This window comes from Vombatus ursinus, unplaced genomic scaffold, assembly GCF_900497805.2.
Source record: "Vombatus ursinus unplaced genomic scaffold, bare-nosed wombat genome assembly UNPS02009770.1, whole genome shotgun sequence".
Taxonomy (NCBI): domain Eukaryota; kingdom Metazoa; phylum Chordata; class Mammalia; order Diprotodontia; family Vombatidae; genus Vombatus; species Vombatus ursinus.
Window position 1 is genome coordinate 8,997,518 of NW_020949548.1, and position 144,179 is coordinate 9,141,696.

At 38.5% G+C, this 144,179-nt stretch overlaps 2 protein-coding genes across 2 annotated transcripts; both read right to left on the reverse strand.

The window, feature by feature from the left end:
- Positions 1-10,319: 10,319 nt before the first annotated feature.
- ZDHHC13 (zinc finger DHHC-type containing 13) lies at positions 10,320-70,263 on the reverse strand. The gene is made up of 17 exons (XM_027852655.1): positions 70,182-70,263; positions 54,928-55,076; positions 52,556-52,678; positions 49,982-50,059; positions 45,701-45,845; positions 39,592-39,656; positions 36,413-36,575; positions 36,042-36,167; positions 32,368-32,501; positions 30,376-30,476; positions 24,559-24,683; positions 23,564-23,626; positions 21,835-21,928; positions 20,986-21,069; positions 15,549-15,706; positions 13,552-13,649; positions 10,320-10,844 (listed from the first exon to the last, which is right to left on the reverse strand). Exons 1-17 carry the CDS (start codon positions 70,206-70,208, stop codon positions 10,706-10,708), a joined length of 1,872 nt encoding a protein of 623 aa, XP_027708456.1. The 5' UTR covers positions 70,209-70,263; the 3' UTR covers positions 10,320-10,705.
- Positions 70,264-111,227: 40,964 nt separating this feature from the next.
- Positions 111,228-121,972, reverse strand: LOC114036148 (52 kDa repressor of the inhibitor of the protein kinase-like). The gene is given in 3 exon segments (XM_027852561.1): positions 111,228-111,364; positions 120,095-120,931; positions 120,934-121,972. Coding segments are annotated over 3 exon segments (2,013 nt in total).
- Positions 121,973-144,179: the final 22,207 nt, after the last annotated feature.

Consider the following 144,179-nt stretch of genomic DNA (forward strand, 5'->3'; position numbering starts at 1 on the left):
GACTCCTTCTAGCTCTAATAATATTGGCAGCATGTTATAATTGGAAGAGTATTTGGAATCCAAAGATTTGTTTGTGAGTCTGAGTTCTCACACTCCATAGCTTTGCAAGAGCAACAACAATAATAACTAGCATTTATACATTGAAGTCTATAAAGTGCTTTACCTATGTTTTCTCAGTAACATTGGGCAAGTCATTAAACTACCCTGAGACTCAGTTTCCTCATCAATGGGGACAATAAAATTTAAACCACCTGCTGAACTGTGTGGAAAGTGCTTCATAAAGCCCTGTATAAATGGGAGATGTCATCAGCATCTATGAGTCCACATTTTCATTAAACTTCATTTCTCTTCAATGATATCTCATTTGAGCCAAATTATGAGATACATTCTTAATACAAAGAGCAAAATAATCACTCCTATGTTCTGACTTTCAGTTCATGTTTCTGCGTTAATTAGAACAAAAGAAAACCTATGAGAATAGTAGTAAATCAAGTGACAAGAAAAAATTCCCTCATAGGTTACCATCAGTAGAAGGAGGGTACATACATACATACACACACACACACACACACACACACACACACACACACACACACATAGAGAATATTTGTGATATGGAAACATGAATGAAGGTATACATATTAGAAACCCATTTAGTTACATATGCAGGACACACATACATATACATACACACACATCGGGGCCAGTGTAGCCAGAACAACTCACTCCTGTAATGCCATAGGGCTGCTGAAGTCCTCCAGATGATGAACATCACTGTTCTCTGCTGGGCATTCCGTATTGTGTCTCTTTCCTGCTGACTTGTCTTTCCTGAATATCTCCACTGGTCTCATGGTCTTCAAACTACTTTAAGTTATTATTATTTTTCTGGCTTTAGTTCTTCAAGGCCATTCACTGATTTCTGTTTCCATCTATTAAAATGAAATCGCTAGAAACTTGATAAGGGCAGGTTGACACTCTTTTAGTGTATAGTTAAGACTATGAGTCACCAGAATGAGTAGGGAAGAATTGTAAGCAGAATACCTTGGGCTAAATTGAAGCCTATTCTGACTAGCACCCCTGTCTCCTAAGCAAACCTGCAGCCCTAGGCCCCAGGTAATCATTTGACCTAGGATTAAAAATTCCTTTAAAATTCTTGATTGTTTTCCCATGTCTCCAAAACACATTTCATGGCCTCTGCCCTCAAAATTCTACAATGAGAACTACCCAGAAGCTTCACTTCCAAGCTCCTCCTTGATTGATATGCAAATGAAAGTAGGTGAAGTAGGAATGATCCCTATTTCTGTTTTTATTATACATACCCGCAAAAGCTCTCACTTTTTTGCCATGTTTTGGAAGCACAAAATCTTATAATTCTCCCTACATGTAAATTCTAAATGAATCAATGAACAACAATAAATTATTAAGTGCAATTGTGTATCGGGCATTGTGCTCAGAGCTAGACACAAAGACACATATGAAACACATCCTGCTCTCAAGAAAATGACATTCTATTGATGTAAACAATATACAAACAACTAAGTAGAAATAGCATCTGTGGAAGGTAATTTGGGGAGGGAGAATGCCAGGAAGTGGGGTAAGTAGGGAAGGTGCCATTTGAGCTGAGTCTTGGAAAAGACAAGGGATCCTAAGAAATGGGGATAAGGAGGAAGTACATTCTAGGCATAGGTTATAGCCAATATAGGCACAGATATTGGAGACTGATTGTTACGTGTAAGGAACAGCAAGAAAGAATTTGGTAAGGGGCAGCTAGGTGGTGCAGTGGATAGAGCAGCAGCCCTGGAGTCAGGAGAACTTGAGTTCAAATCCAGCTTCAGACACTTACTAACTGTATGACCCTGGGCAAGTCACTTAACCCCAACTGCCTCCAAAAAAGATTAAAAAAAAGTTTAAAAAATTGAGATGTAGCATCTTAGGGGCAGCTAGGTGGTGCAGTGGATAGAGTTCTGGCCTTGGAGTCAGGAGGACCTGAGTTCAAATCTGGCCTCAGACACTTGACACTTACTAGCTGTGTAACTCTGGGCAAGTCACTTAACCCCGATTGCCTCAACAAAAAAAGCAAAAAAAAAAATAGTTTAAAAAAGTTCAAATTAAAAAAAAAAGAATTTGGTAAGAGGAATAGTATATAGTAAAGCTGGAAAGATAGGTTAGGCTGTGAAGGACTTTAAATGCCAGAGAGATGTCATACCAATCAAACTTACCAAAGAATTACTTTATAGAGCTAGAAAAAATAATAATAAAATTCACCTGGAAGAACCAAAGGTCAAAAATATTTAGAAAATCAATGGAAAAAAAATGTGAAAGAAGGCAGCCAAACTGCTTTCCAGTTTTTCCAGCAATTCTTGTCAAATGGTGAGTTCTTGCCCCAAAAGGTTGGGTTTGGGGGTCTAGGAAACACTAGCTTACTATGGTAATTTATTACTCCATGTTGTGTACCTAATCTATTCCACCTAATCTACATCCACCATTGTTTCTTTGTCAGTACGAGGTTGTTCTGATGATTACTGCTTTGTGATATAGTTTGAAATTTGGCACTGCTAGGCTGTCCTCCTTCACGGTTTTTTTTTTCCCAAGGATTCCATGTGGGAAGAATAGAAAAGACAAGAGCAAGCATGACATGTGTTGTGGGTAGAGACTGGCCTTGCTGGGACAGAGACCCTGCGTGGTTAAGTTATGTGGGGAAGCAGTGCTAAGGTGGAGCTGGTTAATGAAGCCGATTGAAAGTAAGCTCAGGAGCTACCACATGATCGACTGAGCAGCAGGTAGCTACTGGGAATTTTTAAGCAGAACAAAATGAGGTGTTAGGGGAAATAATCTAGCATTTGTGTATAGATGGAGTGGAATGGTATTAACCACTTCAGAAGTTGTTCCAGTAAACTAAATGCGAGGGTAAGAAGTAAACACCAAAGATGATTCCAAGAATCCAAGATTTCCAGTCCAGCATGGAGGAGATGGGAAATGGTAGTGTTGCACTGACATAAAAGAGGAGCCCTCTGAGGAAGAAGAGGCAGGTCATGGCTTAAAACAGACATGGTGGTACTGAGACAATAAAAATATTAAATTAATAAAAAGAAAATATATAAAAATTTAAAATCCCAAATGATATTATTCTGTGGGCAGCTGGATATAATCCAGGGAGCTAGGAAAGGACTGGAGCTAAAGACTTGAGTACTCTGGAAGTTATTTAAAATGCAAGAGCATAGGGAGAGGAATAGAAGATTAATGGCTAAATTTCAGGGCATGTTCACATTTAAGAAGGAAGCAATAGAAGACCAGTTAGAGAGGGGAGAAAATGACCAGGAAAGTAGCGTCACAGAGGGCAAATGAGAGAAATTGAGGAAGAGAATCAATTCTCAAAGAGAATGGGAACTGGTCAAATGGCTATTGGATTTTGCCAGGAGTCGGACATACTGGTGACTGTTGAGAGAGCAGCTTAATTGGAGTTTGGCAGTGAAAAGGAGAGAAATGGATAATAAATCATGAAATGTTGGAGCTGGGAGGGATGTTAGAGAAGTCATTTGGTACAACCTGCTCAGTTTACAAATGAGGAAGTAGACAGAGATGTGAAATAACAGCTAAGCCCATAGACATGGAGAAAGTGGCAGAAATCCCAACTAGAAACCAGTTGCTCTGATTCATGTTCCAGTAGGATGAGAGTTGGACTGAGGCAAAAGGTCTTTTTATTTTTATTTTTTCAAGCCAGGAGAGAATGGACTGTTTGAAGGTAGAGGAATCTAGAATAGAAGAAAACACTGAGCATGCTGAAGAGGGGGATGAACACAGAATCGAAACCTCATTATAAGTTGGGAAAGAATGGCGTGTAGGGTACAGGTGAAAGGCAGTGGGGCATTTCTTCCAGACCTTGAAGAATAGAGGGAAAGGTAAGAAGGGTTGCAGATAGAACTACCATCATTATTCTTGATTTTCCAGGTGAAGGAGGTGAGATCATCAGCTCCAAATGGATAGAAGGAGAGATTAAGGATCTAAGGAGAACAGCACTGTGTAGCCATTATGAGGAGTGACCAATGGAATAGATAGTAAATATTGATTGATTGATAGATGAAGGATGAATACTAAGGTGACTAATGGCCAGAGCCAAGTTGTAGAGCAGAAGGGCATAATCCTGTATGCAGTGGGTCAGGTCTGCATGGTTTACAGTTAAGCCTCTGGGAAAGAGGCCAGGTGTTACTTACCCCCACAAGAATGGCCAACATTTTGTTTCTTTACAGACTTGACTATACTATAGGTGAAGTCACAAGCTGAATTATACCACAACATGCTCAGGAGGTTGCACTCCCAAACCCAAGTCTGACTCTTCAATATTTCGAGGGGGAGGGGCTGCTTTGGGGAACAATCATCGAAGCTGTTCCTTTTACCTAAAGGGCCTTCCTTGCTTCTTTCCATTTATTTGAATCCTACACATACTTTTAGGCCCATGTCAGATCCTACATTCACCATTAAGCCTTGCTGGGCCACACAAGAAGTACTCCGGATTCCAAGTATCCCTACCACTCCTCCATAATTTCCCTATCGTGTGTCTCACTTTAAGTCCTTCCCTCTGCTAATACTAATCTGATAAACTCCTCTGTTGCCAAAGTGTTAATGGCCAATGATAGATTAATAAGCTACCTTGCTAGATAATTTTTTTTAACAGGAATTGTAAGAAATGTTGGCTTCCAGGGCGAGTTAATAAGGAGATTTTCAGGGGGAAGAGTGGTTTTTTGATACGGCATCATAGGCAGCTGCCGAACACCACCTACTTGGAGGATAAGCCTTTTTAAGGGGGAAGCAAAAAGAGCCTTTGGGAATAATGAATAGTAAGTAGAGTACTGGATTTAGAGGAAGGAAGACCGAGTGTTCAAGTCCTTGGACACTTACTAGTTATATAACCTTGGGCAAGTCACTCAGGCCCTCTCAGACTCAGTTTCTTTATTTGTACAATGAGTGGGCTGGATTCTATGATCTTTAAGGTCACTTCCAACTCTAATAGGGATCCATGACCCCAATCAGTCAAAAAATTTTGAGTATGACTCCTTCCTTGTATAGATTTACTTTTATACAAAAATTACACAAAAATAGAAATTTTAAAATTGTGAGATAAAATTGATATACTTGGTCCTGGAGTCAATAGTGAGGTACTGGAGTTTACTAAGTAGGGGAGTGATAAGATCAGACTTGTGCTTTAGGAAAATCAGCTATATGGAGGATGGATTGGAGGGGAGTGACTTAAGGCTGGGAGCACAATTAGAAGGCTATTGCAATGATAGAAATGAGAAGAAATCCCACTCTGAACTAGGGTGGGGGCTGGGTGAGTGGAGAGAAGTGGACATATATGAGAGAGGATGTGAAGGTAGAACCAACAAGATGTTTGGAGAAAAAGAAAGTGAGGAGTTGAACATGACAGCTAAGTGGTGAAAACTCACCAAGTGACCTAATCACCAAAATGACTAGGCAGCAAGGTGGTGCAGTGGATAGAGCTCCAGGCCTAGAGTCAGAAAGACTCAAGTTCAAAACTGACCTCAGATGCTTACGAGCTGTAATGACCCTGGGCAAGTCATTTAACTTTGCCTCAGTCTCCTCAGTAAAATGAGCTAGAGAAGGAAATGGCAAACCACTTCAATATCTTTACCAAGAAAATCCCCCAAATGGGATCAGTCAGATATAACTGAAAACGACTGAACAACAGGATGATAATTTAGTATTAGCTGCAATCCAGATTATAACTGCTATTGTATAGCTGCTAATCCTATGCAACTCTCTGTCCCACTCAAAACAAAATGGGGAAAATCAGGGATCTTACTCACCAATCCCTGATGCAGAGCACAGAACTCACCCTCCAAGGGTTACTTCTGCATCCATGAGGTGAACTGAGGGGCAGGTGCCTAGAAGCCCTGAGGATCAAACCCTTGACTCAGGTTGGGTGCCTGCACAGCCTAGAGAGGAGCTGCAGGAGGGACTGCCAGGGGACAAGTCTAAGTGGGCTTGCACTGGGAGACAAGTTCCACCAATTAGGGATGACAGTGACTTTTATGGGGGAGGTAACTTCTCCTCACTGGGCTTGTTTCCTTAGCTATAAAACAAAGGGAGTGACTAGATGATCTAAGGTCCCTTCCAGCTCTACACACCATGATTCTAATCCTAATCTCATTGGCTTGCCCAGCTGCTCTTGTCTCTGAGGGCAAGAACTGTTTGAGATACTGTTTTAGGGGTTCTTGACCTTCTTCTGTGAAAATCATAGAGATCAACTAGTCCAAGCTCTTCATTTTCTAGATGAGGAAACTGAGGCCCAGAGAGGCTAAGTCTGACAGTCTGGTGAAGCCTATGGATCGCTTTTCCCAAGTAATATTTTTAAACGCATAAAATACAATACATAGGGTTAGAAAGGAAACCAATTATATTGAAATTTAGTTATCAAAATAATTTTTAAGGAAGTTAATTAACTCAAGGTTAAGAACCAATGATTTAGATCTATTTCCTATCTCATTTGAAACAAGAAGTGCACTGTATGTACAACTGTCTCTTTTGTTCTTTCAATGACTGCCTTCTTGGGCAAAGTTCATTTTAGTGTGAATGTCACTTAAAGGGTTGATCTTAGCTAAATATGACAAAAAACATGCGATGTAGGTTTTGTCTTTATTTTTTTTTCCCCTTTTTAGGCAACTGGGGTTAAGTGACTTGCCCAGGGTCACACAGCTAGTAAGTGCCAAGTGTTTGGTCTGAGGCCGGATTTGAACTCAGGTCCTCCTGACTTCAGGACCGGTGATCTATCCACTGTGCCACCTAGCTGCCCCAGGTTTTGTCTTTAAATAGCCACATGATATTGGATGACTTACTTTATCTCCCTGTACTTCAGTTTCCTCATTTACAAAACAAAATGGCTGGACTAGAGGACCTGAAGGCAGGTTCCCTTCAGCTCAGACATTCGATGACTCCAGGGTTCTTTGAACTTACCTTATCCCTTTACTTAGAGGGTAAGCTTGAGGACTAGGATTTATTCTCACTGCTCACTGTGACCCCTCACCACACAGTAGGCTCTCAGCAAAAAGAAACCTGAAGGCTAACAATAAGGCACAAGATAAATATCTCATCCCACCTGTTTCCAAAGGGATTCTGATCAGCAGTAGTGCCATAAAGAGGTTCGAGCTTGGCATAGTTAATGCTAAGGACATTACAGTTCCCACCTGGCGGCAACAAGCTTTCTGTTCGGGATGTAATGCTTAAGTCAACAAAACTGGTAACTCTATCAGCAGAGGAGAGTGTTAAGTAATATACTTGGGGTCAGGGAGCCTGGGTTCAATCCCAGCTCTGCTCCTTCCTTACCTGTGTGATCACTTAGCCTCTCAAAGCCTCAGTTTCCTCATCTAGAATACAGACAGCTTGGACTAGATGATCTTGATGATCTTCATGTGTAAGTTTGAGGTTTAGGATATCACCCCAACCTCCACATCAGATGCTCGTCTGCCCTGGCCCACAGAACAGAAAGTGCTGTGTTCATGGGCCAGTAGCCTGAGGATCCACCTGGAGATGGGTTAGAAATGCCCAGGCCTGGCTCCCAGCACTTTCCTATCGGCAGAATGCTGTCTTCACTGTAATCTGGTTAGTGTATGATCTTGGATCACACACTATCATAGATCTAATAACAGATTTAGAGCTGGGAGTGACTTCTGAGGAAACTGAGGCTCAGAGACAGTAAGTGATTTGCTGAACACAGGCAGCTAAGGAGAGTAGGGATTTTCACCCCAGTGCTCAGACACCAATCCAGCACTCTTTAAATATACTCTGCTGATAAACTCACCATAATTTTCTGCAATAATCTCAACTTCCTCAACCTTTCCATCCTGAACAGATTGTAGTCACCTTGAAAAACTGTATCTTGTCATTGACTACATGAAACTTCATGGATTTAAGAAAAAAAAAACTTTTCATCTTTCCATTACTTTCCCTCTTTCCCATATCACACTGACCTAACAAACACTTAATGGGCACCTCTTCTATGTACAAGGCACTAAGCTGGGCCCCATAAAGGACTAAGAGAACTCTTGTAATACTTATAGACTAAGTCATCTCAGTCAGTACTTTCTGAGTACATGCATTTAACAGTGGCTACATTCCCATACAGATATGTGGAAATTAGTCCTTACCACTTGAGAGAACCTTAAAGCGGCGAGGTGGCACAGCAGACAGACTCACTGTTCGACATGAAGTCAAGAAGTCTTGAGTTCAAATCTAGATTCAGACACTTACTAGTTATGTGACCCTGGGCAAGTCAATTAATTGCTCGGTGCCTCAGTTTCTCCACTTATAAAACAGGAAAAATAATGGCACCTACTAGCCAAGTCTATTGTGAAGATAAAATGATATACTGTAAAGTACTTTGTAAACCTTAAATCACTATATAAATGCTAGCTATCCCTATTATTATTATTATTATTTAAATGACTTGACTTAAAAATGTGGTTTTCAAAGTTGTGAAACAGTAATATTAATAATCTGACATTTACATAGGGCATTAAGGTAGACCAAGAATTTTATGAACATCACAATGTAAGTAAAGCACTTTCCAAACTTTAAAGCTCTCTATATTAGTTATTATAATTATCTCAATTCAGTTCAATAAGTATTTGTTATTTAATCCTCACAACAACTCTGCAATCGGTACTTCAGTATCACAATCTCAGTTTTACAGACGAGGAAACTGAGGCTTGGAGCAGTCAGGTGATTTGCCCATGGTTATTAAGCCAGAAGAAGAGTTGGAATGCGGGTCTCTTTGGAATCCAGATCTGGAGAACACAGCACAGCATGCTGGTACGAAACTAGGAACATGGTTGTTTTGTGATTGTTTCTTGGAAAGGAAATACAAAAGGACCTGAAATGGCTTCATACATTCAGCTGCCCTCGCAACCACGTTTGTATGAAGGCCAGTACAGATGGGGCATAAACACTGTTTCCATAAAAATAAATCAGCCAACTCAATCTAGAGTGTAATACATATGCTTTCTCTTTTCTTAATTAAGTTTAACATTTTAAAGTTATTCTTAAAGGTAGTTAAAATGCTACTGGGAATTCTGAAAGAAAAAAAAAAACCATCTCATTTCTAAATGCTGGCTGGTTGTGTCCCATTCTGTATTGCATTGGATTCTCCAGGCCCAAAGAGAAAGGATTATGGCAATTATACATCTCCACTTTTGCCTGAATTCTGCACACTAACTGTGTTAACCTGATGCTATTAGCTGGTTCTTAAAGACCACGGCCCAGCCAAAAGAACACAGAGCTTGGAGTCCCAGGATCTCAGCTTGAATCGTGCATGGTCACTTACCACCTGTGTGGTGTTAGACAAGTCTGTGCCTCACTTTCCTCATCTGTAAAATGAGCAGAAGACACTAGATGACCTCCAAGGTCCCTTCCAAGGTTGGAAACAAGTATAATCACAGCAAGATTTCATAAGAGCCTCATTCTTTCAACAAGCTCTTTCAACACAGTCTAGAGACCGATAATAAGTGCAGGAATGCATGTTAATTTTTCAACTCAGTGTATCAGCATGTCTTGCTTTTTGCAACAGATGTATTCCTAAAGGTTTGTGTAAATCAGATTCTATTTTAAATGTACTGAGAGATTTGGTATTGAAAGGTGCCCTCTGACACACCTTACCATGAAAAATCACTCTGTAAAGTGAATGACTAGACCTAATTTTCAGTCATATTTCTACACTGCCAAATAGAGATTTTCCTTTAAAATGAAGGTGCATTTTGCCTGACCTGAAACATTTCCTTTACACAAAAAGGGAAATTGAGACTTATGATCTGGACAGCAAAGCAGACTGGATATAAGGTCAAAGGTCCTGGGTTCAAATTCCAGCCTTGCTCCTTACTACTCGTGAGACTTTGGTCAAGTTCCCCATTCACCTCCTCGGGCCTCGAGCTATTCATCTGTACAATGAGAGGGAGAATGAGCTAATCTCCAAGGTCCCTTTAAGCTCTAAATCTACATTTTCACGTTACTGTATTAGAAGGTTGTATCTATCCCTATTTGTACTTTCTAGCTAATGCAGGCAATTGAATCTAACCCTGTGAGTCTGCCTAGCATGAAATCCTCAGTTTACCTCCAGGGTTGTGAGTCTAATGTGTTTCTTTAAGATATGTATGCCTTTTTCAAACAGTCAAATTCTAGAAGTGTTGGAAAAATCACGGAATGAACCTATCTGTATAAAAGACTGATTTATGAAGTGTGAAAGAAAAACAGATACACCCATTCAAACATTTTTTATACAGATTTATAGATGCAATACAAAGAAAAATAATTTACCAAAATTACTAGTTTTAAGAATAAAACTATTTCGAAATAGCCAATACAATGCGAAAATATATTTTTATCCACAATCAACGAATATAATCTTCAAAATCAAAAAAAAAATCAACAGTGGCATTACTCTGGTGAAAAACGTATCAAAAGAGTTTAAGTAACTTGCTGAGATAATTCAGGAAAAGTTTATCTTGTTGAAATTACAAAGTGCGATGAGTTAGCTGTTTGAAAGGCCCCCATTTTGTCTAATATATGAAGACCTAGAAGAATGTTTTCATTTGAGGGTTAGCTTCAGTTTTGATAAACTTCTGAACTTCACTTGTTTCTGTGCCCCAGCCCAACAAACAAAAAGTCAGATTTATAATTCAGAATTTAGCACTGCTTTTCTTCATACAGAGCGTAAAACTTTCTCTTTGGCTGGGTGAAATACCACAGTGTATTGGGAGGTCCAGTCCACAGCACTAGGCTTGAACAAGCCAAAGCATCCACACTGAAAGAAGTCGGCAAGGTTCTGAGTGAATCCGTGGCTGCTCGAGAAAAGAAGAGAGAACCAGGACTTAGTGGGCATCCTCTGATCAGTTCTGGCTATTACTAGGTGGCCCAAGTCCACCGTTGGTTTGAGGGTATCACAGGGATTGCTTTCCTTGGTTTTCCCCAGGTACTCTACCCTGGCTTTTCCACTGGTTCTAGGTTCCACCTTCCAAGGGATTGTCACTACTATCAAAATATCTCTTCTTTTCCATTTAAAATGCTACTACCCTAGTCCAGGTAACCACCTCATACTTGGACTATTACAATCATAGTCTCCTTTCTGGCCTCCTTGCCTCTCTCTCCCCACTAATTCATCCTATACTCTACTACCATAAGATAAGCCTTATCAAAACACTGGATTGTTTATATATCACTGCTCCAGTCTACATGGCTCCTCACTGCCCAAAACGTTAAGTCCAACCTCTTTATGCTGGCATTTAAGGCCCTCTACAGTGTGTCCCTGACCTCATTTTCTACCATCCCCCCCAATGGAAAACACCTTACCAGAAAGACTGTCCTACTCATTGTTTTTCAAGCAAATCATCAGAACTCCCCTTGCTGTCCCTGTATTCACATCTACTTGCAAAAGGTCTCCTTCTTTGCCTGTCTGAAGCCTCCTTTCCTTCAAGGCCCATTCAACTCCTACCATCTCTACAAAGCCTTCCCAAATGCTCCTGCTGTTGAGGACTACTTCTCCTGTATCCTATGGCTGCCCCTCGCACACTCTGTGCTTTTGTACTGGCTGTGCCCCCAGTGCCTGGAAGGCTCTGCTTCCTCCCGTCAGGCTTTGAGACTTAGCTAACTCACGACTTCTGGAAGGAAGCCTTCTCCAGCCCCTTCTCCGGTTGCCAGTACTTTCCCTCCAAGTCTACTTTCCGCCTACTCTTGTATGTATCTTGTATGTGCCAACTTAAGCATCTGTGGGGTCCCCTAGAATGGAGCCCCTCACGGGTAGGGGCATTTGTTCTTGCATTCCTGGCGCTTAGCACAATGCTTGGCATGTATTTAATAAATGTGTGCAGCCCGGGTCATCTCTAGCATTTATTGGAATCAACTCTTCCATCACACTTAGCACAAGCTACCTTGTACTTTGAGAAAACCACCTTGTCTGGCCACCACCATTATTCTGTAAACCTGCTGAGGGCAGGGACCATGTGTTCTCTCTCTTTGGATCCCAAGTCCCTAGCACAGTACCCTGCACACAGTAATTGCTCTGTACCTATCTGGAACTGTTATCATTAAGAAGCCTTTTCCTTCTAGAGATAGCAAGGCAGCTCAGTAGCTACAGCGCTGGACCTAGAGTAAGGAAGACCTGAGTTCAAATACTGCCTTAGATACTTACTAGCTGTGTGGCCCTAGGTAAAATACTTAAACTTTCTCTGCTTCAGTTTCCTTATCTGTAAAATGGGGATAATAATATTACTAGTTGTGTAACCCTGGGCAAGCCATTTAATCCATCTGCCTCAGTTTCCTCACCTGTATAATAGAGATAATAAGAGCACAGTGCCGGGCACATAGAAGGCACGACCTCTTAGGGATGTTGTGAGAACTAAATGCAGTAAAATATGTGAAGCATTTTACAAACCTTAAAGATCTATATAAACGCTAGCTCTTATTATGATTATTAAACTTCAGAGTCAGCCACTAAAATATCACCAGGCAGCACATGTCCAGCGCAGCCCCGTGAGTTCTCAGAGGCCAACGAGGTGAAGCCTGGCCGAGCCATCCTTGGCAGGAAGCCTCTTCTTTCCCGAACTCCCTGCTATCCATGTCTTCTGGCTGCCAAAATGTGGCCGCCTCATCTTACTGCATTTGCTATCTCCCTGATCCAATAACTGAGGCAACCTGGCACGTTATCTCCCCGCCACCCCTCCGAGGCCCCTTCTTCCAACGAAGCGGCTCTCTCCCTTCTCCCTGGGCGTGTTGCAGCCAAGCCCCAGCTCCTGACTTTCTCGTGAGAAGGCCTAACAGTTTTATCTTGTACTGTGAGGAGCTTTAAAATAGACTTCTCGTGGAGATAGGCTGGGAACATTCGCCTACGGGGGCTCTGGGTCACCTCAGCAGCATTCCTAGACCTGACGTGTGAAGCCAGGGCACAGAGAAGCTTCAGAGGCTGGTCTTCACATACCACAGACTTAAGGCTTTTCTGAAAATACCCCTGTCTCCATCTGGGAATAAACTACAGATTTTTAATATACTTGTGGCTCTGGATTTAAAAACAAACAAAAAAAGCAGCACAAGACCGAGGAGATAATCTCCTTTTGACATGGAGAAATTAAGCAACTAGACAAAGGAACGGAGAGGTGAGTGGCCAGGTTAAGAGTCTTGGCAAGCCTCATGACTACCCTCTTTCCACGGAGGGCCTCGTGGCCTGGCTTCCTCACAGAATACTTATCTACCTCCTGATTTCTTCACATGAGCAACATGCACCCTTGTGACTGTGAGGCTTGTGGGAAGACCCTGCCTGCCTGAGCATCATCTCAAAAGCAGTTTAGGGCTTATGTCAAGCAGGGCGGCCCAATGGCTGCCTACAGAGAGCAGCTCTGGCCACAGCAGCCATTTGGGGACCACCTCTGGCTATAGCGTCCTGGCAAGGAGCAACATGAGCTCAGAGAGGGAGGCGATGTGGGTGGGTGGGAGTCAGGGCAGCCAGCTGGGGCACTGCCCACAGGGTCAGTGCTGAGGAAAGAGATCCCTGCTTACTTGTACGGCGTCTTCCTGAGTGAAAAAGCCTGTTTCATGTGCTTGCTCTGTTTCACCAGGCTGATTCTCTCATGTGATGTCAAGCCCAAAACCGCAATCTGAAAGTGTAGCAAAGGTAACAGAAAACAACTTATTTCTGACAACACGTTAAAGGGCATCCAAAGTTTTTCAAGAGCCTTTAAGTGAGGGCTCTTAGCTGTCTGACCAGAAAACGAAGCCTACAACCTGCATATATTGCAGCGGCTCTTTGTTCGACCAACTATCTATCAAACTAGTGCTAAATTCCTTTAAGAAATCATCATGCCAGAAAACAAGTGTGTGATCTCTTCTTTCTTTGAAAAGGTGGGGGACTATGGGTGCATGACATGGCATATACTGTCACACTAGGCTGACATATTGGTTAGCTTTGCTGAACTTCTTTTTTTCCTCCTCTTTTCAAAGTCTTTGATACAAGGGATGACCAGCTGGGTAAAGGGGGAATATATTCCGAAGTGAAGGTAAAAACAAAAGATATGAGCAAAAATTAAAAATTCAATTTAAAGTCAAACATGAAAAGGCACACACCTGGCTCTTTTAAACTGCTTTATTATCTTATAAGGTAGAGCATAAATTTAGAGTTGGAAGGGACCTTAATAGTCATCTGCTCCAACCTAAAGTTAATGATTCTGACTATGAATAAAATCTAAATAAAATGAATAAGAATGATCAATAAAATCTGCATTTTATTTGCAGATTAAATTATTTTGAATTTTAGGGTCTGTTCTTATGAATAAAATCAGAGTTATTCTTTTGGTAGTGTTTATATGCCAAAGTTTCTGGAAAGTATATATACCTTAAAAGATTGACAATTATCACACCAGAAAGGTAAGAATAAAATGGTATAACTTGAATTAGCCTTATTACTCTGGATTTACTGTAGTCAAACCTCAATTTTCCAGGATGAATTTCATAGAATCCTACACTACTAGAAGGAGAAGGTCTCTTCGAGATATTCCAGCAAAAATTGACAGATACCAAGGTTTACAGAGGGAGTGAGTTGCCCCAGGTCATATGGTTAAAAATGTAACCAAGTCACAACTAGGACACAAACCCCCAAATAATATGATTTCTTGGTCAGTTGAGCATTAAACAGAAAACCCTTACAAAACAAACCTTGTGTCCTTGGAAATCTCTATTAGACTGTAAATTCCTGGAGGGCAGGGATTATCTTGTTTCATGGCACCTAGCAGAGTGCCCTAGAAACAAGGTGCTCAGTGGTGTAATTCCTGCAATCTATGAGCCAACCTTTCTGTCCACATAACTACAGTAAGAAGTCTAAATCTTTCAGGATTTACATGGTGCCTCATGTATAAGTTCTATATGAACAAAGAACTGAACTCGAAACCCCTGGGGGTCAAGGAGGGCCTCATTCACTGCCCACTCTTGGCAATGTGGAAGACTGGACTGATCCACAACCACCATGTGCTGTCCTCAGAAGTCATCCTGTAGACTGAGCGTCTCCTGACACTTTTCTTCTCATCTGCTCCTTTATTTTAAAAGCAGAATACGGCAACAAAGTCCCAGTTAGTTAGCTGAAGATTCTAGTGAATTAGGTTCCACATAATCAAGGTTTTGAATTGGCACAGGTAGCCCTCGTCTAGCCATTCAAGGAGGGGCTCCCAGCAGCAGTAGCAGGATGTCAGACTCACAGGAAACGAAGGGAGGCAAGGGTGGGAGTAAAGTAAGTGGAAGCTGGTTGGCTGGTGCCCAGGTGCCTGAGGTCTGCAATGGCCACCATCGTCTTTGGAGTCATCACTATATCCAGTAGCTACTATTTCACCCTTTCACCTCTTCCCCAACCGCCACCATGAGCAACACAGTTTTCATAGTAGGAGAACATGAAATATGTTTGGTAATGTTCTAAGAAAGTAAATAAGAGAAGTGAGGGAATAAAAACTTGGGCAGCTAGAAAATGGTGCCCAGAGACATTATAAGATGTAAAAAAAAAAAATAAATACCTGATAGAACTGATTTAATAACAAAAACGTAGACCATGATACATGGAAAGACACCAGCATGAAGATGTATAGAACCCAAGGAGAACAGGACACAATCTGACTGAGGTAGGTCCATGCTCCATCTTGATGGTATGTTGTAGTGCAGTGAGTGGACCAGTCTGTGGATTCACAAAAAGGAACTATTAGAAAAGAAGCAAACAGAACAGACAAGTGGTCCTTCTCCAAAAGGACAGATCTGGCGGAGGAGAAGCATATGTATGTACATGTCAGGGAACTCCAGAAAGTTGTGGTGTGAATAGTAGACCCGTAATTAAAATGAGAAGATGTTTTCTAAGGGTCCCCATGGTCTGTGGGTTAACAACAAATGAGGAGAGAAAAGAAATGGCAGAAAAAAATGTACCATCAAACTCAAAAAACTCTAGCAGATTCAGCATAAAACGCACTGGAAGAAAGTTACTCATTGAGGACTTGCCAGCTGAAAATGATTACAGCTAAAAAAAATTTGGCCTGTGTTTTTCTTGGTATCTCACACACACACACACACACACACACACACACACACAATATGCCATCCCTTTTCTACAAAATGCTTCAGTTAATCTAAAAGTTGCAAATAGCTCGTCCCCTCTTAAGAGATAGGCTAAGAGGTTCCTAGTGCAGGGCTCAACTCAGGACCAGACATTTAGAGCTGGAAGAGATTTCAGAGGTCATTTGGGTCCAAGGGCTCCCAATAAGCTTTGACTTTCAATAAGCCTCTTGCACTTATCAACATAAAATATGAAATAAATTCTAGAATTTGCCACATATATGTACGAAAGAAAACGGCATTCGTTAGTTTTTCACACAAAACAAAGAGCCCTTGCTAAGGTCCTTGTACACCCCCCAGGGGCTGTGTGTAACCCAGGTTTGGAAGCCCTGCTCTAGTTCACCCCACCTCTTTTCATAGGTAAGGAAATTCAAGGGTACAGGACTTAAAGGACCTTGCCCCAGTCACACAGAGTTTAAGGTGAAGAGCCAGGATGTGAACCCACATCCTCTGAATCCAATCAGGTCGTCCTTTCCATCTTACTGTACTGCCCTATAAAGTACCTGCAGCATCAAAGTAGTGAACACAAATAGATCCAGACTATTACTCTTCTGTCAACTGTATCTTATCTCCTTATGATAGATAATCAAACAGGGACACATAAAGATGAAAGTAGGTGGTTCCTCTGCATCCTTACCACACCTGCTGGGAAAAGGCTCAGAGACACTGAGAGTCAGGCAAACAATGCAGAGCTGGATCTATGCTCTCCCAACTTAGTGGCTCTCTCTGGAACCCCTCTATCAAGTTAATGGGAGCTTTCATCTATCTATCTATAGCCTCTTCTGGCTCTTGACCCCAAACCTAGGGTTCCCTCAGAGAACCCCTTGGGGATGGAGAGAGAAATGAGGTGACCCTTGATGATGAAAGATAAGAAATGAAGGGGCAGGTCTGTTAAAGTAAAATTAAATAACTATTACAATCACCATGACCATGGAGAAAGGGTGAATGGTTTTTAAAATTAGAATTCTGCAGAGCTGCACCATGGAGTTCCATAAATGCCTCTGACAGTTTGATAGTTTTAGACTTTTTTTCCCCAAAGGAGCATTTATAAATTCCTGAGATGCAGAGAAAATGTGTGCTGTCTTTACTATCAACCATCTGTTCAATTTGGTCCTGAAGTAAATTTCCTAAATCCAGCCTTTTTTTTTTTAAAGCTCTTAGACTCCTACCCACCTCTGCAGAATACATGCCAGCAACATTCAGTGAGCAACCATCTTGGAGCGACAATCAAGATAACAAGTCAAAGTAATTTATATTCCCATAAAGCTCCTCGTTAGGATGGTGAAGGAAGCTACTTGGTAAGCACCTGATGTCACGAAGTAATTACTACAATTTCCAACAGCAGGTGGAGGCAACAGCTGAGGACATGCAGCAGGTAAGAATAGGCATCCACTTGTTTTCACATCTCGGCTGCTCCCTTTAGAAGGCCTCTTTCATAAAATCACATAATCCCCAACAGGTGGGTTCTGGGAGTGGCGATGATTTAAGCTGATCCCTTATTTAACCCACAGGAAGTGAACTGTGAGTCATTTGCTAGCCAGTTGATGGACTACTGGACAGACCATTGTGAGGAGAGGAGAAAGCATGGGGTGACAAGCAGTTTGTGTCTGGGCTGCGCAGCAGTGAAAGCACAGGGTGGGGGGGCGTGGGGGGGGAGATAGCAATCAACTCATTAAGGGGCCTGGGGGGGGTTGGGGGGAGGGCTCATCTTAACTGTCCTCACCTGGAGTGTGTCAGATGTTTATGCCCTCACATGACGGTGGGGGGGGGGGGCACACTGCCTCCTCACTAAATCTTAATGATGGGCCTCTGCTGTGACATTTGGCCTGAGCAGTTGGGCTTCTTTGGTTACACTGGGCCTTAAGGAGTTTCTGAGCTCTACTCTCAGAGGTGGAGGGAGGTGGAAGGCCTCATTAGGGTCCTCTGAACCCAAATGATTCCTGCTTTCTGCTTTTTCCTGGGCTAGCCAGGCCTTGTGGCTAAGAGAAGAGATGATCAGTTCAATCACAGGATCACAGGCTGTGGATCCAGAGTAGGAAGGGAACCCAGAGGTTATTCAATCCAAACCCCCATTTTATATAGGAGTAAACTGAGGCCCAGAGAAGCTTAGTGATTAGAGAGGCTGCCAGTGTCCTGGGCCAGGTTCTGACTTTCTTTCTGGGCCTCGGTTTCCTACTCCGTAAAGCGAAGGGGTTGGATTAGCTGGCATCGGAGGTCCCTCACTTCCTACCATGAAGTGAAACTTCACCAGCCTTTAAGGGTGCCCTATCCTATCCCTACCTCATCTATGCAATAAAAATCTGTTCCTCCACTTACTCTGAATCTTAGCTCAAGACAGTCATTTACATAGCTCCTTTTTCTACTGGCATTTCCAGACTATCCTCCGCCATTATCATTCGACAATTTCTTCTCCTCTGAGGTTCACATAAGCAAAATAGAGAAAGTAACCTCTCTAAAGTCAATTGCCAACTTCCAAGACACTTTTCCTCCTTTCCAAAGATTTCTGCATACAGCTTTGTCTTCCATTACACCTTCTCTCTATCACCTTCAGCAACTTTATCCTCCACATCAATAGCTATTCTAAATCCTGATCTCCCAGATCTTATACTTCTCCAAGTCTAAAGACTTCTCTCCCACCTCTGGCAAACACATACATGGTCACAATGGAGACCACCTCAGACCTTGCTATGACCTGACATTGCTGTGCCTTTAAGATGTGAAACTCTACAATTCCCTCTTTTCACCCCAATCTTCTCCTACACCTTGCTTCTCCCATGCCTGTTCCGGATCCTCATAGTGGTCTTTAGTATTTCAATACCTTCTTATTCTCCCAGTTTGCTCTTATTTTTCTTATCTTAATCTCTATCCAAGATGCCACTCTTCTGCATATACTGCGGTATCACTAAGTAAATACTAAATGAATGAGTGGATGAATGTTAAGTATAGGAGAAAAGCAATAGGACCTACCTCATAAAAATTGAATAATGTGAATTTCTATTTACAAGGCTATCGAACAATTTTTAAAAAGCAGTCTCTTGCTTATTGTGTAAGTACTTTAGGAGAAGAAACAGAAAATAGCTATAATGTGGTAAACTTTTCAAGTCTATGTCCAATGTAAAATACAAAGTACAAAAATGTTGAGAAAACATGAGTCAATAAAAAAAAACTACTACTAGAGGGATAAAGAAAAAAGAAAAAATAGTGAGTATAAAAACCATTGGCTCATTCAATTTAGAGCTAGAAAGGATCTTGGAGGTGACCCATTCCAATCCGCTTATTCTGTAGCCCCAGAAGGGATAAGTGACTTCCCTGAAGACATCTGGGTAGTAAAATAGCAGTCAGAATTCAAACCCAGGACCTCTCACTGCAAATCCAGCACTCTTGGCAAGACAATAAGTGATAGTAAATGGAAGTTGCTTACAACCCTATTAATACCTCCTTATGCTGGACACAGACATCAGATAATGATGATTATTTTTAGCGAAGGGAACGAAGAGGAGAGACGTGAGTGTGATGTAAAACATGGTTCTTTTCCATCAAACTAAGTCCAAGTGACAAGTAGAAGTTACTTCTTTGAGGACCAATACAGAAAGGTCTTTCCAGGAATATGCTTTGCAATCAGGCCTAAAAAGGAAAACTCTCCAAATGAGCTAGGGCACTAGAAAAAGAATTTACTTTCCTGCATGGCCGAGCATGACCCAGAAGGTGTTAAAAGGATAAGACTCTGGAAGTTTGGCAGCCAACTATGTTGGCAATCACTTTTAGTTACAGAAGTTGCCACAAGAAGAATTAATTCCAATAACTGGTTTCAGGACTAGAAGTGCCATAAGGAACTGGTTTGAGAGTTGTGTCCATAACCATATCTCTCATGAGACCACAACTAATCAACTCATACCAATCACAACGTACACTATTTAAAAATTTCCAAAGGCAGAAATTTCCATCCATGAAAAATAGTCAAAAAGTTGTTCTAAAGATATAAACTAAGTCCATCCTGATTTAATGTAAAACAATTTTCTTTTGATCAGTCTACAAGAGAAATGGAGAACTGCTTAGTATCCTTTGTAAAAGGCCATTTTTCTTTCAAAATGTTTTTAAATTATCACAGCTTTCTTTGTTCTAGGCTACTGGGTTCAGTTTTTTGATTTTTGTTTTTCTTTTTCTCACAGGCTACCAGCTCCTGACCCTTCCCATTCTCTCTAAATTCCTACATCTATATTCCCATCTGTGAATCATACTTGTTTTTCTTAAATTATCAGCCAGTTTAGACTTAACTGGTTTTCCATCATTCTTTGCCAATATACTTGCTCCAAGCAGGTTGTTTCTCATCTGGAATTCTGGTAGTTAGTCTTTTTTCCCCAGGTGGCCTGCCCTCCCTGAACTTGTATTTCCAATCATTTTTCCAATTTGACAAGAACACTTTAAATTCTCATCTGTTTTAAGTTTAGTGAGAAATCTCTTTTAGCTTGGTACCATTAGCCAATCCAAAGAGCACATTCATCATTCAATCATTAGGTTGTGATTGAAAATTGATAAACAATACCCTTACTTCATATGACTTCTACAATTGATGAAGTTCCATAGACAGCCATTTTTGAATGACAACAATAATAATACCTCATACTTACGTAGCACCTTAAATTTGTAGCACATATTTATGTAGCACCTTAAATATAAAGCACTTTATATTCATTTTATCTTATTTAATCACTAGAAGAGCCTTTAAGGGAAGGTGTGTGGTTTACCAGCACCTAAGTAGAATGGTACAAAAGTAATCGGAGAGTGGCATCATGGTTATGGGTGGATGGACCAAAGTGTGGAAAAAAAAAACAACCAACCAACCATACTTACAGAGAAGAGTTGCATATAGCATCCAGTCACAGACTATGGCAAGGAAAATTAAGAAGAATATATAATAGTGATGATTTCCAAAACCTGAATTCAAAAAAGAAATGAAATACTGAATAATTTCCTCTTAATTTTTTCCCATTTTAAAATAATTAACATTTTACTATCAAAGGCTTTTTATGAAGTGAAATACAAATAAGGTCATTCCATTAAACAATAATTAAGACAAAAACAAACAGTTGCATCATCTTGCTGTCAGCCATTCCTAGGGAAGTATGGAACCCAATGTGAATTTAGGTCTGCCCTTCCCTCCAATAACCCTTTTTACATGTTAAATATGGTTAAAGCCAACAACAAAAGTAACCCTGACCAATGGAATGGAGAATATAAACTTTAGGAAAGGGGGTTGGTGGAAGTATAATAAACACAGAGAAAAAAGAGCCAACTGCCATATTGCAAAAGCTGGGTACTACTCCTGAGATACCTCACTCTTATGTTGCAAAAGGGCAGGCACAGTGCAAGGGAAACAAAGGTCTGTGGATGGAGCAAAATGCACAAGAAGATGCCCAAGAGAAACCAGCCCTGATCTACGGCCATCTCTGGTTCTCCTACCCCCAGGATGGGTGAAGAGCAAGTGGAGAAGCTGGTTGGGGGCCCCGACCCTTTTTACAAGCCCTGAGGATTCAACACTCCTGTTTTCCAAGAGATGATCCCCTTTAATAAAAAAGGACCACCAAAACAGATCCCTTTATCTTCCATATGCCAATTACAGAGGATTAGTTTGCTGTTTTTAATTAAATGTGTATACATGTGTGCCCATGTGCCCGAACAGACATGGACATGCAATCTCACCTATACAGCGTCCCGTCCATAGGCAGTGTTGATCATACCGAGCCACACAGGAATTACAGAGATGACAGTGGAGGGACCTTAATGGTTTCTTTACCTAATTGGGAGGGCAAGAGACCTCAGTGAAAAACTGACACTTAAGCACTCAAGTTGTGCATTAATTGAAGGGTAGCTAATGCTTCAGCTTCTTCTCATGGTGGAAAAAGCCATAGAAAAAAAATAACTCTGCAGGTTTTGTAAATATTTATTTGCCATTTACTTTCTGATTGACATGAGACAAGTTCCTTCTCCTATATGGGGTTCAATTTCCTCACTTGAAAATGTGGGGATTGGACTAGATGATTTTCCAGGTCTAATATTCTATGACTCTGAGTGATTCCAAAGGAAGTAGTATGCTTTTCAAATTATAGACTAAATATTAATCACAACTATTATTAATGAAGGGATATAATGGTGTAGATAATACAAAGCAGAAGACAATCAATAAATCATTTCAATTTGACTCTAGAATGTCACCTAGAATTTAGGGCAGTATATTTACTATCATGATTCTGTTTTGATTAGGTTATATAAAAGTTAGTTTTTATTTCTTTTTTTTTAAGCTTTTATTGTTTTTAAAACTCTTGAGTTCCAAACTCTTTCCCTTCCTTTCTCCCTGCCACCCAGAAGGCAGGCAATTCCATATATTTTATACATGTGTAGTCACACAAAACATATTCATAACAGTCATGTTGTGAAAGAAAACATAGACAAGAAAAAAACTCAAGAAAAATAAAGTTAAAAGTATGTTTCAATCTGCATTCAGACTCCATCAGTTTTTTCTCTATGGGTAGATAGTATTTTTCATTACAGGTCCTTCAGAGTTGTCTTGGATTATTGTATTGCTGAGAATAGCTAAGTCGTCCACAGCTTATCATCTTACAATATTGCTGTTACTTTGAACATAGTACATTTCACTTCACATCAGCTCATATAAGTCTTTCCAGGTTTTTCTGAGAGCATCCTGCTCATCATTTCTTATATTACAATAGTATTCCATCATAACCACATATAGTTTTTATTTCTTGAGCAAGCCATAGTGGATAACAGAATACACACTGGGTGGCAGAGGGAAGTTTACCAGGGTCAAACAAAAGTCACTGATAATTTTTGAAGTGGATAATTGAGAGTTCATAGGATTTGAAGTTGGAAGGGGTTTCAAAGACCAACTAAGTCAAACCCACTTATTTTGTTTGTTTGGTGAGGCAATCAGGATTAAGTGACTTGCCCAGGGTCATACAGCTAGTAAGTGTCATGTGTCTGAGGCCGGATTTGAACTCAGGTCCTCCTGACTCCAAGGCCCGAGCTTTATCCATTGCGCCACCTAGCTGCCCCAAACCCACTTATTTTGAAGATGAAAAAGCTGAGGCTCAGAAAGGTTAAATGACCAAGGTCACCCAGGTATTAAAACAGCAGAACCAAGACTCAAACACAGGCCTTCTGATTTCAAACCCAGTGTTCTTCCTAGGACAGGTAAGTTGCACATAAGTTACGTAGTATTTATAAAACCTTCCCACGGCAGATGATCTTTTTAACATTACTTAAAAATTAGATCTTGGTAAAAATAAAGGAACATAGGAATATTACAAAATGTTCCAAATGGAAAACAGAATAGTGAACTTTCCAGTAATGCCATCTCGCTAGTTTGCTTTTATTGAGAAAAAGAATACACAGAAGACTTCGGTTCACTTACAAGACAGGTTGTGCAAAAAGTTCTGAAATCCAGGCAACCAGCTTCTGCAAGGGCAATGATATTCTGAAAAGCATAAAAAATGACATTATGATTTTGTTTCTTACCTAATTATGTATGGCTAAGTACCACTGCACAGTGCACAAGCAGAAAGAAAACAATTTGAAAAAGTTACTAGCAAATCATTACACACTGGAAATTTTATAACTTTTCGAGACTACATTTTCTATTGTAGTCTATAAATCTGGATGCATATAGATTTGCAATACCAACTCTGTGACAATTCGCTCCCTCTTCAGATTACTGGACAAAGTCAGCCTTTAAGAGAGAAGGTGGAACCCTAAGTCATATTTGCTCTTGATTTTATGGAAGCAACAGACTTCCTACCAAAGGTCAGAAGTGCTTTCGCCAACCTGCTAAAAGGGCACTTCACTGGCAACTTCACAGTTGTTACTCTCTCACAAACAACGAGAGAGGTCCTACCAGTAAGTAAGTACTCTGGTTGCAGTTCCATCTAAGTGGAGAGGAAGGGACAACTACAGGAAAGGCCTTAAAAAATTCAGAAATCATTGATCACTGATTCTGAGCTAGAAGGGAACTTATCAAATCTAACTCCTTTCTTTTACAGTTGAATAAACTGTGATTAAGTGACTTGCCTAGGGTCCTACGTTAGTAAGTGTTGGAGGCAGGATTTAAACTCAAATATCCCTGACTTGAAGTGCCACACTCTATTAACTATGCCACCGAGCTGTCTCAGTTAATTGACAACTGTTTCCTAGCAGAACTGGATGTGTATCTGACTACAAACATGAAAAATGAAAAAAAAAAGATTTAAAACGCCAAATATATTATAAAGATTAAGGGGAAACTCAGGTACAACCCACTAACAAAAGTTTGGCTGTTGATAATAATAGGACACAGAATGAAACAAAATGAGAAATTCCACAGCTCTCCTTCAAACCAAAGGAGAGATCAATGAAACTACTTAAAGAATTTACCGTTTTCCTTTCTTCTTCTGAAGTCTTAGAGTAGCCAGGATCGGTGACCCAGGTTTTGTAGAAAAAGTAGAGGAGGCCAGTCACACTGAGAAAGAAAGAAATCTGAATAGGGGTGCCTGTTAAATGTAAAAGCCAGGTCAAGGAACATAGGATTCAACATCTAGTCAGCCAAATGGGAGTGATGGGGGGGAAGCTTGTGTATCACCCTCCCCTTTCTCCTTTCAATATCATATTCCTCCCAGCAGGGTCTATCCCATCACCGAGTTGTTCAGATTCAGTAGCTGAACAGCTAGTAGTTAGTTAATTCATCTCCCCCCTCCTCACAACACCCCCCCCATTCACACAAAATGTATCTAATAATAGCTTAAGGCGCTACTTCATCTAGAGATCTTTGCATCTTATTATGGGACCTCCAAGAGACTATAAAACCTCTAAAGAACAGAAGAAACGAATCTCTAATTTGGACACTGCAGGGAAAGAAGTTAAAGAAAGAGAAAAGAGGAAGGAAGAAGGAAGGGAAATCTACTTTTATTGATAATTGCACTAAAACCATTTAAAGGCAGCTTCTGTAGTTAATCTAAAGAAGCACATTCTTTGCAAAAAAAAATTCAAATATAATCAGCTTCTATGTATGTTAGATAAGCTTGAAAAATTTGCTTATGATAGATGATGGTACAATTCATATTTACTAATCCTTGTAATAGTATTACAATGGAGAGCTGAATGACTGGGTGTAAATAGGCTTTAGTGCATTAAGGAGAACGAATTGCCTTGCAACGTGTGAGGGAGGGATAACAGCTAGAAAGGCCTTACTACGACATTGGTATCCTCCTAATGCCAAGAGATAAAGAAGAAGGCCCTCAACTAGCTGGAGAAACCAAATGGGGAGGATTTACAGGACAGGGGCAAGCAGCACAAAGTGCCAGGTAAAGTGTGGAAGGGGTGTGATGGGGGTTGTTGGGGGCAGGGACACACATTGCGGAGGTCATAGTTCCACTTAATCACTGTAGTATAAGTAATAATATTATGCTAAGTTTATTTGGAGGAAAAAAAAAAAGCTACTAGAAACAGCCAGCACAGATCAGATGGCTTAACACAGAATATATTCTTAAGTAGATAAATCTCTCTTTTGAAATACAAAAACAAAACGACAAAGCTTTGTCGTTGTAACAAAGTGACGACAGTGATTATAACACTAATTTTGACTACAATCGAAAAAAGTCAGTCTCCTGACATCCAGTGACTGTCATAGTCTTTCTAGAGTTTCTACTGTTAGGACTCTCGCATGGCACAGAAAATGTCACTCTAAGGGGGCTGGGGGTAGAAACTGGGTTATGAAAAACATACCCTAAAATCCAGAGGCCACATGGCCACAGTTGTGGTTGAACCCAATAAGCATGGGAAATGGTTAGCACCCTTCACCGTGGCTCGTCCATAGTTCTGTTTTTAAGACTTATATGGGGACTCTCCAGTTCATTTTTGTACTGTTGTTCCATACTGTAATGTTACAGTCAGCACACACCCATGAGGTGCCTCTCCACTGCCCTCTGAGCAACATTCCTTTTATTTCTTCAGAAGGTGTATTGCTCCATGACGCATAGCTATACATCACAGAAGTATACTGGTATTAAAACGATGGGCTGTTGTTTCAGCGAGAATTTTGGAGTCATTAAAATAACATCTCAGTTCCCTAAAGCCAATCCCTAAAGCCTCCTCTCCACTCCCTGTTTAATCCTGGATTCAAGTGTTAAACTGTCAAAATGTAACAAAACATATACAGACTCAAGAAAACAATTAAACAAAAACTTAGGGGAGGCCTCTTGACCATTGGGCAGATCCTCTGTGGAGGATCTACAGGACCAAGCAGTACACATAATGAAAAGGCATGGCTGGTCATGAGTGGCACCAGTGAAAGGAACAAGATGAAATCACAGCACCACTGCCCTCTGGAGTTATTGCCTCCTCTTAGTCCAATTAGTTGGTAGAGACCAACAACAAGCATTCTCCTGTGGCAATCCAGGAATGGCGGTCACCTCATCCTATCTGCAAGGAGGACATCTCCAAACGTGGAACCTTGTCTTGAACTATGGACAGCTCCCCATCAGCAGCCCCCTCTCCTCTCTCAGAAGTGTCCAAACTAGCACCTTGGCATTCCCCTTGGAGTTTTCTCACAATGAAGGCCTTCCATGTCAGCTCTTTTAGGAAAGGATGGAGTTGTGTTTTAAAGACTAATACTGGCTCACAAAAGCTAGCGTATCTACTCCCACTTGCCCATAGTATGTGGGTGTGGAAATGATGGCAGGTTAGGGCAGCAGCAAAGCCATTGTGGCCAGAGGGATAGAGTGAGTAGCTCCTGATGTGTCCATAACTAACCAACCACTCCCTATAGTGTGTGTAGGTCTTCATGGAACCTGTGTGTGACCTGCCAGGCCCTCGTGGGGTACAGAATCTTCATACTGTCACTGTAGAGATGAGCATATCGAAAGGAAGGGCCAGGTGAGGTCTCTGGCTTCTTTGCTCTCCTTCATTACAATACATTTGCTGCTGCAAAAAATAAAGACCAATTTAGAAACATTGCCTAGAAGGCTTAGACACTTCAGTTTTTATAAACTAGCTGCAGGCAGACTCACGGCAAAAAAGATATTAGTAGTAACAGCTTCTGACTTCCAAATACTCATCTCACCCTCTTCTTTACACAAGACCTAAGCTATCTGGTTGAAATGTGAAAAAAAAAAAGAAATATAAAGACTATATATAAACTGATTTTTTCTTTGCAAATTACATCACATTTTAAATAAAATAAGATCACTCACTATTTAAGGGAACTCTAAGGTGAGTCACTGTGAAAAGCAGAGTCACCTCTTAACTTTTTTTTCTTGTAAAACCAGATTTACATTGATGTGGCATAACTTAAAATAAGCTACATACACAAGCGGCTTCCCTGGAAGTACTTGTTCTACTGCCTGGGTAACTTTAAGATGACCCTGTGCAAACAAGATCAACTGAGTTTCCTGTCACTGTTACAAAAGCCCAACAAAAGAATCACTGCAGGTAAACTGAAGTAACACAGCTTGGGAGATGAAACATAGGATGACAAACCTTTCTCTACATCCTCTGTTACTGTCAAACTGGATTCTGCATCACTCTTCAAGGCCCGGCTTAAGTTTGATCTCTTTCGTGAAGGTTTCTATGGTTATATCCCTACTGCACTTATTATTAATACCACTCCATCGTTCACTTAATTGTTCCCTAATAATTTCACATATGTCAGTTCTATTTTATTGCCCAGATTATAAACTGCTCAAGGGCAAAAATGCTTAACCTTCCTTAAGACATACCCCAGGTAGAACAATACTGATGTCATAGAATCCTGTGTGTAGTAGAAGCTTAATGAATGCTTGTTGGGTTAGTGAAAAAGTATATTACCTACATGTGCACCACAAAATGGTCTTCTAATAAGTGATGTCTACACAGAGGCTGCATGTGCATTAAAAATAGCATCCACTGGGTTCAGAAAAACCAGGAAAGACGTATATGAACAGACGCAAAGTGAAGCAAGCAGAACCAGGAGAATAGCGTACATAGTAACAGCAATATTGTATGATGATCAACTGTGATTGACTTAGCTTTTCTCGTCAATACAATGATCTAAAACAAATCCAAAGGTCTTATGATGAAAAAGCTATCTACCTCCAGAGAAAGAACTGATGAAGTGCAGATCAAAGCATACTTTTTTAAACTTTATTTTTCTTGGGGTTTTAATTGTCTGTGTTTTCTTTTGCAACATGACTAATATGGAAATAAGTTTTGCATGACTGCACACATATAATCTATATCAAATTGCTTACCTTTTCAAAGAAGGGGGATAGGAGATAAGGAGGGAGAGAATTTGGAACTCAAAATTTAAAAAAATATGTTAAAAATTGTTTTGATATGTAATTGAAAAAATATATAAAATTTTTTAAAAAAATAACACCCACATGAAGAATCTGAATTTGAACAAATACTGGACATTTTTAACAGGAAAACAAGACTATGGAATACATAGCCCACGAAGGAAATTTCCAAAGGGTATATGCAGGTCAGCTTCATTGCTTTAAAAGAAAAAATCACATTTATCTGAAGAAGAAGTATGCCATCTAGTGACTTACCCAGAGCCTCTCATGAACAGTAAATTTTACATTTAATATTTAGGAACAACTATGTACCAAGGTGGACTCTAGACAAGGAGATGAAGTATTCCATCTTGTCAGCTATAATCCCCTATCAGGTCTGCCTATTTTGTATTTCTTTGTATTTTGTATTATATTCAGATTTAAAAGTGTCTAATTATCTTTGGTCTAAGTAAACTCAATTCATTTCCAATCATAATGTTATGTCTCTGTTAACAAAGAGGATGCACCCCACGGACATTGTCATAAATCTCATGACCATAATTAGAAATAACACAGGAATGTATTTCAAGACCCTAATCTCTTCCCATCTGAGTTCCAGAAAGGTTCACTGTTCCTCTCTTCCATTTTAGCAATGGAGGCTATGATTCCTGAAGTCTTTGGGGCCTACGTGGAGATAAACTCTTACTTCTCTTTCAGTAGCTGCCTGTCAGGTGATTGTTGCAACTGCCTGTCACCTGAGTGGAGCCTTCCCCTCTCCTACAGAAGTAGGTCTTCCAAACTACAAAGGCAGCTATGTGTTGCAGTGGATAGAGTGCTGGGCTTTGAGTCAGGAAGACTTGAATTCAAATCTAGCTTTAGGCACTTACTAGCTATATGATCCTAGGCAAGTCACTTAACTTGGTTGTCTCAGTTTCCTCAATTGCAAAAATGGCAATCACAGCAGCTAATTACCTACCTACAATCTAGGGTTGTTGTGAAGATCAAAGGAGATACTAATCATAAATTACTTAGCATAGAACCTGGCACACAGGTAATTAAATGCTTTTTCCTTTCCTCTCCTTCTCCCTCCACAACTGAATTCTGTGCTTAGGCAGGGTCTGTCTGGCCTTTCAGCTCCACAAGAATTCTGTATCTAAGAAAGACTTATTGTCTTTTCATTCTTAGCTTGCTTTTGTCACTAATAAAACAATGAAGAGACAAGAAAGTCTTCCAAACTCTTCTAAGACTACATCGATTTTGCTAATGGGTGTTTTGTTCCCAGAGGATTTATTCATTGAAGAATCCCTGTTGCATAAAATTCCTGGCCAAGTTAAGTGATAAAACCACTCAAGGGACATATTTAAGAAATCAACCATATTTACGTGCATATTTACAGTTTAAAATGTACTATCTCATGCTACTGTTCTAAATAATAAAAAGCCTGGGTACCTTCTGTTCCCACAGCATTCTGAGTCTTCTTTCAGAAGGTAAAAACATATTTTTCATGCATGAAACCCCTTCAATTAGAATCTTTAAAGCAGGTATCCTTAATCTTTTTTGTGTTGTGGGCCCCTTTGGCAACCTGGTGATGCCTCTAGAACCCTTTTCAGAATAATATTTTTAAATTATTTTTAAATTAAAAATTTTAATTATTTAAATTTTAAATAATATTTTTAAATATTTTTAAATAAAATTTTTAAATTTTAAAATTAAATCCCTGAGATTACAAAGGAAATCAATTCTGTTGAAATAGATTTATCAAAATTTTTTTCGAAGTATCCAGATAAGGACCCCTGCTTTAAATGGAAGTGCATTTCAACTTCCTTCCCTGAATTTCATCTGATACTCAATTGAGAATAAGGATACTTCTTTTTGAGGGCAGAGAAATTAACCTGGCATTGGATGAAAGTAAAAAACATAATTTAGTTCTCACAAAGGATATCAGGCAAAAATAAGATGAACCACGTCAGGGATATCCAAAAAATGGAGCTCAGCAAAATAAGGGCTGGCAAATACTTGAGATTCTTGTGCCCCACCAGGAACCTGGGGGAAAAAAAAGGAAAACCTATTTCTAGAGAACATGATCAACCAATCAACAAACATTTAGTAAGTGCCCCCCTATTTGTCAGACATTGTTCTAGGTGGCGAGAATATAAAGACAAAAATGATTATGGAAAATTCTATGCACTGTCAATAGTTAGCTCTATTTCTGCCCCCCATTCCCACAAAGTAATTTTTTAATTCTTAGAGAAAACCTTTTTTAGCCCATAACCTAAAACTTTCACACATTTTTATCAAGTCATCTAGACTTGTTTTGTTTTAAAGAATTATGAAGCTAAAATATATGGAATGTTTTAGGTATAATCATATATTTCTAAATTGCTGTCAAAGTACCTAACCAGTGGCTTGTCTTCCTATTTCACTGACAGACCAATATATCATTGAGTCTCTTTCACTGTCCCAAGTCCATTGACTTATATAACTTAATTCATCTCTTTGGGCCTTAGTTTTTTTATCTGTAAAATAAGGAAGTTGGCTTTGATGATCTTTAGGGTCCTTTGCAATTCTATGATTGCTTGTAGATCTAAAAGTTCAAATGTTCTCACATATTTTATGTACAATGACAAAGTTTTACAAAATTGCTCTAGTATTTAAATGCCATAGCATAAATACTATGTAAAAATAGTATTTTATATAAAAACATATTCTGGTATATAACAAATATTCTTCATTTGTATTTATCTTATTTCCCTGACCACACATGGAATAGACCTTAAGCATTTCCATATTTCAGTCACCTCCACAGGAAGATACAAACTTAATACATTCAGAATTTCCCAAGTGACATGAAGCATCTCACCCATTTTTGTCAAGTGGATTAGTCACACACATGTTGAAAGATAAAGCTGTAAGCCTTTCAAACATGGCCTTTGACTTCTCCAAAACAACAAAGCAGCCATGCTTTGGCAAAGGGGAGGAAGGCAGAGAAAGGTGACTGCAATAGGATAATTTCATTTAAATAACGATAAGGGCGCTTGCTGCCTGGAGAAACAACAGGCCCCAGGCCAGTCGATCTTGCCAGCCTTGCTTCCCCACTGAAAAACACTGCATGAAGCTCACCCATCCCACTGGCCTTCAGGATTTAATTATGTTGATTATTAACATTCACATTTATAGGAAAAGACACAAACCCAGAAAAGCAGTAGAGCCACAACTACTGATTCTGGGACCTGGGGCAAGCAACACACACACACACACACACACACACACACACACGCACACATGCACACACGCACACACACACACACACACACACACACACACACACTGAGGCAAGCAGCATGAAAGGTGCTCTCAAAGTGATTCCTTAGTTTCAGAGTGCACAACAATACTCTTTTTCTTTCTGTCTGTCTTTCTTTCTTTCTTTCTTTTTTGGACATGGCCAGTGCAGGAATTTGTTTTTGCTTTCTCAATGAGGGAAGGAGGGAAAGGGATCTGGGAAGGAGAAAAGGCAGATAGGAAGATAAAATAAAATTGAATTAAAGATAAAAAATAAAACTATTATTACTTAGGATAAGTTCGGTTGAAGGGGGGAAAGGGAAGCCTTGAGGAAAATCATCAGGACACAAGGCCCCCAGGAGGGAGGAGACTCCAGGACACTACTGCGGAAGCAAAGTGAAGGAAGGAACAAAGTGAGGAGGGAAATGGCTCATGCAGAGAGTGGTTACTGAGGGAGGAAGCGTGCCATTCTTGCTAACTAAGTATAATGGGTTGTTTCTATCTGCCAAAGGAATACAAGTGTTGTCTGGGTCCTCTGACAATCAGCACTCTGAACAAAGCTGTTACTGCCCCACCCTAGCTCTGCTGGTTCTGTATCCAACTAAGAATGAATGAACAGCCATTACGATAGCAAGTCAGGAAAAAGTATACATACCGTGGAAATAAAGATGTAACAAAAAATACTGCAACGAGAAGACTTCCTTTTAAAAGCCAAGAATCTGAACTGAGGTCCATTATGTATCCTATTGCCCACATCGTAATAGTGGAAAGTGCCAACAGCAGGAAAAGCTATTAAAATATGCATAATTAAAATACCATAGGTAAAACATGTTCCAATTTTTATACTCCTTATAGGATCCATGTCAATAATAATTACTTTAAATACAGCAGTGATACAAGAAACTTCCTGTAGATTGATTGCTAAGTCATAAACTGAAAAATGCCTGCAAGTTAAGGTGAAACCACTGTTACTTTATGTCAAAATCCTGTTGAGTTTTGTGTTTAGATGTTGCTTAAAATGTATTTTTTTCTGTAAGAATTATTACCGGTTTTAGAAAACCACTTCAAGCATAAGTTGGTTTTGTGTGACTACGAACTTTCAAATACTTGTCTATAATAGAAAGAATAATACAAGAGTGGTGGTTGCTGACAGGAACACAATTCACTGCAGACCTAGCTAAGCAAGTCAAAAGATGGAGGAAAGCAGTTTCATAATTCTTTCCAAATATATAACTAAATAGAAAGACCTTTATTTGCAGAAAAAATAGTCCCAGGGTCTGTCATGCTGTATGCAATGCTAGTTTTCATTTAAGGGTTTCACACAGAGATCTACCATGTAACTCTAATCTCTCTGTTCTGCATACAGTAAGGGGAAAAAATCATAAGGACAAGGGATGTGAAACCTGGGAATTACTCAGGCACTAGTTATTAAAGACAGCAGCGGTAAGAATAATTCAAATGCAATCCAGTAAGCATTTATTAAACCCTTACTTTGTGCAAGACAAAGAGGCCCCACGGTACGGTGAACTGAGAGCTAGGAAGACAGGGGCTCGGCCCTGGCTCTGAAAGGTATGAGCTACGTGATTGCAGGCAGGTCACTCAATTTCATAGTGTCCTGGGGACTTTCCAAGATAGAAATTACAGAAGAGCTGCTGTCTACATTACTAAAACAGGGTTACATGCAGGGAGTTCCTTACTTTTGTGAAATCACAGGTCCAGAAAAACAACAAAGGTACAAGAAATTATGTTTGGTCCTGGAGGCACAAAAACAAAATGAAAAACAGTTCCTGCCCTCAAGGAACTTCACTCTCCGAGCAGTAAACAACTTGTAAGCAAAAAAGCATATACATGGCAATCTGAAGAAAGGAAAACAAAACACTAAACATGGAAATTTTAAAAAAAAGGCTTCTCATAAAGATGGCACATGAATGGAGCTTAGAAGAAGGGTTCTAAGAAGTGCAATTGAGGAGGGCTGCATTCCAGGCAGAGGGTCTGCCCATACAAAGGCATTGTGATAGGAGATGGAAGAACAAGCGGGTCAGTTTGGATGGGTCTGTAGCCATGACTTCGAAAAGCAATCAGACTTCCGATGTTAAAGTAGTCTGGAACCAGTGGCATGGATCTTCCCTCGGAAGGGCTTGCAATTATTAAATAAAGAGGATGAGTTACAATGGGACTGTTTTCTTTTTTTTTACCCAGCGCTAGTTTATAAAATTATAGTTGGAACAATTTACCAACAGTTAAGGATTAGCAAGATATCTGATTGTACTTAAGCATTGTTTTCTCTGAAACTTGCTCTGCAGAACAAACATCTTTCAAAAATATTTAGTAATATAGCTACGTTCAGATATAAAACTGATTTTTTAAACGGTTGTCTAGAAAAGCATGCTAATCTTTCTCCATTAGCTAAATCTACATCTAAGTCCAGTTGTTTAGACCACACAGGGCTACCATCTGTTCATCTGGCAGCAATTTAGTCTAACTGAAGGCAAAAGAGGGGTAATGACTTCAATGACAAGTAATAATGACAAGTAATAAACTTGAAAATGTAAATATAAGGTGAACTTAACATTTCACCTAGGTATAGGTATAGTTTTCCATATACACACTGATGAGGAAGACAAGCATATACATATATATATATATATATACACACACACACATACACACACATACATACATATCTATATTCTCACACATATATGAGTGGGTATATATAAAAAGATATAATCACACATAATTATAAATAGAGATAAGTACATTTCCCAAATCATAAAGTTAGATAAGAAAATCACTCTAGTTCAGATTCTCCAAGAAATTAAGCTCAGCTTAAGAAAATGTTCCAATAAAAATTTAATTGATCACCCCTATGGCCTGATCATCCTAGGTTCCTGCTCAGATGTTTCTTGGGCACCAGGCCCACTGAGTTCAGTCCGGGCCAGAGATGTCTCTTCTGTAGATTCTGTGGCTGTGTCTGGAGCAGGGCTGAGCCAAATCTGGGCATCACATCTCTTTTGAGAATTCACCTTGTATTTATAAGGCAGATGGAACCTCTATAACCCCAAAAAGGAGAAACCCACTTTGATCCACCTTGGCCAACAGTCTAGTCAGGCCCTGGGGGTTGAGGAATCTCAGTTACATTGAAGCTCTGTTTAAAGTACTTTCCGGGGCAGCTAGGTGGCACAGTGGATAGAGCATCAGCCCTGGAGTCAGGGGGACCTGAGTTCAAATCTGGCCTCAGACACCTAACACTTACTAGCTTGTGTGACCCTGGGCAAGTCACTTAACACCATTGCCTAGCCAAAAAAAAAAAAGACAAAAACCAAATAAAGTACTTTCCAAGTCTAAATTTTTTGTTTGGCCCAAACTTGTGATTTCATTGGTATGAAGAACACTTGAAGAGGAAATGCCCTCTTCTAAAGTAGATCTACACCTGCTCTGTGCTTTAAGAGTCCTAGAGAGCTCCTTGGGCACCACTTGACAGGTCCCACAGCTGGTACACATCAGAGACATAAACCCTGGCCCTTCTGACTTGGAGACCAGCTCCACTCACTTCACCTGATTCTTTTCTTTCAACTGTAATACATGTTACGATACAAATCAAGTGAGCTCTGGTTGAAAAGAAAAGTTCTTTTCAGGTACTCTAAAGTTCACAATCAGTGTAGTCTGAACATGAGAATAATGGTGAAATCTAGGTTTCTAAACTCTAATTCTAAATCTACCATTCACAGAGCAAAGGTTTAAGATGAGCCATATCACTTCTCCCTTTGTCTCAATTTACCTAAATGTATCACAACCATAATATTCTTAATAGCCTAATGCAGAAGAATGCCACATCTGCTGATTAAGAACCACTTAGAAAATATAAAGTGCCAATTACTATTACTACCTGTACACTAGATGGCTACTCTGGAAGATGAAATCTCTCATTTGGAAATATGAGCTTAAAAGAGGCAGTTGGATATACTGCTTTACCTTTTCTCATCAGAAAGCACAATTTGAATTTGACTGCTCTGATTTAGACTTTGTCAACCATTCAGGATAATGGGAAACTGTGTCTCTTAAATCAATGAGCCAAATCTTGGCTTTTTCAGGGCTCTTAAAAGTTCATTTAAAAATTTCTAAGAACACAAAAAAAACAGAAGTTGACTGGCAGGTAATCTTCGAGTTTTTTATGTTAATTGCTAGGCCTCAGTAATTTTCCTGAGGAAAACTATAAGCGCCTAATAATTACCAAGAAAAATATGACTCAACACTATTTCTCCTTGGATATTTTCCCTATGACCTTCAACTTCAATTACTATGTTCAACAAATGGGCTCTGAAATACCTCGCATTTCTGTAGCCACCTGCAAAGTCTTAAGTTTTTGTTTGCTCTTAGTTTAGCTTCTACTGTTAGCATGTGGATAATCAGCCGATGTCTGTTTTTCTGAGCCAAATCAAGTGGTGTTTCTCCCTGAAAAAAAGAGAACAGGAAAATTAGTTATATTTTTAAACATCATGCATACTGTGCATTTCTCTGAATCATCATAATCATAAACTCTTTTTTTTCCCAAAAGAGGAACCATGTAACGTTTGTCCATTATTCTCATTTATTCTGTGATAAATGGAGACAAAAGTCTGTCTCATTATACATCCCTACTGATTTATTGCTTTTCTAGCCAAAGATACAATTAATGGGAGACAAATACTTATTCACACCTTGATGTTTCTGATATCCAGACTTGAACCAGCTTGTAAAAGTTTGTCAACAGCATTAACATTTCCTGCTGCAATTGCCCAGTGGAGTGGAGTGTTTTGGTGAACTTTATCTACCACATTGATAGAAGGATTAAACTTTAAAAGAAATCCAGTGGGTTCTGGTCTGCATATAAAAAAAAAAAAGATAAGTACTACAATATATTTAGCAGAAGACAACTTATACTGGGGAATTACTTACATCTTTCCCACTAATGCACAGGGAAGTATTTATCAGGCACCTACAACATCCTGTTCTAGGTGGTATGGAATATTACACACTCCAATGGTATCTGTTTATAAATACACACATATACAGAGGAGATGGGATTTCATCTGTAGAGGGAACTCTCTCTACCAACCTCGATCTATTCATAGAGAAAGTCCTAGGGAGCTGCCGGGGCACAGAGATGCTAAGTGACTTGTTCAGAGTCATAGCGTCAGAGGTGAGATCTGAACCTAGGTCTTTCTATCTCTAAACCCAATCATCATCATCATCACCATAGCTAGCATTTAGATAGTACCTACCATGTGCCTGGATACTGTGCTTAGCCCTTTACTATCATCATCTCATTTGATCCTTACAACAATCTGGGAGGTAGACACTATTATTATCCCCATTTTACAGCTGAGGAAACTGAGGCAGACAGCAGTTAAGTGAGTTGTCTGGTGTCACATGACTAGTGTCTGTTGTTGTTGTTGTTGTTGCTGCTCGTCCTTTGTTCTTGAAGAGGACCATGACATCAGGGAGGTGATGCCATGACATGCATGCGAATTGAAATTAAGTGAGGGAGGGCTGTGCAAAGTCACCAGCCTCGCTTTCTCCTCCGGAGCCATCTGGGTCCAGTGGCCAGATTGATCAGGACGACTGGAGATGGCCCCGGATGCAGTGGTAGACCTTGGCCTTTTTAAGCTGAGGTCTTTAACAGGTCTCAGTTTGACTGAGGCAACACCCATTCAGTGATTAAGGCTTAATAAGAAATGAGGCAGAGAGTGGTTTCTTTCATGGTAAATGTCTGAAGTTGTACTTGAATTCAGGTCTTCCTGACTCCTCTCCAGGCCCAGCACTCTCTGCACTATAGCACTACCTAGCTGCTTCCTGTATGTTTTACGCCACATTGCTTCTTCACATATTAATACTTATAGTTACTTAGAAACACAACTTATTTTATTTTAAAATAAAATATAGTAATTGTTGAATACACTAATTAATTAATTAATGCACGAATGGGACACAGTCTCTGCCATCCAGGAGTTTACTGTTTAACTGGGGAAATGAGAAAAAATAGGAGATAAAGGGGTGAAAAGATATACCAAATAAGAGCAAACAATACAAGAAAGAATAAAATGGATGAGTTGTGCATTGGTGAAAATTCATGAATTTGCCTAATGAAATTTGCAAAACTCAAATCAAGAAATATTTATTAAATACTTATTATGGGCAAGGAATTTTTCTAGAGATTGTGGGAAAGTAGAGCTGTATAAGATGTGATTCCAAATTTCATCTTTGTAGAAAGTCACTTGACAGAGTTTAAACGCTAAAATATCTCTGAAGGGCAAATATCATATCCCTGTCGCTTTTCCAGAATTTAAAGCCTGCCCTAAATGTCAAAAACAATTATTTTTATGGTAATGAAAGTGAAATTCCTATGGCTTCCCTTAAAGCTGATGATAATAGCTCACATTTAACCTACTTGCAATAGAACAGACAAATGAAGAGAAGCTTTTCATATGAAGCTCTTAAGTGATGGGCCAGAATTGAATGGAATAAACACAAAACCAGAGAAAACTTTATAAATCATCTAATTCAACATCCTCATTTTATAGATTCGAAAAACAAGTATTTTTACACAATTATCATCAATTTCTTCCTTTCTACTATGGATATCCCAGAGAGGCTAATACCGAAATAGCAAAGTCTTTTTTTAGTTCTTAGGGAAATAATGGCATTGATACTATGCTTCATGGAAACTGATAAAACAAAGAAAGAGAAGACAAAAACAACAAATGTCTGGTATTTAAAATGGATGGCATTACTTCCCTCTTTATTTATAAAGCTTGGAGACCGTGGTTGGGGAGCACTACATAACAACGCTGTACTTGGCTAACATATGGGCTATTTTTCATTTATATCCTTTTTCATAAGAAATGTCTCTCTCAGAGGAGGGGAAGAATATTTTGGGAAATGAAAGGTGATGTAAAAACATTAGTAAAAATGTAAAAAGTAAAGTAAAGTGGATGTCATTAACATGGTGACCAAATCTTGGCCTTGGAGAACAGATGATGAAACTCCTTTCTTGGAAGCCAGGTGAGGCACTATGTGTATGGAACATGGTTGTCAGACCAATGTCTCTAGTTTTGCTTAAGTGATTTTCTTTGATACAAGGGAGAATTCAAATAAAAGGCATCAATAACATTTTAAAGAATAAAATGAGTAGCATTACAAGAGAAATTGGGCTTCTCTTGTCCCTCATTTGGTTTCCAGAATATCAGTCACAGCTGACAGTTGATCCATGGAAGGAGAGACTGTTGGAAAACACTAACACTAACAATAAGAAATGGAGCTTTTGAACAGAGAAAACACTATCAATCACATGGTTATTAATCCTACATATTTGTGATGACAAATATAGAAGAGTTTAGGTTTTAAATGCCTCATGGAATTATATGTAAAAAGGGATTTTTCCCAAATCAATTGTACTTAATATTCATGCAGTATCCACAATACATCCAGAGAGGCTTCAAAGAAAATATTTATGGGGTTTATACCTTTCCTTTGCAGAGCTGTATTTTATCATTTAGATTTCAGGCTGCAGCCATTAAAAACACAAACAAAACACTCCCACATCCCTAAACTAAGAAACACAAGTCAAGTTAATGAGCCTGCACCACTGAATATATAACCTATTTGAATGTTTTAATCATAAAATTAGATTTTTCATCATAGTAAGTTAATGTTTTCAGAAAACATTTCAGTGGTGTTCCAAAATGCAACTACATCAGAAGGTCTAGTCATACTTCTACTGTCATCCTTTTATTAGGAGGTCATCTTCAAATTTCAGTTACACAGACCTAATGAAATACATGTATGCAAAAGAATCGAGAATTAGACTAAGCATCACTCAATAAAGCTCATTACTTACCCAAGTACTTTGTGAGCTGACAGCATGAGTGGTGTTTGCCCATTTAAGTCTGTTGTGTCTATATTCTATTTCAAAAAGAAGAGAGAAGCTGTTCAATATCACTTTTCAAATATACCTCAATATTTCAAGGTTGCATGGGTCCCCTCAATACAGAGCCTAGCTCCTTTAAGCCTTAGCAAACCAATTCTGTAAATTGTTGAGACATCACCCAGTGGCCAACTTCATACCCAGGCCATCTCTTCAGTAGACTTCATGCTGCCTGTACCAGAAACCAAGTCCTGGAGGACTTAACCTTTTAATGCCTGGAATTCCCATCTTAAGGCTCCAGTGTCCTGACTGCTGGTGGCCTCGATCACCTACTACATCTAGGCTGGGTTACAACTGCACTTTGCTTCGTTCCCCTACGATTCTAATCACGTGCCCTGTAATTTTTCAAATCAAACTATCCCTCCCTGGCTAGCACTCCTTTATATGGGTTATCTTACTCTATTAGGAGTTATGCTCCTTGAAGACAAGGATGTCCTTGCTTTTGTATCTTCAGCACCTAGCATAGTGGTTGGCACATAATAAACACTTTTTCATTCATTCATTTATTCCTTCATTCCCCTCTGTAAGGTTAGACAGTCATCCCAGGGATTCCTGGCACATCCTTGGACAACAATCAGCCAGTCCAGCACTGCAGCAAAACACAAAGCCTTTATGGCTTGATAAACTGGCAGAGCTTGTACTCTGTTGTTCTAGTTTTCAAGAACCCAGGGTCCCTTTTATGTCATCATGAGGCATCAGAGGAGGATTTTAGTGGAGAAACTTTTCAAACATGACATGCAAATATGTAGTTAGAATTCCCTTTCTTTTGTCAATATAAATACTTTGTATCACACTATCCAGCAACATGATTGTGAAGACAGTTCAAACAGGCATTTCAATTAATCTTATGCTTCATATTTCATAGGCTGTAAATGGCTTTTATACTAATATTTTAAGAAGAAATCAAGTATGACTCAATCTTGTGAAAATGAGATAGGAAGAAAGCTGGAAAAAAGGAAAATGGCATCATTCTTTGCAATCAGCAAGCAATGTTTATAATAAATAAGACCTAGAAAAGGCAACCATCAAAACGCTCTTTCCATTCTGGACTACAGTTTTACAAATGGTAGTTTCATCAGTAATGTGCCAGAATCTATTAAAAGGTCCATAAGATGTACTGGGCTCTCCCTCTCATGGGGTCTTCATGCAGAGGCTGAAGGCCCACTTATGGAGGGTACAAAAGAGGAAATGCCTTTTCAGGAAGGGCATTTTTCAAATAAACTTCAATACTTCAAAGATGCATGATGGCCTCTGAGGGCTCCTTCCAAATCTGAGGTTCTGTGATTCTGAAATATGCTGTATACAATCATGTATGACAGAGTCAGCAAATACTGACTTGAGTGAATAAAGGCTACGTGTGCTTTTAAAGTACTGTGATATACAGTGCCCCCAAAACATTGAGTTTCAATAGTTTAAAACTACACTAAGACTTCTGAGACACCTTATATGAAGACAACAAAAGGGAAGGATATGGAAGAATTTATTACTCCTACTCCTTTCTAATTTATGACTCAAGAGGTTATAATTATTCTTCTTCAATTAGCTCAGACTGATAGAAAGTGTTTGTTTAAACCAACTGCAATCATTTTGATAGCAATTGTGCAAACATGTTTTCAATCTAAGTCTACTGGTATGTAAACTGTTTTCCCACCAGAAAGCATATCTTGGGCAGATACAGTTGACAGGGAAACCCCCCCACTTCCAGTATCCTATAATTTAAACTATCATATTGAGCTACAAATGGATGCCTCATTGGGCAAGTCTTTTTTACAGAATTATTTTTGAATACATGTAAGAAATGTGAATTCAAATTGGTCTTTTATTTGCTACACAGGTGATGGGTTAATTCATGGGCTGTACTAACATTTTTTACATGTCAGTGAAAGAAGAACTCAGGCTTTGAAGATATGTTTTAAAGATACAATGAAAATTGTTGGGTTCACATGGAAAACTATCATAGACTTAACATCTAGTTAAGTGCTGCAGAGCCAAATGGAATTTATTTTCTGTATGAATAGAGTAGATAGATATATGATGCTCAATACCTATGCTAAGTGCAGATATTTTAAGGTTCAATGAAAACTTGAGAGCTTCTTGTTCGTGATTCCTGATAAATCCTCTCTGAGGTAGCCGCCCGACATACTGGAGTACGTGTGTGTGTGTGTGTGTGTGTGTGTGTGTGTGTGTGTGTGTATGTCTGTATGTTTAAACATTTCATAGATACTACTGAGGCACACAGGCTGTCCATTGGTTATCCCTTATTCCTTACACAATGGATCCACAATCCCACACCTTCTTTATTTATATATGTTCTTGATGACCTTTTGTATACTAATTCTCACATATAAGTAATCACTGGTAATATAAGACAGGCTTCTTACATGCATCATGCATCTTGTCCATTGCCCTGTGGATCACCCAAAATTATGTTGCTTCTGAGTTTGGTGCTCTATGATTCACAGCCATAGGGTATCAATGAGAAAATATTGGTGTCATAAAAAAAGTTAGGCTTTTGTAGGAGGAAGCAGTTTTGGGAAGGCTGTCAAATTTCTCAAACATTATTTAGCCTGACCTCCTATTTAACTGTGGAAAGAGCTCACTGATCATTAGCAACATTAGTCTAAGATTTTATATCAATCTATCTAATAACTATGATGATGGTAATGAACTAACTAAATGGGTTGCCCTTAAACTGCTTGTGATAACCTGTTCATTATGTATTTTTCATACCCTTTAGTTTTCCAGTATGAATGACCAGGCCCGCATCTTTAGAGCAATAGTAGAGTTCGTTAAGATGGCCTTGGACAGCTTGATGCAGTCAGAATACTTGTTCTGCAAACAGGAACACTCAGAAAACATCACCTTTGAAAGAAAATTTTTGTTCTATTTAGACTATCTTGGTGTATACGAAATCCCTGTTTTATGCCTTGTTTGATGATGATATCCAGCAGATATAGAACAAAGTGATCACTGAGATTGTATTTTTTATAGAGACATATATGATTTTTTTCTTTTTTTACGCAATTAGGGTTAAGTGACTTGCCCAGGATCACACAGCTAGTAAGTGTCAAGTGTTTGGTCTGAGGCCAGATTTGAACTCAGATCCTCCTGACTTCAGGCCAGTTCTCTATCCACTGAGCCACCTAGCTGCCCGAGATATGTATGATTTTAACATACGTGTTTAAACATCTTGTTTAAGGAAAGCCTTTCAGGTTGCATTGTGTTCTACTAAGTCAAATGCTATAGCAGGATCTCATATCTTTTACACCTCCCAGGCAGTAGTGTGATTGTAAAGATGGAGGCTGCTGTAGAAAATTGTCTGTAAAAGCCCGCCTGTTGCCTTTTAGTGTTTTCATCAAGTATAAACTTGATGCATAAACTGAGGATTTTATAAAGATGAGAAAGTAGGTCTATAAGTACAAAGTTGCAGATGTTTTATCGGTCACTTATTTTTAATAATAATATTCAATGGATCTGTTTCCTCATCAATTCTTGATATCTTTTCCATGATACAGATTGGAACCCACCCATGCCTACCACATCCTATGTGACTCTCGTCCAAGTCATCCCATCAGTTTACCTCATGGGTATCACCCCACGTGCTAGAGACCCTCTTTACTTTCTCTTGACATTGTAAGGGTACCAATGGAGTACTCTGGCTGTTCACCTGTCATCTTTTGTTCTTGCCACATGACCAGCCCATCTTCTCTTTTTATTATACAATTCCTTGATGACATCTTCTACTCCTTCTTCGGAGTTCTTCATTAGTTATATGTTTTCACTTTTGTACACCTACCATGCATCTTTCCATTGCCCTTTATGTGATATTTATTTTTAATTCTTCAGAGGTAGTCATATTCCATGTCTTACCATCATAATGCAACAGTGGGAGAATCTTAGTATTAAAAATATGGATGTTTGCTTTCATATGAAGCTTGGGGTCAGTAAAGGAGCTTTGCAGTTTACCAAAAGCAATCTAATACACTCTCTTGCTCCTATTCAACTCTGGGCCAAACTTGTTGTCAATTAAGATTGCCTGTCCTAGACAAATATATTGATGGAAAAGTTCTATATGATGTCTATTCAAATAATGCATATTCAAGCCAGGGCAATAGACACTGTTCATTACAAATCTCCTCCTGAGGTTCTGCGATGTTCTTGATGAAAACAGCATAATTCCAACTGCAAACATGAAAATTCCATCCGGAGGACTTCACCATCCATAGAGAAACCAATGAAACAAAGTAATAGTATCATCCATACCGTGTTCCTTGCTTTTGTAATATTATCAATTTTGAGATATTTTAAAAATCAAATTCCAAATGTCTTTAAAACTTGTGCCATACCCAGCACAGATTTCTTCTCTATGTGAAAGTCAAGGTCATCCATTTTTCCAACTTTATCATGTGTCATTACCACTTTTTCAATTGGCTACTGAAGTGGTAGAGTCCAGATGTGGTGCTCCTACTGTCTTCAATGATCTGCTTCACATCGTGTCTGTTTATCATCATCCTTCTGGTTTCATCAATCAGAAATTTCAGGATAGTCTGGTTTCGCAGTCTCACATCAAGCTTCCTGGTGGGCTATCCTCTCAAATGTTTTTCTTTACTTTGTGGGCTGATACTGTTCCTCATCTTATCATCTTCCTCCATTGTAGCAAATGAGCTTTTATGCTAACCTAGTGTTGATCTTGGCTACTACATATTTTCCTTGGCAAAGTGTTCACATTTTTTTTAAAAAGGTGATTACCAGGGTCGTTGGTCTTCTTGTGGTGGCAACCCTTTTATACCACTTAAACTCATCTAAGGAATCTCATAGGCTTCTATATCTCCTTTTGTCCTCTCATTTTTCATAGTCAAAAACTTGTTTCAAAGTTCAGATTAGTGCTGTTATAATTGCAAGCATTACTACTTTCTCATTTTCATCCTTTATTTTTAATTTCTGTCTTGATTTTGACTTTTGTTCTTTGTCAATGACCTGACTGCTCACAAATAAGCCATTCTCTCATAATGGTAACAAGTTACTTCCTGTCCATTAAGATAAAACCTTTTTCAATTGTTGTGATATTGTTCAGTGCTCACTATAACCAGCAGCTTCCAACAATCATCTTGAAGAAAGTCTTTATATTAAACAGGCAAGAAACTTCTAAGTAACATACAAACAAGCCTTTTGACTTTTTCATTTTTACCATAGGCTTTTCATCTTTTCTCTCCTATGCCCACCTTCACTCTAATGTCATCAAAAATCATCGTATATATCGGACTCATTTGGAGAATTTCATCAAATTCTTCATAAAAGTTTTCTACTTTATCTTCTGCAAACAGGTATGGGCCCATAAGGTATAAGTATTTTCATGGTGGTCCAGCTGTTTATACCCCTTGGAAGCATGAGCAAAGAGCTCATAAAATGGTTCCTATTGTCTCTAGGGATATGATGAAAACTAATTCTGACAACCCTATTACTTACTTCTCTGATGAGAAACTGTGGACTGTCCTTTCATCTGCCATAACTACTTTATATCTACAAATTACATTTATAGCAAGAATATTAAAGCAGATATGTTTTATCTCTTTACTATTCTACCAATATATTATCCATTAAACAAAGATCCTGTATAAAAACCATGTGATGCTTAGTACCTATTTTCCTCCATTTTATGGAATCAGAATGAGGGACATTTGGAATTTTTATGTTTTATGTATCACCATGCCCATACAGTTCATCACCTAATAACTGATCTTTTAGTAATCAGCCTTTCCACATTTGGCTAAACTGGTCCTCAAGGAACACACATAGTCTGTCACTGGGATCACTTTCAAAGCCTTTACAGCTTAGTATAACTTGCCAGAGTTTTGAATTGTTCTCATGGCTTTGAGAAGTCTGGGTCACCTCAAGATCTAAGTGAGGCATGAGACTAGACCTTTTGTGATAGAACCTTAAATCTTATTTAAAAAATGGATTAATAATTAGAATCTTTCCAATTTATAACAGATGAAACATAAGGAACATTTCAAAAACATACCTGACCCTTTGAGATGAGATATGCTATGACGGGCATATGCTGAAATAATACTGCCAGATGGATACCACTAAATCCTTCTCCATCAACGAGCGTGGGATCTGCACCACACTGTAGTAATAATATTACCATAGGTAAATGTCCTTGTCTGTAAAGGAAGACAGAAAAAAAAATACTGTTGAATTTTATGGTGAGGAGGATAAAAGCAGATATTAACTTGAATCACCTTTATCTGAGTCATGATGGATTTAATCTACAAACAGATAAATGTAGATTAGATACACATGAAAAGTTGTTTTCATCCCTGTGGACACCTTAAAGTTAGCAGTGAATGTCCTATGTGTGGGATGATTTATAGGCAGTGATGAACTGGTGATCTAACAGTACTACAAAAAAATATGGAGGGGCACCTAGGTGGTGCAGTGGATAGAGCACTGGCCCTGGACTCAGGAGGACCTGAGTTCAAATTCGGCCTCAGACACATAACACTTACTAGCTGTGTGACCCTGGGCAAGTCACTTAACCCCATTGCCTAGCCAAAAAAAAAATATGGAGACAGGATTTACCTATACCAACCATTCCTTATGAATATACATAGACTGTCAATATGTGTTCTTGGTCATGGCATCTGACAACATCTCTCATGTTATCCTTGTGGACAGGACAGACAGATGAAGGATATGTGGGCTTGAAGCTGATTCGGTTTGGGAAGTGATCAGTGTTCAAAGAACACCGAATTTGGAGTCAGATGACCTGGCTTCAGACCCTAGTACTGCTATTTGCTACCTGTGTGACCTTAGAGAAGTCATTTAACCCTTGTGAGGCTCAGTTTCCTCATGTGTAAAATGAAATGAATGGACTAGATGATATCTTGGGTTCCTTCTAGATCTATGATCCTATGAAACATGAAGGAGGTCTCCAGCAGAATACTCCAGGGATTTGTTTTTGGTCTTCTGCTGTCCAATATTTTAATTATTAACTAAGACAAATATGGTATGTAGAGCAAATCCATGAATCATATGGAACTAGAAAGAAAAGCTAACACATTGGATGTTAGAAGTGGGATCCAAAAAAAATTTTAACTAGATGTAATAAATGAAATTATAATAGTTAACATTTATATAGTGCTTTAAGGTTTACAAAACAAAGCATTTTACATACAACAACCCATTTGAACCTCAAAACGACCCTATGAGGTATTGCTATTATTTTCCTCATTTTATGGATGAAGAAACTGAGGACAAGACAGCTTATATGACTTGCCCAGATTCATACAGTTAAGTATCTGAGGCAGAATCTGAATTCAGGTCTTCCTGACTCCAATACCAATGCTATATCCAACACACCAAATTACATGTGGTTTCTAAAATATCAACTGTAAGTTCAGGATAAAGAATGCAAGGCTAGAGAACAGTTCGTGTAAAGAACACTTGGGAGTTTAAATGGTCAGCAAGGTCAATAGAGTCAAGATGGTAGCATGGCAGTCAAAAAGGCTAATGTGATATTATGCTACATTATTAGAAGTCTGGGGCTTATGGGTAACTACAGTCCTGTTCCTTCCATAGTACTGTGTTCAGTTGTGGACACAACATTTTGAGAAAAGCATAAATAAGTTAAACACCATCAGGACTGCAAGAGAACTGGAAATCATGCCCTATGAAGATAAGGTGAAAGAAATAAGCGTATTTAAGCTGAAGATGAGAGGACTGAGGAGGCAACATAAGAACTGTCTTTAAGTATTTAAATGGCTGTCATGTGAAAGTTTAATTAAACTTGTCCTTTCTGGCCCCTGAGGGCAGAAGCAGGACCAACAGGTAGAAGCTTCAGAATGAATTTGGTTTGATATGCAGAAAAAATTTTGGAGCTGTCCAAGTTCCAAAGGTGTAAGGATTATACCTTAGAAGACAGTGAGTTCTCCCATCAGTGAATATCTTTACATGGAGGATGAGGGGGAAGGGATTCCATTTTGGACATGGGTTATACTAAATGATGTGAGTTTCCTTCTAACTCTGAGAATCTGTGATTCTATGATTTAATACAGTTAACATGCTGGCCTCTAGCTCCTGGGGGAGCATGGAGCCTGATTCTACAGGAAAATAATTTATGCCAACAGCTATAACTTTGAAATTACTTCTTACACATTTATGACTCCTATTTACAAAATGAAAAATGTTATTTAAGCACTGGCTAGATAGATGTTTAAATTTAACAGACAGTAACATTGTAAGGCATAGTATTTTTCAAGAATATGTACCTATATTATATCAGCTTAGGTTATCTTTCTAAGTATTTAACCGGGAACCCACAAAAAAAGTTACTAACAACTCCAACTGTTTTCTGGCTCAGTCTCCCTGCCAACTTCTTTGTATTTCAAGGTTGGAGCTTCATTAGATTAAAGCGAGCCTATGTTGTAAGAAATGGAAAGATGCTTAAAAAGAAGATAACTGTAATTGTTGATGTATTTCAATGGCCAGTAATTGCAATGGTCTAGGTCAATACACCCTCAAATGATGTAAATTCCAACTCCTCTCTGACTCAGGAGATTTTTTTCAAGAGTTGTCATTGACAAAAAATTCATTCCCTTGTAACCAATCCAGTGATGAGATCTCTGAACTTAGTCCTGACTAATTCATGAGCAGGGAATGGCTCAGAGTATCCTCTGAGTGCTGGGCCTGAAATCAGGAAGACTCATCTTTCTGAATTCAAACCTAGCCTCAGACACTTAGCTATGTGACCCTAGGCAAGTCACTTAAACACCATCTGCCTCTGTTTCCTCATCTGTAAAATGAGCTGGAGAAGGGGCAAACCACTTCAGTATCTCTACCAAGAAAATTCCAAATGGGGAGACAAAGAGTCTGAAATGACAACAACAAATTCATGAGTGGCAGACCTACAAGTCTCTCCTTCTCACATTCACACTCAAAGCCTTTTAAACGTGGAAAGAGACCTGTCGGAATTTATGCTCCGCCCACATGGCCTTGGTGAACCTGGGATCATTACCATGCCACAATGAGGCAAACAGCAGGACTTCAGGAGAAGATCTGTTAACATAACACAGTTGAAAAGTAACACTGCTGAACTGTGGCCCTCACAGTTGATGAACCAGATGGCCTAATAGCACTGCACAAAGACATGGAGCTGGGGTTTTCCAATGCTAGCCATTCCGTGCAAATATATGCAGATTGCTACATATAGCTAACCCTATGTTTTCAAGTTCTTTGACATAGGGAAAAAAATACATTCTTCTTACACTACTTTGGCTTCAAATGAATTTGCATTTAAAGGTTATCTTTCATGGGCAATGAGGTGGTAAAAGGAAACTAAGAAGGGCAGAAGAGTGACTTTTAAATTATAGAATAACACTGGGGGGGCACCGGTGATGTCTACTTTTAACTGCCTGGTATTTTTTATTGGCCTGTCTGTTCTTTGACAAATGTCAACATAGCCGAACCATTTGGGACAAATTCAGTCTACTACTAATACTATCAGGATGTGCCTCATATGCCTCTCATTTGTGGATCAAGCTGTGTTTTTGAATCCACTGATTAAAGTTTTCAAGTGGACATACATCCTATGACTACTCTGACTGAGATCCCCCATTTACAGAAATAGCAGTTCATCTATGTGATTAATTACAGGGACAGCAAATAGACCAAGGATCTCATTGGTATAGGGAACTCTTTGATGAGAAAACTCCCTTCCCCAATGCAAGTCAGTGCCTTATCTCCAACTTAAGCTCTAAGAAAACTGCTTAGGGCACTAAGATGTTTAATGATTTACCCAGGGTGACATATTATATATCAGAGGCAAGAACTGAACCCAAGTCCTGCTGGCGCTCTGTGCACTATGTCATGCTGTCCCTGAAGATATATTATTCAAAACATTTATCCTAATTATGGAAACAATGTTAAATGACATACATCTGAGTCTTATAATCATAACTGAACAATTACATTATAACAGAGCAACCAATTCTCTAGAAGAACTTAAGGATAACATTAAAAAAAATCATTAAAACTACTTGTAATGCTTAGACAGGGCTAAGTAATCTGAACAGCTCTGTTATTGAGGCAGCATGATTTCAAGGAACCTAGGTTCAGATCTCAATAATACCAACTCACTGGGTGACCTCGGGCAAGGGCTTCACCTATCTGAGCCCAAGTGTCCTCAACTATAAGACAGAGATAATATTTGCAGTTCTTAACTCACAGATTTGTTGTGAGCAAAGAGCTTTCAAACCTTAAAAAAACAATATAAATGTGAGTTCATCATTAGAAAACTTACCTGATGGCCCAGTGAAGAGGGGTTGAATTTAAATCCCCACCCAACTGATCCACAACAGCACCTTTTGAAATATAAAACCTGTGCAGGAAAACACCCAAATCTATTAAAATCCAAAATTCATAATTCATCACTCTAGTCAGATTTGTAATAAATGCTAACGAAGATACTATTTGCTAAAAGAAACACATTTGCAGCTCTATGGAACTTCGAAAAAGATTTTTCTTAGAGTCTGGTGCCTATTCCTAGTCAAATATTCTTGGCTGGTGACTAGTAACCTCAGTTACAATTCATCTTCAGTTATAACTTTCCTCCTATACATTTGATCTTTGTTCTCTGCACTTTCTCTCTAGTCACATCCGCCTTCGAAAGCTTCATGTCTAAAACAGTTCATTACGTGCATTAATGTCACATACAATGCAATCTTAACACGGTGAGAGAACAAAAAAGAGATCATACCAGTTTTAATAGTGAATTCGATTTCTCATTCATGCTACTTTCAAAGGAGGACAAAGCCGGAAAGTCTTTCAGAAAAGTTCAAATAGAACACTCTCATCTTATTTGAGGCCAAGTTCTGAAAACTTTTTTCTTAAAATTAGATAGAATAAATCTTTCTGAAATAGATTTGATGTTTTATATGACAGTTTATTAAAGGAAGAAGACTGATTTTTTTTAATGGGACACAAGAAAACATGTCACATTACTTTGTTATTATACCTCACATTTATGGTAATATGCAACAAGGATTTATTAAGCAACTATTATGCACCAGGCATTTTGGAAGGTATTAGGGGTAGAAACAAAAATGAAAAACAAAACAAAACAAAACAAAACCCTACCCTCAGGAGTTTACATTCTATTGAGAGAAGACAAAATGCATGCAGAGAAGTAATTACAAACTCTATATAAAGTAGATAAAAAGTAACTGGGGGTGGGAGTGAGGCAGTAGCAAATAGATGAGGATGGGCCTCTTGGTCCACATGCGGAGCTCTGAAGGAAGAAGCAAGGAGTTCCATGAAGGAGAAGTGAGGAGGAGGTGCGTTCCAGACTTGGGTTTGTGTAGATGCATATAGGTAGCAGAAGGATGGAACGTGGTGGACAGAACAGGAAGCTTGTGAGTTTGGTGGCGACGAAAGTGAGTGAAGGAGAACACTGTAGAACAAACCCAGAATCTGTCTGGAATCAGACTGTGAAGAGCTTGAAATGTCATTGTCTTTTCCATTGGGGCCAAGAACAAGTCCCTAGGACAAACGGGACTTTCTTGAGCATGGGAGTGACGGTCAGAACTGTGCTTTAGAATACAAACCTTGAGGAGAATGGTTTGGAAAGGGGAAAGACTGGAAATGTGAAGAGTAATTAACCTACTATTGCAGTAACTTAACGAGAAGCGATTAAGAACTGAAGTCGGGTAGATGTGGTATGAGTGTACAGAGGAAGCTTATAAAAGGTATTAACATTGATAGAACTGAAAAGACTTGCCAACTAATTGTATATAAAAGGTGAGGGTAGGTAAGGCATCAACAAGGACTCTTTTTGGGAAGATGGTGGTGCCCTCAACGAAAAAGGAATGGTAGGAAGAAGAGATGTTTGGGGGGCAAAGATAATGAATCCTGTTGCGGAAGTGTTGAGTTTAGGATGCTTAAGTGACATCTATTCAGAGATGTCCAACAGGTCACTGATGATGTGAGGAGAAAAGGGGAGAGGAAGAGAGGACTCAGGAGTGGGTCCTTGGGTACACCATACACAATAAGTGGGACATGGATGATGATCCAGCAAAAACAACTGAAAAGAAGAAGCCAGGCATGTAAGAAGAAAACCAGGAGACAATGGCACCAGGAGAACTCAGGAAGGAGAAAGTGGTTTACAGCATCACATGCTATAGAGTTTCAAGAAGGATGAGGAATGAGAAAAGACTCCTGAATTGTTAAAAGATCATCAAAAAAAGCACACAGTCATTTCCAGACACTTATTCAAGAGTGGGATGTGTATGTGATGGAAATAACAAATTTCTTTAAATAGTTACTTAACTTTTTAAAAAAGATTATGGCCTCAATGAGAATTTATCCGAAACTTACGTTAGTAAATGACAAAATAGTAAAATATATACATTAAAGAAATGAAAAGGATCATGGGTAAGCAGCAGTGTGATAATATTTTAAAATTTTATTTAAAGGGCAGTTCAAAATTCTCCCAACAATCTTCTGATCATACATACCTCACAAATGTAAAATATTTTAAGATTACAACTAAGCTAGATTCAAATTTTCAATTTGCCATGAAAGGCATTTTTCCCCTTCTTTAAAGACTTCACATTTTTGATACTCAAATTTTGTCTTTATGTTCACACCGATTTGATTAACAGCCTATTGAAATTCACATTCTCAGGGAAATGACGATAAAGAAATAGAATTTCTGAGAACCAAAGTCATTCACAGAGAAGTGTTAAAAATGGGTCATCATTCAAACTTATGCTTCAAAATAGAGAGAAAATTCACACAAGGAAAACAAGAAATGGAAAAGGAAAATAATCATCAACAAAGGAACAGAGACATTTACAAAACAGTTGTCCAGTCTTACTTTACAAGATCCAGTCTGTTGTTTATAGCAGCCCAGTGTAAAAGAGACACATTTTCTTTGTCTGGTTGTCTGACATCATATCCAGCTTCTATCAACTCCTTGCATCGCTCAAAAATCCCATATCTAAAATAAGGAAATATTCAAATCTATGCCGCTGAGCATTATTTAAAAACATTCAAACACTAAAATGTCTCCTTTGAAAAGGTTTATATTCTTAGTAGTCTATCTTGCAGGTGAATGATGTGGCAATTACAAATCAAGGTAAGATGCCAAGTTTGAGGAGCACAAGATGATGAGTTCTAATACTGAAGCTCATGCTGATTTACTCCATTTCCTGATTCAGAACAAATAATGCTTGCTTAGTTAGCCCTCTAGGTCAGGGCTAACCAGAAATGGTCTATGATTTTATGTAATAACAAGAGTGAAATACTGATAATGGATAATGACACACAACAGGACTCAATTCTCCATCATTTAAATAACTAAGATTTTGCTGAAAAAGAAATACTTCTGTTTTTTCTTATAACTAGTTAGCTTTAAGTCTTCTATTAAAATTCTACTCTGATGCCTCATCACTGGGGATGTGAGCATGGAGAAGACAGGACTTACCAGGGACATGAGAGAAACTGCTTTTGGAGTGTTTAGGAGGTTGTCATGTAGAACAGGGATAAGATATGCACTGCTAAATCATAGAGGGCAAACTTAGGAGCAGCAGGTGGAGCTTGCAAGTTTGAGCTTGAGGGAGGGAGAAATTATCTAACAACCAACCCAGGAGTTTTCTTGGGTGGAATGGGATGCCTTGGGAATGGGAATAGGTGGTGAGAGGGAGATCTTTGGGAAGGGGCTAGATGATCACTTGTCAGGAATGCAGTGGAGGACATCCTTGATCAGGTGCTGGTTGAACTAGATGGCCTTGGGTTGCCTTCCAGTTCTGTGATTCGGTGATCAAAGACTGTGCTAGTGGAATTCAAGCCCTGGAAGATAATCACCAAAAGGCTGGCCATCAGGCAATCAATTTTTTGGCGACAGCAATACACGAAGACTACCTGCCAGATTGCATAGGGTTTGTAATTTTACAACCATAGGTAGAATATCCACAGAGATGAAATCACAGATCTGCTAAGAAGCAAATTCAGACTCACTGTCAAGAAAAAACTTTTCAATAATTAGAGCTGGCCAAAAGTATAATGGGCTGCCTAAAAAGGTGATGGGTTCTTCCGCCTTGGAAGTCTTCAAATAGAGGCCAGAAAACCAACTTTGGTTATATAATAATAGTCTTTTCTCATATGGGTTGGACAAGATGACTGCTGAGATCTCTCCTAATTCTCAAGTTCTAGGATTCTGTGATATTTTTGTTTAAGTCTTTGATTGCTCTTTTCAACCACTCTAGAGGTTCTCAGTAGTTATGCTATCATCATCTTAGTGCCTTTTCCAAATTCGTTGGAAAACCTTTTTCAGGGAATTTTTACACAATTTTCTTTGTAACCAAGTACACCGAGGAAGTTCTCCTCCTTAAACGTTTATTTCTTTCTCTTCTTCAATCAACCTTTACCTGTCTTTATAAATCACTTTGCTGATTCTTTGATTCTTACTGCCAGTTCTTTCCTTCTGAAGGCCCAATGCTGTTAAGTCTTTCTTCCTAGGCCCTGCTGCCTATTATCTGAGATCCCTGGCACTGAATTAATCTATAATCCTCCAGGGTTGACAAAGACCAGTTGGGTAATGTTGCTGGAATACTGTGACAGGCCTCTATAGTTGAGCCTATTCTCCAATTTTCCCAGATCTATTTGGTTCTATGTTGAGGATCTATATTCATTTCACTCATTTTCAGTTTTTGGTCAGTACCAGAAGGATTTTTATGACCACCTTCATTAGTTTACCTATTTGTTTTTCCTTATAAATTTCCTTTAGCATTTTAATTCATTCATACAAAGAAATACATTAGCACTTTGATTGACAGTGCATTCAATCCACAAGTTAACTTAGGAAGTACTGTCATTTCCAATATGTTGATTTGTCCCATAAATGAATATTAAATGTAATTTCAATTTTTTACGTCAATCAACAAGTATTTATGAATGCTTACTATGTGCAAAGGTATTTGTTAGTATAGTTAAAGTCATCTTTATTAAGGTTAGGATCACCTTTACAAAGGCTGGCTATGTATCCAAATAAACGAATGCCCAAATATTAAATGTTCTCAGCTGTTTTAAATGCAGCCTTCTTTTACATTTTCTTGAATGTTACTGTTATCATCCTTCATCAAGGTGAAAACTGTAAAACAGTGTTATGGATTGCATTGGACAGCACAGCACACACAGTTGTACAACAATAAAACTGAGCCCAAGGACAAATGATTGCAGATGACTCACTGGGTAGCTTTCACAATGTCACAGTTACTACAGTCCTCTATAAGAGGCAAAGCTTCTTTTTCCTTTGTTGGTTGTCTGTTTTCCTGTGCAGAGGTGTTTCGATGACCAATCCCTGGCGACCAATGGGAGCCATGACTGTGGTTCCTGCACTGAAGATTTACAATTCAAACAGTTATAAAATCATCAATAGCATACATGACCAATTGAGCAAACAAACATGATTTCTATGTTAATTAACTAATTAGCATTTTGAAGTCTTAGACATGTGTCCTAGGGAATATATTCTTCATATTTCTTAATTCTGCCAATAATTCCCAGTGCTTGACACATAATAAGTGCTTAATAAATACTTTTTCATTCACTGATATAAAATCAAATTGTATAAATCATTACAAAAGGATGCTAATGATCTGAATTTTAAAAAACCTTTAGAGGTACTCTTACCTTAGATTTGTTACATTTAACCTAAAAGCAAGTTTCTGACTTGAATGCCTTTGGCAAAAACACTACAGAGATTTCTAATGATATGGAATGGCTAGTTTGGTCATTAAGAAAAAGATAATTCAAGTCAAATTTTCCTAAACCAATTTACAGATTCTCCATTTCCTTTGTTGTCCTTTTTCTTTTCTGCTGTATGACTTTGAGATTCATTGAGAGGACAGCATAGGGGAAAGAAGATGAATAAAGAATCAGGCCTGTTGATTTTTGCTGGGAGAGGAAGTTGGACTATGTACTTAAATGTGGCTTTTTAAACCACACTGTCCGAATGTGCAATCATCCCAAAACAGAGTTGATCAATTCTCTGAAGAGGGAAAAAATTATGTGGAAAATGAGCCCTCCTTTATAGGTTAGGTAAAGACACCTTAGTGTGTCCTCATGCTTCTTTCTGCCAACTAGGACATCCAAATCTGCACATGTAAATTAAAACTAGATAATATCTTAAAGATACCATCCCAAGATCCTAAAAGGGAGGTTGATGGTGCTGGGAAGCGGGAGAAGACACTACACCGGCATTCCCGAACCTCTACCAGATGAAATTTTACAAAGACAATATGGTATAGGGGAAAGAGTGCTGGACTTGTGGAGTCATGAGAGACCTGGGTATAAACCTTGCCTCTGAAGATCAAAAGCTATGTGACAACAGGCAAGTCATTGAACTTACCTGAACCTCATCTGTAAAATGGAGATAATAACAACTGTAGTACCTACCTCACAGGAATGGCATGAGGATCAAACGAAATACTGAACGAAGAGTGCTTTGTAAACTTTACAATACTACATAAATGTCCTTTGCTGTTATTCTTCCCATCCTCCAAGATCCAGCTCAAATCTGCACCTGATCCACTCAGTCATAAATGATCTTTCCTTCCATGGACCTCAAACAACACTTTGTATCTCTCTTGTGCTCTTACCAAAATTTAGGCTGCATTGTAATTATTGGACTTAGTTTTTTATACTATTTAATATTTATACTATATTTGCACATGACATGTCCTCATTTAAACATAGAGAAAATGAAACCTAAAACTGTTAGGTAAAGATAACTCTCTACTGGGCTTTGCAAGAAACACTTTTGCCATAAAAAGCTCATTACCAATCACAAGTATGGAAGGGGCTAGTCAGACAACTTCTGATGAGATTAACATTTGACTGAGGATGGTCACGTAAAAGCCTTTGGTGAAAACAATTGATCTTTCACTCCCATTATAGAAAAAAAAATTAGCCTAAGTCCCTATCAGAATACTGCTTGCAAATCGCTCTCCTGTTAATGAATGCTTTACAATTATTCTCTAATTTCTTCATATATTCATGTCTTGCTTCCCCTAGACTGGTAGGTTACTTAAGGACAAGCACAATGTCTTCTATCATTTTCCATTCCTAAGAGTACCTTTCACACAATTAAATGTTTGTAGCTTAACTAAAATCTGCTACAGATTTGCAAAACTCTTTCCCACCAGAATGCTTAAAACTTAAGAAGACATACTATAGTCAGGAATACGCAGAGTAGGGTAACTTTCACAGATTGGGCAGTGTAATACCAAAACACTAGGCAGAACTTCAGGCCAAGCATGCAATGGGCCAGTAATTGTTTCGTTACTGAAGTTCTTCAACCAGAGAGTGGATGAATTCTGGTCAGAATGTTGTACGAGGCAATCTAACTTCGAGGTCCTTTCCAATTCTGAGATCCTATGACTCAGGAATTCTAAGACATAAACTATATTGAATGATAAATACATTTAGAGAGGTACAAAAGAAAGTTCTACATTAGATCAAGGGAGGGAAATAGGGAAGTTTTTATTGACAAGGAATCAAAGAAGTCTCCAAAGAAGGCAACTTTACAGGGCAAATAGAAATTCAATAGGTAAAGATTAATACAGATGCAAAAATTTTAAATAAAATATTAGCAAAGAGATTACAGCAACTAATCTCAAGGATAATACACTACGATCAGATAGAATTTATACCAGGAATGCAGAGCTGGTTCAATATCGGGAAAACTATCAGCATAATTGACCATATCAACAACAAAACTAACAGAAATCATATAATTATTTCAATAGATGCACAAAAAGCATCTATTGTAAAAATACAACATCCATTCCTATTAAAAACACTAGAAAGCATAGGAATAAATGGAGTTTTCCTTAAAATGATAGGTAGCATCTATCTAAAATCATCAGCATTATATGTACTAGGGATAAGCTAGAAGCATTTCCAATAAAACCAGGGGTGAAATAAGGATGTCCACTATCACCATTGTTATACAATACTGTACTAGAAATGTTAGCTTTAGCAATAAGAGAAGAAAAAGAAATTGAAGGAATTAGAATAGGCAAAGAAGAAACAAAGCTATCACTCTTTGCAGATGGTAAGTACACCACTTAGAGAATCCTAGAGAATCAAGTAAAAAATTACTTGAAATAATAAACAAATTTAGCAAAGTTGCAGGATATAAAATAAACCCACATAAATCATCAGCATTTCTTTATACTACTAATAAAGCCCAATAGCAAGAGACAGAAAGAGAAATTCCATTTAAAGTTACTGTAAACATTATAAAATATTTGGGAATCTACCTGCCAAAACAAACTCAGAAACTATATGAACATAATTACAAAAACCCGTTTCACACAAATAAAGTCAGATCTAAATAACTGGAAAAATATCAGTTGCTCATGGATAAGCCAAGCTAATATAATAAAAATGACAATTCTACCTAAATTAATTTATTTATCCAGTGCCATACCAATCAAACTATGAAATAATTATTTTGTAGAGCTAGAAAAAACAATAACAAAATTCATCTGGAAGAACAAAAAGTCCAGAGTATCAAGAGAATTAATGAAAAGAAATACAAGGGAAGGAGGGCCTAAGTGTAGCAGATCTTAAATTGTATTATAAAGTAACAATCATCAAAACTACTTGATACTGGCTAAGAAATAGAGTGGTGGATCAATGGAATAGGTTAGGTATGTACAACGCAACAGTCAATGACTATAGCAACCTATTTGATAAATTCAAAAACTCCAGCGTCTGGGATAAGAACTCACTATTTAACAAAAACTGCTGGGAAAACTGGAAAATAGTATGGCAGAAACTAGGCATAGACCAACATCTTACACCCTATACCAAGATAAAGTCAAAATGAGTACATGATTTAGATATAAAGACTGATACTATAAGCAAACTAGGAGAGCAAGGAATAGTTTACCTATCAGATCTATGGAATAGGGAAAAGTTTATGACCAAACAAGAGATAGAGAACATTATGAAATGCAAAATGGATGACTTTGTTTAACTTAAATTAAAAAGGTTTTACACAAACAAAGCCAATGCAACAAAGATTAGAAAGGAAGCAGAAAGTTGGGAAACAATTTTGACAGCCAGTGTCCCTGATAAAGGCCTCATTTCTAAAATATATAGAGAATTGAGTCAAATTTATAAGAATACAAGTCATTCCTCAATTGATAAATGGTCAAAGGATATGAATAGGCAGTTTTCAGAGGAAGAAATTAAAGATATCTATAGTCATATGAAAAAAATGCTCTAAATCACTGTTGATTAGAGAAATGCAAATCAAAACGACTCTGAAGTACTACATCACACCCATCGGATTGGCTAACATGACAAAATAGGAAAATGATAAATGTTGAAGAAGACGTGGGAAAATTGGAACACTAATGCATTGTTGGTGGAGTTGTGAACTGATCCAACCATTCTGGAGAACAATTTGGAACTATGTCCAAAGGGCTTAATTATGCATACCCTTTGACTCAGCAATACCACTTCTAGGTCTGTACCCCCAAAAGATCATAAAAAAGGGAAAAGGACCCACATGTACAAAAAAATTTATAGCAGCTCTTTTTGTAGTGGCAAATAATTAGAAATTGAGAGGATGCCCATCAATTGGGGAATGGCTGAACAAGATGTGGTATATGAATGTAATGGAATACTATTGTGCTATAAGAAATGATGAGCAGGCAGACTTCAGAAAAACCTGGAAAGACTTATATGAACTAATACTGAGTGAAATGAGCAAAACTAGGAGAACATCGTACACAGTAACAGCCACATTGTGCAATGACTGACTTTGATAGACTTAGCTCTTCTCAGCAATGCAAGGATCTAAGACAACTCCAAAAGACTTATGATGGAAAATACTATCCACATCCAGAAAAAGAATCATAGAGTCTGAATGTAGATGGAAGCACACTATTTTGTTTTATTTCTTCTTTCTCATGGTTCCTCCTATTAGTTCTAATTTTTCTATATATCATGACTAGTGTGAAAATAGGCTTAATATGAAAGCATAAGTAGAGCCTACATCAGATTACATGCCTTCTTGGGGAGAGGGGAGAAGAGGGAGGGAAAGAAAATTTAAAATTCAAAATCTTATGGAAGTGGATGTTAAAAACTAAAAATTAATAATTTAAAAAAAGAAATTTAACAGGGAAAGATAGGGAGGAGGGCATTCCAAGGTTGGAGAACAGTATAAGAAAAGGGAGAGGAAGAAAAGTAAACAATGTATTTAAGGAATAAAAATCTGACCAATTTGTCTGGAGCATGTGGACAGAATAGAGAAGGGGTTTTTAACCTTTTCTGTGTCTCCTTGTGCAGTCTGGTGAAGCCTATGGATCCCTTCCAGAAGAATGTTTTTAAATGGATAAAATAAGATACAGATCATTACAAAGGAAACTAATTCTATTAATATACAGTTATCAAAATACTAAAAACAAAGAAAGAAAACAAATTCATGGACCCCTGGAAAATATATTGACGAAAATAATTGAAGAATTATTAGATTACCTGAAAGCCATGATCAAAGAAAGACCTTAGACAATGTATTTCAGGAAATTATCAACGAAAACTGCCCTGATATCCTAGAACCAGGGTGTAAAATAGAAATAGAAAGAATCCCTCAATCACCACCAGAAAAAGATCCCAAAATGGAAACTCCCAGGAATACTACGGCCATAGGTTAAAGAGAAAATACTTCAAGCAGCAAGAAAGAAACCATTCAAATACAGTGGAGCCACAGTCAGGATCATACAAGATTTAGCACTTATCACATTAAAGGAGCAGAAGGCTTAGAACATGATATTTCAGAAGGCAAAGGAGCTGGGATTACAATCCAAAAATAACCTACCAGGAAAAACTGAGTAGAATCCTTCAAGGGAAAAAATGGATATGTAATGAAATAGAGAACTTTCAAGCATCCCTGATGAAAAACCCAGAGCTGAATAAAAATTCTAATTAAAAGGTAGGCATGAAAGAGAAATCAAAAGGGACTTAATAAGGTTAAAACATTTACTTTTCTATGTGGGAAGAGGATACATGTATCTTCTAAGAATTTTATAAGTATCAGGGCAGATAAAAGGATTCTATATAGAAAGTGGGTACAGGAGTAAGTCAATTGGATTAGGATGATGTAAAAAAATAGAGAAGTGAGAAAGAGGGATGCCCTGGGAGAAGGGGGAAGGGAGAGGAAGAATGGGGAAAATTATCTCACATAAAAGAGGTACAAAAGGAAGAGCTTTTATAGTGGAATGGAAGTGGGGCAGGGGGACGGAGCTGGCAATGCTTGAGCCTCACATCCAAATTGATTCAAAAAAGGGAAAATACATATACATACTCAATTAGTAATATACATCTATTTTACCCAAGAGGGAAGTAGAAGGGGACGGGGGGAAAGAAAAAGGGGGTGGTGGGGGTGGTGATAAAAGGGTGGGCAGATAAAAGAAGGCAGTGGTCAGAAGCAATACAAACTTTAGAGGAAGGACAGGATAAAAAGAGAAAAGGATAAATGGAAGAAAATAGGATGGACGGAAATGCAGAGTTAGTAATCATAACTATAAATGTGAATGTGATGGACTCACTCATAAAATAGAAGTGAATTACAAACAAACTTAAAACAAGAGACACACAGAGTTTAAAAAATGGAGGGAGGGGGAAGAACTGGACCAAAATCTATTAAGCTTCAGCTGAAGTTAAAAAGGCAGGGGTAGCAATAATGATCTCCGACAAAGCAAAAAGAGGCCTAATTGAAAAGGATAAGCAATCTGGAAGAAGAAAGAGTCAAGAATATCAAGGGAATCAATGGGAAAAAAATGTGAAGGAAGGTAGATTAGCAGTACCATATCTCAAACAAAGTGGGAAACATCAAACCCATCTGGTACTGGCTAAGAAACAGTGGTGGACCAGCAGAACAGTTCAGGTACACAATACACAGTAGTAAATGACCATGGTAATCTAGTGTTTGACAAACCCAAAGATTCAAGATTTTGGAATAGGAAATCACTATCTGACAAAGATTGCTGGGAAAACTGGAAAGCAGTTTGGCAGAAACTAAGCATAGACCAACATCTCACACAAAATACCAAGATAAAGTTAAAATGGATAAAGGATTTAGACATATAGGGTGATATCATAAGTAAATTAGGGAAACATGGAAAAATGTACCTGTCTGATCTATGGATAAGGGAAGAGTTTATATCTAAACAGGAAATAAAGGGGATTGTAGGAAGTAAAATAAACAATTTTGATTACAAGAATTTAAAAAGCTTTTGCACAAACAAAACCAATGTAGCCAAAATTAGAAGGAAAGCAGGAAACTGGGGAAAAAATTTTTGCAAGTGTCTCTGATAAAGGCGTCATTTCTCAAATACATAGGGAACTGAGCCAAATTTATAAAAATAAGAGCCATTCCCTGGTTCATAGATGATTGAAGGATGTGAACAGGCAATTTTCAGAAAAAGAAATCAAAGTTAACTATGGTTATATGAAAAAAATGCTCCAAATTACTATTGATTAGAGAAATACAAATTAATTAAAACAACTCTGGGGTACCACCTCATACCTATCAGATTGACAATAGGACAAAACAGGAAAATGACAAATGTGGGAGGGGATATTGAACCATAGACAATGAAGTAATGTCAATATTAAGCATATGCACCAGATGGTAAGGCATCCAAACTCTTAAAGGAAAAGTTAAATGAATTACAGGAGGAAATAGCAAAATTGTGGAGAACCTCAACTTTCTCTCTTATAACTAGATAACTCTAACCATAAAATAAATAAGAAAGAAGTCAAGGAGACAAATAAAAATTTAGAAAAGTTAGATATGATAGACCTCTGAAGAAAACTGAATTGAGAATAGAAAGGAGTACACCTTTTTCATAGCTATACAAGGCACCTTCACAAAAACTGACCATGTGCTTAGGACATAAAAACCTTACAACCAAATGCAGAAAAGCAGAAATATTAGATGTACCTTCTTAGACTACAATACATTAAAAATTACATTTAATAAAGGGCTGAGGAAGCATAGATTAAAAGCTAATTGGAAACTAAATAATGTAATCCTAAAGAAAGAGTGGGTGAAGGAACAAATCATAGAAACAATCAATAATTTCATTAAAGAGAATGATAACAATGAGACAACATTCTAAAATTTGTGGAATGCAGCCAAAGCAGTACTTAGGGGAAAATTTATATCTCTAAATTCAGACATCAACAGAAGAGAGAAAGTGCAGATCAATGAATTGGGCATGCAACTAAAAAAAGAAACAAGAAAAGAACAAATTTAAAATTCCCAATTAAAAACCAAAATGTAAATCTTGAAAAAAATCAATGGAGAAATTAATGAAATTTAAAGTAAAAAACTCCAATGAACTAAAATAAAACTAGGAGCTGTTTTTTATGGAAAAAAACCCACATTAAAAAGACAAACCATTACTTAATTTGATTTTAAAAAAGAAAATCAAATTCCTAGTGTCAAAAATGAAAAAGGTGAATGCACCACCAATGAAGATGAAATTAAAGCAATTACTAGGAGTTATTTTGCCCAATTATATGCCAGCAAAACTGACAATCTAAGTGAAATGGATGAATATTTACAAAAATATAAACTGCCCAGATTAGCAGAAGAGGAAATAGACTATTTAAATAACCATATCTTAGAAAAAGAAATTGAACAAGACATCAATGGACAATGCAAAAATCTCCAGGACCAGAAGATGGATTCACAAGTGAATTATATCAAACATTTAAGGAACAATTAATCCCAATACTATATAAATTATTTGAAAAAATAGATAAAGGAGTCCTACCAAATTCTTTTTAATGCACAAATAAAGCTCTGATATCTAAACCAGAGAGAGCAAATACAGAGAAAGAAAACTATAGACCAACTTCCCTAATGAATATTGAGACATAAATTTTAAATAAAATACTAGCAAGGAGATAACAGCAATATGTCACAAAGATCACACATTATGAGTAGGAGTGATTTATACCAAGAATGTAGGGTTGGTTCAATATTAGGAAAACCATCAGCATAATTGACCATATCAATGAGAAAAACTACAAAAATCAAGATTATATCAATAGATGCAGAAAAAGCCTTTGACAAAATATAACACCCATTCCTATTAAAAACACTAGAAAGCATAGGAATCAATGAAGGCTTTCTTAAAATGATAAACTTGAAGCCATCCCAATAGTTTAGGAATGAAGCAAAGATGTACATTATCACTACTATTATTCAGTATTATACTAAAAATGCTATCTATAACAATAAGAAAAGAAAAAGAAATTGAAGGAATAAAAATAGGCAACGAGGAAACAAAAGTATCACTGCAGATGATATGATGGAATACTTGGAGAATTCTAGAGAATCAACTAAAAAATTAATTGAAACAATTAATAACTTCAGCAAAGTTGCAGGATATAAAATAAACTCACATAAATCATCAGCTTTTCTACATAATACCAACAAAACCCAGAAAGAGATAGAGAAATTCTATTTAAAATAATTGCAGACTATATAAACTATTTGGGAGTCTACCTGCCAAGACTAACCCAGGGATTATATGAACACAATTATAAAACACTTTTCATACAAATACAGATCTAAACAAATGGATAAATGTTAGCTGTTCGTGGATAGTTTGAGCCAATATAATAAAAATGACAATTCTACCTAAGTTAATTTACTTATTCAGTGCCACATCAATCAAACTACCAAAAAACTATTTTATAGAGTTAGAAAAAATAGCAACAAAATTAATCAAGGGAATAAATGAAAACAATGTGGAATTAGGTGGCCTGACAGTTCCAGATTTCAAACTATATTACAACGGGGTAAACATCAAAACAATCTGGTACTGGCTAAGAAATAGAGTGGTAGATCAGTGGAATAGATTAGGTACACAATTGCTGTGTTGTTTGTCCTTCGTTCTTGAGGACCATGACATCTGAGAGGTGATGCATGACATGCAAGTGAATTGGATTTAAATGAGGGAGGCTGTGCAAAGTCACAAGCCTCACTTTCTCCTCAGGAACCACCTGGGTCCAGTGGCCAAATATAGATCAGGATGACTGGAGATGACCCTGGATGAAGTAGGAGACCCTGGCCTTTTTAAGCAAAGGTAATACACAGAAATAAATGACCATAGTAATCTACTGTTTGATAAACCCAAAGATCCAAGCTTTGGGGATAAGAACTCACCATTTGACAAACACTGCTGGGAAAACTGGAAAGCCATTTGGCAGAAATTAGGCATAGACCAACATCTCACATAGTATGCCAAGATATGGTCAAAATGGATAAATAATTTGGACATATAGGATAATACCATAAGTAAATTAGGGGAACATGGGAAAATGTACCTGTCAGATACATGGATCAGAGAAGAATTTGTGTCTAAACAGAAGAAAAAGGGGGTTATAGGAAGTAAAATAAACAATTCTGATTACATGAATTTAAAAAGCTTTTGCAAACAAAACCAATGCAGTCAAAATTAGAAGGAAAACAGGAAACTGTGGAAAATTTATTTTTACAGCAAGTGTCTCTGATAAGGGCCTCATTTCTCCAATATTTAGGGAACTATGCCAAATTTATGAAAATAAAAGCCATTCCCCAATTGACAAGTGGCCACAGGATATGAACAGGCAGTTTTCAGTAGAAAATTTCAAAGCTATCAATAGTCACATGAAAAAATACTCTAAATCACTGATTTAGAAAACTGCAAATTAAAACAACTCTGAGATACTACCTCACACCTATCAAACTGGCTAACAGGACAAAAAAGAAAAATGATGAATGCTAGAGGGGATATGGAAAAATAGGGCCCAGGGGCAGCTAGGTGGTGCAGTGGATAGAGCACTGGCCCTGGATTCAGGAGGACCTGAGTTTACTAGCTATGTGACTCTGGGCAAGTCACTTAACCCCATTGCCTAACAAAAACCAGAAAAAAAAAAATAGGGACTCTAATACACTGCTGGTAGAATTGTAAATTAGTCCAAGCGTTCTGGAGAGCAACTATGCCCAAAGGGCTATAATGTACACACCCTTTAAAGCAACAATACCGGTAGGTCTATAACCCAAATGGAGATCAAAGAAAAGGAAAAAGGACCTATTTGTACAAAAATTTTTAAAGTAGCTCTTTTTGTGGTGGCAAATAACTGGAAATTGGGGGATATCCATCAATTGGGAATGGCTGAACAAGTCGTAGTATATGATTGTGATATAATGCCATTGTGCTATAAGAAATTATGAGCACAATCGTTTCAGAAAATACCTGGGAAGACTTACAGGAACTGACGACACAAAGTGAAGCAAGCAGAATCAGGAGAACATTGTACACAGTAATAGCAATACCGTAATAATTATCAACTGGGAAAGACTTGGCTACTCTGATCAAGACATTGATCCAAGATAATTCCAAAGGACCCGCGATGAAAAATGCTACCCACCTCCAGAGACAGAACTGATAAATTCTGAACGCATGTTGACATCTAATTTTTTAACTTTCTTTATTTTTATTGCTTTATTTTGTGTTTTCTTTTGCAACGTGGTTAATATGGAAATATGTTTTGCATGACTTCACATGTATAATCAATGTCAAATCACTTGTCTTCTCAAGAAAGGGGGAGGGACAAGAAGGAAAGAATTTGGAACTCAAAATTTTTAAAAATTATTGTTAAAAATTTGTTACATGTAATTGGGAAATATTTAAATAAAGGTAATTTAAAAAAAAAATAAAACCTCTTAACTGGATTCTCTGACTCAAATTTCCCTTCCCTTCAGTGTATTAATCAATCACCAAGTGCCAGGCACTGCAGATTCAAAAATAAAAATCAAACAGTCCCTGACCTCATGGACCACACATTTTTATTGGGGAGATAACAGACAACATGTACATGAATAACCATGTGTAAGATATATACAAAATAATTCTCAGACGTTAACACCAGGAGCTATAACGAATTAAAAAAGTCTTCACATTGAGCTGATTCTCAAAAGAAAGAAACTTTCTGAGATGTGGAGTTAAGAAGGGATTCATTCCAAGCATGGCGGAGAGCCAGTAAGAAGCAACAGTGATAGTTGATAAGGTATTTTATGTGAGAAACAGAAAAAAAAAAGGCAGTTTGGCTGTTTCCTACAATTCAGGTAAGCAAGTGATAAAACTGGAAAGGCAGCTTGGATCCAAATGGTAAAAGGCTTTAAACACCAAACAGAAGAGTTTGTATTTTATATTTTATTTTAGAGGTGATAGGTAGCACCTGGAATTTACTGAGCAGGGGAAAGACATGGTCATGCCTGTGTTTTAGAGCAAATGTGTAGAGGATGAATCGGAGAAGGATGGATGGAGAGACCTGAGGCAGGAAAGCAATGCAGCTATTGGAGCAGTGCAGAAGAGAGGTGATCAGGACCTGAACTAGGATGATGGCCACAATATGATTAGAGAGGAGATGTCAGATCAAGAGACGGAGAGATACAAAAGTTAAGATTTGTCAACTGAATGGATATTTGAGGTGAGAGAGAGTGTGACATCAAAGACAATGCCAAAGTTGTGAATCTGAGTAACTAGAACAGGGTGGTGGTGCCCTTGATAAAAATACCTAAGTTTGGGAGAGGGTTAGGTTTTTGGGAAAAAGCTATTCGCTCTGTTTTGGACTATTTTGCAGAGATGTCCAGAGACACCTACCTTGAAATGTCCAATAGGTAGCTGGTGATGCAGTACTGGAACTCAGGAAAGAAACTACCCTCCACCCAGCTGCCCAACTGACACTCCCTAAGTACAGCTCTGTCACTCCCCAGCTCAATCAGCTTTAGTAATTCCCTCTTGCCTCTAGGGTAAGTTACAACCTTAAAGCCCTTCACAAGCTGACTGGAGCCCACTTTTCCTTGCTCATGACCCATTCTCTTCCTTCATGCCCACTACATTCCAGCCAAGCTGTCTTGTTTGCTGTTTGCTATATGTGGCATTTCAGCCCTTTCCCATCTTTGACAGGCTATATCTCCTATGTTTGGAATATACTTTCTCCTTACTTGTGCCTCTTAGAATCCTTAACATCATACAAAGCTTAGCTGAAGTGGCTTCTCTTTCAATGTTTCCCCCAGAAATTACTTGGTAGGTATTTTATATTTAATTGTCTGTACACCAGCACTGGGAAAAAACAAACCAAAGCGAAGCAGGGGGGAAAAAATAAATATATATATATATATATATATATATATGTATGTATATGTATATATCCTCTCCCAGGGGAATGGAACAATTAGAGCTGTTTCAAAAGATTCAAGGTCAAGGTGAATGGTCCACTAAGAGCATGTAACCTAATACCTCCTTTGAGGAAGCCTTCCCTCCTCTAATCTTTCAATCCTGTTCAGACCAACAACCACGGAAGAGCCACCATTTCTTCCATTTCTACCTCATCTAGAGAAAAAAAAAAACATTAGTGGCACCTAGGTGCATGGGGGCAGAAGTGGGAGGGATACCCTGGTCCTCAGATTTTCTCAATCATTGTTTACCTATCACTTTAGTTTTTCTCCAATCCCTCCCCCCCTTCAACTTCCTCCCCCATTCCCATCACTTTTACTTTCACCCCCCTATTCTCCAATTTTTTTCTATCTTCTCCAACTAAATTACCTACCTAAGCTCTCTAACTGTCCCCTCTCTCCAGGCTCTTCCAAGCCCCTTCAATCTAGAAATATCAAGCTTTTAGTCATTCTTTAATATCATTTAATATCATTCTTTTAGTCAACCAGAATAAACAGAAACTCAAGAGTTGGAAGGAATCTTGAAGACCAGCTAGTTAGACCTCTACTTGAACAGAAATTCCATTTACATTTGGAAAAGGGTCCTCCAGCGCCCACTTGACTATCTTCAGGAAAGAGGAATTCACTATTTCCCAAGACAGTCCATTACAAAAACAAAACAAAACAAAAACCCTTTTTACATTGAGCCTAAATCTGCCTTTCTACAACTTTAATCTCATCTAGTTCTTGCTGTGGCCAAGTAAGAAATCTAGTGCCTTTTCTATCTGACAGCTCTTTCAATACTTGAAAAAGGCTTTTCCATCCCCTCAAGTCTTCTGAAGACTAAACATCCTCAGTTTTTGGAAGCAATCATTTTAAGTGCATTGTTCCAGTTGGTCAATGTCCTCCCTGAAATGCAATAACCAGCCCCTCCGCTTGCTATTTCAGATGTGGTCTGACTAAGGCAGAAAACAGATGCAGTGGAAGAATGCTACATTTGAAGTCAGAGAACTTGGGTCAAAGTCCAGCTCTGCAGTGACTGGGGTGGGCCAAGTCATTTCAACTCCACCTCCAAGGTTATGGATACCTCTATTAATACAGCCCAACCCCACTACTCTACATATCTCTTATCCTTTTTTTCCCCTTCATTCTTTCCCATATCCCCTTCTCCTCTACCTTTCTCTCCCATCTATTTACCTGCCCCTTCCCTTTCTTTCTCTTTCCTCACACCCCCACACACCCCTTCTCCCAAGGTGCACCACTTTGACTGTGTGACCCTGGGTAAGTTATTTCACTTCTCTGCTTCCTTACCTGCAAAATGAGGAAGGTGGATTGAATGACCACAGTCTAAGGTCCATGTATCTATGACCCTGTAATCACCTACCTCCCTAGTTCGGAACATTATGCCTCCATTAACGCAGCCCTGGAATCCTCATGCCTCTTGCCCTAAAACTCGTTCAAGTCTTTCTCCCCACCCCCACTCCCTCCCTCCTTTCCTTCCACTGGCCCACATTCCCTTGGTCTCCAGCCCCTCCCCAAGCATCCTCAGCACCCCCTTCCCAGACCTCCACCCTCACCTCTGCATCCCTCCCAAGCTCCCTCTCCCCACGATGTGACATTGCTACCATGTGACCCATGACAAGTCCCCTCACCTCTCCCACTGCAAAAAAAAAGGGGGGGGCTGAACTAGCTCAGAGAATCCCAGATCTGGATCTTGAAAGGGATCCTCCAAACACCTCATTTTACAGATGAGAAAACTGAGACCCAAAGAAGTGGTTTTCCGAAGAACGCACAGAGAGGACCCTAGGATCAGAGACCTAGAGTTGGAAGAGACCTCGGCAGTCCCTTACTCCGACCACCTCATTTTACAGGTGGGGAAACTGAGGCCCAGGAAGGTTAAGCGACTTTTCCTAATTTCCACATAGGAGATCACAAGAAGGGAGGTCCAGAACTGGAAGGGGGGATCATTGGAGGGGTCATCGAGTCCATTCCCCTCCCCCTGCCTCATTTTACAGGTGGGGAAACTGAGGCCCGGGGAGAAGAGACTTGGCAGCGAGGAGGGCGGGATTCAAACTCCGGTCCCGCAGTGTCAGCTCCCGCGCTCCCCCTGACCTCAGGCCCCGAAACTTTGGGGGGAAGGGGCGAGCGGTCCCCAGTGCCGCCCCCGGGCTGCCCCGTCCGCCCCGGCCGCGGGCGCCGCTCTCACCTGGGAGCTCAGCCCGGACCAGTCCATCTCCTCCTCCACGCGAGCCCCGACCGGGAAACTTCGAGCCCGGCCCGGCTCCTTCCCGGCCCCGCCGCCGCCTCCACCGCCTCCCGCTCCTCCCCGAGCCTCCGCCACCGCCCACTTCCTGCCCCTGTCAGCGCCGCGGCCGCTTCCTGCTCCCCGAACCGCCCGCCAATCACGGCGCGGCCCGGCCAATCCGCTCCGAGGGGCGGGGCCGCGCCTCCGGGGGCCGTCCTGGTTGGTGTAGCCCGCTGGCGGGGTGGGGCGTCTCCTGCTCCTCCTTGTCATCCTCCCGGCTTCATCCCAGCAGCATCGGAGATTTCAGAACCGTGCGCTAGTCTAGCCTAGTCCAACTCCCTTCCTTTACAGGGGGGGAAACTGAGGCCTGCCTAAGGTCCCGGTAGTGGGGACTGAACCCAAATCCAATGCCCAGGGTTGCCATCTCCATCATCTCGGCCCCCGGGAGGATATTCGCTTTAGTGAAGTCGTAGGATCCAGCCCAGTACCTGGCATATAGTAGCTGCTTAATAAAGGTTTATTGACTGACTGACCCGTCAATCAATAGGCAAGCATTTATTAGATGTCTTCTATCTGCCAGAGTGGGAATACCCAGCCCCAAATTCATGTAAGGGGGTGAGGTTCCCCCCTCCCTTGCCAACACCACTATGGCATTAAGGGAGCAGAGCCTACAGGCTAGACGGAATCTATTATGTATAATAGCTAGCATATAACGGTAACAACAACTAACATTTATATAGCGCTTTAAGGTTTGAAAGGCACTTTCCAGGTATATTATCTCATTTTATCCTCCCACCAATCCTGGGAATATTATTATTATTCTCATTTTGCATAAGAGGAAACTGAGGCAGGCAGGTGAAGTAATTTGCCCTGGGTCAAACAACTAATAAATGTCGGAGAGGCAACATGGTCCAGTGGATAGAGAGTAGTCCTTAGAACCTTAAGCCTGAGTTCAAATTCTGACTTTGATACATACTGGCTGTATGACTCAGGGCAAGTTACTTAAGCTCTCTGTGATCTAGACAACTCTCAAAGACTATCAAGTTGCATTAATATAAGGAAATTTCCTCGCCTGGAAGTTCCCTATACCAATGAAATCACAACTTTAGTTCCTACGTCTATTCTATACAAGTTCTTGTTGGTAGATTGAGGACAGGAATCGTTATTTCATTTTCTTCTGTTCCCAGCACCAAGCTCCGCGTGTGGCATGTAGCAGGCATGTCAAACGGTTTATTTGAAGGAACTGGGCCCCAGACTCAGAATCATCAGAAAGGGAAAGAGTGTGCGTTTGTGAGTACGTGGAGAGGAGGGGGGAGCTAGCTGGAGGCAATTTTCCCCTCCCCACCCCCACCCCCAGATGTCCCACTTCAGGGCTCTGTAAACCACACCAAACCACTCCTCCTAGGTTTCTTGAACAATTAACATCTTGCATTTCCAATATATCCCAAGCATGACAGACTTTTCAGTTTCATTTTCTTTTTAGGAATTCACTCACAGTAAGTCTTATTCCCTAGAAAGTAGGCAAAATACGGAAGTTGCTATATCCTAATTCCCACAAGAGAAACCTGAAATTCCCACTGATGTGTGATCGATTTCTTGCTGCTTTTCTCTAGTTTCTTTCACTGGGTGGCCCTCAATAAGCTACTTAAGAAGAACCCTGACCCTCATTTAACGTTCTTGGTAATAGTCACTTAATGTTCATCAAGGCTTCCAGGATCAGATAAGAAGAACTGAGGAGTTCCAGTATTTAGAAACGTTTGTTGCTTTTTATACATCAAAGAATAAATAAATTAGCAATGTGTACTCAGAGGAGAAAAAAAAAATCACACACATACACACCTAATCTGTGAGTTACACAGTTTCTGTGATGCTTCATGGAAAACAACAACAATATTTCCATTTCAAGGATTACACTAAGAAAACTGATGAACAATGGGGATTTAAAGTAGCATCCTTCCCTGACAATGACTCAGATACCAGGGTCTTGCTTGGCCTTTGAAAGAAAGAAATTTCATTCACACCTGACTAATAATTGCTGTGGGAGTAGGCAGTTAGTAAACTTGTCATAGCAATACCCTCAGTAATGAGAAATGTCGGTTGAGTTGAATCAGCTCTGATTTCCTTTCTCATTTTTGAGGATACCTGAAAATTGAGTGTTTCCTGAATATACTGGAAGATCCAGGATCTGATGAATCACATTCACAGGACAAGTGATTACCTAAAGAAGAAATCAAGCAGGGAGGGATCTCTTCTAACTGGGTAATAGGGAAATATAGGGGCAGAAGGAGGTCATGATAGAACTCAGACTGGAAGGGAAAGATTTTGACAAGTAGGTTGCAACTTTCCTACCTTATACAGGTAGTAAGGAGTAGAGTCAGGGTTCAAACACAGGTCCTCTGACTCCAAATCCAAAGTTCTTCCCATTAAACCTTATGGAATAAAAGGTTCTATTTGTTGTTTGCCTATATGCATGTGTGTGGGAGCAGGTGATGGGAGGTAAAAGAGTAATGGATGAGGGAGGTGTCTTGGAAAGAGCCCTGGACTCAGTGGAATGACCTAGACTGCCAATCAAGATAACTTGATTGTTACCTTCCCTACTGAAACCTGTCTTTTCTCCTATCCTTCCTATTTCTCCTGCTGGCACCATCATTTTTAATTCATCCAACCTCTAAACTTGTTATCTTTGACTTTTCCCTCTTTCTTACCTGATATATCCAGTTTCCTGCCAATCTCACACCCCATCTCTCCTCTGCAACATCCATCTTCTCACTTTTGTTCAGGCCCAGATCATCTATTTCTTTCCTGGGCTATTGTAACAGCCATCAGTCTCTCTCCTCTTCAGCTTAATCTTGGCATAGCTGCCAAAGTTATCTTCCTAGCAGGTCTGATTGGGTTGCTTAAAAAACTTTAGTGGATCACCAGTGCCTGAGCAATGAAATATAAGTTCCTCCTCCTGGCATTCTAGGCCTGCCACAAGCTAGATGCAACCTATCTTCCCACCCTAATTTTTAGCATGCAATTCCCCCTTGCACTTTATGTCCTACATGAACTGGATCACATTCTGCCTTTGGACAGTAGGACCATAAATCTAGAGCTAGAAAAGATTTCAAAAGTTATCTAGTCCAACCCCTTCTTTTTACAGAAGAGGAAACTGAGGCTAAGTGATTTGTCCACAGTCACCCAGCTAGTAAGCACCCAGCTAGTAGGATTTGAAGCCAGTTCCTCTGATTCTAGAGCTCATACTCTTTTCCTTTGTACCATGGCTATGCATCCTTTCTACCAACGATTCTTTTTATGGGCACCTCTATCTGCTGAAATCTCTCTCTCTTCATGGTTGAGCTCTATTGTGAGTTCTCTCCTCTAAAATTTCCTGATTATCCAACTAGAAGAGATCCCTCCCTACCTGAAACCCTCTTTAGACCACTCCTTTGAGCTGATCATATTTTGTCCTACACCCCCTCTGCTAAACTGTATGCTCCTTGAGCATAGGGACTGGGTCATTTTTTTTTTGTGAGACCCAACATCTATCACCATATTTTCCTTCTATCCTCCCTTCTCTTCTCTTTTCATCTTCTTCTTCTTCTTCTTTTTCTTCTTTTTCTCCTTCTTCTTCTTCCTCCTCCTCCTCCTCCTCCCTTTTCTCACTCTTTTCCTTCTCTCTCTTCTCCTCCTTCTCCCTCTCCTCTTCCTCCTCTTTCTTTTTCTTCTTATCTAAATTTTAACTTTCACTAATGAGTTAACTGTTCAACCACAAAAACAAGAATATAAGAAAAAAATCAGAAAAATGAACAAAAAGATGAAAAAACTAAGAAATTATAAATAATTATGTACATGTCTATAAACCCTTATGTGCATATTGACTTTTAAAAAGCTGTCTCCAAAGCCTCCTGGATTTTATGATCCCTTTTGACATTTTTTTCCCATGCATAGAATGTGACTTTGTTCCCTCAATTGCTGTCTTTAACTATATAGTGGTTATCAGTGCACATATATATATATTTTAATCCAGCATTTATGTGGTACTTTGAACTTTACAAAATGCTTTATGAATATTATCTTATTTTATTCTCATAACACCTTTGGGAGGTAGGGGCTGATGAGGAAACTGAAGCAGACAGAAGTTAAGTGACAAGCTCAGGGTCATCACACAACTAGCAAGTGTCTGAGGCTGAATTTGAAGTCAGGACTCTCTGTCTCCAGGTGTAGCACTCTAGACCTTGTGCCCCCAGCTATCTCTTTTGGCTCACTTTCCTTAACTCTACATCGCTTCGTGTAGGTCTTTCCACCTTGCTTTGCATTCTTCAGATTTCTCATTTCCTATGGCACAATGATATTACCCTTAGCACTTTACTTAAGCTCCCTGGGCCTCAGTTTCCTTATCTATAAAATGAGAAGTTTAGACTAGATGACTTTTGAGGTCCTTTCTGGTACTAGAACTATTATCCTATGATCTTATTCTCTTAATTAATATTGGGGTCAAGTATGAATGTTATTGTGATATAAAAAAGATAAATATGAAGAATTCAAAGACAAAACAGAAAACCTACACAAAGAAATAAAAGAATAAAGAAAATATTAATATATTCATATTCTTTTAGATACTCCTCAATCATTGGAGACTTAGCTCAGTTTCAGTTTTCTTTGTTTTTACAATCTCTTCCAGTTGGATCTCTATTTATTTATTTGTTTGTTTGTTTTTTATGGGTAGGTCTTTTCCCCTTGTCAATAACCTCCTTGTGGTATAGTCTTAGTAGTGAGACAGCTGGGTATGAACAGCTTTGTAATTTGTTGCATAATTCCATAATCCCTGCCAGTTGGAGAAATTAGGGTAATTGTCTAAGTAGAATAATAGGATGTTACAGCTTTAAGAGATCTTGAAAATCACCTTATATAAACTTTCCATTTTTATAGATGTGGAAGCCATGGCCCAGAGAAAGGAAGTAACTTGCTTAAGGTCCCAGAGTTACTAAAAAGCTACAAATAGAGCCAAGATGTCTGAGAGCCCACTTTCCTGATTCTCAGGCCATTCTCTTCCCATGAAAGATGAAATTCACTGGCTTACTGAGGAAGGACAAACTTTTCTTAACATGACTAGAGCTAGGGCAGGGGTTTAGTGCAGGGGAAGGAGTGTTGGACTCTTAGTAAGGAAACGTGGGTTCAAATTCAACCTCTGCAATTTATTAGCAGTGGGAATCTGGGCAAGTCACTTAACTTCTCAAAGACTCAGTTTTGTCTATAAATTGTGGCTAGTAATAGCCATCTACCTTTTATCGCTATTGCCAGGATCAAATGAGACAACATAGGTACAGTGCTCTTCCAAAGTTAAAGTTCCATAAAAATACTATCATTATTATTATTAGTTATGTTACTTTAGGCAAGTCACTGAAGTCTTCTGCTCCTCAGTTTCCTCATTTTTAAAATAAGGGGGTTGGCCTAGTCAGGGGTGGGTAACCTTCGACCTTAAGGCCACATGTGGTCTTTTAGGTCCTTAAGTGCGGCCTTTTGACTGAATTCAAATTTTACCGAGCAAATAGATTTGAACAAGCAAGGCCACACTTAAGGACCTAGAATTCAGTCAAAAGGCCAAACTTAAGGACCTAGAAGGCTGAATTTGTTCTATAAAATTTGGATTCGGTCAAAAGACCACACTTAAAGACCTAGAAGGCCACATGTGGTCTTAAGGCCACAGGTTTCTCACCCCTGGAGATAAATCTAAGGTTCAGGAGTATTTTGATCTTGGAGAAAACAGTGTTGGCATCCATCACCAACCTACTATGGCAACCACTTTGGTTGGTGACTCAGGAAAAATGTCATGGCAGATAAACCCTTTTACTATGAACTTATTGTGGCTTCAATTAAAAAAAATTTATATGAGTAATTCTCTTTCTTAGCCATGGTTCCCTTATGCACATTAAACTAATTGTTTTAATGAAGGAGACAGCATTCCCCTGACTTTTGTCTTCCCTAGAGTGCTAGGTCCAGGCTGGCTCTGGCTTCAGCTGCTGCCTCTCTCATTATGGCACTAGTCATGTACATGATATGGAAACATATGGTAACCTTTCCTATTGCAACGATTGTGTAGGAAAAGGAAGAATCAAACGAGACTGGATCAGTTAACAACTACCCTGGTTTCTACATAAAGCAAGCCCACTGATGACTCACAGTGAAGCAATACTACAAAATCTGATGCCACTAATCTATAGGATAAGACTAATGAAGAGTAAGTGGAGACCCAAAGAATCTCATCTCAGAGGATGGTAATTGTCACCCGAAGCAGATCTCGCTTACTCTCAGGACTCTAATGAAGACTCGGAATACCAATAGAGAGATAGCTGACACTGAAGGTGGAAGAATGGTCAGATCTGTCCTCTGATGCTTACTACCTCTAGTAGGACCACAAGCAAATCACTTACCTTCTGTAGACCTCAGTTTCCTCATCTGTAAAATAAGAGTGTGGGACAAGGTGGCTTTTGAGGGTCCTTCCTGTCCATGACCTCTAAGTACGTTTCAAGACCCCTGTGAAATGATATTGGGGAAACAATGTTCCTCACCTTAAGAACAAACAAGGACTCCTATCACTTTCTGCAATTCAACAGACCTCTATTGAATTCCTGCTATGTGCAAGGCTACAAAGATAATAAACAGAACCATTAAATGGTCCTTGCCTTACAGAACTTTTTGGGCCAATCTTTTTCATACCGTTCTGTTTCTCATACTCAATATTCCAAGGAAATGGGACCAATCCCTCATGACCCGCCTAAGCCCTGAACTTCCCTACTTACGTGACTTTACTGTTGACTGCCTCTGGAAAGGCCTACCCTGACTCATTAAAGCCCACCTCAAATGCTACTTTTTTCCAAGGAACCTTTGTGGAGATGATACCTACCAGTTGACTCTTCTTTCCTTGGACCTCTCTTAGCACCTCACATTTACTATTGCATATCATAGTTATTTGGGGGCATGCTGAACCTTTTGTCGGATTGTAAGCTCCAGTCTTCTCATACCTTTCTCCCCTCATTTACTCTGCTATCCAGGGGCACTGGCCTCCAAAAGAAATTCCATGTCCAGACTCTGGGCATTTTCACTAGCTATTCCCCATGCCTAGAATACTCTCTCTCCTGATCTCTGCCTCCTGGCTTCCATGATTGCCTTCAAATTCCAGCTAAAATCCCACCTTCTACAAGAAGCCTTTCCTGATCCCCTTTGATGCTAGTGCCCTTCTTCTGGTCATTACCTCCAATTTAATCCCATATATGTCTTGTTTGTACATAGTTCTTTTTATGTTGCTTCTTGAAAGCAGGGATTGTCTTTTGCCTTTCTTTGTGTCCCCAGGGCTTAGCACAATACTGGGCACACAGTAGGGGCTTAAAAATGTTTATTGACTAACAGGTCACATCCATCTCTCACACATAGAGAAGTACTCTGTATACAATGAAAGTTCTCTGTAATCTATCCCTCCCCAATTACACAGTATCCAACTTTATTTCTTACTCTTCCCCAACAGGATAACTTTCTGTTTCAGGCATCCCAGTTTTCTCACTGACCTCACTATCATAGGACTATTGCCCTCACTCCATGAGAAAGACTGGAAAGCATGAAGGGTGAAGTGAGGTTGAGAATGTGCCTCAGTAAGGACTGCATTGGGAAGGGATATACTTTGGACTATGGCAGATTTTCAGGGAAGAATTCTCAGCCTTCAAAGATAGAGTTGGGCTTTGGATAGTAAGAGAGAAATGGACACCTAGAGGGTGGAAAATTACAACCATCAGGAGATAGGAGAAAATCAGAAAAACATAAAAGCAAGATTGCAGAGAGGAAAAAATGGTGGTTTGGAGTCAGAGGACTTGGGGCAAAACCCAACTCAGATACTAAGTCTGTGACCTTGTACATCACTCACCTTTTCTCCATCTCAGTTTCCTCATCAGCAAAATGAGGTGGTTGGACTAGAAGTCCCCTGAGATCCCTGCCAGTACTCAATCTACAAAAGGAAAGAGGACACCAAGAATGACTGGACTTCCTTGGAAATCTTGCCTAGGGCCAACTGGGATTCCAAGGAGCATAGCACAACTGGCATTTAACCCTTCTGATGTTCCCCTCTCCACCCTGCCTTGCTCTGCCTCAACCTGCATTGTGGCCCTGCCCTACCTGAAGTGGTGGGATGAGTGGGAGGGAGGGAGGGGCTTGGCAGAAGTGGACCGAGGACTAAAATGTTCATAGACTTATTTTAGTTGTGCCAAAGTGTGGCTCACTGAGAACTATTTCATGGTTTCCCCAGGGGTCTGATCCACTTCTTTATCTGATTCCTCTGTACCTAGCGTTCCTAGCCTTGCCTGACTTGCTCAGAATTGGTGCGCGATAATGGAAAAGTCTGAGGACCAGGAATGGGCCATTTACTATGTGATCCTGGGAAAGTCAATCCACCTTACTAAGTCTCAGTTTTCCTATTCCTTATTTTCAAAATGGGTGTAATAATAACTGTACTACCTACCTCACAGAGTTGTTGGGAGGAAAGTGCTATGTAAATCATAAATGCCATATAAATGTGAGTTATTACATGATGTCTATAATCTGTCATAACTCAAAGCCCTGGAATAGTATCAAAAGAGAAAAGCTTAGGTTTAGAGGTTGAAGGCTCCTCAGGGACAATCTAATTCAAATCCTTGCCATCCCTACATACACACACACACACACACACACACACACACACACACTTCAAAAATGAGGAAACTGAGGCTCAGGGAGACTGATTTGCCCAAGATTACATAGTCAATAAGCATCCACTATGGGATTTGAATCCAGGTCACAGCTTAGAGAGAGCAGCATAGTACATGCAGAGCAACCCTCAGAGCCAGGGGGACTTGTATTCATGTGTTGTCTCTAACACTTACCGGCTGTGTGATTAGAGATAATTCACTTAATTTTTCAGTGCTCTAGGCAACCCTCTGAGACTACAAATTGCAGAGAATGTGCCAATTTGCTCTGCTAGAGGGACTTTCCTCATTTAGCTGTTTACCAGTTATATCACAAGGCCAGCTCCTATTTGACTTCATTTGACTTCATACTATGCACTATTTCTACTGTACCATGGAAGGATGGAGGTTGTCTAAAAAAAATGCCAAGTACTAGGTTGAATCTGAAATGTTCTCCTTAGACTACAAATGTGATGCAATGGTTGTTACTTTGCTTCTCTTAGTGCATGTATTACTGCCCGAGAACCCAAGCATATCTGTGTTTATGATATATTAGACAAGAAAGTGGCCTGGTATTCTCTGTGGTTAATAATAATGATAATGATAATAGCTGGTATTTCTATAGCATTTTAAGATCTGCAAAGCATTTTACAAATATCGGCTCATTTTATCCTCACAACAACCCTGGGAGTGCTATTATTGTTCCCATTTTACAGAAAAGGAAATCAAAGCAGACAGGAGTTTTAAAGATTTGTCCAGAGTCACATGGTTAGTAAATATCTGAGGTCAGATTGGAACTGTGGTGTTCTTGTCTCCAAGTCCAATACCCTAGCCACTTCCCCATTTAGGTATGTGGTTAATAGCTGTCCTGATGTTGTATTATATTTATTATATTTCATTTATTTATATATAATATAATATTCATTTTATTATATAAAATATGATATTTATATTTATAAATATAATGTTTATATTATTTATAATAGTTATTTACATATAATTATTAAATATGCTTATATATTTATTTTTATTTGATTGATATATTTTATTATATTTAGAGTGCTGTGTATATCTGTGTGTTGGTTTGTACCAGTTTGCTCTGCTAGTATTGAAGCAAGGAAAAGGAAAAACTGAGGAAAGTGTAGCTTCCACACTTAAAGATCAACTTAAGGCCCACTAGGCCTTTCCTGATCTACCCAGATTGCCAGTGCCCTTCTCCCTGCCCTAGTCAGTCACTTACTCAACATGCATTTTTTTGAACACCTACTATGTGCTAGGCACTGAAGATATAAATAATACTGAGGATAAGGCATTGAGAGAACAAAGAAAATCAAAGGTCAGTTCTTGCCTCAAGGAGCTTACAATCTGAGGGGAGACAATGTGCAAAAACTATTTAGAAACAGGATATATACAAGATAAATTGAGGATACTCAACAGAAGGAAGGTACTAAGAAAAGGCTTTATATTTACTTTGAACTTTGTTTTTGTATATAGGAGTACACATTGCTTCCACCTACAGAATGTAAACTTGAAGGCAGGTACCCGGTTTTTGTCTCTGATTTTCAATGAACTTAGCACAGTGTTTGTCACAAAGTAGGCATCTAAAAATATTTGTTGAATGAATGTTTTTAAATTAAAAACAGAATGTATTAGCTAGAGGTATTTGCTTTTTAAAAGGGAAATCTCAGTTGTCAACAGCTCACATGGTGATTTAAGATTAAGGAAGGCATTTGGAAAAACAATCTCATGAAATAAATAGGGCTGCTAGGTACTGATGAGTGCAAACCACATATCCCCTGTTAGGGCCACATGTATTCAATTTCACACTATCCAAAGTTATAATTATGTAAAATATGAAAATTGGTCCCAGCCCAATGGAACTGTATAGTGTATATTCAAATAATACAACCACTTTGGGGAGTGAAAATTCACTTTTTTGGGCTAATCATGACCTGTTAGTCTTTTCAACTCAAAGACAAAGAAACTGCAACCATGTGATATTGTCAGTTGGGCAGGGCCATAAAGGAGAGCAAATAACAGAGCTGAGACTTGAATCCTGGCCACACCCCTTGTGTATTCCACTGCATCTGTGATTTTTTTTTTTAATCAACACTTGAACCTAAAATGCCACCTCCTTCAGCACTTCCTGTCTGAGATTTTGTATCAGCAGAGTATAAAGCTAAGGCATGGGAAGAAATGAGTTGTGTTCCTGATGCTGCCTTTCCTGCTAACTCTTTGTGGGCCTATTTTTTCATTTGTAAAATGTAAAATTTGTAAAATGGACTAAGGAAGCCCTTAATTAATTTACATTTTCTATTATAAGTGCAATAAAAGCCACTCCAATACCTGACAGCCATATCGTTGTTGTTGTTTGTCCTTCGTTCTTGAGGACCTTGACATCAGGGAGGTGATGCCATGACATGCGAGTGAATTGGATTTAAGTGAGGCAGGACTGTGCAAAGTCACCAGCCTCACTTTCTCCTCCAGAGCCGTCTGGGTCCGGTGACATGATGTCCCTAGAGATGGCGCTGGATACAGTAGGAGACCTTGGCCTTTTTAAGCTAACATCTTTACATTGATTGTGTAGGAGTTGAGCACCTGTTATCTCCATTTGGGGAAAATTAGACAGGAGTCATACCTAGGCTTTATTTTGAAGATTTCTCTGGAGAAGACCTCCTGGGTGGGGAGATGAGCAAGAGAGATAATGACCTCTCTGGATCAGGCTCCCAAGATTGAATCTAGAGCCAATCATAGAAACTTATAGCTGGAAAGGACTTTCTAGATCATCTAGTCCAACTTGTTAGTGCAGGCATCCCTGACAGATGCTCGTCTATCCTCAGACTGACTTCTACTCATAGGGGAGTTCATTACCTCATAGGAAAAAAAAAGAATTATTCCCTGAGATCCCTTTGGACTCTAAAGTTTCTATATTTGGGGACTAAGAAACCTTCTGGTTATCCCTGAAATCCTACAACACAGGTGGCTGCATCACTTGCCCATGCATAAGACCATCACTGGGTTTAATGTAGTATAAAAACAAACAAACAATAGTTATGGAATCAGAGGACCTGCGTTGAAACCCCAGCTCTATTAATTACTAGCTGTGTGACCTTGCTAGGTTTATTTCCTGGTCTGTAAATTGAAGAGATGAGCCAGTTGGTGTCTAAGGTCTCATCTAGCTATTGATCCCATGGTTCTATATAGGCAAGAATGGTAGCTATTTGCTAAACAGATCATAAAACTTCAAGCAGCCCGTGCCCAAGGAAGCCTATCACCCATCCTGGGGTACAAGAGTTAGCACAGGATTGTACATTGTCCTAAGGGCTGGATGGGTTACAGATGGGAACAGAGAAGCAATGTCACCTAGTGACCTAAATACCAAAGGGATTGGATGTCATCACCATCAGCTGAGATCTGAACTCTGCCCCCAGGCTTGTTCTATGATCTTAACTAAAGTCACTTTGCCCTTTGCTGACTCAGCTTCCTCCGCAGGAATCATAGAATACAAAAGAAATGTAAAGTCTTTTGAGCCTGTCAGTTTTAAGATAACCTGAGATATCATCTAGTTCAACTTTCTTATTTTAGAGGTGAGAAACCTGAGGCTCCCTATTGAAGTGACTTGTCCAAGGTCACATAACTAGTTAGTAGAAGTCTTGGGCTCAGAACATATTGATATGTCCCTCAAGAACAATTTGGTTTGATACCAGTGGTATCCCTGTGTAACTAGAGTAGGTGACGTGACTATTGGTCACATGTGATGTCAGGTACACAAAAAGGATGAAGGATATGTGGCAACTCTCTCTACCGAGGCAGATATCTGTCTATGGCTTAGTAGAGAAGTCTTAGAGAATTACCTGAGGTACTTAGTGGTGAAGTGCCTGGTCCAAGGTCATATGGGATTTTAACTGAGGTTTTCTTAACTCGAAGCCCGGCACTTTCTGTATTAAGCCATGCCGCCTCCAGGTTGCCCTCACATCAAATCTACCAGCCTGCCAAGATACGTGGAATCATCATATTTGTCACTTGTTCAGTCATTTCAGTCACAATCCACTCTCTGTAACCTCATTTGGGGTTTTCTTGGCAGAGATATTGGAGCAGTTTGTCATCTCCTTCTTCAGTTCATTTTACAGATGAGGAAACGGAGGCAAACAGGATTAAGTGACTTGTCCAGGGTCATATAGCTGCTAAGTGTCTGAGGCTGGATTTGAACTCATGAAGATGTGTCTTTCTGATTCCATGCCTGGTACTCTATCCATTGTGCCTTATATTTGTTACTCCTTTTCATTAAATCAAAAAAAATTCCCTGTTAAGTGGAGTCAATCAAACCCAAGTGCTTCCTGGTTCCATGTCTAGCACTCCTTCCACTATACTATTGTGATCAGGGAGTGTAACTTCAGTGTTCAAAATCATAAACCTGACACAGTTGGGGAGTGATGTCTATATCTAGGATGTGATCACCTTCGTGGATGGTTAAGGTAGAGTGGAGAGGAAAAACTAGGGAATTAAAGAAGTTGAATAACTGGGCCATCATAATACTTCAAGCATTATCAACATGAAAAGTTGACCAGGTCTTAGGTCTTAGAGGTTCGCAATAACCGGGAAGTCAAACATTCCTCCCTTAACGGATATTGTTCTCAAAATAAGGTGGAGTGTCAGGATGACAAGCAACTGACGTAAACAAGTGAACAGGTGATTCTGGGAGAACTTAAGTGAAGACTAAGATGTAAAGATCAGCACCCTAAATGATCTGCTGTGCTGATGATTTCTCAGTAGCTTCCCATTGACAATTGAGTAAGTTACAAACTGCTTATCTTATGTGGGAAAATTGGAACACTAATGCATTGTTGGTGGGTTGTGAACTGATTCAACCATTCTGGAGAGCAATTTGGAACTCTGCTCAAAGGGCTATAAAACTGTGCATATCCTTTCATCCAACGATACCACTGCTAAGTCTGTAACCCAAAGAGAGCATTAAAAAGGGAAAAGGACCCATGTGTACAAAAATATTTACAGCAGGTCTTTTTGTAGCGGCAAATAGTTGGAAATTGAGGGGAGGCCCATCAATTAGGAAATGGCTGAACAAGTTGTGGTTATATGAATGTAATGGAATACTATTGTGCTACAAGAAATAATAAGCAGTTGGCTCTCAGAAAAACCTTAGAAAGGCTTACATGAAGTGATACTGAATGAAGTGAGCAGAACCAGGAGAACATTGTACACAGTAACAGCAACATTGTGCGATCAACTATGATAGAGTTAGCTCTTCTCAACAATACAATGATCCAAGACAATTCCAAAAGACTCATGATGGAAAATGCTATCTACATCTAGAGAAAGAACTAAGGAATTTGAATGCAGATTGAAGCATACTATTTTCACTTTTTTGTTTGTTTGTTTGTTTTCTTTCTTATGGTTTTCCCCTTTTGTTCTGATTCTTCTTTCACAACATGACTAATGTGGAAATGCGTTAAACATGACTGTACATGTATAACCCATATCAGATTGCTTGTTGCCTTAGGAAGAGAGAGGGAGAAGGGAGAAAATTTGAAACTCAAAATCTTATAAAAATGGATGTTGAAAATTATCTTTACATGTAATTGGAAACAATAAAATACTATTAAGTGGGAAAAACAAATAGATACAAAACCCCAACAAAATTGCTTATCCTAGCATTTAAGATACCATATCATTTGGTTGCAGCCTACCTTTCCAACCTTTTCTAACACCATTTACCTTCACAATTCTAAATTTCAGATTTTGCCACTTACCTCTTACCTATCTCCTTCTATCTTCCTGTCTTCTCCCCGATCCCCATATTTGGAATTGTTTCCCCTCCTGTAATTACCTGTTGAAATCCCTTTCTTCCTTTAAAGGTCCAACTCAGGTGCCGCCTCTTCATGAAGCATTTTGATGTCTCCCTAGCTAGAAGCACTTCCTCTCTAACTTCTCTGAGAATCTTGGAGTATTTTAACACTTTCTGACTTGAATTATAATAGAATGGAGACAGTGGAGATTTTTATCCCTGTGAAAATACGGGGACCAAAACTAGGTGAATGGGGTGGTTTGCTCCTGACAGATGTGCACTCTAAAGGAAGAAAAGAGGGCTCTGAGAGTAGAGAAGAAGGACTTTGCCTCCTCAGTTTACCTTTGATAGGTTAGAGACGCTCTTGAGAACGCTTAATCCTAAATTAATTAAAGTATCTGACAGGAAGACTTCTGATTTTCAAAGAAAATACTTAATCCTCGCCTGGGGGTGCCGCCATTCATTAGCTGGAAGTGGCGGCTATGACTAAAGAGCTGACAGCCTGCCTTTACCAAATATCTCACTATTCTGCTTTGACAGACCAAAGTTGAGATGGCCACATTTTCATTTTTTGCCAAGTCCTTATTAGATCAGCAGGAGCTAACAGAATAAGGGGCTAGTGGAGACAAAAGAAGCCACATTTTTTTTTTTTTTTTTGGCAATTGGGGTTAAGTGACTTGCCCAGGGTCACACAGCTAGTAAGTGTCAAGTGTTTTGTCTGAGGCCGGATTTGAACTCAGGTCCTCCTGACTTCAGGGTCGGTGCTCTATCCACCGTGCCACCTAGCTGCTCCTAAAAGAAGCCACTTTCATTTAAAACTATGTGCCTAGCTCTCCCTAGGGGACCAAGGGAGCAACATGCCCAGTGAAGATTCCACTTTCTACCTTCAGATAGAAGATCCTGTTTTAGTGTGTCATTTTATCAGAACTAAGCACGATACATCTACCCCTCAGGATTCTAGGGTACCCTGAAGGGCTTGTGGGTATTTCTTTTTGCCATTGTTTAAAACCCCACCAGTTAGCTATGTGGCTCATTTGTTAGGAGCCAGTGACTAGTAACCCAGTTCTGTTTTACCACTTAACATTGATTAGCTTTTACAAAAAAAGATATTTTCTTCAAAGATATAGCAAGAACAAACAAACATTTTTTTTTTGCTTCAACACCTCATGGGCATACTCTCTCCCGTACTGCTATCTCAGTTTCTAAATGAGTTGGTTCAAAACTTAATTCAGTTCCTACATAACATTAGTTTGAATGCACTCTACTGCAGAGGGCAACTCCAATGGGCTGGCCACATTGTTCAAATGCCAACCGCATGTTTGCCCAAGACTTCTACGGAGAACTCACGTAAAACAAGCACTCACATGGTGGTCAGAAGAAGTGATACAAGGACACTCTCTGAAGAGCTTTGGAATGAACTGTGAGACATGGGGAGACACTAGCACAGGACTGCCCAGCATAGCGTGCTCTCATCAGAGAAGGTGCTGTGTTCTATGGGAAACGTAGGATTGAAGTAACTTAAAAGAAACACACGATACACAGATTTAGGGAATCCGCCCCAAATGTTCACATGGACTATTTGTGCCTGACCGGTGGTAGAGCATCCTGAGGTCATATTGGTTTGATCAACCATAGTCAGACACACTGTAACATGACTCTAACATAGTGATGTTATTTTGGCCTTCTTCAAGAACGAAGGACAACGACCAAACCAAAGCATTAGTCCCACCAATTTCATGACCAGATGTGGCACAACTGACAAATGAGTCTGCCTCTCAGTTACCTCTGGATTGGGGTGCCAAAGGTCACTCCCTTGCTCCTTATGGCATCAATGCTCCACTAACTGGGAACTCCAGGATGCTGAAGGAGGCTCTCCTCCCTTCTTACCTTGGCACAAAAATGTGGTGTTAGCTGCAAAACCAAACTCTGAAACAATAGGATGCTCAGGGAGTTCTCTGGACCTTCTGAACTCACAAAGTTATAGGCTGCATTCCTTTCCCTAGTCGACAAGCTCCCCTAACAGTGCTGAGGCAGATACCTTAACTTAAGTTGATAGGACTTTTTGAATGCTTCCTTAGCTAATCAAAGAACTTCAAGGTGGTTAGCTAACTAAAACCAGTTACAAAACATGTTCCACATGTTCAAAACCTTACTTTGTACGTTATTATGATTCTTGTGGAAGGAAGCGACTCCCTTGTGTTCTCCACGTGGAGAGGTGCCATCTCAAGGGGTCTAGAGATACTCCAGATCCTATGAAATGTCTTTGCTTTGAACTAATAATTCGCCCGTGACTGACTAGAGCAAAAGAAAACACAGCAATGGGGGCTCATGAGCTTATGCTTTTGAATGGGTGTGAACCTTTAGAGTGCCAGGAATCTAAAGTACCTACTCTAGAAGCATGGAAGAATGAGGTGCCCCCAGTTTCTACCTAGTTATGTGTATTTATACCTTATCTCATCCCAACTTTCAACTCCCTCTAATTCATTCATCTACCAGAGTAGTCATACTGTAAACCTTTCTATCATTCAAAGCTGTTCCACCTTTGAAATCTTGAACTTTAGTCTCCACTTAAGGAAATGACCTTTTCTTCAACGTTATCTAGCTCCTTACTCTGGCTAAGCCTGTTCTTTGACCTCCTAGTGATTCCTCCCTTTTCTCTTAGACCTTCGCATTTAACACTCCTTCTGTTTCTCCCTTCCTACCCAATCTTGACACAAAGGTCCCTAACAAATTGAGATCTTTTTTCCTCCTCCCTTCTGGAATCTCTCATCTTTTATGCATAAATCCTGGCTCTGGTAATTCCCAACTAGGTAATTTCCCCCTTCTTTGCATGTATTTTGATGCTTTTAAGTAATTGTAGAAGAAGACATAAAACTGTGCTGACTAAATCCTCATGCCATGTAACTTCAACTGGACCTAAACCACTACAGAGACAATAATTAATCTCTTATTATCCTGCTGCTTCTTGTATCTGGTGCTCCTTCTCCTTTTAGGTCTCTGTATGGGCTATCCTCCACGCCTGGAATGCTCTGTCTCCTAGCCTCTATTTCTCTGAATCCCTAACTTCCTTCAAGGCTTAACTTAAGAACTACTTCCCAAATGATGCCTTCCCTGATCCACACACTCCTCCTCTCCCCATTCTTGTGTTCCACAAGCCCCTCAAACAGTTTCTTCCTTTGGGAAAACGTAGTCAGGGTTCAAGTGAGTGTAAACCAGAAACCAAGACAGGTTAGAAACCAGAATTCCTTGGCAATGCCAACGTACAAGGAACTGAATTGCCAGGAGGAGATCAAAGTAGAGGTTTCAAGTCAGGGATATCAGCATGGAAATTAGGAGGCGCAATAAAAATGACTTTTGCTTTCTGTCTTCCTGGGTCTTTGCCCATTTGTGGCAGTGTCATCTAGTCACCACCCTTGTCGTGCTTAGAGATCTCAGTGAGCTCAGGGCCAATGGATCCATAATGCTCCCCACCCCCACCTCCATCCCTACCAGATTACCCAGTGAGCTGATGGTGCAGTGGACAGAGTGCTGGGTATAGAGTGAGGAAAACCAGAGTACAAATCTAACCTTACACACTTACTAGCTGTCACTTAAACTGTTTGTTTAAGGTTTTTTCCTCTGTTTAAAAAAAAAAAAAGATAATAATAGCCTCTACCTCCCAGGATTGTTATGAAGATTAAATGAGTTAACAATTGTAAAGTACTTAGCCCAATGCCTAGAACATAGTATATTGTTGTTGCTTAGTAGTTTCTGTCTTGTCCAACTCTCTGTGACCCCATTTGGGTTTTGTTTGTTTGTTTGGCAAAGATATTGGAGTGTTTGCCATTTCATTTTCCAAGAACTGAGGCAAACAGCGTTAAGTGACTTGCTCAGGGTCACACAGCTAGTAAGTGTCTGAGGTCAGATTTGAAACCAGGAAGATGAGTCTTCCTGACTCCAGGCTTGGCTCTCTAACCACTGCGCCACCTAACTGCCTAGCACATAGTAAGTGCTATTTAAATGTTAGTTACTATTATTAATTATTTTGTATACATACACACCCATATATGAGTTCCAGTGTAGTTTTAAGCTAGTAAAACTATTGAAGTTTAGAACTGCACTGAGGCACCGTGTGTGTGTGTGTGTTTGTGTATGTATGTATAATATATATGTATGTACTATATACATATTACATATGTATGTAGTATATACATATATAACACACATATTATATATGTATGTGCATGTATATATATATTATATGTGTATACACACATATATTATATATTATTATATGTACATACACACACACAAGGTGCCTCAGTGCAGTTCTAAACTTTGTGTATATGTGTGTGTGTGTGTGTGTGTGTGTGTGTGTGTGAGAGAGAGAGAGGGAGAGAGAGAGAGAGTGAGAGAGAGAGCAGGAGAGTCAATAAACATTTATTAAGTGCCTATTGTGTGCCAGGAAATGAGCTAAGCACCGGGAACACAAAGAAGGGTCAAAAACAGTTATCACTGTCAAGAATTCTACAGTCTAATGATGAAAATGACATGCAAACAACTATGTACAAACAAGCTATATATATATACAAGATAAATTTGAAATAATAATAGAGGGAAGGCACTAGAATTAAGGAGGATGGGAAAAGGCTTCCTGTAGAAGGTGAGATTTTGATTGGGACTTGAAGTTAACCAAGGAAGCCAGGAGGCGGAGGTGAAAAAGAAAGTCTTCCAGAAGGGTCTTGTTTGATGAAAAAGCAAAAAAGCCAGTGTTGCTGGATTGAAGACTATGTGTGTATACAGGGTATGTAGGGGTGTCAGATTGAGAAGATTAGAATGATGGAGAGGGGTGGGCAGTTTATAAAGGTATTTGAATACCAGAGGATTTTATATTAGATCCTGGAGATGATAGTGAGCCCAGGGTGTGTGTGTGTGAATGTTCAAATATCTATATATTCTAAGAGTTTTTACAAATCAGTGATCTTATCTACTGTGAAAAGATACATTTCGAGCAAAATATAACAAATTCCTTAAAACAGTATTAAAATAATAGCTTCATGGATATTAAAAAATGAAACCAATTAGAGGTAAAGTAATGCATTCTATTTTCTTACAAGCTGCAAATTGTCTGGTGTTTGCTTCAGTGTATTTTTTTTAAACAACTGGGATAATAGTTTTTTTGCAGTAATTTGGTGTTTATCCTCCTGAGAAATCAAAGATACTGCTGTTTGCCTAGAGAGATTTTTTTTGAAAGATATTTTTTGCTTGACAAATTCTAATAAGCAAGGAGGAATACAATGAACCATAAAATTAGTACACATGTTTAATCATTCAGGGACCAACAAACAGTAAGTCATGTGTTCTCAGTTAATTTTCTGTGAGACCTTGGCTGGAAAAAAACCCATTATGAGAAATTAAATTCTTCATAATGAGTTCTTATTTATGGCTGCATCTATGTCAGTGAGACTCCTTAAGCATGAATCCTGAGAGGTTTTGAATTTTAATATCTGGGGATTCAGAAGATAACTTATAGAGAAATATATGATAAATATTAAATCATTTATTCCTTTGCTCCATTTCTAATATCCATATATGACTGCTCCCAGAGTGCAGCATCTGAGGGACAACATAGGCAGCACAAATATATTTTTTCATTGTTTTCTCTAAGCAGTTTTAAAGTTTTATTTTAGCAGTTTTAATGAAATTGATGAAAGTGATTATCTGTAACTTCCCATGGGCAGCTCAGTAGGGCAGCTTATTCTTTCTGTCCTGGGGGCCATTTTTGCCCCTATTTGGTCACCACCTTAGACATATGATTGATGGAGCTAGAGAATCAAGGCGTGACGGTGTTCACTTGCAAAAAAAATTCTTACTTAAGATTTCTTATTTAAAACTGTGCTTGGATGCTTTTATAATCTGTTGGGTTAGAGATGTATAATATGTGAGACTCATTAATGCTACCTAACCACGGCTAAGAAACACACATCTGTTACAAGCTTCCGCATTTCTGTCAATGGTTCTACCATTATCTGTCACCTAGACTCAAAACCTCAAAAATTTTTTATTAATTATAATTAGGGTGGTGAAAATTCAGGCTCTGTTCTTGTTATATTTATATATATAATATTATATATTATATATACACACATATACATATATACACACATATATAAATAATATGGGTAGATATGGGTAGGTATATATATACGATATATACACATGTATAATATGTGGGTATGTGTATAGATATATGTATGTATATGTATATATGTATACATGTGTATATATATATATACATATGCACATATATACGTGTGGGTATGTGGGTGTGTGAATGTGTGTGTGTGTGTCTGTGTGTCTGTGTGTGAGAGAGAGAGAGAGAGAGAGAGAACCTACAGCTGATCCCCAGCTTGCTTCTTTCCTCCTGCCTTCCCCATTGCTATATCCCAGGTGATCTCCTTCCCAACAGGCCCTACCCTCAGCAGCCTTATCAAAGGGTGTCTTTCTGGTGTCTAGGCTTGATACTCACACTTTACTCCACCCTGCTTTGCTTGTCCTTCAGCAATATAGAAGGATATACCATGGTATGGTGGAAAGAACATTGGCTCTGAAGTCAGGTGTTAGGTTCTAATCCTTCCTCTAATGTTTAGTACCTATGTGACCTTAAGGAAGTCACAATCTCCTTGAGCTTCATTTTCCTTGTCATTTAAAAAGGAAGATTGGACTAGATGGTACCTGAGCTCTAATCTATGGTGTCACCCCACTCATGGTGACCTGGGCCTTGGTCCCTCCTGTTGTGGCTATCCCGCAGCTGAACTTATCCTGCCCTATCCTTGTTCTCTAAGTAGTTTTAAAGTTTTATTTTAGCAGGTTCGATGAAATTGATGAAAATGATTATCTATAACTTCCCATGGGCAGCTCAGTAGGCAGTCTATTCTTTCTGCCTAGTAGGATGCCAGCCACTCCACAAACTTGTATGCATCACACCTCTCATTTTGTTCTCTACTATGCATAGGCATAGGTGTGCATGGTTGCTAATGTGAAAGTGAAAATGAAGTTAGTAATAAAATCAAGTGAATGCTTGAAGTCATGAAATTTAAATGTGGGAATGTTGGGGATTGACTGTATATTTAGCTTTGGGTAGAATGCATGGGAAGGGAGAAAACTATTGACGAATTTGCCAAGATATTACAAAGCACACAGATATAACAGAATATTAGTAGCAAGGACCAGTTAGTCATAATGTACAATATCCAAGAGGAGAGACAATGACAAAAATCATGGCCTCAAATATTTTTACACAAATGCATACATTATGAACAAATGCCCCAAACAACTAGATTCTTGCAAGGAAGCAAATTTAACTTGAGAAGTATGACAATGAGACTTGGTAGTATGGGACTTAAGATGGATTAGAGTGGTGGAAGACTATGCTTTATTTGAGAGGAGCATAATAGGTAAAGAAGGATTATATTTCAAGAAGATAATACTATAGTGAGGGAAAGAGAAAGTATGATGGAAAGCATTTGCAAGATGATTGATTGGGGAAGAAACAGAAAACATTTCCATACATACACGTCAGAACACAAAAAGAGTATTCTCTGTGAAAGTATCAATCTCCATTTATACTGGCTGCATTTAAGTATAGATACACGTTACTTTAAAAATTATCCTTTTTATGCTTCTTCTTTTTGGCATGACTGTTACCATCCTCCCTCTCCCCAATCTCCCAACTCCCCCAAAAAGAAGAATAAGAAAGAGAAAAAAAACATACCAAATAAACAAAGTCAAGCAAAATAAATCCACTCAGTGGCAATGTTAAAAAATTCATGTGTCCATAAAGGGTTATATCATGGGCAAATTAGGGGAACATAGAACAGTTTATGTGTCAGATCTATAGACAAGAGATAGAGGGCATTTTGAGATGTAAAGTAAATAATTTTGATTATATTAAATTGAAAAGTTTTTGCACAAATTAGTCTAATGCAGCCAAGATTAGAAGGACAGCAGAAAGTTGGGGGAAAAAATTTTAGCAAGTGTCTTCTGATAAAGGCCTTATTTCTCAAATATATAAAGAACTGAGTCAACTTTATAAGAATATAAATCATTTCCCAATTGATAAATGGTCAAAGGATATGGACAGGCAGTTTTCAGACAAAGAAATCAAAGCTATTTATGTTCATATGAAAAAATGTTCTAAATCACTATTGATTAGAGAAATGCAAATTAAAACAATTCTGAGGTACAATCTTGCACCTATCAGATTGGTTAATACGACAGAAATGGAAAATGATAAATGTTGGAGGGGATATGGGAAATTGGAACACTAATGCATTGTTGGTGGAGTTGTAAACTGATCCAATCATTCTTGAGAACAATTTGGAATTATGCCAAAAGGGATGTAAAAAACTGTGCATATCCTTTGACCCAGCAAAAATACTAGGTCTGTATCCCAAAGAAATTTTTTTAAAGGGAAAAGGATCCATTAGTACAAAAATATTTATAACAGCTTTTTTCTGGTGGCAAAGAATTGGAAATTAAGGGGGTGCCCATCAATTGGTGAATGATTGAATAAATTGTGATATGTGATTGTAGTGAAATACTATTGTGCTACAAGAAATGACAAACAGGATGATTTCATAAAAGCCTAGAAAAAACTTACATAAACTGATGCCAGGTGAAATGAGCAGAACCAGGAACTGCACACAGTAACAGCAATATTGTATGATGATCAACTGTGAATGACTTAGCTATTCTTAGCAATACAATGATCCAAGATAATTCCAAAGGACTCATGATGAAAAATGCTATCTATTTCCAAAGAAAGAACTGATAGAATCTGAATGCAGATTGAAGCATACTATTTTTCACTTTATTTTTCGTATTTTTTTATCTGTATTTTTTTTACAACATGACTAATGTGGAAATATGTTTTGCATGATTGCATATGTATAACATATTAAATTGCTTACTGTTTCAGGGATGGGGGAACACAGGGAGGGAAGGAGAGAATTTGGAACTCGGAATTTTAAAAATGAATGTTAAAATTGTTTTTCCATGCAAGTGGGAAAAATAAAACATTATTTAAAAATAATATGAGATTAAAAAATTTTATCTCTGTATCTTATATCCATCGCCTTATATCAGGAGGTGGGTAACATGATTCATCATAGGCCTTCTGGATACATGGTTGATCATTTCATTGATTAGAGTTCTAAAATCTTTTAAAGTTTTTTTTTCTTCTTATTTTGCTGTCCTAATATAAATTGCCCTCTTTGTTCTCACTTCACTATGGATCAATTCATACTATATAGGATTTTCTAAAACACTCTTTCATAATTTATTATGGAACCATACTATCCCATTACATTCACATACCACAATTTGTTCAACCACTTCCCAATTACCTAAGTGGCAATATAATGCACCTATTAGAGACTAGTTCATTGCTTTTCTTCTTTTTCTCCCCTCTTTCATTCCCCTTTTAAGAATCAGGAAGATTATTTTACTTTTGACCATTTCCTCTCTGATATCATTCTTCCTCTTAATCCCACACCACATCCCAATTGTCTCCCTGTCAAGTATGATGTATTTATACACCCAGATATGAGTGTTCAACTTTCCTTTGTCTGTTATAGATAAGAATAAGGTTTGTTAGACAGCAGCTTCCCCTACCCCTTCTTACATGTTTGTATGCCCTTCTCATGTATCTCAATTATGAGAAATCATACAGTTCCTTCCAATTGCTCAAATATCTTTTAAGGTTTCTGTAGATTCTTGGTTTTGCATTTTGAAGTTCCCACTCAGCTCCAATTTTTTTTTTATCAAGAATGCTTGCAAGTTCTCTATTCCATTAAAGATCCATTCCTTACCCTTCTTCCTCCACTAAGATTATACTCAGTTTTGCATGGGCAATTATTCTTGGTTGTAAGCCTATTTTGCTTTTTATAACATTCTATTCCAAGATGTCCTCTTGCTTATAGTAGAAGCAGCTAGGTCTTGTGTGATCTTGACTGTAGTTCCTTGGGATTGGAACCACATGTTTTTGGATGCTTGTAGTTTATTTTTCTTTTGTGTAGCGGATGTGGATTTTGGCTATGACATTTTTGGGACTTTTCCTTTTGTAGTTTCTTTAAGGAGCCAATCAGTGGATTCTTTCCATCTTTACTTTGCCCTCTCATTATATTACCTCTGGGCTATTTTCATTTATGATTTCTGGAAATAACATGTCTAGACTTTTTTAAAAAATTGTGGTTTTTCAGAGAGTCCAATCATTCTTAAATTATTTCTCCTTGGCTTGTTTCTTCTCCCTTTTTTAAAAAATATTTTAAAAAAATTTTTGGGAGGGTTACATTTGAATTCTAAGCTATTTCCCTCCCTCCTTCCTAACCTTACACTAGAGAAAGCCAATATTTGACATAGATATATATGCAAAACTATTCAAGACATAGTTCCATATAGTAGTTCTTTCTCTGAAGGTGGCTAGCATCTACCTTCATAGATTCTTTGTAGTTGATTAGAACATTCATATAACTTAGATTAGCTTAGTCAGTCACATTTATTTTTCAAACAATATTGCTGTTACCATATGCAATCTTTTCTTGGTTCTGCTCACTTCATTTTTCATTATTTAATGCTAATCTTTCCATGTTTTCCTAAAGTTAATCTGCTCATCATTTCTTACAGCACAGTCATATTCCATTATAATCACATATCAATTTATTCAGCCATTCCCCAATTGATGGGCATCCCTCAATTTCCAGTTCTTTGCCAACACAAAAAGAACTGCTATAAATATTTTAGAACATATAGGTTCTTTCCCCCTTTCCCCTGATTACCTTGGGAAACAAATATTGCTTGGTCAAAAGATATAAATAATTTTTAAATTCTTTTAATAATTCTTTTTATAATACTAGTGGTTTGTTCTTCTCTCTTTCAAAAATCATATTAACCAGTGGTTAATCTATTTTGTTAGCTTTTTTAAAAAAATAAAAACAATTTATTTTTATATGTTAATGCAATGGTTTTCTTACATTCAATTTTATGAATTTCTTTTTAGTTTCCAGGATTTCCAATTTGATGTTTAATTGAGGATTTTTAATTTTTTCTTTTTCTAGTTTTTTTTTAATTACGTGCCCAATTTATTGATGTGCTCTTTCTCGTTTTTTTTTTTTTTGCTTTTTGGTGAGGCAATTGGGGTTAAGTGACTTGCCCAGAGTCACACAGCTAGTAAGTGTTATGTGTCTGAGGCTGGATTTGAACTCAGGTCCTCCTGACTCCAAGGCCAAAACTCTATCCACTATACCATGTAGCTGCCCCTCTTTATCTATTTTATTGATGTATTTAGAAGTATAAATTTTCTCTGATTACTGCTTTTGCTACATCCTATAAGTTTTGATATTCTGTCTCATTATTATCATTCTGTTTAAAAAATTATTTATTGTTTCTATGACTTGTTCTTTAATCCACTCATACTTTAAAATTAGGTTATTTAGTTTCCAATTAATTTTTAATCTGTGCTTCCATGGTCTTTTATTTAATTTTTATTACATTATGATAGGAAAAGGATACATTTAATATTTCTGCTTTTCTGCATTTAACTATAAAGTATTTATGGCCTAATATATGGCCAATTTTTGTCAAGATGCCATGTACCACTGAGAAAAAGTTAAATTCCTTTCTATTTTCATTCGATTCTTTCCAGATGTCTATCATAGCTAGCTTATTTAAAATTTTATTAATCTCCTCAACTTTTTTCTTAATTTTTTTTGGTCAGATTTATCTAATTCTGAGAGGGGAAGGTTGAAATCCCCTACTATTATAGTTTTGCTATCTATTTCCACCTGTAATTCATTTACCTTTTCCTTTAAAAATTAGGACACTATAGCATTTGGTGTATATGTTTATTATTGATATTACTTCATTATCTACGGTACCTTTCAACATATTTTAGTTTCTCTGCTTATCTCTTCTAATTAAATCAATTTTAGCTTTAACTTTGTCTGAGATCATGATTGCTACCCTGGCTTTTTTACATCTACTGAAACATAATATTCTACTCTTCTACCCTAAAAGTTTATAAAAAGTCAACTGGAAGCCAATATGCAATAATAAGAGAGAACTATACAGCAAAGCAAGTGCCAGAATAACCAGAAATGAGACAGGTAACCTGCAAGACTCTGCATCTAGAAGCAATGAGTCAAAGATTCCACTGAGAAGGCACTAGGGCAGTCAGAAAGCCCATATAAGGACCTAGGAAGCTCAGGGAGTGGCCATACCCTGGGAGGTAGAAGTCTGTGGAAGAACCCAGCATGAAAAGTAGGGCTCACCATCCCTACCCAAGGGCAACATAACAACTGCAAGAGATTCAGGAGGGAAAAGTAGCTTTTCCACATGGATATCAAGAGGAAATGAAGCAATATTGGGTCTGGTGCAAATTTCAGGGCTTTGCTTGGGTAGGTATGATAGAGTTGGGTGATCTGCTTCCTATTTTGGCAGCCATATTGCCAAAAAGAATAACCTCAACAACAACAACAAAAAAGAAATGTTAACAAATTATAATGAAAAATGCCTCTCTAAAGACACGAGTGCAGATATAAGGAAACCCATTAACTGACTTAAATTTTTTTCTTTTAAATTTTTTTTAAAAGTTGATGTCATTTGGTTTTACATCACATTAATTTCTGAATATGATTCTCTCCAGCCTTTTGCTACTTGGCAAGCCCTTCTTTATAAGAGATTTATAAAAGCAATTTTAGCAAAATCAACAAATATACTGTGTCTGACAGCATATACAAGAGTCCACATCCACAGCAAACTACCACTCCCACAAAAGGAAGGGGGTACATTTTTTACACTTCATCTCTGGTATTAACCTTGTTCATTATAAATGCCAATGCCAGGAAACCAATATAAGTTTTAAAACAGAAATTTGTAGGAGATGGAAAAAGGCCATGTAATAGAATATGCTTACCAATGGACAGCATAGTACTGTAAGAATATTGTCAAAAGAGCTGAAATCTTCAAATGAAATGAGCCTGGTGATGAATACCAAGTGCAACAAAGAAAGGAATGCCTATCTGTCCAAGACCTGGAAAAATCACACCCGGAGATCTGGAAAATTAGTAGATGTGATTAACAAACTGCTATCAGTGACCTTTGAAGCTCTGTCAACCACAGGAGTGCTGCTATAGGACAGGTGAGGGAAAAGTTTTGTTCTGCTTTTCACAAAATAGGAAATGGTGGAATATTCAAATTATGAGACTATTCTTGGCTAAATTATATAATGCATTATTAAAAGGTTGCTTTGTGAACATTTCAGAATGGGTGTGGTAATCTATCAGAGCCAGACCTGCTTCAATAGAACAGGCTATGTCAGGTTAATCCCACTTCTTTCTGTGACAGAGTTACTAGACTAGTATATCAGGACAATGTCTTAGACAGAGTGTACCAAGATTTCAACAAAGCATTTACCAAAGTATCTCATACTATCCTTGTGGACAAAATAAAGAGATGTAGGTTAGATTATAAGATCATAGGAATATGAATTTGGAGCTAGGAAGAGCCTTCGATATAATCTAGTATAACCTCTCAGTTTATAGATAAGGAAACAGGCACAGAGAAGTGTAAATACTTACAGGGAGTAAGCAACAGGGATGAGATTATTTGGATGAAGGTGTAAATGACCATTTTTTTTATCATATAGTTTAGATTACACAAAACTGGGAGGGGTGGTGAATCCATTGCATGATACATAGAACTAGGAGATAAAAGCATTTTGATAAACTAGAACAATTTCCCAAACTTAATATGAAGAAAATGGGTGGAAACATATGTAAAGCACTATACTTTAACCAAAAATAAATACTGGAGAAGCACAAGATGGGGGAAACTACAGCTTCATAGGTTGTGGGAGAGGGAATAGCTTGGAGTTTTAATAGATCACAAGTTCAGTATGGGACAATAGTATGACATGAAAACCAAATTGTTAATATAACCTCTGCGTTAGTAGACATAGCATCTAGTATTTTGAAATGAATGAAAAAAAATTTATTAAGTACTTACTGTATTCCAGGCACTGTGCCAAGCACTGGGAATACAAATATAAGAGAGCTTGTGCCCTCAAAGAGCTTACATTCTAATAAGGAAGATAAAACAGATAGGAGAGTGATGGCCAGGGAGAAGTGTCCTGGTAAGGAAAGCCACTGGGATGGTGAGTGAAGTCTTCAGGCAGCTGACTGACATATCCTTTACAAGAATGATAATATTCAGTTGATAACTGTCCCCCGAGTTAGATACGAGTGAAGGAGGAAGTTGGAGGAAGAGGACGGTGTTCACTTGGTGGCATGGCATGAAAATGACTGGGGAGCAGCATGGTGGGTCTGGGTTGGGTTGGATATGATTTGCTTTGTCCAAGGGATAGTACTTCTCCATTCTGCTCTGATCAGGCTGCACCTGGAATACAAAGTTTAATTTTGGGACTATCCTTTAAGAATTATATTACCAAGGTGGGATGCATTCAGGGAAAGGTAGTCAGGTTGGTGAGGGGCTTAGATAGTAGGTCATGGGGGGATTTGGTGAAATAATATGAGATGTCTAATATAGATGAGAGAAGTCTTAATGAGGAAATGAAGGACTAAAAATGGAGGAAAGATTAGACCTGCTCTTCATGGTCCTAAAAAGTAAATATTAAACGTTACAATAAAACCAACGGAGGCATGATCATCTAAAAATCAGAGCTGCCCCAAAGTGTGATAGACTGCCTTGGAAGATCTGAGGTCTTCAAGCAGAGGCTAGATGACCATTTATCAGTACACAGAAAGGGGTTCCTTTACAGGTGAGATTTGGGGCAGATTAACTCGGAAATCTTTTCTGACTTTAGTTCTGGGTATTTATCTAATCTTGTAGTAGAATATCATCAACTCAATAGTCATTTGTCAAAAATAGTGCGTTAAGATTACCAGCAGTTGAATTAAGAACCATGTAATCTTTAGAATCATCTGTTCCCTTTTCTTCTCTCTTCCACTGTCACTGTGAAAGAAGATGGCAGTTGCCTAGGCTAGTTTCCCTTCACTTTTATCCTTTTAATGGGCTGCCATCAAGTATTGGGAAAACAGAGCCTCTCTGTTTCTCCTAGACTAAATGTCAGAGAGAAGATGCAGTGGTGGATAGAGTGCTGGACTTGGAGTCAAGAAGACCTAAGTTCAAATCCTGCCTTAGATACTTAGTAACTGTATGCCTCTGGGCTAGTCACCTAACCTCTCTCAGACTCAGTTTCCTCATTAATTCAATTAACATTTATTAAATACCTTTTATGTGCCAAGAACTGTGTCAAGTGCTGGCATTGCAAATAAGAAAAAGAAAGGCAATAATATCATTAGTGAAATGGGAATAGTAACAGCACCTACCTCACAGGACTATCGTGAGGTTCAAATGAGATGATATTTGTAAAGTGCTTTGCAAACCTTGTTGTTCTTAGAAAATAATTTGCTTTTATAAATGTATTTGAGGTGTTTCCAACTTGGTAGAACCTTCTAGACTTTTCATTCTCCTAACATAGCCTTCAAGCTTTCACTTAATGACACAAAAAGCCTTCCAACTAGGATGTTTGTGATACACAGATAGAACCCCTTCCACCCAAACATTTCTGCTTCATTTATACATAACCACTTTTACATCCTACTGAGGAGGAGGGAGGAAAGACCTCATAAAACAGTATTGCATTATAATGACCACTCTTGGCCCCAGAGAAGAGCTGAGATGATGTATCTTCTTCCTTTCTTTGTAGTGGTAAGAGACCATGGATGTGGAACAATGCATATACAATTAGTTTTGCTGAACTGCTTTTTAAATAGATACATAGATAGATAGACAGATAGATAGATATAGACATATAATTATTCTTTGTTGCAAAGGGTAGCTTGATGGATGTGGCAGTAGGGCAGGATATACTCAGAGATGAGGTGATGGAAAGACAAAATATATCAAAAAATAAACATTTAAGATAGTATTACTATCTAGTAATGCTAAATAGTATTATTCCCTGCCTAGTTACTCCCACAACCTAGAAGAAAAAATTCAATCTAACTGGGAACTGCCAAGCAATAAAAGCCACACCTTTTCCTTGCAAGCTTTCTTTGTGCTTTGTTTGTCCCAGCCAAGGCTCTGCAGGCTTAGAGAAAGGATCAAGTTTTCTTTTCTTTTCTTCCTTCCTTCCTTCCTTCCTTCCTTCCTTCCTTCCTTCCTTCCTTCCTTCCTTCCTTCCTTTCTTTCTTCCTTTCTTCCTTTCCTCCTTCCTTCCTTCCTTCCTTCCTTCTTTCCTTCCTTCCTTCCTTCCTTCCTTCCTTCCTTTCTAATTTGCTAACTGAGCAAGGCATCTTTCATTGACTTTTATAGCTCCTGTTGCACTATGACTGATGAATCAGAAAGATAGCTTTCCTGTGGTGAAGTTGTGGGTGTGGACTTTGGTCCCCACTTGGAGCAGGCATCTTTCTTCTCCAAGTTTAGCACCTAATCTTGTGTACATAGGTTGTTTTTTTTTGTTTCTTTGTTTGTTTTGCTGCTGAATAGAGTTACAGATGTGACATCTCCAACTTGTTGCCTGTTGTAATGGTTTATCATCCTTCCTGCCCACCCCCTTCACTCACCACCTCCCATTCTATGCTGGAAATTGTGTGTGATTTGACTGCATAAAAATGTTTGCTTGTTATTGTGAAATTGTAAGCTATTCTGAATGGACATTTCCCTGGTAGTTCCTGGTAGAGCCCAGGAACATGGGTGGAGACAGAAATTGGGGTGGTACTAGCATGAAATGATTGATTAAATCCCAGTTGGTAATTTCTTCCTCAACCTTTCAAATAGGAAAAATGGATGGTGCATGGAGCAACCTAATGCTGGAACTTGATTGGAGATGTGAGCAGGGGCACATGCTTTGAAATGGAAAAGAAAAGGAATCTGGTGTGGGCATCATCTGGGATGGTCACATGCTGGGTTCTATTCAGAGGCAGAACAGAAGCTGACTATATAAAGAGTCCAGTCCCAGGTATCAGTAGATTGGAACAGTATCCCCTAGAATACAAAAAGAGTCATGGTGGAGGGGACAAGTAGAAGATTCACAAGGAGGGGAAAATTTGTAATAAGGATAGGGAAAATTTGCTCTTGATTTTGGGAGAAAAGATTTCAAAGAGTTCAAAGAAAGGATAAGTAGAATTCAATAGCCAGTTTTTTTTTATCATGCTTCTTGTTTTTCTTTCAAAGACACGGGTCATTGGATTGTGAAGGAGGTGGGAAAAGGATTAATAAGGAGTGAATACTCATAATGAAAGAGAAGACAATCAGGTAGAATCAATGAGTTCAAATCACAAGGCCAAAATGAACCATATCCTAGAGTCCTACACTTTGGGTATTTTTTAATCAGCTTCACAAATGTAAGGTGGGGCAAATGTGACTAGGTAATTGTCCTTGTGAAAAAGATCTTAGAATTTTAGAGTGCTTGCACTCTATTGGACAATATCCAACTATTGTCAAGTTCTATTTATTTTTTTTTACAACGTTTGTCATGTGTGCTCTCTTCTCTCCTCTGATACTGTTACCACCTTGGGGTAGGCCCTTCTCACCTCATCATTTGGACTATTGCAATGGCCTGCTGGTTAGTCTTCCTGCCTCATGTCTCCTCACTCTAGTCCATCATCCATTCAGCTATCAAAGCGATCTTTCTAAAGCCCACATTTGACCTTGTCATCCCCCTATTCATCAAATATCAAAGCTTTCTGGCTTTTAAAGTCTTTCATAACCTGGCCCCTAACTACCTTTCTGGTCTTCTTACACCTGACTCCTTCCCATATATTCTGCAATTCAATGACTCTGATCTCGTTGCTATTTCTTGACACTCAATCTCCCTATTCTAAGCATTTTTATTGACTCTCCTCCATAGACATTTTGGAACTCTCTCCTCATCTCTGCCTCTTGGTTTCCCCAGCTTTCTTCAAATTTCAGTCAAAATCCTACCTTTTCTAGTCCCCCTTAATGCTAGGGGCTTCTCTATGGGATTATCTCTAATTTATCCTGTCTGTATCTTGTTTGAATATAGTTGTTTGTATGTTGCTTTCCTCCCTTAGACTGTGAACTTCTTGAAAATGTGGACTGTATTTTTAGCTTTCTTTGTCTTCCCATCCTTTACTCCAGTACCTAGAATATAGTAGGTACTCGTTGACTTAACTCAAATATGAATTAACAATATAACCTGGAGATAAAAAGTTTATCCTAGCCACACTTTTATTAGGAAAATTATAGTGTCCAACATGAGGGAAGTAGTAGTTTGAATTTTTTCTACTCTGTTCTGACCAGATCACATCACAACTAGAGTGTTGGGTTCAGTTCTATACCCCACATTTTAGGATAACCAGGGCATGTCTGAATGGTTCGAGGACTGGGAAATATGCCATTGAGAAATTAGTTGTTGGAAGTAGGTGTGTGTGTGTGTTTAACCTAGAGAAGAGGAGTCTTCAAGGAGAGGCAATATGATATAGTGAATTCATAGTCAGGAAAATCTGGGTTCAATTTCTGCCTCAGACAGTTATTAATGTATGATCCTGGGCAAGTATCTTAACCTCTTTGAGCCTCAATTTCCTCATCTTTTGAGTGAGGTAATGACCATCTCAGATACCTCTCAACCATAAGTCAATGATCTTATGAAGAGCTCTAAGGTTTTGGTTAAGGATTATACTAATTTTGTTTAGACCCAGAGGGCAGAATTAGGAATATTAGGCAGGAGTTGTAGAAAAGCCGATTCAGGTTTTATGGCAGGAAAAACTTCCAAACAATTAAGGCTATCCAAAAAATGGAATGGGTTGCCTTGTGAGGTGGTTGTTAGACACTATACTTCAGAAAGAAGGAAAGAAAGAAAGAAGAGAAGGAAGGAAGGAGGAAGAAGGGAAGGAAGGTAAGAAGGAAGGAAGAAAGAAAGAAACAAAATCAAAAAAAACCGAACCCTTGGCTAATCACACTGTTGACTCATATTCAGGTTGAGTCATGCAGAATTTGGAAATTTTTTTGGTTGTTGTTGAGGACGTTAAAAAAAATCAACCAATCAATCAATACGTTTTTACTAAGCATCTACTATGTGCCAAGCAATGCACTAGGTTCTAGAGATACAAATACAAAGAATGAAACAATTCTTACTAATAATGAGTTTGCAGTCTAACATAATAAGGAGTTTTCATAAAGTATGGGCCTAATTAATGGCCTCTGAAATTCCTTCTATCTCTTAGAACTCTGAAATGTGGCTATTAGAGAGCAAAATAAATAAATAAATAAATAAATGAATGAATGAATGAATGAATGAATACATAGATAAAATTCAGGTAGGACTGTGAGTTTTCCTATTTGATGTTGTTAGCACAATTACAAATAGAGCCAGGGAATAGGTTTCCTTAGATATTTTATCCTTTGGAGGGTTAATTCCCTAAAGTTCAAATAGTTCTGGGCGCTTAAATGTCATGAATGGATAAGTTAATATCGAAGCAAAGTCAAATAAATAATTGGGACCTAACACCATACTATGGCTAATAGGAGGTTGGATCCAAATTACACGGGATAGGAATAGATACTCCTAAATTTGGGAGAGTTCTGAGAGTCTAATTTAATCTAGTCTTTTTCATTCTAATTTATGAATGGTGATTTTTTTGCACATATATGAATACTGAAGTTCTGACTACAATGCATATATAAACACAGCTCATGAGAATATGAACTCCTTGAAAGTAGCACCTACTCTTAGCCTTTCTTTGTGTTTATTCCCAGTGCTTAGCACAGTGCCTGGCACACAGTAAGTACTTAATAAGTGCTTATTGATTGATTTGCTTTATACTTAAATAAAGAACAATAGGATGTGGACTCAGGGCTGGAAGGGACTTTAGATGTCACTTAGATCTTTAATAGCTGAATAAATTTAGAACAATTATTACCTGGTAAATGTCTTATGGTATAAAATGCCCATCCTTTGGTCTGTGGGATTTGGTGGCATTTTTTGGTTGGGTTTTTTGTTTTATTTTCTCCAAATATACGTAGTCTTTAATGTTCCTTTAAAAAAAAATCTTTAATACCTGAAAAAAAGACTTTTAATGATTGAATAAACTTACAGGAGTTAATCTAATTTTCTCAGAGTCACATTAGGCAAGACTAGACCACAGATATCATGATCTAGCATTCTTTCTGTTGCACCATACTCCTCTCAATCAAAAGAAAAGAGAAAGTATTAGAGTCCATGTTTTATATCTGTAGTTAAGATCTCTAAGATTATAGAGCAAAAAGGGCCAAACATTCACCTCATTAGGGTTCTTTGCAACTTCAATGACATTTGAAATGAAAGCCAGGGTGTAGGTAGATGATGGAATTAATTTCAATTTCCCTTTCCAAGTTGGCAGAAAAACCAGACACCACTTAACCTCTATAGCAAGGGAGCTAGGATGAGAGAGGGAGCAGGGTTAAAAGAAACACAACAGGCAGCCAGAGTCTCTTATTAATGGAAGTTCCTCTTTCCCCTAGGCAAAGTTTTCCTTGGAAGATTTCCTTAAATAAGGGGTAGTGCAATTTGGACCCAGAGAGGGAAATAATTTCCCAAAACAATTTTACTGTGGGCAATGACATTTCCCCATGAAGTGTTATTTTGCAACAATTCCTGACTTTTATTCTCTTTCATAAACGGCACATCACACATGCCCCATCCCCACATCCTAATGGGCTTATTACACGATTTGAGTAATTAGTACAACAGCCTCGGGGAGTCCAAGACTTGAGAGCAAAAACTCAATTTCAATGTTTCTGTTTATTGAAGCAATATGTTTCTTGTCAGGTAGATTTTTGGGCAGCTATTCAAATTGTCAGATTAGCAGCAATATAAAATTTGAAATACTGCATCTTTTTTCTTGGATTCCTTCTCCTTGCTGGGGACTGTGGTTGTTAAGTGGCAGTTTGTGTATTGCGAGCAGCTAATATATATAGAAATGATTACCTTCCTGAGGAGTTTGGAGCAGGCCCAAGACATGGAACAGGGTACATGTTTCTGAATCAGGTTGCTGTGCCTTGTTCTTTTGAAGCTATTTTTGATTACTTGACATAGCTAACAAAATCTATGTCCACTTGGCTGCTGATAAGGCTATTTTTACAGTCATTGTTACTGGATGGAAGGTTACCAGCATAACAGGTGACATCTATTGAGCTGTGGTCCCATTTTGGATGGAAACTAACATTCTGGAGGATGGAATGAATCCACTACAGCAGAGGTAGCAGATTGATGCCACGGGCAATGCTGAGAGAGAGGGTAGGGCATAGCTGAAAGCTCACCATCCTTCCCAAGGAGGTGTGAGTTCTGGTCCCAGCTCTGCTACTAACTAGCTGTGTGACCTGCAATTAATAAAGGAATCACAGAATCTGAGGAATTAAAGGCACCTCAGAGGTTATCTAGTTCAACTTAGACCAGATTTCATCTACAGTAGGAGCTCTTAACCTTTTTGTGTCATGAAAATGGATTTGTTTGTATATTGTATCTCTTACTAGACTGTGAGCTCTTTGAAGGGAGGGGCTATTTTTGGCCTTTCTTCATATACTCCATATTTAGTACAGTGTCCAGCAATAGATATTTAATAAATGTTTGTTAAATTGACGTGGTTGGCTAATGAGGTACCTGGTAATAAAGCACATACAATATCCTCTACCTGGTATCAACCCACGTGGAGGCTTGGTGAGCCTGCTTCTGGATATGTGTGATGGAGGGACCCTTCCCCTCACAAATATACTTTAACTGTTTTACTTCAGCTTATTCCATGGTGACAAAAACATTTTAATTGGCTGCTGAGCCTGAACTGAGTATGCATACAAAAATCTTGAAGAGATGAAAGCCATCTTTCTGCCTGGTGGCTTTCAAGTAAGGAGGAAAAATGTTGTGTTCTGCTAGGTGGTTAGATAGCAGAAGGAGCAGGAGCTACTGTGGCTGCCTTATGTCTTTACTCAGGCTTCCATGTGGTCATGAATGCATGGCACTACAATTTCTCCAGTTCCTGCTAGATATACTTTTTTTCTGATGTAAAGTGAATTCCATCTGAGATGAAACAGATGACCTATGAACTCCAAAAGGTTGTAAGGGCCACCAGAAGACTAATAACTGGGGTCTGTTTCAGAATCTGCCAGTAACCGCAACAGCTGAATCCAGTGAAGAGTCAGCTCTAAGCAGCAACCAGTTTGATCCAGCTCAACAGTGAATCAACATGGCAGCTGGTTGTGCCCTGTCCAGAAGTGATCTTGGTGAGGTGAATGTTAGTCATCATATTAAGTTTGAGTCCACTATCCCCAGGAACCAAAATGGTGGAAGAGAATGTGCTCCTAGTTTGGAAAGTTGTACTTTCATTTTTGCTATATACCCTCAGGAAATACCCCATTTGCACAATATAGTTGATGTTGATTGGTTAATTGATATTTAGGAGAGGCCAAATGGTCAAATTAATATTGGGGAGATACTAGCTATTGATTGATATGGAGGGAAAACAACAGATGGGAGTTTGTGAGCAGTTGTAGCAGAGAAACCATCTTCTCACCTCTTAAAGTTATTCCTTAGAAGTATCTCAAAGAGGAGAGCAGTATCTAGCTATGCTCTGGGAGTGCAATCTGCTAGTCTGAATATGGGTTAGGAGCACAAGTTCCAGAGCCATTGTGCTACATTAAGCACCTCCTATATGCAAGGTACCATGTCAGCCATTGGGGATACAAAGAAAGAAAGAAAATCATCTTGGCTTCTATGAGCTCACACTTTTTTCCAGGCAGGGCATATGGACTTGGGGAGGAGAGAATACAATGTATATGCAGTTTGAAAATACATAGCACATAAGCTCTGGACTTTCCAAACTCATACTTGCACTGACAGATTGTTCAAGAGAAAGATTATTGTTTCTTCCTCCAGGATTTCAAGAGTAACTCTGAGAGGATGGGGGAGGGAAGTGGTTGTCTAGTGCTAGGTCTGGTCAACAGCATATTGGGGATTTTGTCAGGACGTGGAAAAGAGTAACATGGAAGGAGTTGCAATTTGCATCATTGAAAGGAATTGGTTAATCAACAAAATCCATGGATCTAAAAATATTTGAGTTAAATGTAAATCGTATTAAACAATTTTAGGTGGTTGTACTGATGTTCAATGTTAAGTTTTCAATTAAAATGTAATTTCCAAACAATGAAGTCAATTGAAACTGTTTTTTTTTTCTTTTAAAAGAGAAAAAGGTGCACCTTGGTTAAAAGGAATATTAACTTGAAGAAATGGTGGGTTAGCATTGCACATAAAAGATTTTACCTGTATGGAAATTCAGAAACCTGATGAATAATGTGCTGAGGAATATTTGGATGCAAAATAATGTGGAGAGAATACTGTTGGCCAAAAAGTCAATTTAAGAAATGGATCATTTTGTTTCTCATATAGATCACAAAACTGATTGGAGATCCAACATGACTGTGACTTTGTATTTCTACTACCCACACATCTATAGGAAGTCTCTTTCTGCTAAAAAGTAGCTTTTGGTGATAATATCATCTTTTAACAAAAAGGCCATGCCCAATGAGATCTGTAGGAATTGCCCCTATGCCTTCTCTGATGTAACCTGCTTTTATATAAGTAGGTGGGTTTGAAATTAGCCAAGTGGTCACATTCAAAGAGTAGTCATTAATAGTTCAAAGTCAAGTTGGACAAAAGGCCCTTTTGAAATTCCCCAGGGATCTTTGCTTGATTCTCTACTCTTTAAAATTTTTACCAATAACTTGGATAGAGGCATATATTGTAAGGTGGTGTAGTGGATAGAGTGCCAGGCCTGAAATTAGAAAGGCTCATCTTCCTGAGTTGAAATCTGACCTCAGACACTTACTAGCTATGTGACTCTGGGCAAGTCACTTAACCCTGTTTGCCTCAGTTCCTTCCTCTGTAAAAATGAACTGGAGAAAGAAATGGCAAACTACTCCAGTATTTTTACCAAGAAAACTCCAAATAGGGTCACAAAGAGTCAGACATGACTGAAATAACTGAACAACAAAAACAATAAATCATAAGCTTATCAACTATGCAAATGTATCAAAGCTTGGAATAGAGACTAAGACTTTGGTTGACAAAATTAAAAAAAAAACTCTCGACAAACCAAACTGAATAAGATTAAGTGTAAAGGGATAAATGTAAAGTCTTCTATTTGGGTTAAGAAAATCAACTTTACAAGTACAAGGTAGCCAGAAAGCAGTTTGGAAAAAAAAATAGGGGTTTTAATGATACACAAGCTCAGAAGTCTCTACTGCATGTCGGGCACACATAGTCTGTTTGAACATTTGGGATGGAGATGTCTCTGGATTTGTACAGCTTACATTTCCTTTGTGCTACTGAGATTCTGCTTTGCTCATAGAGCCCAGTACCTTCTTTGATATGGGCGCCATGCTGGGCAATCCTGTGCTAGCGTCTCGCATGTCTCACAATCAGTACTAAAGTTCTTCAGAAAAACCTTGAGATCGTCCTTGTACTGCTTCTTCTGACCACCATGAGAGTGGCCTTGTGCAAGTTCTCTGTAAAGTATTCTTTTAGGCAAACGTTCATTTGGCATTTGGGCTACATGGCCAGCCCATTGGAATTGTGCTTTCTGCAGTAGAGTTTGAATGCTTGGCAGTTCAGTTTGAGACAGGACCTCAGTGCCTGGTACCTTATCTTGCCAGGTGATCTTCAGAATCTTCCTAAGACAATTCAAGTGGAAGTGGTTCAGTTTTCTGGCATGGCACTGATAGATTGTCCAGGTCTCGCAGGAATACAACAGTGAAGTCAGTCCAATGACTCTATAGACCTTTAGTCTGGTAGGTAGCCTAGTACCTCTCCTCTCTCATACTTTCTTTTGGAGCCTCCCAAATGCTTGGTTAGCTCTGGCAAAGCATGCACTAACCTAATCATCTATGTTTACATCCCTGTAAAGTATACTGTCAAGGTAAATGAACTTGTCTACAGCATTCAAAGTTTCTCCATTTACCGTAACCAATGGTTTCACATATGGATGGTGAGGTACTGATTGGTGAATGACCTTGGTTTTCTTAGTGTTGATTGTCAGTCCAAAATTAGCACAAGAGGTGGAGAATTGATTCATACTTTGTTGCATCTTAGCTTCTGGGGGTGCATTAAGTGCACAATCACCTGTAAATGAAAAGCTGAGCACCACCTTTTCCTCCACTTTGATCTTGGCTTGTGACATTTTCAAGTTAAATAGCTTACCATCAGTGTACTAGCTGACCTTGATGCTATTTTCATTCTTGTTGAAGGTGTCTGACAACATTGTGAGAACATCACACTAAAAAGATTGGGAATAAGTTGACAGCTCTGCTTTGCAATTAGTGACTAGAAAAGCAGGAAAGTGTTATCCTTCATCCATAACCTATCCAAACAAGCCATCATGAGATTGGCATATAATACTGATGAATTTCTCCAGACAAATTTCACCATGATTTTCCACAAACTTTCATTACTGACAGCATCAAAGGCTTTCATCAGGTCAATGAACATTGTGTACAGACCTCTATTCTGGCATTTCTCCTGGAGTTGTCAGGCAGAAACATCATGTTGATCATTCCTTGGACTACTCTAAAGTCACACTGGCTCTCAGGCAAATGACCATCTTCCAAGTGAAGAATCAGCCAATTAAGGAGGACTCTGGCAAGAATCTTGCTGGCAATGACTGAGAGATTCCCCTGTAATTGTCGTGGGACAGCCTGTTTCCTTTTCTTTTATAGAGATAGAAAATGGAGTCATCCTTGATCTCTGGGGGGATAGCTCCTTTTGCCATATAATCTGGAAGATTTCAGTCAGTTTCTGTATGAGAAATAGATCCCCGCATTGTAGATCTTTGCTGGGATGGAATCACTGTCAGGTACTTTGTTACTCAAGAGTATTGCATTCATTACCTCTTCTTCAGTTGGAAGTTTGGCTGAAGAAGTATTAACTGCAACCTGAGGCATATACTCAATGGCTTCAACATTGGTTGATGATGGTCTGTTGAGAATAGTATGAAAGTTTTCAGTCCACCTGTCCAGGATCATGTCCTTATCACTGATCAGTGTGACTCCATTACTGCTGAGTAATTGAGATGCACCACAGGTCTTTGGCTCATAAATAGTCTTGAGGGCATTGTAGAAGTCGTTTGGGTTGTTGCTCTTGGTGTAAAATTGAATCTCATTTTACTTCTTCCTGAGCCAGTCTGTGATCAGTCCAGTATTCTGCCCACACATTGCCTTTGTTACTCTCACATCCTGCCCGTCTCTTCTCTTTATAATGATGTTGTCTGTTGAATGCCACTGCTTGCTACAAAGGTGCATCCACGACATTTTATTGTGTTTAGGTAAAAGGAAGGCAGTGTTGGTGATAGAAGGTCCTAAGACATACAAGTCTTCAGTAATAAGTGACCATCGCTATTGTTTCTGATTCTGTTCCTCCCAAGCACTCCCTACTATGTCTCATAGTCTGTGCCTACCCTGATGTTAAAGTCATCCAGAATTATGTTTGTCCTCTTTTGATACATTGGTGATGAGGGGCTCCAGATTTTCACAGAAATTTTCTTTGACCTCATCAGGGTTCGTCATTGTGGTAGCATACCCACTGATGATGGTGGCATGGCTTTTTCCTAGAAGTGGCAGTTGCATTGTCCTGAGTCTGTCATTCACTGTTTTGGGGAAGTATACAAGTTTGCTGACCAGATTAGATCTGATTTTGAGATCTATGTCAGTTTCATGGGACTCCTCATCACAGCAGCCACTCCAGAAAAACGTATATCCAGCTCCAACTTCGGTAAGCTGGCCTTCATTTGCAATCCTTGTTTGACTCAAGGCTGCTATTTGACTGTGGTTCCTGCTGAGTTCTCTTTTTAACAAGAGCTGTCTGTCTCTCAGATCTACTATGTTTTGTGCTGTCCATGAGTGTGCATACATTCCATGTACTGATGGTGAGTGGAATCATCTTTGCCAAAATTTTTGTACTTTTTTGTGTTCAACCATAGGATGGGATCCCTGATTACCTCAGTAAGCAGGACATGGCTGGGTGAAGCAGACAATTTTAGCGCACCTTTTCTAGTCCCTTCCTCATGCCAGGAGGTGAGCAGTGTGGTTCTTTTAAAAAAGCTGCTCCGGGGGCACATTTATTGTTAGGGGGCTGTTGAATCTCACTACTGCTTCAGTTCAGTAAGAAGATAACCACACAATCTCATCTGGCTGTCTGCAGGTTTGTGGCTACAGCTCCCAGTATATCCCCAGCTGCTGCTTCATCACTTGCCTGTTACCACAGGAACTCAGTAGGCAAAATAGTAAGATAGTAAAATAATAAAATAGAAAATATTTGATGCATCTAGGTGGCTCAGTGGATAGAGTACCAGGCCTGGAGTCAGGAAGGCTCATCTTCATGAGTTTACATCTGGCCTCAGATATTTGCTAGCTGGGTGAGCATGGGCAAGTCACTTAACCTTTTTTTGCCTCAGTTTCCTCATCCGTAAAATGAACTGGAGAAGGAAATGGTAAACTACTCCAGTATCTTTGCCAAGAAAACCCCAAATGGAGTCATGAAATGTTGCATGTGACTAAAAATGACTGAACAACCATCAAAATAGTGGATAATGGGTGATGTCTTGGCTTGCACATGAATTGGATTTAAATGAGGCAGGGTTGTGTCAAATTGTTACCCTCACTCTCTCTTCCAGAATCATCAAAGTCCAGGGGCAAGATAAAAATCAAGATGACTGATGATGGCCTGGGACGCAGTGGATGACCTTGGCATTGTTGATGTCTGACCAAGCTCTAAGCACTCCACAGCACCTGTGTTAGCCCCTTTCATGGTCTTTGGAATAAATTGTTTTGATCCACTCACTCTGCCTGGGGAAGTCTTCACCTGTTTGGGGTATTTTAATTAAACAAAGCATCAATTGTCAATAAGTTGGTGAGTTGGCATGCTCCTTAAAGAGAAAGGATAAATAAATACTGTTCAACTAGGTGGTGCATTGGAGAGAGTCCCGAGCTTGGAGTTAGGAAGACCTGAGTTTAAATATGACCTTCAGCACTTACTTGCAGTGTGACTTTAAGCAAGTCACTTAACTTTGCGTGCCTCTTTTTCCTCAATTGTAAAATGTAAAATTGCACTCCTTCCCAGGGTTCCCAGGGTCTAGAGGATCAAATGAAATATTTGAAAAACTATTAACATAGTGCCTAGCACATAATAGGTACTTAATAAATGATTGTTTCCTTCATTCCTGTTTTGAAATTAAAAATATTTTTTAAATGATATTTAAAAACATTTTTTAAAAATCCCTCCTGCCATATTGGATTCCTAATATATTTAATGACATGGTGAAACTTCTTTTAAAGAATTTCATTCTTTTCCTCAAAAGCCCTCTCTGTAAAATTAATTTTTTTAGTTATTAGCAAGCTCCTGACTTAAATCAACTCTGATTAGGACCTAGAAATCTTATGTTGACTCATTCAAAATGATATGAGAAAAGCATAAAGAATACATTCCCCACAGTTAAAGTTCACCTCATGGTTAATGTTCCTCAAAGGTCAGAAGATTGTCCCTGTGCTTTTATTTTTTTTTTCAACCTAATGGTATGCTTAGTTAACTGAAGTCCATTATCTTCATAAAAGGGCTATTCACATGTGAAAATGCTTCTTTTTTAGGCAAAGTGATACAGTATGCTGCATGGCTGCTATTTTTGGTTTTCAATATTAAATTTTATAAAACATCCTATTGATTTACTAAGAGGACCTAATAATAATTCAAGTTAATACAGTATTTTCTAGTTTTCTAGAGCCACCATGAGGAAGGTAGTATGGGTATTATTATCCTCATCTTACTGATGGGGAAAATGAGGCACAGAGAATTTCAGTGAATTGTCCAAATCACTGACTCTGACTAGTAACAGTTAAATAAACAAACTAGAAGATCAACCATAGAAATATCAATATGAGAAAAAATCTAATTTGCTGATTTTTGATGGACATTAGTCAAATTTTCTGAATTGTCACAGTCCCAAACCCATTCTCTTTCCCTTCATCTGATAAATGAAAACCTGACCATGCTTGATTATAAAACTGATTAGGGCCCTTTGACCAAAGCACTTTATGATGTAAGAGGTTTTCTTTCTCCTCGCTGAGTATCCAGATCTGGTCTTTTCCCTTTTGTATTTGTAAAATTTAAAGCAGTAGAATCAATGGAAATAGATCCCCACCAGGTCACATATTGACTTAGAAAATCACAAATTAACATTTTCTATGTTGTATTGTATTTTTATTTATTTTGTTAAATACTTTCCAACTATGTTTTTATCTGGTTTAGGCTTTACACAGAAATTTGCTATTCTTGAGGGGGCTGTGAGTTTGATACTTCTGATTTAAAGTAAGAGAAAAGATCTCTGAACTAAGTTCGTGTCTGATGAGCACCAACATAGAGAGAATAAGCATACCTGAGAGAATAAGGGAAAGGCTCAGAAGGCGCTGTCAAGGAAGCAGGTATTCAGAGACATAGTCATCATTGTCCAACCCTGAGTCGCACTCTGTGCCTGAGACTTTCAGAAGCTTTCAGTATAGCTTGACGTACAAGATCCCTCCCGCCCAGATACATATAACAAAAGAACACAAACATAGACATAGGCAAGGATGCTCAGAGACCTGTTTCCAGAGCTATGCTATCTTTTCACAAAGTGGACACAACTGGTTTCTGAGATCTCTTTTCTTCCAACATGCAATTTCTTAGTGACAGTATAAGAACCTGTTTAGGAGCCTCATGTCAGAGATCCTGATGCTCTTTCATTTTATATGTTGTCTACAGGAAGTTTTAGGATGAGAAAAAGGCTGATATTGTTAGAACTGGTGTTCCACTGCTCACAGCTCAGAAGTCCTGCCTCTCTGGCATTGGCAACATCTGAAACCCCGAAGAGCATATTTGTCCAATATATTAACATGATTTGAAATATCATGGTGGAAGTGCTAATAATCCAGTAAGTAATCTTCTGCCATCTCCTCTTCTTATCCCCCACAACAATGGCACATCTTAGTCCTACCACTCTAGAGTTTATGACTTCAGTCGGCATCAACATTTAGTAAGTGACAGAACTGGGTCCACTTAGGTCCTGATTTTCAGGTGAGCATTCTTTTCTCAATGCCAAGTTGGATTATGGTGAAGAACAATGTGACATGTGTCTACTGCCCTTTGGTGTAATCACATTCCAAGGGAAAATTCTTAGTGGAGGAGCAGGAATGATGATAACTCAGGAAACTGCCCTTAGCAAAACTGTAAAGTTTGATTTGAAGCATTCCATCATCTTCCCCTTCCATTTGTTGTCCTGTCCATCAACCCATCCCAATCACCTACTTCTATGCCTCATTCTGGGTGTGCCTTTTGTTTTCTCTTTGCCACCACCAACACTTACATTCACCATGTCCCATTCGTGCAAGAAATTGTGAGGTGACTAATATGATAAATTTAATTCAAGCTCTTTCTGGTGGATAATGGACTAATATACTACTCCTTTCAGCTATTATATTTGCCTTTATGAGGCATTCATCTTTCCTGAAAGGAGAGATATATGGTAGAAATTCTAGGCACCTGGACAGGAGCATATGGGGAAGAGAGGGATGTCAAATGTATATTTTTCAAAGGGGGGTGTGTGCTTCAGGAGCTCCTCAACTTCCATCGACCCATCTCTTCTGTCTACCTTCCAGCCTTATGCCAGAACTATAATTACACATCAAATGTTTGCTTGGTAGAATAACTAAACTTCCTTGCACCTTACTTTCATTATCTACCAGACGAGAGAATAGCACTGATCTCTCTGATCTCTCAAGAACACTGGGGAAGCTAGGTGGAACACCAGATAAAGTACCAGGACTGAATCAGGAAGACTCATCTTCCTGAATTCAAATCTGGCCACAGATGACACTTACTAGTTATGTGACCTGGGCAAGTCACTTCACCCTGATTGCCTCAATTTCCTCATCTGTAAAATGAGCTGGAGAAGGAAATGGCAAGCCTCTCCATTCAGTATCTTTGCCAAGAAAACCCAAAATGGAGTCATGAAGAGTTAGACATGAATGAAACGAGTGAACAACAATAACAACAAACATTATGAGAATTAGCATTCCTCTAGTAATTCAAAAAGAAAAGACACTGTACCAATACAGAATATATGGGGACTAATTAGCCCGTGTATTTGTAGCTGTGCTGGGAGGAGTACTATGGAAACCAAACATCAGAACACTAAACTCTGCTATGGCATAATCCTGTTGTGCAACAAAATACCTTTCATACCATAGAGGCTGGGGCTGTTGGCCTGGCTTCATTGCCTGGAGCTTGTTTCTGTTTGAGGGAGAAGAGAGCATTGGAAATTCCTGTTATACAAGGTAATATCTTTTATGGACAAGAAAGGGTGTGTCTCAACTTAGCCAACATCGCCATAAGCCCCTGCCTTTGTCATTGCCGCTTCCTCCACTATCCCTACATTGGCTTTAATTTAATATTTCTAGTGGATTTCTTCGAAGACATGTCCAATGTAGCTGAGCTTCTCTTGGCACTGGGGACACGATCTGCCACAGAGCTTGATCATGGACATTCTCAACAGGTTTCTCACTTACTTGCTTTTCAATAGCAGAAAAGTTGCGTCTGATTGCAGGTGAAACAAACCCAAGATCTCAAAATGGCATCTCCTCCTCTTTGTCCTTGACAGATCAGTCAAAAAGTGTTTACAGAGCACATGGCACATTTGAAGAACTCAGTCAACTCTCATCCCTCTTAATACTTTGCTTATCCTTTTTAAAAAAATTGAACTTAAATACGAAATAAGAAAACAAAACAAAACATTGCCATGTTCCCAGCAGAACACAAGCGAGGATTAAAAATGTAAAGCAATAAATTTCCGCTTAAAGAAATCCCATATAATAAACACTGCACATTGTGTTCAGAGCTGTTATCTTTACTTCCTCGTAGGCTTTATATTGTTCTTTAGTGTGCACTTTTTACTTTGCTCTTTATTCCCCCTTTTTCTCCCCCCTTCCAAGAAGGCAATTAAGCACAGATATATACATATATATGTCTATATATGTGTCTATACATACATGCATACATACATATATGTATACACACACATGCATACACATTCCTGTATGTACAATATACATACAAACATATATACATATAGACAGACACATACACATACATATACTTAGATTTCTATAATCATACACATATATATTCATATGCATCTATGTAAGACCATGTTATACTTGTTTGTCCTCTGTTTCTCTGAAGGTGGACATAAGTCCAAGTCTTTCCATGTTTTTCTAAATTCATCAACTCATCATTTTCTACACCACAGCAATATTACAACCATATACTGTCCAGTTATTTTAAATAGTCTAAAACAATATTGATTAATATGGTTGACATATAGTATAGTTTCCCTATTTTTCTCTTTTGATTAAATCTATTTTGCTTCTCCTTCTTCTAAACACTTCAATGACTAGACCCTTGTTGCTTCCATTTCTTCAATATCTCTTAACAATCTCTCCATCAACACAGCCACAACCCTGGTTTGGGCCCTTATCACTTCTTCTCTGTTATATTACAATAGCCTTCTAATTGGTATCCCTGCCTCAAATCCTACCCCATACCAATCCATCCTCTGCACAATTGCTAAAGCCGTTTTCATCAAGCAGAGATCTGATGGAGGGGAGTTCAACTATCTGATACCTGCTGAAGCTCTCTTAGTGTCCTAAGCAGAGCATTGATAATTTTTTCACTTGCCTTAATAATAATTTGTCTTCTTCGACAGGTGGGGAAGTGAGTAGGAGAGTCACTTACTATTCTAGACCCAATTCTGACCAATAATGAACTGGTTGCTCATTAAGGTAATATGGAAACCTTTTGGAGAAAATGATCATTCAATTTTTAAAAATTTATAAAAGAGGAGCGAAAAGTCATGTTTAGTCTGACACTTGCCCTTGGTTATAAAAGACTTTTCTTTCAAAGAGTTCAAAGAAAGGATAGGTAGGATCACAGGGCTATAGACATGAGAGCTAGGCAAGAAATCTAGAATCTTAGAGACCATCTTACCTAACTTCTTCATTTTACAAATAAAGAAACTGAGGTCCTGGGACATTAAACAGCTTTCCCAGGCTCACCTCATTGTCTTCTGCTTTCAAGAGGAATTAGCAGAGCCAGGATTCAAACTAATGCTTCTGTCTACAAATTGGTGCTCTTGAGATTACACTGGTGTAGTAGATGATCTTGGAGAATTTCCATGACTGAAACATTCATTTGACTACAGCCAACCTGGTGAATACTTTATCTAAACTTAGCTAAGTTGGCCCCTGGACAAGAGACATACAGTCATTGATGCACATGGCATGTATTATTGTGTATTATATTTATTTAATAATAATAATAACAGCTAACTTTTATAAAGTTCTTACTATGTGCCAAGTGCTTTATATTTATTATCTCATTTGACCCTCACAACAACACTACAAGGTAGTTGCTATTATTATCTCTATTTTATAGATGAGGAAACTGAGGCAAATTGAGGTTAAGTGACTCACCCAGGATCACACAGCTGATAAGTATCATAGATTGAACTTAAACTCAGATCTTTATAATTCCAGCTGGGCCTGGTGCTCTATCCTTTTAGGTTTATCTTCTTTCCTCTCTAGTCTGTTAGCTCTCTGAGGGCAGGAACTATGTCTTGTTTATTGTATTTTCCAACCTCTCTTTCCACATGCTCCACTGCATTACCTACCAGGGAACTCTACACACATTTGGGGTTGGATCATTTGAGGAGGATTTAGCTGGACTTGGTTGATAGCCCTTTAAATGATTGAATATGAGTATATCTTCTTTAAGTCTTCTCTCTAGCTTAGTTCATTCAACTGATCTTTTTACAGACGACAAGGGCAGTGAGATGGAAAGGGGGTTGAAAGTGACTGGATTCTATCTTTGATCTATAATTAGCAGATTATTACAAAAGCCCTAATGGAAACAGAAGCTACTCTCACTGTTTTCTGCAAGATGAAAGTTGGGTTTATACTGAAGATCTTGAAGAAAATAGTGAGGGAAGCTTCTGTTTTCATTGGGACTTTTGTAATGATCTGCTAATTATGGATCAAAGACAGCTGAGCAACCAATTAGTACAAAAGGAAAGGAAAGCCCCAGAAAGAGTGGGAAAGTCCTCAATAAATGAAGCTATACCCTTTGAGACATCCACTATTCCCTTCTGGTTATTCATATGAAGGAAAATAATACTGGTACAAGAAGAATAGAAAAAATTATGAAGACAATGAAATTATGGGCAAGAAACCAAGGGTCTTAAAAGCAAAGGTGGTATCTTCATTATTGCTGCCAAATGAAGGTGGGATTCAGTGTTTTGTGTTCTTTTTTTTTTAAATTCACATTTTATTTAGAATGAAATAAACTATACAAAAATTGTTTTTCCTCACCAAAAATAACTGTAATATTTTCCTCTTTACTCACTCCTAGATAAACCACAAAATCCTAATTTGAAAGTTCTCCAGGCTAGGTTTACAAGTCAAGATGAGGCATGGAAAAACGCAGAATAAACACAAACAAGATCAGCTTTTTTGTGTGTGTTTGTGAGATTGGCTTCCAGTTCATAGAAGAGAATTTTTGATGTATACCTGTGAAAAGTTCATAAAACAGTTATTGTGGAGCCCCAACAGAGGAATGTAAACCACAACAATCACTCATTTATGAGGAACAACATTCATTTACATTCACTTGATGAAGTCAGAGTCGATATGAAAATATGTATGAGGTCATGCTTTGAGATAAGCTCTTCTCCACTATATCTTTTTACTGTCAATGGCACAACATTAAAAAAAAACACATATGGGAGTCAGTGGTCATTAGTAAGCTTCATTTTAGCTAAAATTTTTTTCCCATTTCTCCTCCCAATACTTTTTTTTAAACAATAACTAAGAAATGCAAAACCTGATAGTCGGATCCCTGGTAATCACAAATTATACATCCAGAATGAAGTTAACTAAAAATATCTACAGAGTGGTCGCTACCAGCAGAAATCACAAAGAAATGAAAGGTTATATTTCTACATTTTGGAAGGTCAATTTCCAAAGAATTTCAGTTCATGGAATAACAGTTTAACATAGAGATTAACAGTGCAAATGGAGACCCAAAGGCAAACTTATCTTCAATGATTAAGTGGCCTATCAATATCTCAGGACTTCTCTCCCAATCTCCAAAATGTAAATTCAGAAAGAGAAAACCAATTTTGGCCAATTTCCTTAAGTATTTTCAGTTATCTCTGAATTACTTGTGGGAAGAACTTCTTCTTGGAGGCCTAATTTACTCGTGTAGAGTTTGATGTAAGTATCTACCATTAAATCTAAGTCATGTTTTATATCGAAGTTTATGTTAAGCAAAGCCAAGTTACTCGAACGGTGTGCTGTCAAAGGATCCCTCAGGTATGCCTTAAGACATTTTCCACCATTTTCATACCTGTCATTCTCAACCTTCATCACTGGGAGTATACAGAGGACTTTAAGCAATGCGTAAACATTAGGAAAAAATTTGATGTCTGGCAGATGCAGAGCTTCATAAATTGTTGCTGGAAGCTCGATATCTTTTCCTCTGTGTTTCCATTTGATTCTCCAACCATGGAGTTCTGCAGAAAGTGTGTCTGGATTAGGAAGGTCACTTTTGTACACATCAGCATGGTGTTCCTCTGATGTATTAAATTTCAGCTGTCCCATGACAGAGGGTACTATAGACAAACATTTCAGTGCTTTGACGTGTTGTTCAGAGAAGATATCCTTTAGTTCAGGAATGATGTGCTCCACAGTTGGGACACTAAGTACCTCTTTGTAGTAGCTGTCAGACGTCACTTCAGGTTCCAGGTTAGCTTGCTGAGACCTGTGAAATTTTCCAGGAAGTTTAATTTCTATATCTAGCTTAGTCGCCAAATTTGTGGCTTCCTCAAACCAAAATTCATGACAAACTTCGATATTTTCCATCACTTCATTTAAAGAATGTAACACTGCTGTCAAACTGCTGACTGCAAAGAAGACATCAGAGGTCTGACCCTGGAGACTCTTCCCAAAGGCTTTTGTAAAAGAGAGTATGTTTTTTAGAACCAGACCCGTATCAATGAAATCAAAATCTACTAATGCACTACCAAGTACAAATCTTGGCCAGCAATAAAGTTATCCCATCTAACAGTTGTGTCACTGTTTATATTATCTAAACATAAAACAAGTGCTTGTAAAAGGTCCACTAAAATCTCAAAGGCATCATGCCTGCCTGTCCATTGAGAACAGCAAATCTCCTTTAGCCCATTCCCCTTCTCACTATTCTGAAAGAGGACAGAGATAACACTATCAAGTTCCACCAGCAACTGTGGTGACCGGTGGAAAAAAGAACAAACTTCTTCGATTATTCCCAAGGCAACAGATACTCCCACGGCAACAGATACTCCCACCACAGGAAGGGATTTTGCCAACCTTGTGTTTAAGGCACAGGAGGAACAGAGGTTGTAGACGGTTTGGAGATATTTCTCCAAAAGTCTCATGGCCACAACTCTCATCTGTGAAGAAAATCCACTGGAGACAACATAGGCCTGGCCCCCACAGTACTCCATATTCAGGCGCCATTTTTCAGTAATAGTGGTATGAAACTTAACAGCCAAAATTTCAGCTCTGGCTTCATAAGGAAGAAAACCTATAAATTCTTCTCTCAAGTTATGAGAGTCATCCACAAACTTGACTAACACTGGTAAGTGCTCTTCTCCAGCTATGTCCACTCCATCATCTGTAACAAAGGAAAAGAAGTGAGAATCCCGGACTTCCCTGAGCATCTCTTCTTGGATGCAGCTCTCACAGATCTCCAGCATTTGCTTTTGCTGGGTTTTAGAGCACAGCAGCATGTTAACTGCTGTTGTCTCAAAGCATTTCTGCAAAACCTCATCACCAGCATTAATTCTACACTCAAGCAGAGCTTGTTGGAAGTTATCTGTCATAAATAGGCCTTCTGGAATTTCATCAGTTTCATGGCCATCTAAGGATATATTTTGTTTACCCATAAGGATCAAGATTTCAAACAAAGATTTAAGGTAATCTTTGTTTTCCTTCTGTTCTAGTGTTAAAGGTAAGACTTCTTCATCCTGTTCTCCTCCTCCTTCTGCAACTGCATTTTGAGCACTAGTACTGTTATTCCTCTCCCAGAGAGCCATCTCATATAACAAATATGTCTTAAAGACAAAAAAGGAAAAAATAAGAGAAAAATCAGCACAACTCATCAGTACATTAAAAGTCTATGGGTATCATGCAATACTTATGAATTTCCAATATTTTTATAGAACTTTGGGCATAATTCCAAACTGTTCTCCAGAATGGTTGGACCAGTTCATCTACAATGCATTAGTGTCCATATTTTTTCACATCCTTTCCAGCATTTTGCATTTTCCAATCCTGTCATGTTAGCCAATCTGATAGGTGTGAGGTGGCATCTCAGAATTGTTTTAATTTGCACTTTTTAATAAGCAGCGATTATAGCATTTTATGTGATTATTGATACCTTTAATTTCTTCTAAAAGCTACCTTTGACTATCCTTTGACTATCAATTAGAAAATAGCTCTTATTTTTATAAATTTGGCATAATTCCCTATATATTTGAGAAATGAGGCCTTTCTCAAAGAAACTTGCTATAAAATTTTCCCTGTAATTTTCTGTTTCCATTCTAATTTTGCTGCACTAATTTTGTGTAAAAGCTTTTTAATTTCATGCAATCAAAATGATCCATTTTACTTCCCATGACCCTCTCTTTCTTAGTCATAGACATTTTCCTTTACAGATAGATCTGACGGATATTTTTTCCATGATCCCCTAATTCCCTTATGATATCACCCCTTCTATCTAAATTTTGTACCCATTTTGACCATATCTCGATATAAAATGTGAGATAATGGTCTATGCTTAGTTCTATCAAACTGCTTTCCAATTTCCCCAGAAGTTTTTGTTTAATAGTGAGTTCTTACCTCCCAAAGCTTGGATCTTTGGGTTTATCAAACACTAAATTATTGTGGTCATTTACTTCTGGATATTGTGTACCTAATATGTACTCCTAATTAACCATTCAATTTCTTATTTAGTACCAGATCATTTTGAATTTTACTGCTTCATAGTATAGTTAGTGAGCTGGTACTTCCAGATTAGGTTGCCTTCCTTCACATCTTTTTTCATTGATTCCCTTGATATTTTTGACCTTTTGTTCTTCCAGATGAATTTTGTTATTATTTTTTCTAGCTCTATAAAAATAATTCTTTGGTGGTATGATTGGTATGGCACTGAATAAGTAAAATAATTTAGGTAGTATTATCATTATTTTCCTATATTGGATCAGTCTTCTCATGAGCAATGAGCATATCTTTAATTGTTAAGATCTGTCTTTATGTGAAGTGTTTCATAGTTGAGCTCATATAGTTCCTGCATGTGTCTTGGCAGGTAGTCTCCCAAGTATTTTATGCTGCCTGCAGTTATTTTAAATGGAATTTCTTTATCTTTTCCTGCTGGGTTTTGTTGGTAATATATAGAAATGCTGGTTATTTATGTGGATTTATTTTATATGTCATAACGTTGCTGAAGTTCTTCAATGTTTCAAATTGCTTTTTTTAGTTAATTCGCTAGGGTTCTCTAAGTATAACATCATATCATCTACAAAAAATGAATACTTTGGCATCCTTGTTGCCTATAATTATTATTTCAATTTCTTTTTCTTGTCTTATTGCTATAGATAGCATATATAGCATAATATTGAATAATAAAGGTGATAATGGACGTCCTTGCTTCACTCCAGGCTTATTGGGAAAACTTCTAGTTTATCCCCAATATAGATAATGCTTGCTATTGGTTTTAGATAGATACTATTTATCATTTTAAGAAAAACTCCATTGATTCCTATGATTTTGAGTATTTTCAATAGGAGTGGATGTTGTATTTTTGTCAAAAGTTTTTTTCTGTATCTGTCCATTGAATCATATGATTTTTGTTTTTATCTTTGACATTGTCAATTATATTTATAGTTTTCTTAATGTTGAACCAGCCCTGCATTCCTAGTATAAACCTCACCTGGTAATAGTGTGTGTTATTTGTGATATATATTGCTGTAGTCTTCTTACTAGTATTTTATTTAAACTTTTTGCATCAATATTCACTAGGGAAGTTGGTTTACAGTTAATAGTATTGCTTTGACTGCATCTGTGAGTTTTAGTATGCTGTCTCATTGTTGTCATTCTCTTTAATGAAATAACTGATGGTTTCTATGATTTTTCCTTTGGCCCACTCATTCTTTAGGATTAGATTATTTAGTTTTCAATTAATACTTAATCTATGCTTTCAAAGCCCTTTATTGAATGAAATTTTTGTTGCATTATGGTCTGAAGGGGATTCATTTAATATTTCTGCTTTTCTACATTTGGTTTTGAGATTTTAATGCCCCAACACATGATAAATTTTTGTGAAAGTGCTATATACAACTGAGAAAAAGGTATACTCTTTTCTATTCCCATTCAATTTTATCCAGAGGTCTATTATATCTATCTTTTCTAAAATTCTGTTCATGTCCTTAACTTCTTTCTTTTTTATGGTTAGATTTATCTACATCTGAGAAGAGTAAATTGGGGCCCTCCCATTGAAATAGTTTTTTGTCTATACCCTCCTGTAATTCATTTATATTTTCCTTTAAGAATTTGGATGCTGTGCCATTTGGTGCATATGTTTAGTATTGATATTACTTTATTGTTTATAGTACTTTTTAACAAAATGTAGTTTTCCTGATTATTTTATTTTAATTAGGTTCATTTTTGCTTTTGCCTTGTCTGAGATCATGATTGCTAACCCTGCCTTTTTTTTTTTACTCCAGTTAAATCATAATAGATCTGTTCTAGCTCCATATTTTAGCTCAGTGAATTTCTTTCTTTTTCAAGTGTATTTCTCATAAACACCATATTGTTGAATTCTGGTTTCTAATTTGTTCTGTGATCTGCTCATGTTTTGTGGATGAGTTCACCCCAATCAAATTCACAGTTACAATTACTAACTGTGTATTTCCCTCCATTCTATTCTCTTCTGTTTATACTTCTTTTTTTCACCGTCTGTTCCCTAAAGTGTGTTTTGCTTCTGACCACTGCCTCCCTCAATCTGTTTTCTTTCTTATCACCCACTTTCCTTTACCCTCTTCCCCTCCTACTTGCTTGTTTATTGACATGGATTTCCATACCCAACTAAGTGTATATATTCTTGCTTCTTTGAACCATCTCAGTTCAAAGTGAGGTTTAAGTGTTGCCCTCAACTCTCCATTTCCCTCTCTGTCATAAAAACTCTTCCTTGCCTCCTTTATCCAAGATAATTTCCCCCATTCTTCTCCCTTTCCCTTTCTCCCAGTGCAACCCTCTTTTTTAGTCTAGAGAGATAATTCCAACATAATAGACTCATACCCTGTTTTCTATCTAAATAGACTCTTTTTAACTGCCCTAATGATGATAGAGTTCTTGGGGGTTATATGCATTATTTTCCTATTTGGGAATATGAATAATTTAACCTAATTAAGTTCTTCATGATTTGTAATTTGTGTTTACCTTTTTAGCCCTCTCATGAGTCATATTTAAATGTCAACTTTTCTATTCAGCTCTGGTATTTTCATCAAGAATTCTCAAAAGTTCACTATTTAATTGTGTCCATTTCCTTCTTCTCCCCCTATAGATTTATACCTAGTTTTGGTGGGCAGGTTATTTTTGGTGGTAATCCTGGCTCCTTTAACTTCTGGAATATCATATTCTAAGCTCTCCTCTCTTTTATATAGTAGCTGCCAAATCTTCTGTAATCCTGACTGAGACTCCATGGTATTTGAATGATTTCTTTCTAGGTGCTTTTAATACTTTCTCCTTGACTTGGGAGCTCTGGAATTTGACTTTAAAATTCCTGGGACTTCTAATTTTGGGATCTTTTTAAAGAGGTGAGTGATAGATTCTTTCAATTTCTTTTTTGCCTTCCCATTCTAAGATATCTGAGCAGTCTTCCTTTATAATTTGTTTGAAATATTATGTCTAGACTCTTCTTTTGATTATGACTTCCAGGTAGTCCAATAATTCTTAAATTATCTCTCCTCAGTCTATTTTACAGACAAACTGTTTTTCAAGTGAACTTATCTTCAGCATTCAAAATTTCTCCACTTGCTGTAACCAATGGTTCTATGTATGCATGGTATGGTTCTGGCTGGTGGAGAACCTCTGTTTTCTTGGTGTTGATTATCAGGCTAAAATTAGCACAAGTGGCAGAGAATCAATCCATACTCAGTCGTATCTCAGTCTCTGAGGCTGCATTGAATGCACAATCATCCACAAACAAAGAGTTGCACACCAAGTCTCTCTTCATTTTAGGTTTGGTCTGTAGATTTTCAAAGTTAAATAGTTTACCATCAGTATAGAAGCTAACCTTGATACTGTTTTCATCCTCATCGAAGGCATCTGACAATATCACAGAAAAATCCTAAAAATCATGGGAGCAGGCATAAAACCCTGCTTCACCCCATTGGTGACTGGGAAAGTATGAGAGTCTTATCCTTATCCAGAATCCATGCAAGCATGCCATCACAAAACTGATGTACAATACTAATGAACTTCTCTGGGCAATCAAATTTCACCATCATCTTCCACAAGCCCTCACCATGACAGTATCAAAGGCCTCAGTCAGGTCAGTGAACATTGTGTACAGACTTCTATTCTGTTCTTGGCATTTCTTCTGGAGTTGTTGGGCAGCAAACACCATGTGGACCTTTCCTTGACCCTTTCTGAAGTCACACTGGCTCTTGGGTAGATGATTGGGTGGAAGGGTCAATTGATTAAGGAGGACCCTGACAAGAATCTTGCTAACAATGACTAAGAGAGAGAGAGAAATTCTCCTGTGATTGTCACAGAACAATCTGTTTAACTTTCCTTTGTAGAGATGGACAGTGGAGGCATCCTTGATCTCCTGGGGGATAATCTCCTTTAGCCATGTAACCCAGAAGATTTCAGTCAGCTTCTATATGGGCAATTGACCTCCTGCCTTGTAGATCTCTGCTGAGATGGAATCATAGCCAGATCAAAAACTCCAAAGGGTTTACCAGCAGGACAGTTCTATCTGTCTCTAAGATGGAATTGTTTAACTCCTCAGAAATAAAGTACAAGTCATATATACCATAAATTTTGCCACTGGAGAGGAGCCTGATGGCATTCAACACTTCTTCTTCGGTAAGAAGTTTGGCTAAGGGATTGACTTCAACCTGAGATATATGGTCAGTGGCTTCAGCATTGGTTGACGATGGTATGTTGGAGAACACTATGGAAGTGTTTGGCCCATGTCTCTGGGATCATGTTCTAATCACTAATCAATGTGACTCCATCAGCACTGAGTGGTTGGGATGCAACATAGGTCTTTGGCCCATAAATAGCCTTCAGGGCATTGTAGAAGTGCTTTGGATTATTGCTACTGCCATAAAACTGAGTCTCATATGCCTTCATACTGTGCCAAGAATTTGCATCTCTCTGAGCTTCACTTGTACTTTATTTTTCCTCCACTTAATAATATTTTATTTTTTCCAATTACACGTAAAGATAGTTTTCAACATTCACTTTTATAAGATTTTGAGTTCCAAATTGTTTTCTCCTTCCCCCTCCCCAAGATAGCAAGCAATTTAATATAGGCTATATATGACTTGTAATTTATTTTTGATGGAGATAAACACTGCCATCTTAGAGACAGATGAACTGTCCTACTGGGAAACCCTTTGGAGTTTTTGAGTTCCTTCATCATTTTCATCAAATCAGTCCTGATGTATGTGAGTGTTCCGGCCCAGGTGAGCAAATGTGATGCTGTATACCATGAATCTGAGAGCTGCCCACTCCTTTTCTGCTCCACCATTGCTGTGTGCTGACTCAGTTTTACCTCCAGGTTAGCAAAAACCATTCACCCATGGAGGAAACACTCTAATTTGTTGATTTTGAAGCTCCTGACTGTTGTCTCGCCTTGGGGCTCCTGCTTGTGTTGAATGTGAATGTTTAGTTTAGAAAGGATAAATCTGTGATCAGTCTAATGCTCTGTACCACATAGCACCTTTGTCACTCTCACATCCTGTCTGTCTCTTTGCTTTACAATGACATAGTCTGTGAATTCCGGTGCTTGCTGCAAGGGCACATCCATGACATTTTATAGTGTTCAGGTAAATGGAAGATGGTGTTGGTGATGAGAAAGTCATGAGACGTACAAATCTTCAGTAGTAAGTGACCATTGCTGTTGTTCCTGATTCAGTCTCTCCCGTGGCCTCCCTGCCAAGTCTCATCGTTTGTGCCTACTCTGGCATTAAATCTAGAATTACAAGATTGTCCTCTTTTGGCACATCGATGATGAGGGTCTCCAGGTCTTCATCAGGGTTTGTCATTATGAGAGCATACGTATTGATGATGGTGGCGTGGCACTTTCCTCCAACTGGCAGTTGCATTGTCATGAGCTTGCCATTCACTCCTTTTAGTAGGCATACAAGCTTGCCAACTAGATTAGATCTTATCACAAATCCTAAGCCAGCTTCACAAAGCTCTTCATCTCAGTGGTCACCCTAGAAAAACGTGGTCCCAGCTCCAACTTCAGTAAGCTGGCCTTCATTTGCCAACCTTGTTTCACTCAGGGCTGCTATTTGGATGTGATAGCTACTGAGTTTTCTCTCAACAAGAGTTTGTCTTTCAGGTCTACTGGATTTTGTGTTCTCCACAAGTGTGCACACATTCCATGTAGCAATGGTGGGATCATCTTTGCAAATATTTTTGTCCTTTTTTGTGTTTCGGTTGCAGGGTGGGATCCCTACCTGCTGTGGTAAACAAGCTAGAGTTGGGTAAAGCAGACAATTTTTAGGGTGCCTTTTCTAGCCCTTTTCTCCAGCAAGGAGGTGAGCAGTGTGGTTCTTTAAAAAAAAAAAAAAAGCTATGCAGGGTCAGCTATGTGGTGCAGTGGATAGAGCATTGGCTCTGGAGTCAAGAGGACCTGAGTTCAAATCTGGCCTCAGACACCTAATACTCACTAGCTGTGTGACTCTGGGCAAGTCACTTAACCCCAATTGCCTCACCAAAAAAAAGCTACTTGGACCCCGAGGGGGCTGCTGAATCCCACTGCTGCTTCAGTCCAGTGAGATGACTACATGATCTGGCTACAGCTCCCAGTGTATCCCCATCTGCTGCTTTGTCAATCACCCATCACCACAGGGATTTCAAGGCAGGTAAAATAGTAAGGTAGTAAAATAGCTAAATATTTAAAATAATGAAATAGTAAAATAGTAAGATAGTGGTTGGGGTTTTGACTTGTATATGAATTGAATTTAAGTGAGGCAGAGTTGCACAAAGTCATCAGCCTCACTCTCTCTTCCTGAGTCATCAAGTCCAGTGGCAAGATAAAAGTCAAAATGATGGCCCCAGGATACCGTGGACAACATTGGTGTCTTCAATGTCTGACCAGGAGCTAAGAGCTGCACAGTGCCTGTTTCTGTCACCTTAATGGCTCCTTGGAACAAATTGCTCTCATCTGCCCATTCTGTCCGGGGAAGTCTTCACATGCTTGAGGTATCCCCCTAACTCACTGACAGCATTGAGGCTCCTCAATTACCCTCCACCTGGTTCAGACCATTTGCCAAGATGGTTTCACTGGGATGTGCCACTGCACATACCACAGCTTCTTGGAGTCCCGGGTTGAGAGCTGGGTTACAAGTAGACAGCAGAGGTGGATGAGCATCCTTGAAAAGGATTTGGCAAGCCCTCACACCTGAGGTGCTAGCCCTCCCTGAATACCTCATAACCTCACCATTTTAAGTATTGATCAATCAACAAACATCTAACAAGAACTTTCTGTGGGTGAATAACTGTGTTGATTGGTGGAAAAGATACAGTTCGAGCCTCAATATAATTAAAACCTAATGGGGGATCATGTACCAACACTTATAACTAATTCACATGATAAATAATTTTATTTTGTTTTGTTTTAAATTTTTTAAAATAAATTTATATTTCTTTATTTTAAACTTTGAAAAAAAACATTGAGTCCCAAATTCTCTCCTTCCCTCTAGTACCTCCCCTACTCATTGATAAGGCAAGCAATACAACACCAATTATACACGTGAAATCATGCAGAACACATTTCCATATTAGCCTTGTTGCAAAAAAAAAGCAACAAAAATAAAGTGAGAAAATTTGGTCATGATTAGTAATTTTAAAGTAAAGAAAAATTGCTCTGTGAGGTCTGATGGGGTAGGAGGTGGGGGAACACAGTACCAGTGAAATCAGGGAAAGTTTCCTAGAGAAGATGATCTGTGAGTTGAACTTTTTAAGATAGTAGGAGAGGAATAGTTGAAAAGGGAAGGGAAGTCATTCTAGTCATAAAGAAATATGTGAAAATATGTTTAATAGGAATGTATATGTATAGCCTATATCAGATTGTGAGCTGTCTTGGGGAGGGACAGAGAGAAGGAGAGGGAGAAAAATTTAGAACTCAAAAGCCTATGGAAGTGATTGTTGATAAATCAAAATAAATTAATAAAATAAAGAATGACTTCCAATCTGAGTAAGAAGCTCTGAGAAGGCTATAGTTTCATGAGGAATGATAATGGAGGTGTATAGGTTCTGGCAGGCAAGTGAATATTCGGTAAAAGAAGAAGAGAGTAGTAGTAATTGGTCACTTTTTGATGAGAAGGTAATGAATTAGTTATATTTTGACTTAATATAATTACAACAGAGTTGTGTCTTCTAGGGCTCACGTACAGGTTATTATGCAGACAAAACCTTTTGAAATTTTGGAAATGTGACGATCTCTACCCCAATTTCGAGTCAGAATTCCATGTATTTTCCCCACCTGATATTGATGGGTTAAGGGAATTTTTTCTTGGCTCAAAAGCTTCCCTGGTCACTATCTGTTAAGGTGAGAATGTACCCCAAGCTTCAACCCATTGATTTGGTCACCAAATCCTAGTTGGATAAAAGACCATCACATATAGTTAATTGTGAGTAAACATATTTATCCAAGTAAATAACAAGCAGAAATCAGAGAAATTATACTAATTAGAATACACTAAAAATTTGAAAGAAGGAATGAGCCCTTTAGAGAGAAATGAGATGAGATCTCAATTCAGTCAAGAGAGAGGCCTTGCTCTCACCTAAGGTGAAATTTCCCAGTGTCTTTCAAGAGGGAATCTGCAAATCAAGGACATTTTAAAGAAGCCAGATGCATTTACAAGTTTGTCTCTCAAAGTCTCTCTCCTCAGATTCTTTGAAGCTTTCCTTAAGAGGATCTGGAACCTTAAGTGTCCTCTCTTGTAATAGATACAAAGAACCAACTCTGCCCTCACGCAATTATGCATGATTAGGTCTGCTTTCTCCCTATCCATCCAGAATCACATTCTTCAAGCAACATGCAGTGTGGAATCCAGCTTCTCTCCCTTCCCCCCCCCCACCTTTCATCCCTTAGCTTTTATTTGTGAACCAAGTTACACTTATACCTTTTTTTTGTCCCAAATAAATTCTTTTCAGATTTGGGGATGAGTCTGCCAGTTAAATTTGATATCAGAATTCTAAATATGAGTTAAAGATTAGAGATGGGGAAGAATTCACAATGATGAAATCAGAGACTCTGGAAATACTTGACTTCCAGAAAGATGGTAGAATAAGAGGTAACAAGAGAGCCTACAATCTAAGGATCCACCATAGAAATGGCAATATAAGAATAAAAATTCCCAATAACCTCTTTTTTTATTTTTTTGGTGAAGCAATTGGAGTTAAGTGACTTGCCCAAAGTCACATAGCTAGTAAGTGTCAAGGGTCTGAGCCTGGATTTGAACTCGGGTCCTCCTGACTCCAGGGCTGGTGCTCTATCCATTCATATAATCTCTTAAGAATACATTTTTACATCACCCCAAACATTGAACAAACTAGACTTTTGATACAATTAAAAATATCATGGAATAGGAGAAACAGAAGCAAAAAAATTCAAAATAATAGTATACTGAGACTATGTCAACAGTTCCATCAGAAACAACCCCCCAAAATTCCTCAAGACAGCCAAATAGTCAACAGAAGCAGAAAGTAGGAGACTGAAGTTGAGGGAAAAAATACAGCCTAGAGATGTTTCTTTGAAAACAACCCTTGTAGAGGTAACAGTCAAAATTTTAAGAGTAGGAGAGGTAGATAAAGAAAAGAGTGTAGAGTTAGAGAAGAGGCCAGCCAATCTCAGAAGGAAATGATCACAAAAGTAGCAGAGAACCAGAACAGCACAGCTAAGATGAGAGAGTTTTCAGAAGGAGAAGAAAAATGATACTGAATGTAACAAAGGAGACAAAGGACAAGGAACAGGGCCCTGGATTCCATGATTTGATTATTAGTAACCTTGAGGAGAGTAGTTTCTTCTTAAAAATATTTTATTTTTCCCCAATTAAATGTGAAAAAATTTAGCATTCTTTTTTTAAATTTTTGAGTTCCAAAATCTCTCCCTCTCTCTTTCCCCTCCACCCTCCCTGAGATGGTAAACATTCATATAGGTAATACATGTGCAATCATGTAAAACACATTTCCATATTAGTCATTTTGTAGAAGAAAACTCAAACCAAAATAAGAGAAAGAAAATGAAAAATAGAATGCTTTGGTCTGCATTCAGACTCCATCAGGTTGTTTTTTTTTTTTCTGGAGGTATATAGCATTTTTCATTATGAGTCCTTTGGGACTGTCTTGGATCATTGTATTGCTGAGAAGAACTAAATCATTCACAAATGTTCATCAGGCAGTATTGCTATTACTGTGTACAATGTTGTCCTGGTTCTACTTACTTCATTGCATCAGGTCTTGTAAGTTCAGGTTTTTCTGAAATCATCCAACTCATCATTTCTTATAGCACAATACTATTCCATCACAATCAAATACCACAACTTGTTTAGCTATTCCCCAATTGATGGGCATCCTCTCAGTTTCCAATTCTTTGCTGCCACAAAAAGAGTTGCTATATCCCTTTGGGATACAGATCTAGTAGTGGTATTGCTGGATCAAAAAGGTATACACAGTTTTATAGCCCTTTAGTCACAGTTCCAAATTGTTTTCCGGAATGGTTGGATCAGCTCACAACTCCACCAACAGTACATTAGTGTCCCAATTTTCCTACATCTCCTCCAACATTTAACATTTCCCTTTTCCATCATATTAGCCAATATGACAAGTATGAGGTGATATCCCAAAGTTGTTTTAATTAGCCTTTCTCTAATCAACAGTGATTTAGAGCATTTTTCATATAACCATAAAAAGCTTTGATTTTCTTTTTGTGAAAATTGCCTGTTCATATCCTTTGACCATTTATCAATTGTGGAATGACCTGCATTCTTATAAATTTGACTCAGTTCTCTATATATTTGAGAAATGAGGACTTTATCAGAAATAATTGCTGTAAAAATTTCCCCCAGATTTCTACTTTCCTACTAATCTTGGTTGCATTGGTTCTGTCTATGCAAAAGCTTTTTAATTTAATACAGTCAAAATTTTTAATTTTATATTTCATAATGCTCTCTATTTCTTATATGGTCATAAATTCATCCCTTATCCATAGGTCTGACTGGTAAACTATTCCATGCTCTTCTAATTTGCTTATGGTATCACCCATTATTATGTCTGTGAGGCTGGTGACTTGGCACAGCCCTCCCTCATTTAAATCCAATTCACTTGCAAGTCATGGCATCACCTTCCTGATGTCATGATCTTCTTTGAGAATGAAGGACAAACAACAAGCAACAAAAAATGTCTAAATCACGTACCCATTTTGACCTTGTCTTGGTATATGGTGTGAGATGTTGTTTCATACCTAGTTTCTGCCAAACTTCCAGTTTTCCCTGAAGTTTTGGTCAAATAGTGAGTTCTTAGGGGGCAGCTAGGTGGTGCAGTGGATAGAGCACCAGCCCTGGAGTCAGGAGGACCTGAGTTCAAATCTGGCCTCAGACACATAACACTAACTAGCTGTGTAACCCTGGGCAAGTCACTTAACTCCACTGCCTAGCCAAAAAAAAAAAATAGTGAGTTCTTGTCCCAAAAGCTTGAGTCTTTGGGTTTATCAAATACTACATTACTATGATCATTTACTACAGTGTACTCTGTATGTAATCTATTCCACTGATTTGTTACTCTATTTCTTAGCCAGTACCAGATTGTTTCGATGATTACTGCTTTATAATACAGTTTGAAATCTGGTACTACTAGGCCACCTTTCTTCACATTTTTTTTCTATTCCCTTGATATTTTTGACCTTTGATCTTCCAGGTGAAATTTATTATTTTTTTTTAGCTCTATAAAATAATTTTTGGAAGTTTGATTGGTATGACATTGAACACATAGATTAATTTAGCTAGAATGTCATTTTTATTATATGGGCTCAGACTACTCATGAGCAATTAATATTTTTCCAATTGTTTAGTTCTGACTTTATTTGTGTGAAAAGTGTTTTGTAATTGTGTTTATATGGCTCCTGGGTTTGTCTTGGCAGGTAGACTCCCAAATATTTTATTTTGTCTATGGTTATTTTAAATGGAATTTCTCTTTCTAACCCTTCCTCTCAAACTTTGTGGTTATATAGAAATGCTGATGATTTCTGTGAATTTATTTTATGTCCTGCAACTTTGCTAAAGTTATTAATTATTTCACTAATTTGTTAGTTGATTCTCTAGGATTCTGTAAGTATACCATCAGATCATCTGCAAAGAATGATAGTTTTGTTTCTTAATTTCTTATCATAATTCCTTCAATTTCTTTTACTTCTCTTATTGCTAAAAATAGAATTTCTAGTAACAATATTGAATAATGGTGGTGATAATGGGCATCCTTGCTTCATCGTTGATCTTATTGGGAAGGTTTCTAGTTTGTCCACATTACAGATGATGCTTGTTGATGGTTTAAGTTAGATACTACTTGCTAGTTCAAGTAAAGCTTCATTTATTCCTATGTTCTCTAGTGTTTTTAATAGGAATGGGTGTTGCATTTTTGTCAAAGGCTGTTCCTGGATCTATTTTGGATAAACATGTGATTTCCACTGGTTTTCTTATTGAAATGGTCAATTATTCTAATAATTTTCTTAATATTGAACCAGCCCTGCATTCCTGGTATAAATCTCACCTCATCATAGTGTATAATCCTTGTGACATATTGCTGTAATCTCCTTGCTAGTATTTTATTTAAAAATTTGCATCAATATTCATTAGGGAAATTGGTCTATAGTTTTCTTTTTCTATTTTTGGTCTTCCTGGTTTAGGTATCAGCACCGTATTTGTGTCATAAAAGAAATCTGGTAGGACTCTTTCTTGATCTATTTTTCCAAATTCTGATGAGAGTAAGGTTCAAGCATTGCCCACCATCTCCCCATATTCCCCCCACCCTGTAATAACTCTTTCACATCTCTTTTATGTGAGATAATTTATACCATCCTATCTCTCCCTTCCCTCTTCTCCCAGTGCAATCCTCTTTCTCACCCCTTAATTTTGTTTTTTGGATATCATCCCATCATTGTCAACTTATATCCACACCCTCTGTCTATGTATACTCCTTTTAATTGCCTTAAAAGTGATAAAGATCATGAGTTACAAGAATCATCTTCCTGTATAAGAATATAAAGTTTAACCTTATTAAATCTCTTATGTTTTCTCTTTCCTGATTACCTTTTTATGCTTCTTTTGAGTCTTGTATTTGAAGATCATATTTTCTGTTCATCTCTGGTCTTTTCATTAGGAATGCTTGAAAGTCCTGTATTTCATTAAATATCCATTCCTCACCCTCTGCAAAGATTATAATCAGTCTCACTGGGTAGGTGATTCTTGGTTGTAATCCTACCTCCTTTGCCTTCCAGAATATCATATTCCAAGCCCTGCAATCTTTTAATGTAAAAGCTGCTAAATCTTGCGTAATCCTGAATGTGAATCCATGATATTTAAAATGTTTCTTTTTGTCTGCTTTCAGTATTTTCTCTTTTGCTTGGGACCCTTGGAATTTAGCTATATTATTCCTAAGAGTTTTCCTTTGGGGATCTCTTTTAGAAGATGATTGGTAGATTCTTTCATTTTCAATTTACCTTTTGGTTCTAGCACATCAGGGAAGTTTTCCTTGACAATTTCTTGATATATGATGTCCAGATTCTTTTGTTTAAATAATGGCTTTCAGGAAGTTCAATAATCCTTAAATTATCTCTCCTGGATCTATTTTCCAGGTCAGTTGTTTTTCCAATGAGTTATTTTACATTTTCTTCTATTTTTTTTCATTCTTGTGATTATGTTTTATTGTTTCTTGATATCTCATAAAGTCATTAGCCTCCACTAGCTCAATTCTAACTTTTAAGGAATTATTTTCTTCAGTGAACTTTTGTACCTTCTCTTCCATTTGGCTAATTCTACTTTTTAAGGAGTTGTTTTCTTCACTGAATTTTTGTACATATTTTTCATTTTTGTGCTTCCTTTACCAAGCCTTTGACTCTTTTTTTTCATGGTTCTCTCATTACTCATTTCTTCTCCCAATTTTTCTTCTTCCTTTCTTATTTGATTTTTAATATCCTTTTTGAGCTCTTTTAGGAGTTCTTATTTTGGAGCCTGACATCAATTTACATTTTTCTTTGTGACCGTGTGTAGCCATTTGGACATTGTTCTCCTCTTCTAAGTTTGTGCCTTGATCCTCGCTATCACTATAATAACTTTCTATAGTCAAGTTCTTTTTTTTTTGCTCATTTTTCTAGCCTATTTCATTACTTTTCACTTTATGATGAAGTTTAGTTCTGCTTCTGAATGGCATTCTCCAAAACTTCTTGTACTAGCGCTCAAAGCCTTGCTGCTGGCTTGGATTGAGCTTTGGGGCCTAACTTCTGGCTTTCACTGGGTCTTGTTGGTGGCTTGTACCAGGTTGAGGTCTTGCTGCTGGCTTGTGCTGGCTACTGGTTTGCAACTGGTTGGGTCCTCTGACTTGCACCAAGGACAAGGCCTCACTGGTGGTCCCCTGAGATGTGGCCTGCATCTAACTTGCTTGGATGATACCTGTACCAGACTATATTCTCCTCCCACCCCAATGAGACAGACCTTTCCTGCTGACCTTCCAAGCTGTCCTGGGGTGGAAAACTGCTTTGACACTCCAAAATTCATTTTAAGGCATCATTCTAAGGTTGTTTGAAGGGGAATTTTGGACAGTTCAGGCAATTTCCCTCACTTTACCATCTTGCCTCCATAATGAAGAGAGTAGTTTCAATAGGGTATTAGAAGTGGAGCTCAGATCACCAACGATTAAATAGTAAACAGTGGTGATGAAATGGAAACAGTAATTTTGAGACAATTTTGAGACAATTATTTTGAGAAGTTTTTTGGTAAAATGAAGGGGAGAAATAAGCTGATATCTCAAAGGATTGGTATAGGTGTATATTTAATGATAGAGAAGATCTGAATACAATTGTAGGTAAATGAGGATGAGCAAAGGCAGAGGAAGAGGCTGGAGATGGAAGAGGAAAAAAAGGCAATGGATGTAGATAGTCCTCAAAGAATTGAGAAAGAATGAGATGAGGAACAAAGGTCTATCCCTTCAAGTTTTGTGTCTGCGAATATGATAAACATCTTTATCTAATGTGCTGATAAAAATATTTAAAAGGCAGAGCCTTCATAAATCATAGATCTTAGAGCTGGAAATTATCTTAGAGATCATCTATTGCAAATCACTCATTTTACAGATCCATGGTGAGCTCATTAGTCTTTCCCAAAGGACTTACTGAAATACAGATGTACTGCTTATAGCCTTCTTCTGACCTTCTAATAACCTATCCAAAAGAAAATGAGTTTCCTCGAATAAACTCTAACTACTTTAAATTCTACTTATGGTAGTGCCTGGTAGTAGGATTTCTTTTGTTCTTAAATCACCTTCATTTCCAAATAAATCTATCTCCTCTCTCCTACTCAGAGAGTCACTCCATGTAACAAAGAATTAAAAAGAAATGAACTAAGTGGAATTTGGGGTGATGAGCAGATCAATAAAACTTGCATACCAAGGTGCTAGAGGTTTTAAGTAAAAGCTCTCAGGAGTCTTCCAACATCGCTTGGCATTCCAGCTACTGGGAAGAGTGGAAAAAATATGACTGTTCCTTCTGTCCAGGCAAAGTAGCCATCAGAGTCTAAATTAGCCTGGACTACTTGAGCTCTGGGCAACTAGGTGGCACAATGGATAGAGAGCTGGGCTTGAAGTCAGGAAGACTCATCTTCCTGAGTTCAAATTTGGCCTCAGACTCTAGCTGTGTGACCCTGGGCAAGTCACTTAACCCAGTTCCCCACCTATAAAATGAGCTGGAGAAGGAAATGGCAAACCACTCCAGTGTCTTTACCAAGCAAACCCCAAATTGCGGCAGCTAGGTGGTGCAGTGGATAGAGCACTGGCCCTGAAGTCGGGGGGACCTGAGTTCAAATCCAGCCTCAGACCAAACACTTGACACTTATTAACTGTGTGACCCTGAGCAAGTCACTTAACCCCAATTGCCTAAAAAAAAAACAGTCACAAAAAGTCAATCATGACTGAAATGACTAAACAACAATAACAATAACAACCAGAATTCTGGCCCAAATGTCAACAAAGCCCCTCGTGCCAACATATCAGTTGTAGATACACTTCCTCCCATGAGGCAGAGCTCTGCCTGTCTAACTGACCTGCCTCTACTCTGCCCATATTGCCACCTCCCTTGTCACCCCCTGGAGGGTTCCATGCAATGATGTTAGCTTTCTCTGTCACTTTTCCTGGTCCAAGGGACCTCCTCTATCAAAGTTACCCCAGATTAGCACAAGATTAGAAATGGGAGGGAGTGGGGACCAGCAGCAAGACCTGGAAGCCTTACCTCCATCACAGCAAACTCTTACAGCAGGACCTGGGCTCTTCAATAGATTTTAAGGGATCAATCAACTTAAATTGAAAAATATTTTGAAAACTATATTTCAATATACTTTGTTTTCTTTCTAATCCAATGTATTTTATTTTAGGCATTAAGAAAAATTATTTTGAGAAGGTGTCCATAGGCTTCACAAGACCGTCAAAAGGGACCATAACTCACATACAGTTAAGAACCTGTATTTTAGAAGGTGGGACCTGTGTCTTATATTTTTCTTTTCATCTTCCTAGCCTTAGGTACAGAGCCTACAATGAAGAAAACACTCAGTAAATGCTTTTTTTTTCTTAAAAAAGCACCACATTCCATGTTTCTTATGAAATGAATAATCACCCCACCCCCGTTCCTTCTCTAATCACCTGAGGGGGCTCCACTTTAGAGTCTGGATCTATAGAGGCACTTGTACATGCTTCTAATTAGAACCTTGCAATTGATTTAGCACTTTTTTTGCTTGATTATCTCCCAACACTTTAGCTGGCAAATTACTACCTTTTGCTCTTCTAATAGCTTTAATTCAGAAATGCCTTTTTACTAGTCAAAAAGCCCCATTCTGATGTTACCTCCCCTTACAGTCTTCTCTCTATCCAGGTCAATCCTAGCCTTCCCTAGTCCCTATTGTTCTCTTTCCTCCATTTCTAGATTCCCTCTGGAAAACTCTTTTATTGACAACAAACTGCCCTTTATCCTACATTTCTTCCTTTCTCATCCTTCCATCTTCTGCAACTCACTGAAACCTAGCTTTTTCCTTAAGATACCACATCCATTTGACTGTGAGCTCCTTGAGAGAAGGGACTGGTTTTTGCCTTTCTTTGTATTCCCAGTCTTTAGTACATAGTGGGTGCTTAATAAATGTTTGTTGACTAACTGATTTATTGACATCTGTGGTCATCTTCTTCAAGGCCAGCTACTCCTTCTGATATATAGGTCCAGGAGGAGGGGACATATATCTTCCTCCCCACTGACACTCAGACTTTCCCTCTGCTACCATCACACAGCAACCAACTCCTCTGTAACATCCACCCCATCCTGTCCAGATCTTTGTTGCTGTGGGCCTTCAAGTCACACCCTATTCTCCCTGGTAAGTCCAGCACTTGGCCCACAGGCTTCTTCTCATCCTAACAACTCTTCAGACAACTGGGCTTCCCAGTTTCAGTGACCTCTGCCTTAGGCTGGTCTCCGTGACCTACAGAAATGTCCCCATCTTGGCTCTCCCTGATGCCTTATCTTTTCTTGCCTCCAGTAGAATTTGCCTTAGATACCTGAGACACCAGCCTAGTCATAGTTCTGACAGCCATGCCATAAAGAAGGCAATTGGTTTTACCAGGGCCAGGCAAGCCCCCTGACAAGTTACATCCAGAGTATAATTTGAAAGTGGAATTTGTTTCCTGCAATGAAGCCAAATTGTTAGCTTATGAGCTTGTATTTCCATTCTCTTCAAGCTTGGGAGGTGCCTGAATCACATTCTCATCTTTGGCCAAGATAAGTCCATTTCTGGGTGCAGGCTGATTCCTTAAATAAGACCATTCAGGTCTATTCAATGTCTAGCATACGTTCTTCCAAAAAGTTGCAGCATGTGCAGCAGCCACACTCCGGTAAAAACCATCTTGGCAGACATGCTAAAACAGGTTGAGGGTAACCAACAGGCCTCAGACTCATTGGTGAGTTAGAGAGATGTCTACCCCGAGCATCTGAAGATATTTCCTGGTAGAATGAGTGAATGAGAACTATTTGTTCAAATGGCCAGGAAGACAGCTGAAGCAGGCACTATAGGGCACTTAGAGTTTGGTTAGACATAGAAGATACCAAGGTCATCCACCGCATCTTGGGCCATTGTCCAATCATCTTGACTTTTTGTCTTGCCACTGGACTTCGATAACTCTGGAAGAGACAATGAGGCTGACAACTTTGCACAACTCTTCATCATTTAACTCTAATTCATGCTTGAGTCAAGACATCACCCTGTGATGTCATTGGTCCTTTTTGAAAATGAAGGATGGACAGCAGCATATGCTTCATTAGATTGTGAGCTCCTTGAGAGTTCAGACTGTTTTTTGCCTCTGTTTGTGTATTTGCCAGCACTTTGAACAGTGCTCATCTCATAGTAGGCTTAATAAATGTTATGGACATTGAACTAGGTCTTGTAGCTACACAGAAAAATAATAGGAAGTGGTATATACCTTCAAGGAATTTACACTGAACTCAATCAATCAACAAATTTGTCAAGCATTTACCATATTTCAGATACTGCATTAGAATATAAATATTGTTTTGATGAAACCATTGAGCAAACATCTCCATTCTTCATTTTGGAAACATTCCATATTCTTATTTTCAGAGCCAGAATGCAAGCTGTTTGAGTGCAAGAACTGGGTTCTTACTCTTCTCACTAAAGGATCTAGCCTATTATAAGTATAGGCACTCAATAATTGTCAATTGAATTAGATGGTCCTAGGCACCTCTAGTGAGAACAAACAGAAGGTAATTCTTTTCCTCCCCTCCAAAGGCTCATTCTCTATCCCTTCTGGTAGTCACATAGTTCTCACTCAAGTCATTCCTAAGGATTTTCTCTTTGTATATTGATAATTTCCTTCCTTTGAAATGAGAAGTTAAATTACTCCTGGCCTGTTTTTTCCCTTTCTTTGAATACTAATAAAGGCATCCGCCTTTCCTATCTGCATAGGGACAGAGGGTGGGGCTTAGATAATGATTGCTTGAGAAATCCTTTGAGATTTTTGGATAAAAGGCACCAACCGTAAAATACAATTAAAAATAATAGTGATAATTATTAGCCAGAATTGGCCTCTGTAGAATCATTGAAATTTTCCCCCTGTGGCAAATTCTGAATTCTTGCAGAAACCCAAATGCACAGACCCAAGGTCTCTCTGAGTTCATTGGACACAACCAATTTGAGAGTATTTTGAAGCTCTTTTTGAAACATGTTTAAGTGTTCTTGTTCATGCATCTTCATTTTGTGTGTATGTGTGTGTGTGTGTGTGTTACTAGTTCATTTCTGAAACTGGTTCAGTCTATACAGGTGGCATCCTGTAATGGAAAGAATACTGAGGTAGGAATCAAGAGAACTGGGTGTTAGTACTGCTTCTTTCACTGAGGGGGTGACTGTGAGTCAGCTTCTCTGGGCTTTGGTTTTCTCACCCATACAGGGGATTGGATGAAATGATTTCTGTTGTCTCAAATACCATAGGCATCAGTAGGTATGTCATTCACTCCGTGTGAGTGAACACACACACACACACACACACACACACACACACACGTTGTACTGAAACCTCACTCTAGATAACCTGTGTAACGCTATCTAATTTGCATAAGACAGGTTTACCTGAGACCTCATTTGAGAGGCCAGTGGGGCAGAAGAGTTAGAGCAGGAGTTAGAACGTGGTTTCTAACGTAAGCTTGCTTGCCATTAACTGGCAATATGTCATTAGGCAAATCACTTCATCTCTTTACAGTTTCGGTTTGCTGTCTATATAATAAGGAAGTTGTCTAGATGCTCTCTAAGGTTTCTCCCAACTCTAAGGCTGTGATATCTCTTTGCCTTCCCAACATGCATGTAGAATGGAAGCCTGACCAATGGAAACTCCATCCTCAGACAATATGTATCCTACTCTATGTTTTGTCAGATTGTCATTGGCCAAGCCCCCATTACGCATGTTTTTTTTTAAGGATTGGTTCTTGCTGGATTTAATTTTTCACACTTGTTTTACAATGGGAAACCTAGAAGATGTTCTTAATGTTTGTGTCCTTGAACCCAGACTTAGTTTGAATGTGGAAGGATGTAATGAGTATTGAATTTGGATTCAGTGGACCTAGTTTCAAATAGTGTCTCTGTCACTTGCTACCTAAGTGATCTTTGATAAGTCATTGTGCTTCTCTGGGTCTCAGGTTTTTTCATCTGTAAAATAAAGAGTTTGAACGAGATAACATTTATGGTTCTCACTAGCCCTGTCTGATTCTGTGAATTTAAAAAAAGTTATGTTGATAACTTTAGTTTTTAACATCACAATATTTCTGGATACTCTTTATTTGGTTTTTTACTTCCTCTTATTCTCACCAGTAAGTATTTTAACTATTGTAACAAAGAAAAACAGGTGAAACTAGCTGACAGTAACCGTGATACCGTACAGGCAGCATTCTGCTCCCTTAGTCTTGTCCCCTCCTCAGTGAAAGAAGGAAGTAGCCTTTCCTCATCTCTTCTCCAAGGACAACATAGGTAGCACAATTAAATAGAAATCAGCTTTAAGTAGTATTCACTTCATTTCTATCACCAGAGTCATTATACATATTGTTTTCCTGGTTTTGTTCCTTTACAGTCTATACAAGTCTTCCTGTGCTTCTCAGAATTCCTCACATCTGTCGTTTCTTACGGCTCAGCACTAAATTAGGTATCTAAGAACATGTAAATGAGAAAAGAACATCTGTAAGTAACAAAGAATGTATGAGTGAGAAAAAGTTTAAAAATACAGTCTTTCAACTTAAATCTAAGATGCCTTAATCTTATATCTAAGATGGTTCTTTGTAATAAAACCACCCATAGAAGCAATTTGGCCTTTGTGGGCTAGGAAGGAAGAACTTTCTCACTGATAACATAGTGTACTTTATCAGTCTATAATTGGTTCTAGCAGAGTAGTGAGCCAGGCACTACTAGACTGAGGCCATAGAGGCTGGCAGCCTTCTGTCTTGTATATGCCTCTCCCATTTGCTCTGGCTTCATTGCTCTGGGGTTGCCTGTCTCTTCAATATGAGAATTATGCTTCCAATGCTCCATTTTTAAACTCTTGCCTCAGACTCTTGAGGATCAATTTATTTTTGGTTCTTGTTTAAGAGGTCTTCCCGAGAAGTAGGGAGGAGAAGTAAAAAAAAAAAAAGAGAGAGAGAGGTACCTAGAGTATAAACATGAATCAGGTATGAAATAGGCAGTTTTATTCCCACATGGGAAGAAAACTGCTAAGCAGTTAAACATCATAGAATAATTACAATCAGTTGAAGGGCTAATATGCAAGCTTCATTAAGCCCTTTCTAACAGGGCTGCTCATCAGCTACTTTAGCATTCACCTTCCCTGAGTACAGCCCAATCAATCAACACTAACTAGGCTTTCTCCTTTCCTGTGGCTTTCTTTCTGTGGCATCTCTTTCTCTCTCAGCCAGTCTGCTGCTGCCTGTCCACATCACTGCTCCATTGCCTGGTAAAGGGGAGATATCAGCTACATTTTGATATCTCACTGAAGAAAAGAAAAAACAATCAGGAGGCAGCCCCATCTTAGACATAGATTTGCCTATAAGGTTATGAGTGGTTCTCAGGAACCCAGAGAGCCATCCTTACACCTCTAGATCAATAAGAAGGAAAGAATTAAGCATTTATTAAGCATTTATGTGCCATGATCTGTGCTAAATGCTTTCCAAGTATTATTCCATTTGATCTCCACAAAAATCCTGGG

Excerpts from the sequence above, each read along its gene's own strand:
- ZDHHC13 (XM_027852655.1), bottom strand. The coding sequence starts at position 70,208 with ATGGACTGGTCCGGGCTGAGCTCCCAG. Across the intron at positions 32,502-36,041 it reads GGTGGCTACAGAAATGCGAG|CTTTTCCTGCTGTTGGCACT; the intron begins GTATTTCAGAGC and ends ATATTTTAATAG. Across the intron at positions 10,845-13,551 it reads CTCAGGAAGACGCCGTACAA|CCACGGATTCACTCAGAACC; the intron begins GTAAGCAGGGAT and ends TTTCTCGAGCAG.